The sequence below is a fragment of the Leptodactylus fuscus genome, chromosome 7 (assembly GCF_031893055.1).
Source record: "Leptodactylus fuscus isolate aLepFus1 chromosome 7, aLepFus1.hap2, whole genome shotgun sequence".
Lineage (NCBI taxonomy): Eukaryota > Metazoa > Chordata > Amphibia > Anura > Leptodactylidae > Leptodactylus > Leptodactylus fuscus.
Window position 1 is genome coordinate 32,440,516 of NC_134271.1, and position 144,179 is coordinate 32,584,694.

General features: G+C 43.7%; 2 protein-coding genes and 9 non-coding genes across 13 annotated transcripts in view; 9 read left to right on the forward strand and 2 right to left on the reverse strand.

The window, feature by feature from the left end:
* The first annotated feature begins 18,132 nt into the window (after positions 1-18,132).
* Positions 18,133-88,582, forward strand: LOC142213282 (serine/threonine-protein kinase D1-like). 2 transcript variants are annotated; one of them, XM_075281594.1, is made up of 19 exons: positions 18,133-18,231; positions 32,216-32,832; positions 47,618-47,756; positions 50,694-50,822; positions 61,738-61,922; positions 63,348-63,528; positions 64,694-64,777; positions 66,827-66,974; positions 69,422-69,533; positions 70,527-70,604; positions 74,016-74,280; positions 74,978-75,006; positions 77,979-78,051; positions 78,307-78,413; positions 81,041-81,202; positions 81,965-82,063; positions 84,868-85,135; positions 87,036-87,121; positions 88,246-88,582. In XM_075281594.1, exons 2-19 carry the CDS (start codon positions 32,683-32,685, stop codon positions 88,423-88,425), a joined length of 2,475 nt encoding a protein of 824 aa, XP_075137695.1. In that variant the 5' UTR covers positions 18,133-18,231; positions 32,216-32,682; the 3' UTR covers positions 88,426-88,582. The 2 variants fall into 2 exon arrangements, with proteins under 2 accessions (XP_075137695.1, XP_075137696.1); XM_075281595.1 differs by having other exon boundaries at positions 63,381-63,528.
* TRNAE-CUC (transfer RNA glutamic acid (anticodon CUC)) lies at positions 75,558-75,629 on the reverse strand. Its single transcript has one exon. It is a non-coding gene; the product is annotated as a tRNA-Glu (tRNA).
* A 4,454-nt stretch (positions 88,583-93,036) lies between the features above and the next one.
* On the forward strand, positions 93,037-93,108 carry TRNAG-UCC (transfer RNA glycine (anticodon UCC)). The gene has a single exon. It is a non-coding gene; the product is annotated as a tRNA-Gly (tRNA).
* Positions 93,109-94,817: 1,709 nt separating this feature from the next.
* TRNAV-UAC (transfer RNA valine (anticodon UAC)) lies at positions 94,818-94,890 on the forward strand. The gene has a single exon. It is a non-coding gene; the product is annotated as a tRNA-Val (tRNA).
* Positions 94,891-96,019: 1,129 nt separating this feature from the next.
* Positions 96,020-96,092, forward strand: TRNAV-UAC (transfer RNA valine (anticodon UAC)). Its single transcript has one exon. It is a non-coding gene; the product is annotated as a tRNA-Val (tRNA).
* Positions 96,093-96,910: 818 nt separating this feature from the next.
* Positions 96,911-96,983, forward strand: TRNAV-UAC (transfer RNA valine (anticodon UAC)). Its single transcript has one exon. It is a non-coding gene; the product is annotated as a tRNA-Val (tRNA).
* A 1,112-nt stretch (positions 96,984-98,095) lies between these two features.
* TRNAV-UAC (transfer RNA valine (anticodon UAC)) lies at positions 98,096-98,168 on the forward strand. Its single transcript has one exon. It is a non-coding gene; the product is annotated as a tRNA-Val (tRNA).
* Positions 98,169-106,062: 7,894 nt separating this feature from the next.
* TRNAV-UAC (transfer RNA valine (anticodon UAC)) lies at positions 106,063-106,135 on the forward strand. The gene has a single exon. It is a non-coding gene; the product is annotated as a tRNA-Val (tRNA).
* Positions 106,136-113,024: 6,889 nt separating this feature from the next.
* TRNAV-UAC (transfer RNA valine (anticodon UAC)) lies at positions 113,025-113,097 on the forward strand. The gene has a single exon. It is a non-coding gene; the product is annotated as a tRNA-Val (tRNA).
* An 818-nt stretch (positions 113,098-113,915) lies between these two features.
* Positions 113,916-113,988, forward strand: TRNAV-UAC (transfer RNA valine (anticodon UAC)). Its single transcript has one exon. It is a non-coding gene; the product is annotated as a tRNA-Val (tRNA).
* A 16,758-nt stretch (positions 113,989-130,746) lies between these two features.
* RCE1 (Ras converting CAAX endopeptidase 1) overlaps positions 130,747-144,179 on the reverse strand; it is a 114,178-nt gene continuing 100,745 nt past the window's right edge. The window contains exons 3-8 of one of the 2 annotated variants that reach the window (XM_075281599.1): positions 140,116-140,199; positions 139,953-140,031; positions 139,659-139,826; positions 135,810-135,881; positions 135,587-135,649; positions 130,747-131,735 (exon numbers count right to left, since the gene is read on the reverse strand). In XM_075281599.1, the coding sequence (XP_075137700.1) occupies positions 131,500-131,735; positions 135,587-135,649; positions 135,810-135,881; positions 139,659-139,826; positions 139,953-140,031; positions 140,116-140,199 (702 nt within the window). In that variant the 3' untranslated portion in view covers positions 130,747-131,499. The remainder of the gene's footprint in view (positions 131,736-135,586; positions 135,650-135,809; positions 135,882-139,658; positions 139,827-139,952; positions 140,032-140,115; positions 140,200-144,179) is intronic. The other variant, XM_075281600.1, reaches the window with a different exon arrangement.

The window sequence follows — 144,179 nt, forward strand, 5'->3', positions numbered from 1 at the left end:
CCCGGACAATCAGATTAAATCCCAATTTCTACAGTTTCAAACGCAAACTAAAGACACATCTTTTCAGACAGGCCTATCACAATTTCTAACGTAAACCCTTAACCCTCCTCTGTCCCTGCTCCCACATTTCCCCACATGATATAATGCCATCTCATGCTAACTCCATAGGTCCAAGCTCCATCCACATGTTAAAGGACACGACTGTTGATGGCTCATAAAGTTTTATGTTTGTGTAATGACAGTCACCTCTATTACAGAATTGTCTGACCTCTGCATAAGCAATGCCACCCCTGCTACCTCTTGTGTCACCCCTTCTACCTCATAGATTGTAAGCTCTTGCGAGCAGGGCCTTCAGTCCCATTGTGTGAAACGACTTTCTTTGTAATGTATCTTTCTGTCTGTATTTGAACCCTACAAATTGTACAGCGCTGCGGAATATGTTGGCGCTATATAAATAAAATTTATTATAATTATTATAGGGATATTTGCTAAATTATACAAATTGAGTTCATATCCAAAAAGGGAACTAATTCAACCCAAACATAATATTAACCAGGCTAAAGATACATAGTATATCGGAGACACAGTCTATCATATTGAAGAAAAAGACACAATGAGGTGCGGACCCTTAGCATCCCAACCATCAGATGAAAAGTTGAATAATAAGTTGAAAGAAAAACAATCTAGTGGATTATATGACTTTTTGATAAACCTATCACTCACTCTGGGGAATGTCATCATATATACAAAATGCCAGAACTCAGCTTCACCTACAGCAAGTCACCCTTAGGATAGGAGAGAAATATAGCTGACAGTGCCAACCGCGCCCCGCATGGATCAGTTGTTCAGAGGTATGTCTAGTCCCTGTACGATACAGTACATAGAGCAGGAAGCAAATAGCCTTTATACTGAACAGTCATTGTAGTGCGGGTTCACACCTGCGCCCCGGTCTCCGCTTTGCGGGTTTCCGTCTTCTGCCTAAGACGGAAAGTGTCTGCCCGTGAGCGTCTCGTGCCTCTCTGCGGTGAAACCGTTTTTTTTTTTTTTATAAATGAACACAAAGTCCTGCATGTCCGAATTTGTGTCCGGTTAAAAAAAAATGGTTACGGCGTGGAGAGGCACAAGATGCTCACAGGCGGACACTTTGCAAACCCATTCAAGTGAATGGGTTTGAAAACTGTCTGCTGGATTCCGTCTCCTGTCCAGTTTCTCAGGCAGAAGACGGAAACCTGCAAAACGGAGATCGGGCGCAGGTGTGAACCTGCCCTCACTGAAGCTCAGCTACCATATATACAGTATACTGTCCCCTTTACTGGCCCCCACACAGTATAACACCCACAATACTGCCCCCAGCACAGTATACTGTCCCTTTACTGACCCTCATACAGTATATTATTTATTTATTTTACTTACTTATATAGCGCCATCATATTCCGCAGGGCTTTATAGAGACATTGTCAACACTGACCCAAGTAGAACGCACATCTAAATTCCCGATCAGTATGTCTTTGGCATGTGGGAGGAAACCCACACAAACATGGGGTGAACATGCAAACTCTTTGCAGATGTCATCCTTGGCTGGATTTGAATTCAAGACTCACACTCTTTAAAGGGATTCTATCATTACAAAAACGGTTTTAAATTAACGGCACATAGGAATAGCCTTTAGAAAGGCTATTCATCTCTTACCTTTATCTTGAAGGTCCGCGCCACTGTTTTTGAATTTTTCTTTTTTATGCTAACTGTGCTCAGACAGCTCAGGGGGCATTCCAGCGCCGCCTTTCTTCCGCTCCCCCAGGCATTCTCTTCCTCTTTACTCCTCTTCATATAGGAGACTAACACAAAATGGCCGAGAGAACATCTGGCAGAGAACATCTGACTGCACATGTCCATTGGCCAGGTTACGGTAGCCTCCTGTAAGAAGAGGAGTGAAGAGGAGGAGAATGCCTGGAGGAGCAGAAGAAAGGTGGCACTGGAATGCTGTCGTCATAGCACAGAGGGCACACATGCGCTAATGCCACGGTCAGTCCCCGCACCGATTGCGGGCATTAACCCCTCTGGCACCTCAGTCGAAGCTGACGGCGGTGCCATTTTACCATTTTATAGAAGGGTTTTTTGCAATGCAATTGCATGCATTGCAATGCATTGCATTAGTGATCCGACCCCCTGGGGTTCAAAACTCCTAGGGGGCTAATAAATCCAAAGCAAAAAATAAAAAAAAAGTAAAAAAAATATAAAAAAAATAAAAAGTATTAAACATTTACATCACCCCCCCTTTCCCTAGAACACATATTAAAGTACTTAAATACTGTGAAATACATACATGTTAGGTATCCCTGTGTCTGAAAATGCCCGCTCTACAAATCCATATATTATTATTCCAAATATTTTTCCGGTATGGTAAAAAAGTCAAAAGTGGCAAACTGATGTTTTTTCACAGTTTTGCCTATGATATAGATTTGAATGAAAAGTGATCAAAGCAATGCCAATTTCCCAAAATGGTAGAACTAAAAAGTACACCTGACCCTGCAAAAATGACGCCCTATACTTCCGTACACGGAAGTATAAAAAAGTTAAAATGTAAATGAAACCATATAAATTTGATATCCCTGGAATCGTACCGAAACATAGAATACAGGTGACATGTCATTTTGGCTGCACAGTGAATGCTGAAAAACAAAGCCCGTAGGAAAGTCGCAGAAATGCGCTTTTTCTTCAAATCCACCCCATTCTGAATTTTTTTTCCAGCTTCCCAGTATATTTTACAGAGTAGTTAATGGTGCTACCATGAAGAACAATTTGTCCCGCAAACATTAAGACCTCATCTGGCTCTAAGAGAAGAAAAAAAAAAGTTATGGGCTTTGGAAGGAGAGAGTCAAAGACAGAAAATGAAAATCAAAAATTGCCTACGGCGGGAAGGGGTTAACCACTGAACGCCTTGTTGACCCCTTTATTTATACTTACACAGTTTAACACCCCATTTTCTGGCCCCCCAAAGTATGTTGCCCTCTTTTTTGGCGTCCACAGTTTATTGCCTGCTCTATTGGCCCCATATAGTATACTACCCACTTTACTCGTCCCCATAAAGTATACAACCTCAGATGTTGTTCAGTGTCGGGACATAATATGCAGTCCAGTCACATTAATGTGACCACCGCCTACTTTTGACATCAACGTTAAATAACCAATCGCAGAAGGCACGTGTCATCAGATTATGGCATCTACCAGCAGGACAATGCGACATGTCATAAAGCTTGCAGTGTACGTGTGTGGTTCGAGGAGCACCAGGATGAGTTTACCATACCCCCTGGCCAGCAAATTCCCCCGGACTTGAACCCAATCGAGAATCCATGGGACCACCTCACCTCGATCAGGTTGTTCGCGCCATGGATGCTCAACCGCGTAACCCAGCGCAGCTGGCCACAGCACTGGAGTCGGCATTGCTCAATATCCCAGTGAAGATCATCACATCTCTTCAGTCTTCAGATGATGGAGTCCTTTTAAGGTCCATAAGTATGCCAAAGCACAAGGGTAATGAACACAGCCTCAAAATACAACAGGACAATAGTGTCATAGTACAGGGATAAGAAATAGAGGAATTAATACAAAGGTTTTACAGTAGAGAGATAATGCCGCAACCTTACAGCACAGGGCAATAAGTATACTGATAAAACAAGATGATGATGTACATAGCGATGTCACTGTATATGGGTAATAGACAGTGATTTCTTAGTATTCAGAATAAACACTGATACTTACTGATGTGTAGGGTGCCCTAGAGCGCAGGTGCAGCTGTAACCTCTGCACTCCCTCATTCTGCTGACAGATTTGCAGGTAGCAATAGAGTAGAATTTTTCTCTCAGTATCTATTTCCGTCATTGGATTGATCTTGCTTTGCAGCAATTGTGATGAAATATATTTATCATATGATATATATAGAGAGAGAGTATATGATATCATTAGCCTGTTTATAATTGTAGCTTTTGATGACCAAATGTGATATAACGATGGAATGAGCAATTTATATGATTTCCTGTGAGGCATAAAATTGCTTTTGCCATGTAAACAGGGGCATAACTACCGTGGTAGCAGGTGCTACAGGGCCTGGGACATCAGGGGGCCAGGCAGAAACCACTACCACTGAAGATTTTTTTTTTTTTTTTTTTTTAATAGTTCGCTACCTGCTGGAGTAACTCCAATGGGCTATATTTACTTACTGATCCTGGCTTCTGCTCACAGCCGCCGGAACTTTTTTTTCTGCGGAGGCTGTGAGCAGGAGCCGGGTTCAGTAAGTAAGGCCGCAGGCCCGCGGACCCCACAACCATTATCATTATACTTGTGGGGGGTCTTTTCAGACCCCAGATTATAATGATTGGAGGTCCAGGAGAGGTGGGGGAACATAAAAAACACTGTTACTTACCTCTCCTGACTCTGTAGCAGTGATTCTCAACCTTTCTAATGCCGTGACCCCCCAATACAGTTCCTCATGTTGCGGTGACCCCCAAACCAAAAAATAATTTTATTCTTCCGTACCCCCCCACTGTATTATATACTCCTCAGTACGTCCCCCACCCCACTGTATTATATGCACCTTAGTACGCCCTCCACCCCACTGTATCATATTCTCCTCAGTACACCCCCACCCCACAGTATTATATGCTCCTCAGTACACCCCTCAGCCCACTGAATTATATGTTCATCAGTACACCCCCACTGTATTATATGCTCCTCAGTACCCCCCCCTGCATTATATTGCTCATCAGTACCCCCGCCCCCCACTGTATTATATGCTCCTCAGTACCCCCCTCCCCGCATTATATTGCTCATCAGTACCCCCCACTGTATTATATGCTCCTCAGTACCCCCCCTGCATTATATTGCTCATCAGTACCCCCGCCCCCCACTGTATTATATGCTCCTCAGTACCCCCCCCTGCATTATATTGCTCATCAGTACCCCCGCCCCCCACTGTATTATATGCTCCTCAGTACAATCACACACACTCTATCATACTTACTCATGAAGAGCCGCGACGGCGCATCCTCCTCCTCCAGACTACAGGAGCGGTGATGTCATCGCGCCTGCGTTGGGGGCAGAGGTCGCTCTGTAGTCAGTGTAGGCCGCGGTCGGGCGCAAATGCACATACAACTGAAAGCAGCAATCTGCTTACTAATGGGGAATCAGATTCCACGTTAGTGAGCGATCCAGGCGACAGTGCACGGGTCATATGCGGCGGGCCGGATAAATGTCCTCGGCAGGACACATGTGGCCCGCGGGCTGTAGTTTGAGGACCCCTGGGCTAAAGCCATCGGAAATATGTATTTTCCAATGGCTTTAGGCGACCCTTGTGTTTTGGTCGTTCGACCCCCGCCGGGGTCGCGACCCACAAGTTGAGAACTGCTGCTCTGTAGGCTTTTGGGCCTACTGGGTGATGCCTCAGACATTACATGGGTCGGAGCCTGCGTTCTTATGCGTCGCTACGCAAGCCCCGGCTCAAGTGACGTCTCTTCCCTCATTGAACATGGCCGGCATCACCAGGAAGTGCACTGGAGCCAAGGAGAGGTAAGTAACATTGTTTTCTCATGTTTGTATCCTCCCCTGGTTCTCCGATTATTATACTTGGGGGCTGAAAAGACCCCGGAGTATAATAGTTGTTCATGGGTGGTCCACAATATTGTATGCAAGGGCCACTATGTGGAATAATACTGTGTGCAGGAATGTGTGTGTGTGTGTGGGGGGGGGGGGGGTCGGTCAGTCAGTCGGGGTCTTTGGGGAGGGAAGACCGTGTCAGAAGTTCATCATGGGGCCCTGCCATTCCTAGTTATGCCACTGCATGTAAATATCAGCACTACATAATAGCTACATAAATCATAATATGATCAGACACATTTTTTGTCTTGCTCATCCAGTCCTTGCATGTATATATTATGTAATCTAGTTGTAATTAACACAGTGCACTGTATGACGTTAGATAAGGAACATTTCTGCAGGGGCAATAACGAGATTTTCCTGTAACCTCTCTCCCCCTTCCTTCCTATGTATTTCCTTTTGAATTCTTCCAGACAAACAAGAAAGACTTGAAGGCACGGAATCTGCTGCTATGTGTCCTAATGGATAAGCACATAGAAAACTGTTATAGACTGTAATGAGAGGAACTGAAAGCACCACTGTCCACACTATTGACCGAACTTCAACAAAGATACAACGCTACATTTATGAGTTTGCAAGTGTTATCTAAAGCAAAAACACTACTGCTACCTTTTTATTTAGGCAACTGTTGGTTAACTCCTTTAAAGGGATTCTATCTACCTTTAGATTTCTTCTCTGCGCCGCCGTTCGGTAGAAATCCCGGTTTACTTCGGTATGCAAATGAGTTCTCTCGCAGCACTGGGGGCGGTCCCCAGCGCTCAAACAGCACTGGGGGTGTTCGCAATGCTACAAGAGAAATCTCCAGCACCTCCTCTATCTTCGTCTGGAACAGAACTTCTTCTGGCGCTGGGGGTCAAACTTCTACGTATGTGCAGTTGGCTCTGCCATTGGGCCTCGGGCAGAGCCAACTGCACATGCGCACGTAGAAGACATCTAAAGGTAGGAGAAGAATAGACTTTCTTAAGGCTATTCCTACGTGTTAGGGACAAAAAATGTAATTTTAATGATAGAATCCCTTTAAGGCTGAGGCCCCATAAAAAGGTGCAGAAAAAAGCGCGGCAGAAACACATCATGTTTTTTCCGCAGCCATTTCATTGGATTTTTGCAGAGGTTTGAAAACACAGCTGCGGATGTTTTTTTCTGCAATGTGTGAATGGGATTAGCCAGAATCTATAGTACTATAAGATGCAGAGTCTGAATAGTCGGAGGGGTTTTCCTATACTTTGATAATGAGCTCTTATTCTTAAGATAAATCATCAATATCAGATTGGTGGAGGTTAGGGTTGAGCCGATCTTGAGATTTCAGGATCGTTTTTAAAATCCAATTTCCAATCATTTTACATCCGAACCTGATCTCGATGCTAATCCTAATGCAAGTCAATGGATGTCAATGCACGTCTCCCCTCCCAGTACCCACCCACATTCTCCTAAACTAAAACAAGCCCCGCCTTCTCCCAGCATTGGTAACACTAGCCTAGGGAGGTGGGGGCGCGTACGGCGCTCTGCTGGTGTGTGAATGAAAGAGAAGACAGAGAAAAACGGCTGTGAGCTTCAGGGAGTGGCTGCGGTTCTGTGCAGGTAAGGTTGAGCGATCGGGATCAGAATTCTGTTCCCGATCTTTTTTAAGTGGATTAGAACCCAATCCCTATCGTGAAATGTACTCAATCGCCGATCGGGATCTTATCTTTTCCGATCCCAATCGCTCAAACCTAATGGAGGTCCAACTCCCAGCTCTTCTGCAGATCAGCAGATTAAAGGGGCTGGTGCATATTGGAAGGGCCACAGCTCTGCACATTGCGTAGTGGCTGTGGTTAGTACTGCAGCCTAGCCGCAATCAAGCACATGGGAAAGAGCTGCAGCACCCATACATAGCTGATATACATGTATGGACCTTTTTCTGTGTTTGGTCTGTTTCAAAGTGTTGTCGCCCCCTGAATCAGCTGATTGGTGGGGCTGCTGACCCTCACTTATCTGATATATGGATAGCTCATGAATATTAAAGTCCTGGAAAACTCCCTCCAGGAAACATATTTATATGTATGCCCCTTTGTTACAGAAGAGAAAAATACTTGAAAAATCATATGTTTATGTATGTGTATATATATATATATATATATATATATATATATATATATATATACCGTATATACTCGAGTATAAGCCGGTCCGAATATAAGCCGAGGTCCCTAATTTTACCACAAAAAACTGGGAAATCTTATTGACTCGAGTATAAGCCTAGGGGGGGGGGGGGGGGGGAAATGCAGCAGCTACTGGAAAATTTCAAAAATTAAAATGGTCGGAGTTTTTGGGTGCAGTAATTGCTGGGTGTTGGGGAAGGGGAGGGGGTGTTTGGTTGTCTGTCTGCCCTTTCCCTGAGCTTGAGGACTGTTCTTTTTTTCCCCCCACTTGGAATGTAGCCTGCTATTAACCCCTTACTGACGGAACAGGAGCACTAAAGATCCCTGTATTCAGTAGACCGGGCACTTTCAGACACAGGGATACCTAATGTGTATGTGTTTCACAGTCATTTTCTACTCTTGTATGTATTCTAGAGAGTGGTTTAGAACTTTTAATTTTTTTTAAAGCTTCCCACTATTTTATGGGAGATTCTATACATTAATATTGCGGCTGGTCATAGACCTCCCCCCCCCAAAAAAAAAAAATAAAATAAAATAAATTTGCTGACTCGAGTATAAGCCGAAGGGGGCTTTTTCAGCACAAAAACTGGGCTGAAAAATTTGGCTTATACTCGAGTATATACGGTATATATATATATATATATATATATATATATATATATTTATTAATAAAGGTTGTTGTTGTTAATGTATTTCTGTATTTTATGTAATATGTTTACAACATTATGTGGAGAAAACTGACAAATTGTAATGCTAATTTATGTCATAGGTTACATTGTCTGTGGAAATGAATGCCTTGCCAGACGGTTATGTTCTCTCCTACCGAGTAAGCACTGGCTGACATATTAGTTCCTCGCCTCCAGTACTTCATATGCACTTTTATTAATGATTAATACCTTTTGTCATTTGATGTTAATAATTCTTTTTTAACCACATTAAATCCTGTTTAACCAGAATGTACAAATTGTTTTTCTCCTTCTTATCTATAATACACCTGAACCATCTGTCCGTCTTTTATTTAAGGCTTTGAAACCCCAATTATACTTCTTCAAATGCAACACTACTATAATATCAAAACAGTGACATCACAAGTTTTACATATTTAGAACCGGTCGCTAGTTTTGTATGTTCCGGAGATGGTTCATTGAGAAATAACAAATGATCAGAAAAACAAATAATACATTTTACATTTTGCATATCTGCGGAGAAACTTGAGTGGAAGCAAATGTGTTGAATCCTCTATATACACGCTATATGTGTAAGAACAAACAATAGTAAGGAGTGCAAGAAGTTTTTCAGGCACCATGTTTAATTTTAAGAACTCCTAAAGTACCAGGACAATGGAAACCTCAAAAAGTGAAAGTATACTGCCAGCGCCGCACCTCCCATGAGGCGCTATGCCAGGGCCTCGGGGAGGGCGGCATTTTTGCTTACCTAAGCCAGTCCAGGACAAGCTGTCCTGGACTGGCTTAGGGTCACCGTCACTGAGCGGAAATGAATAAGCAATGGATAACGCAAAATGAAAATTATTACAGACTTGCCATTTCAGTGCCAAACGTGTTCTGCCCGGCTTGTGCCACTGTGAATAATTATTGTGCTGTGTTTCCTAATTTACAAAGGACACTAATGGGTTCCTGATTTTTTGGCTGGTAAGATGACAATGACGGCAGGGAATTGAAGAACATCGTGCTCTATTGTAGCCTAATTTGGAAATTTAGTGTCAAACAGAGAACGCTTATTGAAAACAGACGTTACTTGCAATACATAGAATTTATTGTGCAAACCGGATCATAGCACAATAAACATCACAGGTATACAGTACCAAGTAGAACCAAGATGGGGGAGAGAACAGAAGGGGGAAAAGAGGAAAATCACAAATATTTGTGCCCTTTAGGACAGATGACAAGTACGGTCTATATACACTGACTTACTACTATAGTTGTGCTGTATTCCTTCTGCTACTCAATAAACTATTCACTTCTTACATACTTGGACAGAATGTGAGGGGTTACATGAGGTGTAAGTGTCACTGCCAAGCAGCCAATGGATAACCAGACTCACAGAGACACGCCAAAGCCATAGACATAGAGAGAAAGAGATATATGCAAGTACAGCAGGGTATAATGAAGTGGCATATTACCAAGGTCAGGTATGTACACTAGTGGGAAGTTTCACGGTTAAAACCCACCCCCTAGCTAACCCTGCTCATGATCATCAGGAGAGCGGTCCAGGCCTCACGAATCACCAATGAGCCCTTACATCAGAACTATTGGAAATATTTACTGGGAGAGGGAAAATTTACCGACATGCTGGTGTTCAGTGTTGAGGCTATGCTTCACCTTAGTGGGAAGGTCAGTTGTCACTATGTTAGAATTTTGACTCAGAAAACCACGTTCCTTTATTGACTACATGAGGATCTCACCCAGTAAATGTGTTTTGTGCATTATACATACACAGAGTCTACTGTTCCTTCTTTTTCTTTTTTAAATGTAGATTGTGAGCCTCATATAGGGATCACAATGTATTTTTTTTTCCTATCGGTATGTCTTTGTAGAATGGGAGGAAATCCACGCAAGCACGGGGAGAACATACAAACTCCTTGCAGATGTTGTTCCTAACGGGATTCGAACCCAGGACTCTAGCGCTGCAAGGCTACAGTGCTAGCCATTGGGCCACCGTGTTGCCCCGTTCCTTCTTTTTGCGAGGATACTATCACTTTCCACTCCTATCTGCACAAGTTCAAGGAATGTCTTATGTCACAGATAGACTACTTCAAAAGGGATCCTATCAGTCAGACACAATTTTTTGTAGGTACCACGTCGGAATAGCCTTAAGAAAGGCTATTCGTTTCCTACCTTTCGTCGTCTTTTCCGCACCGCCGTTCACCTACAATCCCGGTTCTTGTCGGTATGTAAATGAGCTCTCTTGCAACACTGGGGGTGGGCCCCAGCGCTCAGACAGCCCGGGGGGCGTCCCCAATGCTGCGAGAGAACTCTCTCCAGCGCCGCCTCCTCTTCTTCAGCAGCGTCATCTTTAGCTTCTTCTTTCGGTGGGGGCTTGTAAATTCTAAGGCCTCGGACCTTGGGCAGAGCAGACTGCGCATGCCCATAGGCCACGATAAAATGGCCGCTTACAATACTGTGCAAGCGGCCATTTTCTCATGGCCTGTGGGCTTGTGCAGTCTGCTTGGCCCAAGGCCTAGAAGTTACAAGCCATCACCAGAAGAAGAGGCTGAAGATGATGCTGCTGAAGAAGAGGAGGTGGCGCTGGAGAGAGTTCTCTTGCAGCATTGGGGCCGCCTCCAGTGCTGTCTGAGCGCTGGGGCCCACCCCCAGTACTGCGAAAGAACTCATTTACATACCGACAAGAACCGGGATTGTAGGCGAACGGTGGCGCAGAGAAAACGACGAACAGTAGGAGACGAATAGCCTTTCTAAAGGCTGTTCCAACGTGGTACCTACAAAAAATTGTGTCTGACTGATAGGATCCCTTTAAGTCAGGGCTCCCTGTGGTGTAAATGCTGTGGCAAATCCGCTGTGTTTTACAGTTCCTGCAAAGTAAAACGAGAAAACACGGAAAACATTCCCTGCAAAGTAAAATGGAAAATTACCTGCAATCGACACGCTTCAACTTTCAAAATCGTTGGTGTAAATCGCAGCATGTCAATTATACCTACAGAAATGCCGGTGGTTTACTATATGTATATTGGTTGCTGCCACAATTTTTTGCAGCGGCCCGCTACATGGGACCTTAGCCTTTGGCAGTTCTTCCCCTATCTGCACAATGTTGCACCTTCACATTTCCATTTGGTTGTTCTCCTATACCTGAAAGAAGATCAAAATTATGGATCGGCTGTGTCGGAAACAACAATTCACCAGTGGTGCGCTGGCTTCCATGGACTGTACTACCGCTTAGTCATCTGGTGTGTCGCTAATGGAAATCACATTGAACATTCATAGTCATAAAACTTGGATAGTGTTTTTTTCAAGTAAATGAATTTGTGTTATATCCTCTGTTATGAAGATCATTGTTATGGTTGTGCCCCATTCTTTGCATTCTCTACATTCTCTGTATATTGCTGATATATTTACTTAGGGCCCTGTGCAAACAAGTCGTGAACACTTAAAGCGAATCTGTCAGGTCTTTTTTTTCCACCCTAAATGGGCTCCAGCTTGTTATGGTAAGTTTGCCGACATTGATCTAAAATGTGAAAGGCTTATAACTTGACTTTTCAGCAACAGAAGGCTTAGTGAGGGCCAACAAAACAAGATCATTACTTCATGCACATGCTGGGGTCAGTTTAGGGTATTGAAATAATACAGATCAAAACTTATGTATCAATAACAATGACAGATTTGTCTAACGCACATGTCAAGCTGCAGTAGATTGTGTGTATGTATAAGGGTAAGTTCACATGGAGTTTTTTGGTCAGGGTTTTGAGGCCGTATTCAGGTCTTTTTTTCAGGAGTCGTTTCTTCCGGCTCCCGGAAAAAAAGAAGCGAGATGCTCATTCTTCAGGCCAAGTCGCCTCGTGATTCGGCCTGAAGACACACCCTCCTCCGTACTAGGCTCAATTATTGGGCCTAATTCGCAGCAGAGTGTCGCGGCTACCCGGTTTTTGGATCGGAACCTGAGGCGGCCTCCGCCTCAGGTTCTGATCCAAAAAAGCCTGTGTGAACTTACCCTAGGAGACTATACTCACAGCTGTTTTTGGGCTGAGAAATATGGTCCATGTATCAGCTGTATTTCCCGGCCCAACCATGCATACCTCCCAACTTTTGAAGAACTGAAAGAGGGACAAAATGTGTGGCGCGCATAGCGCGCCGTGGCAAATTTAGCCCCGCCCACTTTTGTGTTGACTCCGCCCATTCTCATTAATTTTTCATGTGCACACAGTATAATCCTCCCGCAGTCACCTGTAAATTATATGTCCCCCCTCCATCTCTGCCCCCAGTTTCATATACACCCTTCATCTGCCCCCAGTTTCATGTCCTCCCTCCATCTCTGCCCCCAGTTTCATGTCCCCTCCATCTCTGCCCCCAGCTTCATGTCCCCCCATCTCTGCCCAGATTCATGTCCCTCCACCTCTGTCCCCAGATTCATGTCCCCCATCTCTGTTCACAGATTCATATCCCCCCTCTATCTCTGCCCCCAGATTCATGTCCCTCCATCTCTGCCCACAGATTCATGTCCCCCCTCCATCTCTGCCCCCAGATTCATGTCCCTCTATCTCTGCCCCCAGATTCATGTCCCCATATCTCTGCCCCCAGATTCATGTCCCTCTATCTCTGCCCCCAGATTCATGTCCCCATATCTCTGCCCCCAGATTCATGTCCCCTCCATCTCTGCCCCCAGATTCATGTCCCCTCCATTTCTGCCTCCAGATTCATATCCCCTCCATCTCTGCACCCAGATTCATGTCCCCTCCATCTTGCCCCCAGATTCATGTCTTCACATCTCTGCCCCCAGATTCATGTCCCCTCCATCTCTGCCCCCAGATTCATGTCCCTCCATCTCTGGCCCCAGATTCATGTCCCCTCCATCTCTGCCCCCAGATTCATGTCCCTCCATCTCTGGCCCCAGATTCATGTCCCTCCATCTCTGCTCCCAGATTCATGTCCCTCCATCTCTGCCCCCAGATTCATGTCCCCCCATCTCTGCCCCCAGATTCATGTCTCCTCCATCTCTGCCCCCAGATTCATGTCCCTCCATCTCTGCCTCCAGATTCATGTCCCTCCATCTCTGCCCCCAGATTCATGTCTCCACATCTTTGCCCCCAGATTCATGTCCCCACATCTCTGCCCCCAGATTCATGTCCCTCCATCTCTGCCCCCAGATTCATGTCTCCACATCTTTGCCCCCAGATTCATGTCCCCACATCTCTGCCCCCAGTGTCATGCTGTCTTCTCCTTCATCTGCCCCCAGTCCTCTGGACGCAGATATGAGTTGAAATCGGGACATACCTCCCTCCAACCGGGACCGCGGGACACGTCACTGGAATCATGAATGTCCCGCGGAAATCGGGACGGTTGGGAGGCATGAACCATGGCTTCTCTGAAGTAACGTCACAGCATCATAGTAATTCATGATACGGTGAGCTTCAGGTCTACCATCCGATTGTCCCATAATGCAATGAGTAGAGAATTGTAGTCATGGAGTTCTCACTATGAAGCTGTGAGAGCTGTGCAGTGGGGCCAGGAAATATGGCCGACACATGGACTGTGTGAAAGGACCCTTAGTTCATATTGAAGCCTGTTTGTTTTAACCCTTTCCCAACAACAGCCGTGCTAATAAGGCAGATGTTTGGTCTTTAAACAGGAGCTGAGCCCTTCCATAGCTACTTGATCTACACTGAATTATACAGCACGGACAGCAATGAACTGATTTAGGGCATTAACCCTACTGATGCCTCAGTGATTTTAAACAACAGCCTATAAGCACTGCCATTTTGCCTGAAATTGGAAATCTAATATATGACAGCCAGGAGCCTATTGAAGACTCTACACATTTATACATAAGGCTGCCTTCACGCGGAGTAACGCCGGGCTTGTAAAAATCCTCATTCACAGCCGTACACGCGAGCGCTGCGGAAGGCTCCTGAACACTTCCCATTCACTTCAATGGGAGCCCTTGTAACACCGGCTTTACGAGCGCTCCCATTGAAGTGAATGGGAAGTGTTTGGGAGCCTTCTGCAGCGCTCACGTGTACGGCTGTGAATGAGGAATTTTACAAGCCCGGCATTACTCTGTGTGAAGGCAGCCTAATATTTTTCCCATAATTTTCCAAAAGAGCCAAATTGCAATTTATTTGCCAATTCGCCTTCCAAAAATATTTGAATAAAAAAATTATCAAAACATCAGACATTACCCAAAATGGTATAACTGAAAATCTGTCTTTATGCAGCTCCATGTATGGAAATACATAAAACATGTTTTTTCTCTAATTCCACCCCATTCTGAATGATCTTCCAGCTTTTGGAATATCAAATGGCACATTAAGCCAGGTTCACACCGGGGGTTTTTGGACTGGATTTTGAAGTGGAGGCCGCCTAAGAATCCGGTGCATACAATGCACCGGCATCCAGTCGTGGAATTCCGCTCCAGATTAGGCCCAAATGAATGGGCATAGTTGGGATGAAGTGTCGCGTCGCGGATTCCACCTCAAGAATGGGCATGTCATTTCTTTTTTCCCGCTCGCCGGCTGGCGAGGTGCAGAATTGGATTTGAGGAGCACCAACATGCGCATCAATGTCATCTCCCTACACCAATGTAGAGAGAATGATGAATTTGTACCATTGTTTTATTTCATTCTAACAGTAAGTTGCAGCACTTTTTTTCTGAAAAGGAAAATCATACATAAATACATATAAATTGTTTCTGCAACGTATGTATGGTTGGAAGATGAATGAAATAGTCACAGAATTTCTGCAACAATTTTTCCATGTGTAATTATAGTTTTATTTTCTGGCATGGTCTTTCCTTCTACCTCTTCAGTCAGCAGCCCCCGAGCAGAAACTGGTTATAGGGCAGGGGACAGGATGACTTGGCGTCTTCCTGCAGTCAATATGACAATAAGTGAAGGGTACTTTCACATATGGCAGATTATATTGCAGAAAATCTGCGGCTGAAAATGAGTTCCATTTATCTGACTAGAGCTTGCAGAAGTCCAGGTGGTAACAGTTAACACAACCCCTCTCAGATGAAGGCAACTGATTTTCAGTCACAGATTTTGTACAACAAATTATGTTACATGTGAAGGCGATGAAAAGAGCAGGAATAGGGTAATGCAGAAAAATATTTCTAAAAGTACCAAATAGCACAAAATGGTGAAGGAATGGAAAACTGATTTAGGCCGAGGCGCCACGTGGTGTAAACGCTGCGATTTTCCCACTGTGTTTTACAGTCAGAACAAAGTGGATAGGATTCTAGCGAATCCCATTCCCACTTTGTGGTAAAAACCGCGCAGCGGACACGCATGTCAATTATACCTACGGAAACACCGGCAGTATAATTGAAATAGAAAGTCTGCAGATGAAGCCTCTGCAAACTTTCTGTCTAAAGTGATGTGGGAAGAACCGCGATGCGTTGCCGCTGTGAATTTTCCTGGAGCACTTTTTTGCTGCGGGACGCCACATGGGACCTTAGCTTTAATCAGTTCGTTAAAACATATATTGCATATTTTATGTCATATCTAGAGATCTGTTCTAAGCGAATATTCCAAATTGCTTGGTTTTTAACGAATCCAAATAAATAGTGATTAATCTCTGACACACTAAGGCTAGTTTGCACGGGGCAAGAGGGGGCGGATTTTGGCGCAGAATCCACCTCAAAATCCGCCGCCTCACAATAGAGGTCTATGTAGACTGCTAGCGATCTTTTTTCCGCTAGCGGTTTGTTCCCACTCGCAGAAAAAAGAAGCGAGCTGCCCTTTCTTGAGGCGTCTGCGTCAAGACAATCCCTTCGGACTAGGCCCATTCATTTGGGCCTACTCCGGAGTGGGAAGCCGCGACAGTTGCAGCAGGCGCACTTTGGTGCTGATTCTGACACGCTTTCCTTGTCAAAATCAGGACCAAAATATGTGGTCAGTGTGAACTAGGCCTAAATTGACCCCTGCTATATGCATTATGCAGTGAAAATGCAGAAGACACATATGTCTGTGAGTCACTGTGAAGTCACCTGAAAGACTCTCAGTCAATAGTTATGGTAGGAGGACACGTGATATTACACACAATGTTATTCAAGATGTTGTGTGCAGGAACATGAGGCATTTCACTGATGGTGGAAGTAGGAGATGGACGAGTTATTCATCACTGCTATTCAAATCTTGCAACAGAGCTGGAGAATCGTACGAGAGTCTCAAGCTGCAGAATCTTGGACTAAATCAGCAAGATTGAGCAAGAGTAGCTTTAAAAGAAATAGGAAATATAGAGGAAGAATTTATGCCTGGTTCATATCTGTGTTTGGTAATCCATTTGGGGAGTCCGCATGGGGACTCCCCCACACACTAAGCTCCCCACGCATGGATTACCAAACACATTGGCAAGCGGAGAGCTTATGAGAGCACACGGACCCTATAGACTATAATGGGGTCCGTGTGTTTTCTGTGCAGTGTCAACATGGAACATGCGGACAGAAAAGTACTTTGTGATCTACTTTCATGTCCGCATGATTCCTGCGTGCAGCCCGCGGAAAGTACATGGACCCCATTATAGTCTATGGGATCCGTGTGCTTCCACTGCACACTGCTTGCCTCTTGAATGCATTACGAAACGCAGATGTGAACAGGCATTAAACTACTCCCTTCTAGAGATGAGCGAGTACTGTTCGAATCAGCCGATCCAAACAGCACGCTCGCATAGAAATGAATGGACGTAGCCGGCACGCGGGAGGTTAAGCGGCCGGCCACCGTCAAAGTGGAAGTACCAGGTGCATCCATTCATTTCTATGGAGCGTGCTGTTCGGATCGGCTAAACCGAACAGTACTCGCTCATCTCTACTCCCTTCTACTAAATCCAAACCTGGCTTTAACTCAAAATAACACAACAAAATGTGCAACAAATTAACACACATAGAGCGGGTTCACACCTGCGCCCAGTCTCCGCTTTGTGGGTTTCCATCTTCTGCTGGAGAAACTGGACAGGAGACGGAAACCTGGCAGTTAGTGTCTGCCCGTCAGCGTCTTGTGGTCTCTGCGGCAAAACCATTTTTTTTTTAGCTGGACACAAAGTCTAAGTCCTGAATGTCCAACTTTGTGTCCGGTTAAAAAAAAAAAACGGTTTCGCCGCGGAGACCAGAAAACGCTCACGGTTGCACACTTTGCAAACCCATTCAAACTAAAGGGTTTGAAAAGTGACTGCCGGTTTCCGTCTCCTGTTCAGTTTCTTGGGCAGAAGCGGAGACCGGGCACAGGTGTGAACCCACCCATAGTCCACAATGCGTTCCAGTTTCCTAAATCTGCCTAATTTAGAATACTAAAGACCTGTCTGACATGTTGTGCAGACTCAAGTCTTCTTTACCTTTTTGGTCTCACAGTTTTGCTACGGTTCAGATATTTTCAATAAACATTCTCAGACATCCAGAAGTTTAGAAAACCATAAGAAATGTAAGCCAACTGTATGATATATCTTGAGACATTTTCATGCAAATTTGCTCAGTTTGTCCTTTCCCAAACTGGCTATTGAGACAACACCTCTTATTTGTGTGCACAGTGAACCAGGCATAAATATCCTTCATCCTTCAAGTCAGAGCCTCCTCTCCTGTGTAAAGTTAAGTAACTTCCAAGCAGGGAGGGGAGGGGCAAACAGGACAGAGCAGCTCTTGAATTTCCTGTCTCTGAAGTTGTATACAGAAAATAAGAACACTTGAGATGTTTAGAGAGGAAGCTGTAAGAAGTGCGGAGAGTACAGAGAGTTGTCCCTGGCAGAACAAGCAGTTCTGAGCCATGGTGAGAATGCTTTCTTATTATTACTCTCTTCTTTATACTCTTTTATTCGTTTCTTTCACTTTTTGCAATCTTTGAGACTTTCCCCCTTTGCCTTTTACGCTTCAAGCCCTTTCATGTTGAGGTTTCATATTGTCATTCTCTCGGGATGATTTTGCCTTTGTTTGCCCACAATTACTTTCCATCTCCCTTTCCCTTTCTTTCTATTTTTACCTAACCACATATTTATCTTTGCTTTGATATTTTTGTTGTAATCTTACACATCTCTTCTTAAATTTCCTGTATTTAGTGGTGTAAGTGTGGTATAGCCTATCAAGGTTTTTTTTTGCAGAGTTTGATAAGTGGGTTAACCCTTGCATGACTAGTATGATTTTTATCTTAATCACATGGATTAGTAATTTTTGGTATGGACTTGATATATATATATTTTTTGCTGCCATCTGAGGTCTATGGGCTAGATTGACAGAATATGGCAGATTTTTGTATCTGGGACAGAAGTTTGCACTACTAACATATTCAAAAGTGCAAGAATTAGCATTTTATGATGTTCATCTGTTAAATTTCCGATTGTCTTGGATACCGGAGGCCAGCCGGGTACCCCACATGGCGTAAATGCTGTGTTGCCTTAGAGAGGCTGCATATGGACACTGGCGGTTTGCTTTTAAAACCCATTCAAATGAATGGGTTTTCAAAGTGACCGCCGGGAAGCCGTTCCCTATGCAGTGTCTAAGGAGAATAGGACGGAGACCCAGCGGGTGAACACGGGCGCAAGTGTGAACTTAGTCGTGTGACCAACTGAACACGGTTCATTTCAGATGAGCAATGTTAGTCTAACTTCTAATGTGTGTGGCTGGCTCAATCAAAGATATTTTACAAGCCCAGCTTTTTACATCATTTATTACTTGCTTGTCCACCAATTCTGACACAGTTGTCATTTTTTCACTAGTCCCCACTGTTCCTGATCAATCAGTGCAGTTAGTTTTGGTGTCTGATCTGCTGCTTAGGCTCTGTACTGTCAGGAGGGAAGTGTCAGGCAGGAGTAGACAAGGGGTGTGATTCTAAAACAATCATACCCCCTGCCTGGCCCTTCATTACAAAGCTTAAATAGCACATCAGGCATCAAAACTACCTGCACTTGTTTTGCTTGGGAAGGGTGGGGAATTAGCAAGAAAATTCCAACTGCATTGGAAGCTGCACCCATTAGCTGATGCTAAGAACTTGAATTGATGGAGGTGGTGGACATGTTGAAAATACAATCTCTCTGTTTTGTTAGCACACACATACACAACCAGCTGGAAAAATGGGCACTTGGAGTGGCTATGTATGTATTCTTCATCTATTAAGGGGCATATAAAGGGGATATCTTCATGAACATATTGCAAAGAGTGTAAAAGGGGTCCAGTTAGGTCAGTTCTATCACCTAGTTACAGACAGTTTATTTTCATATGCGTTTCAGTGTTTTTATTTCATTCAGCATCCGAGTTGCTAGGTTGTGTGCTTAGCTTCGTGTCAATGAAAACTGCAACATGGATAATGAATTGAGCAATCAATCCTGTAATACAATGCCAGGAATTTATCAAGCCCTCTTGTCATATTGTTAGTGTCAAAAGTCATAATGTTTATTCACACAATAAGGTTTCACAGCCTTGGGCTAGCTGTTTTTTTTTTTTAATGGCCAGCACGTGACTCCATAGAAAATGAAATGACACAACCATTAATAATATAACTTGCTATTTTTTGGCTGATTTCACGAATCCTTCAGCAGACTGAAGTCCATGAGGAAGCCATGAAAAAAATGACCCTTGGATGTACATGTGGCCACGTAAAACTTCCTTTTTCATGTCCAAGCACACAGCCCTGTTGAGTGAAGGAGCTCATATTGTGAACAAAAATTTATCACTTTTTTAGGGGGATATCGTCACTCCTTGGGGAGAGACCACCATTTAGGTGTGTGGAGACTTATTAAGCCTGTAGCACTCCACTGTGCAAAGGACCATGGGAAGAATATGCAAATCTGTCTTCCATGATGTAATTAGGAAGTCAGGTGCCTCAGTGTTGCAAACCAACAGAGGGCGTTCACTGGAATGTGCAAGCCTGTCTTCCCTGATGTAAATAGGAAGACAGAATCTCAGTGATATGGCCCAATAGAGGCTGCTCTCTTTAACATCATGCTCGACCTCCCAAGAGGCCTTTGTTTTGCAGTGATGCTGGGATTGTTACCAGGTATAGTCTCTCAACCGAGGACGGCCGAGGAGCAGCCTCTATTGGGCCATATCACTGAGATTCTGTCTTCCTATTTACATCAGGGAAGACAGGCTTGCACATTCCAGTGAGCGCCCTCTTTTGGTTTGCAACACTGAGGCACCTGACTTCCTAATTACATAATGGAAGACAGATTTGCATATTCTTCCCATGGTCACTTTTTTTAGTGTAGGATGATGGGGAAAACTTACAAATGCCATGCAGATATTTTCTTGGTTTGAAAGGCAACAGTGGGTCATGTCAAATACCTGTAACCAGGTTGGATTATAATAAGGGTAAAATGTGTGGATGACCGGGGTCAGAGGTTGCAAGGGACACAGCATCATTTGACCCCATTATAATCCAACCCCGTAATCAGCTGTATCAGTACTGTTGGGAGTCTACTGGAGGTGTTAGGTGAACCTTACAAGACTTGTTTCACAAATATTTGCCAGGTTCACCCCACAGTTTCTTTGGGGCCTAACACATCTGTGCCAGAGTATAAAAAGTCGAGGCACCAAATGCATGTGTCCCTGTCCTCTTCTGGCCTACTAAATGTTGTCAGGGACCACTGCCGTCTTAGCAGTCAGGTAGGTCAAGCCGACGTAATGACACACAGGCAAGCGTTACTTTGCAGGCTTGAGGTACATGCCCACTTAGGGACCTCTGAATTACAGGCCTCAGCAGTTTCTCACCTAATTCAGGAAGACAGAAGAGGCCTGAAGAAGAAGGGTATTCGTGAACCTGAACCTGGCCTCAACTTATTATACGCTAGGGGCCGAACCTGAACTTTTTGGAAAATTCGTAATGAGAAACCGTTTGTTCAACCCTATGTGACACTATGGCACGTTATTCTATGTGGAGGGGCTGCTGTGTGACATTATGAGATATTATGTTGTATGGGGACCACTATGAGACATTATGCTGCGTGTTGGGCCACAATTGGACATTATACAGTGTGGAGGGTCACTATGGTACATTATTCTGTCACAGGGATCTTTGGTGTGAATGGGTAGGGAGCCGTGCTTTCTGAACAGCCTGGGGTCCATGGTACCCTTAGTCCGCTGAAACAAAGACACAGAAAACCAGAGACCTCACTAGTTCAAAACACAGTTGGGAATTTGAGCTTTTCATTTGAAATTTGAGCTTCATTTGCAGCACTTTATGGTATGTGTTAAAATAACATTTCCAACTGTGACTATAACTAGTGATATATCTGGTAGGTCATGAAAGCAGAGAATCTCTGAGAACAACTAGTGGTTCTAGGTGGTATAAATCCTGAGATACAGTCATTTAACCACTTCCAGACCGCCCATAGACTCTATACGTCCGGAAGGTGGTTACCTTGTTCTGACAGGACATACCGGTACGTCCAAGAAGAACACAGCAGCTGCACGAGATCGTACAGCTGCTGATACTGGGAGCTGGCTGTAACTTCAGCCGGAGCTCCCAGAGAGAAGGCAGGGAAGGTTTATTACCTTCCCTGCCTTCTCAATCGCTGTGTATACAGTGCTCAATGAGTGCTGTATACACTGCTATGGGCACCGCCATGATGCGGCCGCCTTCTGACCCTACAGGACCCAGATCAGCTCTATAAGCTGTACAGTAGCGTGCAGGAGGCTGTATTCCTCCTGCAACTGGGGATAAATGTACCAGCCCTAGTTACTGGGGAAGTCAGTTTCCAATTCAACAAAAATAGTGATCAGATGTCCCCAAAGGTCTCTAATTACCTTATGGGCACATAATCTGAAAAAAAAAAAAAAATATTAATAGAAAAGTAATTTTTTTTTTTTTTAAAAAGTAAATAATGGTTAAAAAAATAAATAAAATAATACACTAATAAAATGTTGCTTATTAAAGGTTATAGAACCACCCCCGACAGCACCATACAAAATAAAAATTACCGTAACAGAGAGGAAAAACTATTTAATAAAGTTTTTCAGTAGCACTTTGTGTTATTTAAAAGAAAAGAAAAGTGAAAAACAGATACAATTTCTCTCCTATTTTGTTTATATTTTCCCGGATATAAATAAAATAAAAATACATTCAAAGATAAAAACAACATAAAAATAAGGGGCAACATGGAGGGTCAGTGGTTAGCACTGCAGCACTGGGGTCCTGAGTTCGAATCCCGCCAGGAACAATATCTGCAAGGAGTTTGTATGGTTTCCCCGTGTTTGCATGGATTTCCTCCCTCCTTTCTACAAAGACATACTGGTAGGAAAAAAAAAATTATACATTGTGATCCGTATATGGGGCTCACAATCTACATTAAAAAAAAGAATAAAAATAAAGCCCTCCGTGTCCCCGAAAAGATGCAAAAATTAGTTGAATGACACATGAGAGAAATGTTACATCCCACAAAACTGCACATGCAAAAAACGTAAAATGTGTTTGGTCCTGGACCAGAAATTGGCCCGGTACTGAAGTGGTTAAATCCTCTTTTCCTTGCCACTGGTGCATCTGTACATACTGTCAATACACAATGGGGCAAATTTATTAAAACTGTCTAAAAGCTATTTGTCTTAGTTGATCAAGGCAACCAATTGCAGAGCTTCATCTTGTATTCTGCTGTGGCTGCTATGGGCAGCCAAGGCACTTTTTCTTTTAGAAATGTTAATAAATCTGCCCCTTAGAGTTTGGGTATTCAGCACAGACTCGTCCTGGCAATGGTTAGTTACAGCATTAGGGAGGCAAAATAGGTTAATAAAGTATTAGAAAAATGTTCACCAAATAAAATAGCAGAACATAAGTTTAGTCTTCGCTGCCAGCTTATCAGTTCTGTCTCTTGAAAGTAACTAAAACCAGTTCTGTGCATGTCACACACAGATGTTATCATTGTGACATGTCCTATTCTTCTATAAAAGTAGAGAAGAAACCAGATTAGATTTCCTAGGTTACAATAAAGGATGCTATGTTTTTTTTTTTCTTATTGACTTGGCCATTCTCAGGCCATGAGCGGTAATATCGTCACTAGACAAGATTTTATTAAATAGGACTACACAGATGAATGTCATATGAGCCTTCATGGAGTGTAACTGGTGCAGATGGCTTGCTAATTTGCATTTTGAATGCCAAAACTCTCAAATTCTCAGCTCGCGAACTAGGGCCATGTATTGAGGGGATATCGTCACTCCATAGGGGGAGAACCATCATTTAGGTGTGTGGAGTCTTATTAAGCCATGAGCGCTCCACTGTGCAAGGGAACATGGGAAGAGTATGCAAATCTGACTTCCATGATGTAATTACATCATGGAAGTCAGATTAGCATATTCTTCCCATAGGGCCATGTAACAAGTGTAGACCCTCTGTTTCACCCAGTAAGACTTGGTTCATATCAGCGCTGGATTTCCATTCTTCTGGTCTTTCGTAGGACAGAAAGGAGAGGATATGAATGGAGACCGAGAGACCCTATTGACTATAATGGGGTTCATCGGATTTGTCTATTGTTTTTATTTGAAATCGTTGGATGAAAAAGTGAGGCTTGTAGGACTTTTTCCTCTGATGAACTGTCTCCTAGATAGTAGTTTTGGAGGAACGTAGTGATATCTGTATCTGTGGAGGCTGTGCAGAGAGGGCATGAGATTCAGAACTCCAATCTTTAGAGAAATCTATTGTTGATTTAAAGAACCAGAAATTGAGAATAACATTTTTTAATGTATTACAAGGGATTATGCTTGTAGATAATATTCATTGAGCTGTAATGGTTCTGCTGCAAGATGTAGTTGTGGGACAGATCAGCGAGAGCGGGGTTGGAGACCACCAAGCCAGCCAAGACAGGCAGAAGAACCTAACTATGTAAAAATAGCAGTCCATAATTTACACAGTAAGCATAATATCTAATGTTATAACCTTTAATCAAGATTTAATTTTACCTATTGATTGTTTAGAATGTATTTACATGGGCATGTTCTAAGCTTAGAGTTTCTCCATAGGTTTCCATATAAGAGGTGTAAACTGAAAGTGGCGGGCACAGGTCAGGATAATTTTTTTTTTTTTGTTACATCTTCCCAGGCATCCTCTGAGATTTATCCAGTTCCTGGACAACCCTGTAAAGCAAAGGTCCCACGTAATGAGTTGCAGCCTGTAAAACACTGTGGTGAAAACGCACATTTTTTTTCTGCAATGTGTGAATGGGATTATCCAGAATCGCATCCACTTTGTATGTTCTGTAAAACGCTGTGAAGGCCGGGCCTTAAAAGGGCATACTGGAGCATTTTCTAATGAGCAAACATTAACTGTTATACAGTTTTGGGGGGCTGCAAGCAAATCCTTATGTCAAATAGGCCATCCCATGGCTGTTAGATGACTTGACATATTTTATGGGTTTTTTTTTTTGCAGATTGTGAGCCCCATATAGCCATGTCTTTGGAGTATGGGAGGAAATCCATGCAAACACAAGGAGAACATACAAACTCCTTGCAGAAGTTGTCCTTGGCAGGATTTAAACCCAGGACTCCAGCACTGCAAAGCTGCAGTGCTAGCCACTGAGCTGCCCCAACTTTGTATGTTTTTTGAGAATGAGGAGATCACTAAAATAAAGCTATAAGCTCACAAGAGTTACAAGTATTTTTCAAAATAGGGGGATGTAGGAGAAGTGTGAGGATGGCTGCTTTTTTTTCTCTGGGCTACGTGAACCTGCATGGGTTTACACCATATACATTGACTGTATAGTTAATAAATAAGGGTTTACAAAGAGTCAGCAGATCATGCTACAATTCTCTCTCTCAATGGATGGGAACGAAGTAGGAAAAAGGCAGCAAACCTTGGCCATTTTGTCCTAGGATGATAAGTGATGAGGACATGAATCAGAAGGATCTAGTGTTTGTTTGTTTTTTGTAGTAATAAGAATTTTTTTTTTTTTTTTGTCATTTAAGTTATAGCTAACTAAAACACATTAAAAAGAATTCCAAAAAACTCAGTTTTTGATCAACAAAATTGCCTTAGGGTGGGTTCATCACTGTTATTTAATGTCTTTCTCTTATTTGTCACAGGATGTGAGTAGCGGACATTAAATGTCAGATGCAGACAGGGCCCCTCTGTTGGATGTCTACATTTACTCCAATGTAAAAAATCATGACGGAAGCTTTGTCTGCATCTGTCATTTAATGTCTGTTTCTCTACTACTATTAATGTCCATTGCTGTCATCCTATGATGGATGACAGCAACAGATTGTAAAAACGGTAGTGTGAACTTGGCCTAACAAAGCAAATGTCCGTGTTGTCCATTGTAATGGTGAAATACAGGTCTTGTAGGAGAATTATCTATTATCAATATTATTGGTATGTATTTGGGAAAGACAGTTCAGTTGTCAGAGGACAGGTTTTGGGTTCATCACGAGCAGCAACTATAAGGTACCTTAAGGGAGCTTAAACATAACCATGTGTAAATTTATAGACAAAAGTTAAAAACATTTCCGCAAATATAAGTAATTTTTTTTTTTTTTTATAGTTTTAAAGATTTTTTTCTAACCATCTTAGTGACACAGTTTTTTGTCTTGATAGGTTGCCATTGGATACAAACATGAATGCAGGAATTTTTTATGGTCTAGGACTTGCCACGATTTCCTTATTGTGGCCAGCTTATCTTCACAGTATCCCTGCCTGATAACCTCTCATGGCTGGGTTTCTCACAAGTCCCAGAGTATAGAAAGTTGCTGCATTCATGATCGTATCCCCTGACAAAACATAAGACTGTCACCACTAAGATGTTTAGAGAAAATCTAATTACTTATATTTTTAATGGTATATGGTCATGTTCAAGGGAAACCCTCTTTAATATGGGAGTGCCAGAGGTGTAAACTCAGAGTGAACCATAGTACACAGTTCAGAGTTGATACTTTGGCACTGAAATTCCAGTTGCAGCAGAGGAATGGTTAATTTACAAGCATGCTTGGGAATGATCACAATACAAAGTACAAGCAAGTACACCGAGATTGAAAATAACTTTTGAAACACACCATGGGGTGATTCCTGTAATGTGAGGTTACTCACTAGCAGGGGCATACCTACCGAGTAGCAGAGGTAGCGGCTGCCGCAGGGCCCGGGACATTAGGGGCCTGGCGACAGCCGCTACCGCTGCGTTTTTTTTACTTAATTGGCTGTTACTGACTGGAGTTACTCAAGATGGTAACGGACCCTATTTACTTACCGATCCTGGCAGGAGCTGGGATCAATAAGTGACGCCATGGGCCCTGCAAAGACTATTATTATATTCGGGGGTCTTTTCAGACTCCAAAGTATAATGATCAGAGTCCCATGAGAGGTAACAGAACATAAAAAACAGTGTTACTTACCTCTTCAGGCTACAGGCAGGCTTCAGGCCTACTTCTGTGACGTCCCGGACATCATTGAAGATGGCCAACACCACCGAGGAGTGCAGCGGAGCCAGGGATGGGTAGGGATAGGTTTTTTATGTTTGTATCCCTCTGGGTCTCCAATTATTATACTCTGGGGTCTGAAAAGACCCCAGAGTATAATAATTGTTCATGGGTGTTCACAATGGGGCATAATACTTTGTGCAGGGGCCACAATGGGGCATAATACTTTGTGCAGGGGCCACAATGGGGCATAATACTGTGTTCAGGGACCACAATGGGGCATAATACTGTGTACTGGGGCCACTATGGTGCATAATACTGTGTACTGGGGCCACTATGGGGCATAATACTGTGTGCAGGGGTCCATATGGGGCATAATACTGTGTGCAGGGGCCACCATGGGGTATAATACTGTGTGCAGAGGCCACTATGGAGCATAATACTGTGTGCAGGGGCCACTATAGGACATAATACTGTGTGGAGGGGCCACTATGGGGCATAATACTGTGTGCAGGGGCCACTATGGTGCATAATACTGTGTGCAGGGGCCACCATGGGACATAATAGTCATTGCAGAGTTATGCATTTTATATTTTTTTTTATATTAAAACCAAATTACTTTATTAAAATGATCAAGTCATATGTTCTGTGTATGTATATCTAGATGTACACTGCATATGTTCCCTCACACACCACAAAGAATGTCACAATAAAAGCAACCGCACTCCGTACAAATACTGTACAACTAATGAGTATAATGTAGGAGACATCATTATCTGCAGTTGTGGAGTCTTGAACATTGTGTAATTGGAATTCAATGGATAAATTGCAAGAATTAAAATGAGCCCATAAAAAATGCAGCTATAAACATTTGTTTAGTCACTCATATGAAATAATTCATCTGAATGTGAGGTTATGGACCTACAGATGTAGCAGTCTTTAGCTTTAATCTGATGCAGTGTAATATTACACAACAAAAGCCATTGAAAAACTCAAGTTAAAATTTGCTACATTTCTATGTATTTTGCTACCAGTAAATTTGATTTTAAAGGGAGTCTATCAGCTCAAAAATCTGTATCACTCTGACAGCACCTTGTAGGGTGGCTTCTCCTCTTTCCAAAGATGCCTTTCTTATACTGCATTGCAGCTCAATTTTCATGAAAATCAGTGTTTTATTCTTGTGCTATTTTACTGAATTTTTAAACTGGGCTTTAGAGGCATTTCTTCTCCTGACAAGGCTTCACTTTCCACTCTAGATAACCACTTCTAACTGCACACAATGTGGAAGATGTCACTCAAGCAATAGATCATGAAGTTGGGCAGCAGTTAGGGGCGATTATCTTGAGGAGAGTGAGGCCCTGGCAGGAGAAGAAACACCCTTAGGGCCCCTTCACACAGAGTATACGCTCGCTGATTCTGATTGGAAAAAAGCAGCCCATTCATTTCTATGGGGAGCACGTGTATGCCGGCTCCCATAGAAAGCAATGGGATCTGTTTTAACGCCGCTGATTTGGAATGTTTACACGTTCAGAATCAGCGAGCGTATATTCCGTGTGAAGGGGCCCTTAGGGTAAGTTCACACAGAGATTTTTGGTCAGGATTTTTGGGAGCCGCTCAGGAGTTTTTTCCGGGAGCTGAGTCACCTCGCAATTCAGCCTGAAGACACTCCCTCCTCCGGACTAGGCCCATTCATTGGAGTGCACGGCTGGATGCTGGTGCAGTGCACCGGCTTTCAGTCGCGGCTACCCGGTTTTTGGATCGGAAACTGAGGCGGCCTCCGCCTCAGGTTCTCATCCAAAAAACCCGTGTGAACTTACCCTAAAAGACTATACTCACAGCTGTTTTTTGGCTGAGAAATATGATCCATGTATCACTGGCTTTCAGTCGTGGCTACCTGCCTCAGGTTCCTATCCAAAAAACCCCATCTGAACTTACCCTTAGGCTAAGGCCCCTTGTTGCGGAAAAGCTGCTTTTTTGTTCAAATATTGCTCTGGTTCTAGGAGTGGCTGCAAAAGGAATAGAAAATATATAGGAAGTTCTTAAACTTCTCTTTTCAGCTCAACCCACTACTGTCTTTGGCTTAAGAAACCTCAGCAAAATCTGCAAAAACTGCATTTCCGCAATGTGGGGCCTCAGCCTTAAAGACCTTTTCACCTAATTTGCTTCACAATAAAATGCAGATTTTCATGAAAATAGAGCTAGAATGCAGAATAAAAAAGGCATTCCAGGAAAGTGTAGAAGCAGCTCTACAAGGTACTGTCATTAGTTTGATACTGCTGACAGTCTCCCTTTAACATATTAAAAGATTTATTATGACAGGCACTATCTAAGAGGTCTTAGCACAACCATGTGATACAGGGTCACACATTTATTTGAATCCTATTACATTTCCCCTCTAGAATAAGAGGATAATAATAATGTATCAGTTACCTAAGTGTTACACTATGGCTCCTGACGATTGTATGAATTTGAAGTTGTGCAATAGTTGTGTTGCAGAAACTTTGAGTATTTAAACTAATGTCTCTTAACTGTTGCACAAGTTTGTACTTTTCTTTATACTTTACTATAAGAACAGGAAAATTCTACATACCGTGCGATGCATTATCAGATTCCAGTTGCATGACTTGCCTGGTGGTGGAATAAAAAAAAGGCCAGCTTTAAGGGGGTTGACCATTTTTGAACATCTCTCCATTCGAATAGAGGATGTGGCACCCCTGTTCCCTTAATGGGTGGGGGCCCATAGGGTAAGAGCCCCAGTGATCAGACACATATCTTGTGTATAGGTGATAACTGTTCAGCCTCTCCAGGTTACATCCTCTATTTGAAAGTACAATCTTATATGATTCTACCCAGACATTATTTGGCCTTGCATGGGTTGAAATTGGAAAAAAGTGCTTGACATGCCAATTGATAAGAATGCTGAATATTTATTGAAATACTTTTATGCGCAAGCCTTTGTTTCTAGAGCTGCAAAGATCAGACATTAGTCAGACACATGTGTATGTAACAGAAATCGGCTTGAAACGAGTCACACCTGCTTTCGGGTTTCCGTACATGAGGTCTGCTTGGGGACCCCAATCTAATCTGCTTAAAGAGGACTTTTCATGTCTTCAGGTGCATGTGTATATATTTACATCTAGAAAGCTGAATTGAGCGCACTGTCGACCTTCCCATTATGCACCCCAGGGGAAGAGACATTGGTGTATTTACCGATAGCTCTTCACTGTCAGAGGGGCGTTCCTGACAGTCTAGCTGGGTATGCCCCTCCTGACAGTACTGTGTATAGTGCTATACTGTCAGAGGGAGCATTCCTTACCGCCCAGCCATGACAGTGAGGAACGCCCCCCCCCCCCCTCTTTCTGACAGTACTCGCCCATATACTAGTACTGAGGGGTGTTCCTCACAGCTCAGTGTCATGGCTGGGCAGTAAAAAATGCCGCCTCTGACAGTATAGTGCTACAGACAGTACTGTCAGGAGGGGCGTTCCCAGCTAGACTGTCAGGAACACCCTTCTGAGAGTGAAGAGTCATTGGTAAATTCACTGATATCTCTTCCCCCGGGGCACATAACGGAAAGGCTGGCTTTCTAGTTGTACATAAAACTGCATTTGCCCGAGGACGTGAAAGGTCCTCTTTAAAGACACAGATACCCATGGTCCCTATAGACTATAATGGGGTCCGCCAGGTTTTTGGCCAATTTCTGCCCGAAAAATGCGGATCCTTTTTTTTTTTTTTTTTTTTTAAGTGGAATGGGGAACGGAACCCCCAAGTCAGAGATGGAGAATCAGGGCCAGTTTTGGATGGGGTCAGAGATGGAAAAAGCTACTGGCTCCAAAATAAAATGATTATTTATTTTTAATTGTATTGTACTATTAGTTGTAATTGTGGTTTGGCCTCCTCATCTCACAGGCCTGATATATAATCATAGTCAGGCAAACTATACTTTCCAATTTCCTCTCTAATAAATATCGGAATATTTTCGACCTATTTCCACCCCCAAGATTTACTATACCGTTTGACTGACCGTGACTATTACAGAGATTTCCAAATTATAGATGTATTTGCTCTGCCAATGGTTCTGTCCGTACTGGCCCCTGCTGCAAACAGAGTGAGACTGGTCTCACAAAATGGTTTTCCACGTTTTATTGTTTTTTTTTCTTCTGTGATGAGTTATTGTGCTGCGGCATTTTAACCAATTGCACAGATTTGGGTTAACTCTGCTAACACTAGGTTCCCACTAGTATTCGGGTTTCCATCCTTCAGGTCTGCTTTTGGAGCTGAAAAACGGAAGCCCTATCTGCTTAAAAAACGTTAACCCATGGAAACCCGTGGACCCCATAGAAACCTCGCCCAGTGTCTGCCAATTTTATACTGAAATCAGCAGAGCAAGAAATCCAGCTTGTAGTACTTTTCTCTCTCTGCCTATTTAAGTGGAATGGGGGACGGAGTCCTCAAATGCTAGTGCAGACCTGCGCAATGTCTGGCCCGGGGGCCACATCCGGCCCTCTGACTGCTTCTGTCCGGCCCACATAGCTAGAGGAAGGTTTTTCAAGGACCTGTGACAGCTCTGAGAATAGCTGAGTAAGTGTGCATGCTGGGAAGCGTAGTTTCACAACAGCTGGTCACTTGATATCCACTGCAGAAAATTGGTGTGGTGACAATGAATAAAATGAAAAACTTCCTATCTCTTACGTATGAGGGAAGTACTGGTACTGTATATGTAGAAGGCATGTCGATGAGTTATCATAGGTAGGAAATACACATTCCTGCAACACTCATGTATCCCAGACATTATTAGAGGCATGCTCCAGTCAGTACTGTGTGCTCCAGAATCAGACTGTGTGTGTCTATGACCTGGTCACAGTTCCCTGTGTCAATGTTCCCTTTGTCAATAGCATCACCGTTGTTGTTCTGGAAACATTTAAATATGAGTGATACAAGAGTGTTGCAGAAACACACGGACCAGCGAAGGATTTGCGGCCATCTCAGCTACTGTCATGGATTAACTGTATGTGGACTGTTACGGCCTCAATGCAATATAAGGAAGGTGGTGTCCATTTTTGTGTTCGCCAGGTTTTAATCTGTAGTTCTCGTCGTATACTAAAACCTGTTAATATTTAGCTTGTAAAGATCAGCACTTAGAGATAAGTGTGAGACAGTATACCTAGAGGTCAGCTATGAAACAAATCTGATAATAATTGAATAAGTTACATTTTCTATTTGTCATATTTCTACTTTTGCTTCTTCCTGCTCTTTTCTCACGACCCCTTACTTTTGGCCGCTCTTCTCCGACTAATAATCCGCTACCATTATGGTACACTACATTCACTATGGCAAAGTTTATGTTAATATTTTGCACACGATGGCAGGTTGCTGTTACTTTTATGATCTCGCTGATAATATACAACTTATTTTCTTTTTGTACAGAAAGAAGACTGAAACAAAAGCCCTGTGTCAACTACTTAAGTGCGCACCTTAATGCCGTAAATCTTACTTGGCTCACACTAGATGTGTTAATCTCTTGAAAGCCTTATAGAAAATGAGTAATGCCTATCTGGATTTCTTGGAACTTCCTGGAAAGGACTAAACATCAAAGAAGATCATGGTGAAACTAGTATTTGCTGGATTGCTTTGAGTCTTTTAACTATTGGATTACCAGGCAGTTTATTTCTACATTCCGCATCTTTATTTCTTCATATTTAGTGGAAAAAAAACGCAGGATTTTTCGTGCAAGAATGGGGATTTTTGTTATTGGTAAAAGTGAGATTTGGGGCATTATGTGATAGCAGTTCGATAAATGTTTCCTTCCGCTTCATTGGTAAAAGTAAAGGAATACCCAGTAAACATCTTATAATAGTCAGCGCAATCTGGGGCCAGTCCAGCGTTCTCAGTAAATGTTCACAATGACTTTGGATAAAGTCTCTCCAGGAAAAACAACAGTCAGGCTCCAGATAGGCCTATGTCGTGAGGCCTACCATCTTCATCCAAGTGAAGTCAATTTTGTTACACTGAAGAAGCTTGCTGTGGACCTTGTAGAAAAGAAGGTAGGTGTCTTGGTTTTTTTTTTTTTTTTTTTTTTTTATAAAGCTTTGAATATAACATTGTGGGGGTGAATTTATAATGGAATGTTTAATGAAAATTGGTGCCAAACTTAATTTTTGAAATTTTCCAGTAGCTGCTGCATTTCTCCCCTAGGCTTATACTCAAGTCAATAAGTTTTCCCAGTTTTTTATGGTAAAATTAGGGGCCTCGGCTTATATTCGGGTCGGCTTATACTCGAGTATATACGGTACATTATCCTTGTATATATTTTACTCTTCATCCTTCCATTGTATCACATGATCTTATTCACAGCAAAAAGCCACCATAGGTTACTTACAATGTGTTACTAAATAGACTTATAATGCACAACCTCTCTCTAAATGAAGACCAGCCGGACAATCAGTTGATCACCATGATGGTTAGTTGTTGCCAAAGGACCAGCATCTCTGTAGAATGTTATTAATATTACATGGCACTTACAGAAATTAATTACTGTCCGTGTATACTCATTACTCATTGACAAAAAAAGTAACAAATAATGTAATGTTGCTACATGCAAATAATTGCAATATTAGAGGTGTCTCTATCCTACAAGATGAAATATGGTTGGGCATGGAGCATGATACTACTACTAGGGATGACCAACTATTGCATGCGGTAGCTGCCCAGATCAACACACCGTTGGGCAGGATTGAAGTGAGGGCTATATGGAGTCCCCACATGAATCTGACCATATCTGATTCCAAACAGAACTGCCTAGATGGTGGACAACCCGTCAACCTGTTGAAATGACTATCCTGCATCTCTCATTACAATGATGCGCTTCCTCTTTCAACTGGGCAAAATGTCTCCAAGGTTGTCATAGATGCATGTCTAGTAGTCAACAATTTCATACCAAGAAGTACACTAAGTATAAGTAACCTTTATTCGGCAGCGGGGGAAGCACTGAAAGAACATTTTAACAAGTGATTATGTTTCCTAAAATGATGTCAAGGTGTTCCTGCCAAACAAAAGCTCAAGCCTAATTCACTTGTTAGAAGAGTAAAAAGGTTATGGTTTTGGGAAACAGTTCTACTTTTTTTTTTCAATAAGAGAAAGGGTTTTGTGCAAACCTAAAAAAAATATAACAATTTGGTAAAATCTGTTAATACATTAACACGGTCAGTAACTTTATAATGTTATTTAAGCCACATGGTGAAAGAAGTAACATTTTGTTTAAAAAGAAAATAAGATAAGATAAGATAATCCTTTAATAGTCCCACCATGGGGAAATTTCAGTGTGTTACAGCAGCAGGATAAAGATGAATAAAGGATAATAACAAGTAATATATTAAAAAGGGAGACACACATAAGCTGAGAAAAATACTAGGAATCATAGCAGCTGAAGAAAAGACTTCAGGATTATTTAGCTCTCTCTCTTCGCTTGGTCAGATGTAGATTATGTAGCCTGATCGCGGTTGGGAGGAAGGACCTCGGATAGCGCTCCTTCTCACACTTGGGGTGAAGCAGACGGTCACTTACAGTGCTGCCAAGTGTCATCAAGGTCTCATACATGGAGTGGGATTTATTCGCCATTATGGAGCTCACCACGGACAGTATCCTACTGTCACCCACCACCTGTACTGGGTCCAGGGGGCTCCCCAGGAGAGAGATGGCCCTTCTAATGAGCCTGTTGAGTCTATTTCTGTCCCTGGTTGATATGCTGCTACCCCAGCAGGCCACACTGAAAAGAATGGCAGAAGCAACCACAGAGTTGAAAAAGGCCCTGAGAAGTGGCCCCTGGACTCCGAAGGCCCTCAGCCTCCTGAGCAGGTAGAGCCTGCTGTGGCTCCTTCTGTGCTGCACATCCAGGTGATCAGCCCAGTCTAGCTTATTATTGAAGAGCACTCCCAGGTACTTATAGGTCCTGACTATCTCAATGCCTGTCCCCTGGATGTTCACTGGTTTTGGAGCATATCTCCATTCACTAAAGTCCACTATCATCTCCTTGGTCTTCCCAGCATTAATCCTGAGGTGGTTCCACAGACACCATTCCAAAAAATCCCAGTTTAAGTCTCTTTACACCCTGTCGTCTCTGTCTGTGATGAGACCTACTATTGCAGAGTCATCGGAGTACTCTTGCAAGTAACAGCTGGATGAGTTGCACCTAAAGTCAGCAGTGTACAGTGTGAAGAGTAAAGGGGCAACATCTGTACTTTGTGGTGCCCCTGTAGTATAGATCAGTGTCAGACACACAGCGCCGGGCTCTCACATACTGAGGTTGGTTTGTGAGGTAGTCTAATATCCAGATGGATAGTGGAATTGCTGTTTTTTTCCTAACTAAAACTTTATGGAATACGTACCCCAAAATTGTGTCATGTGAAGATGGAAGAACACCAAAAAATGAATTGGTCTTTATGTGGGAAAACAGGCTGGTGTTAATTGTTTGTTACTGTACAGGACCCTAAAGAAGCTTTTGTCCTCAATGTTAAAAGTGATTTACAGATGTCAGGAACTGTTTTTGACATTTTTTTTGTAAGGATTTGCTTTTGCTACTTTCATGGTCATATAATTATTGCCACCTACATTAGAGAGAAATAAACTATGGTTTATCAGATGTTTGTTCGTTCCACCCCCAACCTACACTAGGCTACACTAACCTAACTAGGCTGGTATTCACACTGAACTAGACTGGAATCCACACTGGGAATTGTGACTTCTTTGGAAGAACATTGCCAGTCACACAGTGTTTTCTTATGACTTGTATTTGAATGCACTCACATTTTTCTGTGCATTGGACACAAGCTTCTTTTATGTTTAAAACCACAGAGAACGTTGCTCAGGTTTCCTGCCATTTGGGTTACAGCTTGAGAATTTAAAAATATCTTCTTCTAAATGACTAAAAATGTGCTGCGAAGAAAAAGCAAGATATTTATGTAGAAAACAGGAATTCACATGTAAAAGAAAATGTTCAACTTTAGCATATAAGGGCCAACTAACAGGGCCATATTAAAGCACTGTTTTGTAATAGGGAGCTTAATAGAGAACTGTTATTATTGTAGAATTGTATTTTTTATTTTATATCTCAATTCTAAAAAAGTTGAGATGCCTTGTAAAATGTACAGAAAACAAGAATGTAATGATTTGGAAATCTCATGTAACAATATCATATTCACAATAGAGAAAGTAACATCTTGCAGAATTTTAAAGTTAGACTCCAATCTGTTAAAGAGGACCTTTCATCAGATTGGGCACAGTTCTTTGTACTGCTGGAAAGCTGACAGTGCGCTGAATTCAGCGCACTGTCAGCTTTCCTGATCTGTGCCCTGGGTAAAGCGCTATCGGTCCCGGTATCGTAGCGCTTTACAGTCAGAAGGGCATTCCTGACACTCTGTCAGGTACATCCTTCTTCACAGCAGCGCCTATCGCGCTGTACAGTGTGAGCGGGGAGGAACACTGGGAGGTACCGGGACCGATAGCGCTATACCCAGGGCACAGATCGGGAAAGCTGATAGTGCGCTGAATTCAGTGCACTGTCGGCTTTCCAGCAGTATATGGAACTGCCTGTGCCCAATCTGATGAAAGGTCCTCTTTAAATGTGGTTCAGACCTTGAATAACCTAATATCTATAGTACATAGTATCATCAAAAGATTCAGACAATCTGGAGAAATGTGTGTTGTTATTATTATTGTTTATTTATATAGCACAATTAATTCCATGGTGCTTTACATTTAGGGGTTACATACAATACACAAAATATACAGGTAGATATAATACTAACAGTGATGTTCATGAATCAGTATAACACATCACTTCATGGACTAATTCCATAAATCATTGTCTCGGATCACAGTTTGCTATACAGTCCACAAATGCAAGTCAAAGCTGTATCATGAAAGGAAGAAGATATATATCAACACAATCCAGAAATGCCATCATGTCTGGCCCACAGGGCGTTAAAATATATTGAGACAAAATGGAAAACTGTTCCATGGAATCACAAATCCAAATTTCCATATCCTGCTAAGTAGTGCCATTTTTGCTGACCTACGCCAGTCCAGGACAAGCTGTCCTGGACTGGCTTAGCGTCACCGTCTCGGCAGCCCGGCACGGGAAGCGAGCGGTGGATTGGGGAGGCCCTGTGGACGCAGCGCTGCTCCAGCGGCCCCCCCTCATGCTTAGCAGAGAGCAGGTTCTCTCCCTGCCTGCTCTCTGCCTGCTAACTCCGCCCCGCCCCCTCCGCTCCGCCCCTTCCTCCCGGGGGGGGGGGCGGCTTTCTTTCGTATGCCTCAGGCAGTGAAAAAGCTAGGTTCACCCGTGACGTACGGTGTGATGTTCTTGGGACAGATGGATTTCTTAGGGGTGGTACCTACATCTATAAGGATTTATGGCATATCCTATTGCTATAGCTATAAAGGATAATATGGAATTCCCTTTAATAAGGAATTTCTCTCCATCCTCTATAGATAAAGGATTATTCCTTGTTTGTGTAGACAATCCTAACAAAACTACTGATGTCTGTTGAGTGGATCGAAATGTTGTTATAGTCCTTGCTAGTTGTCAGTTTTATTCATAGCTTCAGTTTATTGGACTGTGAAACTTTAACTTCTAAGGTCCAATGTCTAAATGTCGAAAGCAAAGATAATGGAGATTAACTCTAGTACATAAGATACCAGTATTCTAGTTCCATGATCAGTTAACAACTATTTTAACTTCACCATAACTGGCAGAACTTCAAGTCAACAGAACTGGAGGGAATTTACAGTTTCAAGGTCTCCGAGGTGTCATAGCAGTGCCAACATATAAATGGTAGATTAGAGATGAGCGAGTAGTATTCGAAACTGCATGGGGACATTCATTAAATAGATAAGACTATGGTGCCTGTGGGAGCTAAAGCAAAGCTCGATGCATTGGGAGACCCACCATTCTGTATTAGAGCTGTAGGCACTCTGTAAGGTGCCTCCAAGCACCGCTGCTTTCTTCCTTAGAGCAATTAAGTGAAGAATGCTGACATGATATGGCATATGAAGGGATTTGCCATAGATTCCCACAGATTACATGAAATATATGTGAGATTGGATACTAGCAGGCTTGGATTAAGTGACAAGTAAGAAAGGTTGTGACAAACTGGGCACTTGCTCAGTACCTGCAGTTTTCTAGGTACCCTCAAGGACAGGAAATCCAAATGCAAACTGATAGTGGGAAAAAACTCCCTTCTGTCCAGTAGATGAGCGGAGCATTGGTTTACTATGACTATTGCTATGACCAACCGTACAAGGTGAAGTTTGGGGCAAATTTAGTAATTCTGAATAAACCGAAGACAAAGTACTAAATTAAATTTGATAGCCTTAAACTACGCCAGATTTAACAAATGTCTAATACAAAATGATAAATCTGGTGTATTTCTAGACTGTCTAGTCTAAATTTATACCACCTACTAAAAATGGTGCACTGTCACATCTTAAGCCCCATTTCCTTTCATGACTAACCCACTCTTTAGCCATTAAGTCTTGCCTCCTTGTTGGGCAAGTCCCAGAAAATGTCTAAAAGCTGGGTCCCCACGTGGGATAAATGTAATCTAAAGTACAATTGAAACTATTTTTTTTCAAAGTTTTTGGGTTGATGCGTAAAAAAGAACTGTATAAATTTGATATTCCCAGAATTGTACCAACCCATAGAATACATGCGATTTTTGTAATATCAGTGAATGCCATAAAGATGTAGTCTGCTTTCACTGCACACCGCTTTCCAATGTGTTCGGTAGTCCGTTCAGACTGAAAAAGCAGCATCCTGTCCTTGGGTGGGTCAGAGTAGGGGAGAATTTAGGCTAGAGTAACCCCTAGTTGGTTCAGTCACATTGGGCTGGCACCTGCATATTAAACTACCATTTTTGCTGGGACACAAAGGTTGAAATCGCAGTAGTAACAATATAGATGATATTTGAACAAATCTCGTGCACATTTTGTAACTAAAAACAGCCAAATGTAAAATATTGTAAGTTTTAGTTGTGGCTTTCTATATTTCCAATATAAAGGTTGAAATCTAGTGGAGATCCTCAGAGTATTCTGGTGTACTGCAGCAAAAACAACCCAGTTTCAGTGGAACATGCTGCTGGTTTTCCCTGAAGGAAACTCAGTGTTGAGTATGTTTGGGTCAATATTGAGTTGCTTCATGGGGCCCGGACCTTTTGAAGTGTCTGTGGGTGGCTTCTTCCCTTATTTACCAGTTGGTTAAATGACAGGACAGAATTAACCAACTTTCTCCACATTGATAAAGAGGGTGAACGTGGAGCCAACCATCTGAAGGCAAGAAGATTCTGATGTGGTGTAGCCATACCTCTTCATCTAAAATGCTAGACTTATTTTGAGAGTGAATTGAATAGGTGTATCCAGAATCTCTGACAGGAGGCCCACAAACTCTTTCCAAAAATCACTTAAAATAGGATATGCCCATATCATGTGCCAAAAATCAAAATAGGTAGCGGAACATTCCAGGATGCTTTAGGCGCCCCATTTTAAGCAAACAAGCAGTAGTCAAATGACTTAGATACAGTATATTAACCTGAATCAGTCTATTATTAATGGACGGAGAAACAAGAAACATATTGTGCTGATTTAAGAGTCTCCAGACATGTTTCGTCAGTCAGGCCAGGGATAAGGGTCCGTCACCTCTCCAGAGCAGGTGCATCTAAATAAGTAGCTTTTTAACCTGAATCAAATGGACATATAGACCAGATATCAAACCTTGTGGACCTTGGGATCTGAGTTTACTAATAAGAGTAGTTAGAAATGCAAAAGTTTGGTTGCGGGAATTGACTGGACAGTGCGTTTTTACTATGAAGGAACCTGAAAAATTGAGTTCTAGGAATATCATATATTGTACTCAGGAATTCAAAAGACTTAAATGCACCCTGTTCGTACGAGTCTCCCAAGGATGCAATCCCATACTGCGGGACAAATTAGTTTACCTGGTTGTAAAACTGCCCTTATTCGATTTCCACTGTGGCATGTCAATTTAATAAATTAATTGTAATGCCATGTTTATTTCCGATACCTTACACGGATTGTTATGTAGTGTAAAGTATCCATCCCAAACCATGTCTTCATCTTCAGACTGTTAAACAATAGCTTTAATACCCAAGCCTTGTTTTGGTTGAGGTACACCACACCTGTGTAACCTTTTAGAAACGCGTTGTTCTATGTTGAATGCTATTCAATCAACACACAATACACTTGGACAATATTGCGCATTTTCCATGGTCTACATAACCTGTATCAACATCTACAGCTGTTTCTCTCTGTATTTGTAGGTCTAACAAAAGTAGCCATAACAGTATGCAGGGTAAGGCGACAAGGTGCTCTCTGAAATGGGATGCCATTTTGTCTGGCCAGTATTTAGGACCTGTAAGAATTTGCTCATCACGGTCTACCTTTGAGATAAGTGCTTAAAGGTGAAAAGATATCCTGATGAGATATTGCGTTGGATAAATGCTATGACCTCCTTAAGGGAGTGAGATGTTACCGATTAGAATTGTAACAAGCTCCAGGCGGAATATTTGGCACATTCCTGCCAGTCCACTCCTACATGTATTGGTGCACCAGAGGACAACTGTGTGGACCTGAAGAACAAGTTCTACCACCTCCTTGAGCACATCAGTGAGAATAAAGACATATAGATTATGTCTTACAATTATTTTTATATATGCATATTGTAAAATCCTAAGTTTTAGAACTATGTATTATATAGACAAAAATCAAAACTGAAAAGGGTAAATTACATAAGCTCTAATGAATTACCTACGGTAAATAGCTTTTGTGTACGTACATATGTCCTATCAGCCAATTTTACTACAGATGAACGAACACTAAAATGTTCGAGGTTTGAAATCCGATTCGAACAGCCGCTCACTGTTCGAGTGTTCGAATGGGTTTCGAACCCCATAATAGTCTATGGGGAACATATACTCGTTAAGGGGGAAACCCAAATTCGTCTCAGGAGGGTCACCAAGTCCACTATGACACCCCAGGAAATGATACCAACACCCTGAAATGACACTGGGACAGCAGGGGAAGCATGTCTGGGGGCATAAAAGTCACTTTATTTCATGGAAATCCCTGTCGCAAGCTAACTTTTTCCCATAGGAATGCATTGGACAGCGCTGATTGGCCAGAGTACGGAATTCGACCAATCAGCGCTGGCTCTGCTGGAGGAGGCAGAGTCTAAGATCGCTCCACACCAGTCTCCATTCAGGTCCGACCTTAGACTCCGCCTCCTCCGGCAGAGCCAGCGCTGATTGGCCGAAGGCTGGCCAATGCATTCCTATGGGAATGCAGAGACTCAGCAGTGTTGAGACAGTTCTGCTCAACTACACCGTGTGCCGGTCAGCCCATCAGATGTAGCAGAGCCAAGGGTGCACTAGAACCCTTGTGCACACTCGGCTCTGCTACATCAAAGCCGAGGGTGCACTAGAACCCTTGTGCACACTCGGCTCTGCTACATCAAAGCCGAGGGTGCACTAGAACCCTTGTGCACACTCGGCTCTGCTACATCTGCTACATAAAAGCCGAGGGTGCACTAGAACCCTTGTGCACACTCGGCTCTGCTACATCAAAGCCGAGGGTGCACTAGAACCCTTGTGCACACTCGGCTCTGCTACATCAGATGTAGCAGAGCCGAGGGTGCACTGGAACCCTTGTGCACACTCAGCTCACGCTAATAGAATGCATTGGCCAGCGCTGATTGGCCAATGCATTCTATTAGCCTGATGAAGCAGAGCTGAATGTGTGTGCTTAGCTCAACTACTCCACCGGCGTAGTTGAGCTAAGCACACACATTCAGCTCTACTTCATCAGGCTAATAGAATGCATTGGCCAGCGCTGATTGGCCAGAGTATGGAATTCGACCAATCAACGCTGGCTCTGCTGGAGGAGGCGGAGTCTAAGGTCGGACCAGAATGGAGACTGGTGTGGAGCGATCTTAGACTCCGCCTCCTCCAGCAGAGCCAGCGCTGATTGGTCGAATTCCATACTCTGGCCAATCAGCGCTGTCCAATGCATTCCTATGGGAAAAAGTTTATCTCACAAAAATCACAATTACACACCCGATAGAGCCCCAAAAAGTTATTTTTAATAACATTCCTACCTAAATAAAGGTTATCCCTAGCTATCCCTGCCTGTACAGCTATTCCTGTCTCTTAGTCACAAAGTTCACATTCTCATATGACCCGGATTTGAAATCCACTATTCGTCTAAAATGGAGGTCACCTGATTTCGGCAGCCAATGACTTTTTCCGATTTTTTTCAATGCCCCCGTTGTCGTAGTTCCTGTCCCACCTTCCCTGCGCTGTTATTGGTGCAAAAAAAGCGCCAGGGAAGGTGGGAGGGGAATCAAATTTTTTTGGAGTTTGCCACGTGATGTTCGATTCGAATCGAACAGCCTGATATCCGATCGAACATGTGATCGATAGAACACTGTTCGCTCATCTCTAAATTTTACCAATACTTGTTCCAAATCAGTATGAGCTATTCAGTTTTCTTCACCCTTTGGTGCCTCTGGCTCCTCTTGAGAAAGCTAGGGATATTCTCTCCCGGATAAATATCTGTAAGGTGGTGGAACCGTCCTTAGAGGTTGAGTTCCCCTTTGAGCAGTGGCCAGAGGCTACTTTATAATTATAGTGTTATATATTGTCCGACGTATTATCCCTCTGTGTATTGACCTGAACTTGCCTTGTGCATTTTATTGTAGTTGTGTATTGTGCACCAATAATACAAGTGTATACAAGTGGTTATATGCCATACTGTCATTATCCTACGTAACAAGATCCCGTCTCTCCTTAAGCAACTTTGGAGAACTGAAACATTTTGTACAAGTTGGCCATGATACTGCAGGTGGAGTTCAGTCATATACTCTGCAGTAGGGGCTTGCATTGGTTACAGCCTTATTTTCGGCTTATGTAGTGGTGTGGCCACTTTATATAGTGACTTTGCGCCACTTTTTCAGTTTGTATTCATCGGTGTTATGAATCAACACCTATATACTGTCCTTCAAAATGCAGGCTTGATGCATAACCAATGAATTGATGCTTGTATAAGGATGCCTTCCATGGGTCTCTCTCCTCCTTGCCTGCCGAACCTCGTTGTTCCATTAAGAGATGATTGAAGTCTCAGCCGAAGCTTCCAAGTGATGCCACAGTAAGGGTGCATTTACACTGAGTAAACGCTAGCTTATTTTGTAGAGTAAAATTACACTTGCAAATTTTGCTATCCCATTGACTTCCATGATATTTTTTTACAAGTGTAAAAATACGCCTGTAAAATATACGCCTGTAAAAAATACGCCTGTAAAAAATACGCCTGTAAAATGTCATTGAAGTCAATGGGATAGCAAAATTTACAAGTGTAATTTTACTCTACAAAATAAGCTAGCGTTTACTCAGTGTGAATGCACCCTTAGGTAGTATTGTAGTGTATTTGCATCAAATTTGTTACATCCATTTGGCAGATCCGTTTAAAGGGATTCTACCATTAAAAAACTTTTTTCTGTGGCTAACACGTCGGAATAGCCTTTAGAAAGGCTATTCGTCTCCTACCTTTAGATGGGATCTCCGCCACACCGTTCCTTAGTAATACCGGTTTTTACCGGTATGTAAATTAGTTCTCTGGCAGCGATGGGGGCGGGCCTTCAGCAGCGTCACCTCTGTCGGCTCTTACACTAGTAGAGCCGACTGCGCATGCTCGCAATTGCGGCCTCGGAACTATGGCCGCGCATGCGCAGTCGGCTCTACTAGTGTAAGAGCTGACAGAGGTGATGCTGCTGAAGAAAGAAGGGGGGGAGGATCCAGCAGAAGACAGAGGCGGCGCAGGATCCTGTTCTCAGGCAGCCGTGGGGACGCCCTTGCATTTTTAGCGCTAGGGCCCGCCCCCATCGCTGCCAGAGAACTAATTTACATACCGGTAAAAACCGGTATTACTAAGGAACGGCGCGGCAGAGATCCCATCTAAAGGTAGGAGATGAATAGCCTTTCTAAAGGCTATTCTGACATGTTAGCCACAGAAAAAAGTTATTTAATGGTAGAATCTAGAGATGAGCGAACAGTGTTCTATCGAACACATGTTCGATCGGATATCAGGGTGTTCGCCATGTTCGAATCGAATCGAACACCACGTGGTAAAGTGCGCCAAAATTCGATTCCCCTCCCACCTTCCCTGGCGCCTTTTTTGCACCAATAACAGCGCAGGGGAGGTGGGACAGGAACTACGACACCGGGGGCATTGAAAAAAATTGGAAAAAGTCATTGGCTGCCGAAATCAGGTGACCTCCATTTTAGACGAATAGTGGATTTCAAATCCGGGTCATATGAGAATGTGAACTTTGTGACTATGAGACAGGGATAGCTGTACAGGCAGGGATAGCTAGGGATAACCTTTATTTAGGGGGGAATGTTATTAAAAATAACTTTTTGGGGCTCTATCGGGTGTGTAATTGTGATTTTTGTGAGATAGACTTTTTCCCATAGGGATGCATTGGCCAGCGCTGATTGGCCGAATTCCGTACTCTGGCCAATCAGTGCTGGCCAATGCATTCTATTAGCTTGATGAAGCAGAGTGTGCACAAGGGTTCAAGCGCACCCTCGGCTCTGATGTAGCAGAGCCGAGGCTGCACAAGGGTTCAAGCGCACCCTCGGCTCTGATGTAGGAGAGCCGAGGGTGCACTTGAACCCTTGTGCACCCTCAGCTCTGCTACATCAGAGCCAAGGGTGCGCTTGAACCCTTGTGCACACTCTGCTTCATCAAGCTAATAGAATGCATTGGCCAGCGCTGATTGGCCAATGTATTCTATTAGCCTGATGAAGTAGAGCTGAATGTGTGTGCTAAGCACACACATTCAGCTCTACTTCATCGGGCTAATAGAATGCATTGGCCAGCGCTGATTGGCCAGAGTACGGAACTCGACCAATCAGCGCTGGCTCTGCTGGAGGAGGCGGAGTCTAAGATCGCTCCACACCAGTCTCCATTCAGGTCCGACCTTAGACTCCGCCTCCTCCGGCAGAGCCAGCGCTGATTGGCCGAAGGCTGGCCAATGCATTCCTATGCGAATGCAGAGACTTAGCAGTGCTGAGTCAGTTTTGCTCAACTACACATCTGATGCACACTCGGCACTGCTACATCAGATGTAGCAATCTGATGTAGCAGAGCCGAGGGTGCACTAGAACCCCTGTGCAAACTCAGTTCACGCTAATAGAATGCATTGGCCAGCGCTGATTGGCCAATGCATTCTATTAGCCCGATGAAGTAGAGCTGAATGTGTGTGCTAAGCACACACATTCAGCACTGCTTCATCACGCCAATACAATGCATTAGCCAGTGCTGATTGGCCAGAGTACGGAATTCGGCCAATCAGCGCTGGCTCTGCTGGAGGAGGCGGAGTCTAAGGTCGGACCTGAATGGAGACTGGTGTGGAGCGATCTTAGACTCCGCCTCCTCCAGCAGAGCCAGCGCTGATTGGTCGAGTTCCGTACTCTGGCCAATCAGCGCTGGCCAATGCATTCTATTAGCCCGATGAAGTAGAGCTGAATGTGTGTGCTTAGCACACACATTCAGCTCTACTTCATCAGGCTAATAGAATACATTGGCCAATCAGCGCTGGCCAATGCATTCTATTAGCTTGATGAAGCAGAGTGTGCACAAGGGTTCAAGCGCACCCTCGGCTCTGATGTAGCAGAGCTGAGGGTGCACAAGGGTTCAAGTGCACCCTCGGCTCTCCTACATCAGAGCCGAGGGTGCGCTTGAACCCTTGTGCAGCCTCAGCTCTGCTACATCAGAGCCGAGGGTGCGCTTGAACCCTTGTGCACACTCTGCTTCATCAAGCTAATAGAATGCATTGGCCAGCGCTGATTGGCCAGAGTACGGAATTCGGCCAATCAGCGCTGGCTCTGCTGGAGGAGGCGGAGTCTAAGATCGCTCCACACCAGTCTCCATTCAGGTCCAACCTTAGACTCCGCCTCCTCCAGCAGAGCCAGCGCTGATTGGCCGAATTCCGTACTCTGGCCAATCAGCACTGGCTAATGCATTGTATTGGCGTGATGAAGCAGTGCTGAATGTGTGTGCTTAGCACACACATTCAGCTCTACTTCATCGGGCTAATAGAATGCATTGGCCAGCGCTGATTGGCCGAATTCCGTACTCTGGCCAATCAGCACTGGCTAATGCATTGTATTGGCGTGATGAAGCAGTGCTGAATGAGTGTGCTTAGCACACACATTCAGCTCTACTTCATCGGGCTAATAGAATGCATTGGCCAATCAGCGCTGGCCAATGCATTCTATTAGCGTGAACTGAGTTTGCACAGGGGTTCTAGTGCACCCTTGGCTCTGCTACATCAGATTGCTACATCTGATGTAGCAGTGCCGAGTGTGCATCAGATGTGTAGTTGAGCAAAACTGACTCAGCACTGCTAAGTCTGCATTCGCATAGGAATGCATTGGCCAGCCTTCGGCCAATCAGCGCTGGCTCTGCCGGAGGAGGCGGAGTCTAAGGTCGGACCTGAATGGAGACTGGTGTGGAGCTATCTTAGACTCCGCCTCCTCCAGCAGAGCCAGCGCTGATTGGTCGAGTTCCGTACTCTGGCCAATCAGCACTGGCCAATGCATTTCTATGGGGAAAAGTTAGCTTGCGAAAATCGCAAACTGACAGGGATTTCCATGAAATAAAGTGACTTTTATGCCCCCAGACATGCTTCCCCTGCTGTCCCAGTGTCATTCCAGGGTGTTGGTATCATTTCCTGGGGTGTCATAGTGGACTTGGTGACCCTCCAGACACGAATTTGGGTTTCCCCCTTAACGAGTTTATGTTCCCCATAGACTATAATGGGGTTCGAAACCCATTCGAACACTCGAACAGTGAGCGGCTGTTCGAATCGAATTTCGAACCTCGAACATTTTAGTGTTCGCTCATCTCTAGTAGAATCCCTTTAATGGATGCAGTTTGGGGTTCCCCTTAAAAAATGGACAGAATGGCCATGTAAATGGATGTCCATTCATCTGCATACATTTTAAGCATCCATTAAACGTATGTAATAAAAAAAATAAATAAAAAAAAAATCGATGTGAATGCACTGTTACTTCGGTTTTATATTCTACCTGTTGCAGGACAGATGGACACTTGTGTACTATGCGCTTGTGTAACTTTACTTACTGTTCGCTAAGTATATTATAAGGACTTTGAAACCTTTTGCACCTGTGAGAAATGTTATTTAGGCTCTTAATATGTACCTGAATATATACAAGTACGTACACGCTATATGTATATTGCATTATGAAAAGGTAATTTAGCGCATTGACATAATGGTCAGTAATACGAACATAAGACTCAATATACACCGATAAACTTGTTGCTGACTTGTCTTTGGAAGGGGCACTGTACACGGTCATCTACCAAGGTTGGCCTTCACCCCTCTACACTGTTCTCCATTAGAGATGAGTGAGTACAGTTCAGATCAGCCGATCCGAACAGCACGCACGCATTGAAATGAATGGACGTAGCCAGCACGCGGGGGGTTAAGCGGCTGGCCAGCGTCAAAGCGGAAGTACCAGGTGCTTCCATTCATTTCAATGCGTGCGTGCTGTTCGGATTGGCTGATCCGAACAGAACTCCCTCATCTTTATTCTCCATCCTTCTGCTTATTGTATCTTTATACAATAGATTTGTATGCCATCTAATAGACCTATATTTTATATCCCTTCTCCACTGTTATGTTGTGCCTTTAGAATTTCTTGTACATTAATACTTTTTTTTTTTTAATGTTTTTAGTATCCTGAATATGGATTTTTGGGTGTCTCCGAAAAGATTCAACTCTTTCGCCATAACTTAAATTCAGAGAATGTCCTTGAGCGTCTTATACCCAGCAATTTCATAGGAGATGGAGACTTAATTGAAGTGATCCTTCCTGGTGAGTGTCTGAATACTATGGCCTGCTCTTTCCACCTTCGTCATTGCTTGCACTTCTCTGCACACTGCGGCTTAGGCTATTCTCACATTACCATCAGAACAGAATGACAAAAACAGAAACCCGACTGGATGATCCTTCAAGACAAGATGTGACTTCAAGTCTTTCATTTCTTACCATAGCTTGGGAGTTCCAGTCTCTGACCCTGGTGTGAGGACAATTCTGAATAAGAGATTCCTTGAGTTTGGTGGCTTTTACCTTCCTTCTCTCAAACGTAATTGTTTTCCGTATATTGTCCGTAATTGTGTATGGATAGTATACGGGCCCAATCATTTCTATGGCCCCATACATGCGTTCCTAGTTTTTAGTGATCTGTATCCAGGCTGGAGAAAATATCCAGAAATTAAGGAGCAGGTCCTATTCTTTTCCGTATATTTGGCACAGATTCAAAGTTACAAATGTAGGGGATTATATACTTTTTTTTATGGATATGTGATTGCTGCTGACATACTGATGCAATGTAGACATGCTTTATGGGGACAGTAGAATTGTCATGTGCATGCAGCCTTAGTATGTGAGGCAAGCCAAATTCCAGGAATATTTTCTGTACTTTTATTGTCTTTACAGATCATGAGTGTCACCCTGTAGTTTATCATCCTTCTGTTTGTACTCCAAGAGACTGTCTCTTTGCATTATTGTAGCTGTGTGGATCTGCTCATCTTAACCCTTGGATGGTATCCCTGTTGTTGGAATGTATTCCTCAGTGATAACAGGTGTTGTTTCCTGTCTTCACTGTCTAAATTGTCTAGCTGCAGATGGTGCAAGTCTAGCTGCAGATGGTGCAAGTCTAGCTGCAGATGGTGGACGTCCAGCTGCAGATGGTGGACATCTATCTGCAGATGGTGGACTTCTTGACATGTTTTGAATAAAATCTGTTATATCTATTACTGTTTGTCTGGGAGGGCTATGGTAGATTGATGTTTGTATAGCATAACTTTTGGTGCAAAAAGCCCCAGGCCCCAAACCTTATGCAAACCATAACGTTCTCCCCAGAGTGTTGCATGTTTTGTCTTTGTATTGCAGCCATAACAGCATGTTTATATCCTTCTATTTTGGTGGTTCTGACTGACTATTTGTGCTTTTCTTTGTTTTTATTGTATATGGTTCTTTCCAGTTAATGCATTTGACATTTAAAGTAATTGAGATTCTAATGGCTGCAGGGAAATTGTTGAAGTTTTCACAAAAAGATAGCAGTTAATTTTCTAGTCCTGTTCAGATTATCAACAGGGCATCAATGTTCCGGAAATATGCTAGAATTTTAGTTACACAGGTTGCTAAAAATGCCCCCTCTAATTTACCCATGAGCAGGTTAGCATATGGTGGTGACATTTTGCTACCCATAGCAGTCCCCTAATAATTATTGAGTACAAACCTGATGCGTTGTAGAGCTGGGTCTGTTAATCTCATAAAGTATTGGCATTCGGCCATGCCACCCTTGTGGGGGATTTTAACCCATTTATGCCGGAGGTTATATATTTTACAGTTCCAATGATGGAACACTAGGCATAAATGAGTTAAAGTACCGAGACTCTATGTCCAGAGTTGTCCTCAGGTAGCGGACCTAGGTCTGAAAGTTTGTAAGGGATGTTTTTGGTGGCCTGGCCATAACTTTGTGGGCTTCTCACCAGGGAATTTTAGAATATTCACCGTTAAAGTCCCGACACCAGAAATAATTGTTCTCCACCAGTTGCCTTCTTTAAGTTTTATAGGTAAGACATAGAATGTAGTCATTTTGTGATTTTCCATTAGGCTGTCAGCAAAAATTTAAAATGTAAAAAAAAAAAGCAGGAATCAGAAAGATTCTTAGAAACTGTTAAGAAAATTTGGGTACCATTAAAAAATACTACTTATCTCCTAAAAATCAAGCCCTTATATAGCTATGTTAATAGACAAGTAAAAAAGTTCTAGCGTGTAAAATGAGATTAAAAAATGCTTCTGTGTCTACAAGAAGTTACTTCTAGACACTTCAGTGAAGAGGACTGTGATTCATCTTCATGCTAAGTTCAAAAAAATGCACCATTCTTCCCATCACAAAGGAACCCGGGAAACCCCAGTATACGTCACTGGGGCTATCAGGCACAACTGGTGTCTGAAACATGATGGATCTGGCCTTTGGCATTTTTGGCTCCTATGACAAAAACTGGAAATGACTATTTACAATTAGAACACAGCCTTGGATAGTTCACGAACCAATAAAACTGTTTCCGCTACTAGGTGAAGGATACATATGTGAGATTGACATTGGGGGGGGGGGGACTTCCTGAATGGAATACCGAACGCAGATGCGAACCAGTCCTAGGTGGTGGTGCATAACTTAACTCACCTCTGTAGGCCCTCCAGTAGGCAGGACACATTGTATCAGCTTTGCTAATACTTTTGCAGTGATGGAATTGTTACAGTAATCACAATAATAAGCCTTGTTCTAAAATTAGGCTAATCTCACATCTGTGTCTGTTGTTCTGGTCTGTCAGAGAACCAGATCAAAGTATACATAGACCACTAGAACAGCAGAAACAAGTGGTGACTAATGGACCCCATTGACTATAATGGGGTATGTCGAGTGTCCTCTATTTTAAACTGAAATCAAAATCACTGGACATAAAGTCAGACTTGCAACACTTTTTAGTCACTGCAATGGAGCCCTCAAACAGAGTTGGTGTAGCCAAGACCATAGAGGAATGTCATCCAATATGCTTAAGGGTCACAAGACGTGCTCATTGTGGATGGAGATATATATTACACAGTGCTTTTCATAGGCCGTTACCATGTGCTGAATTGTAAAAGTATACCCGTGTGCAATATTTTTTTGTTTTATCTTCACTTGCTGGCTTATTATTGTGAAAATTGAGAACCTGATGTAATTTTTTTTTACTTATACAGCTTCTGTATCCCTCGACTTCTCAATCCGGCCTCACATCCTACTAGTTCACTCCTACAAATCTCCAGCCTTTTGTGACTATTGTGCGGAAATGTTATTTGGCTTGGTGAGGCAAGGTCTAAAGTGCCAGGGTAAGCTTAAAAATCATGTATTTATTGTCTATTTGTACTATTGAAACCTTTTATACAGTTTATATATAGAATTAACCTACCTAATTGGATTACATATTACGTACTAACCCTATGTATCTTATTGTATTATAGTTAAGAATTCATCATTTTAGATCTATGTGATTAAAATCTGGCTGTTTAAGCTGATTTCTAAATTAGTTTTTCTGTTCTTTGGATGGCATAGTACCAAAGTGAATCGAGAATTACAATAAATTAACTGCTGTCTATATTAATTCACCTTATTAATGATAACAAGAAAGTTTTTGATGCAATTAAATGTAGACATGAACTTGTTCTATACAGAATGGAGAATCTTTTCCTTTGGTGGTCCCACACAGAGTAGGTTTCTAATTTTCTGGCGAGGTGTGTTGGACCCATAGTTAGATGTCAGTGACACTAATATAATACAATGGGCTAAACTATGTTAAAGGGATTCTACCATTAAAAAACTTTTTTTTTTAGGTAACACGTTGGAATAGCCTTTAGAAAGGCTATTCGTCTCCTACCTTTGGAAGTGATCTCCGCCGCTCCGTTCATTCGAAATACCGGATTGTACCGGTATGCTAATTAGTTCTCTCGCAGCGATGGGGGCGGGCCCCAGCGCAGGAAATGCGATGGGGGCGTCCCCATTGCTGCTTGAAAACCGACTCCAGCGCCGCCTCTGTCTTCTTCTGCATTCTCCCCTTCGCCTGCGCAGTACGCTCTGTTCGGCGAACTTCGTCGAACGTACTGCGCATGCGCAAAATTGCGGTGTCAGCACTATGGCTGCGGGCATGCGCAGTACGTTCGGCAAAGTTCGCCAAACAGAGCGTACTGCGCAGGCGTCCGACGTCAAGCCAAAGATGGAAGGGGAGGATGCAGAAGAAGGTAGAGGCGGCGCTGGAGTCAGTTTTCGAGCAGCAATGGGGACGCCCCCATCGCATTTTCTGCGCTGGGGGACGCCCCCATTGCTGTGAGAGAACTAATTAGCATACTGGTACAAACCGGTATTTCGAACGAACGGCGTGGTGGAGATCACTTCCAAAGATAGGAGACGAATAGCCTTTCTAAAGGCTATTCCGACGTGTTACCTATAAAAAAAAGTTTTTTAATGGTAGAATCCCTTTAAGTTGGCCGTACACTTTAGATTAGAATTGGGAGAGTCTACCAAATTTAGACTAGGGATAGATATGTATAGTCTCTTTAAGGATTTAATATCTCAGTAAATTGAAGTTTGAAAGTAAAAGGGTAAACAATAAGAGGAAAAGATATTTTTCTGACTTTTATTACAATCCAAATGTATAGGATAATAGTAATATATTCTATTCAAAATCATAAATAAGCCACCAAAAGGAATAGAAATGTAATAAAGCTAAAATCTAACTTTTAATAAATATGCATTAATAACCATATTTAAAATTGGCGGGGAAGGGAACTCTGTGAACCAATGTCTGCTGTGTAATCAAATACCATATTAGACAGGCATGGCAGCCTCCATGAAAAATAAACCAATGACACTCACCAGTCAGATGAAGTTGTATGAAGTTGCATAAAGGAGGTCGCTAGTAGTAACACACTGGTACACAAACAGGTTAGACCACGTGTAATGGAGGCCAAGGGTAAATAGGCAAAAAAGGGTACAGACAAGATACTAAAAGGGTAATAGACAGGTCTAAGTTGCTCATTAAGTCCCAAAGGTTGGACTTTCCGTAGGGGGGGGATTGGGTTCGATTAGTTACCAAACTGAAACTAAATGGATTTTTCGTTTGAAAACAGTCCATCCTTTGGGAATTAATGAGCAACTTAGTTTTACCTCTTTCACTTGATAGGGTATTTATTGTGTTTAGTTCTGCGGCTGTCATTTGTTGATCCTTGTGCTATTTTCAATCTCAGTCCTGGTCAAATACCGGCATAAAATATCCTTTATTCCACATGATATCTTTACCTGTGTGGTTATTATATATACAATGATATGGCATTGTCCTCTTGGTATATATATTTGTGCTCTTGTTTCCTTTCCTCTTGTTTCCTTTCATGAGCTTTATTCAGCTAGTCTCCATGGCGTTGGCTTCTTGAATACTTACATATCCCTGCTCCAGAGTTCGCATCTGGCTTGGTGTGCGCATGCGCGAGTTACGGATTTTCGCACATGCGCATTGAAGCTTTATTAGGTGTCAGGTATAGGGTTGAGCGATCGTGTTCGGAAAAAATCGGATTCTGATCGCCGATCGAGGAAAAACTCACGATCGCAATCGGAATCCCAAAACTGATCTTTTTAGGTGGGATCGAGATCAGTGATCATTTGCCACAATGCTTTGCTAGCTAGTCTCCCATTCATTCTAATGGGAGACTAGCTAACATCCCTGAAGAGATGGCTGGTCCGGTGCCCGGTCTTATCGTTCTTCTTCGCCTCGCTGTCCCCTGCCTCCCAGGTTAGGACAGTGTGGGCGGGTTAGGAGAGTGTGGGCGGGTACTGGGAGGGGAGACGTCACGGCTCCCCGCCCTGTTCCCGTCCACACTCTCCTAAGCTACAAGCCCCGCCTTCCTAGCTCTTTAAACACTAACCTGGGAGGCGGGGGCAGCGAGGCAAAAGAAGACCGAGAACACTGAGCACTGGACAAGCCATCTCTTCAGGTAAGTGGACACCAGGGGGGACTAAGTAGCGAGAGGATTAAAAAAAAATCCTCTCGCTACTTAGTGATTAAAAAAATTCACTACACAGCGTGGATTCTAACAATTAAAGCGTTCAATTGTTAGATTCCATGCTTGACTGATAAAATGGTCTAGTCTGAGCTGTGCCTACTTCCAATCCCCCGTTCTTGTGTCTCCCCAATAACACACTGACAAATTGGCTGGAAGTTAAGGCCACAGCGGCCAATTTTATTAAACACCATCTTAACAAAATGTCCTTAAACAAAACCAAGAATAACAATGACATTATACATCATCCTCCCCCCACAATCAATTCTACCCTGACATAAGGAGGGGTCTCTGAAGGGCCTATTTACCCCACCTTAGAATAGCAAGACTCCGGCTATTACCCCTGGCCGTGCACACCTAGCCCAAGGGCACCCACACCGGAGTGTAACCGTCCTGGGTACCCTGCCTCAGGACTTCAACCATTAAGTTTCACCAAACAACCTCCAGACTGACAAGTGGGTGGAGTTAACCCCCTCTTGTCCTCTACCCCCGTTTAGCCTACAAAGACCCCTCCTGACCACGCCGCCGTGACAAGTAAAATTTAGGGAGGGCGGGCGGGACAACTTTCCACCTTGATTCTCCTTGCTGGAATGAGCCCCTCACTAGCAGCCCCTATTTACCAAATAACTCTTAGCTAACCCGCCCCTGTGTCCCTGACTTCACCTTTTCACCTAAACTTGACCTACTAGCTCTCATCCCATTTCTAGTCATGTGCTCCACTCCACTACCCTTTCAGGTCCGCTACGTTCTGCTGTCTTGACTGATAAAATGGTCTAGTCTGAGCTGTGCCTACTTCCAATCCCCCGTTCTTGTGTCTCCCCAATAACACACTGACAAATTGGCTGGAAGTTAAGGCCACAGCGGCCAATTTTATTAAACACCATCTTAACAAAATGTCCTTAAACAAAACCAAGAATAACAATGACATTATACATCATCCTCCCCCCACAATCAATTCTACCCTGACATAAGGAGGGGTCTCTGAAGGGCCTATTTACCCCACCTTAGAATAGCAAGACTCCGGCTATTACCCCTGGCCGTGCACACCTAGCCCAAGGGCACCCACACCGGAGTGTAACCGTCCTGGGTACCCTGCCTCAGGACTTCAACCATTAAGTTTCACCAAACAACCTCCAGACTGACAAGTGGGTGGAGTTAACCCCCTCTTGTCCTCTACCCCCGTTTAGCCTACAAAGACCCCTCCTGACCACGCCATGACGGGCGGGGGTGACTCCTTACTCCCGCGCGTCTCCCCACAAACGCAGAGCTCTCTCAATGCCGTCCTGGATGCCAAGCAACCATATGTCCAAGCCGATGGCATTGAGATGCACCCCATCAGGCCTAAAAAGATCCGGAGACGCCACCTCCAACTCTCGATGTCGAACCACTAAACCGCCATTTCGAGCCACGAACCTGCCTACCATCTTGTTAAGCTTAATCCGAGCCCTGTTGATGCCCGCTGCCGAGCGAGCGTGCCGCCAGGACAGCCGAGCCACAATGTCTGACCACACCACTATCAGCCCAGGAAAAGTCGCCCACAAACGTAACAAGTCCAACTTAATATCCCGAGTGACTTCCCGGGCCGCACGCAATCCCAGATCATTCCCCCCTGCATGGATGACTAACACATCGGGGGCTCTATCCATGTCCACGAAATACTGGAGCTCACCTAACAGCCGGAACCACAGCAAGCCCCTAACCCCGATCCACTTGACCTGCACCGCCGACCTGTCGAAGCCCAAATGTCGCCCGGACGGCCGAGCATCAGCGCGAACTCCACCCCAATGGACATATGAGTGGCCAGCGATCCAGACCAAGCACACGGACGACCCTGAAACACAATAACAAAAAATAAGCAGAACATACCCCTCAAACCCCCCGACCAGAAAAAGCACCCCTCAACCACTCACAGCAAATGCGGCCTCACATACGAACGGAAACGATCAGACTCCCACCGCCCGATACGCCTGATCACCTCCGCCGGCAAACCCCACCGGGACGCCTCAGTGGCGGCCCCTATCCGAAAGGAATGTGAACTAAAATCACCCGGTACCAACCCCAAAACCGACAAACCTTTCCGCAACACCTGAACAAACTGGAACCTCGACAAGCAGGACAAGTCCCTGTGCACCAATAATGGCAGACCTCCAGTCGGGCGCAGACACAAGAAAGCCTCAAAACACCCCACAGGGCAGACCACCGACCCCGGCAGGCGCTGCAAGCGCACGACTAAACCCCTGCCTTCCTGATCCGTCTTGGAGCGCCGGATACGGCACACCAAAACCCCCCCAGAAACCCGACAATCGCCCAACAACAAACCACCCGGGCAGGCCCGGCTACGGGAGACCAACTCTGAAATACGGAAGGCCCCAAAAAATGCCAACGAAAAGGCCAAGCTAAACAAGCACACCTCATACTCCGACACACAAACCCGCCCCAAAATCCCCACTAAGTCGCGAACGATCTCAAAAGACAACGGACGCCGACGATCTCTAACAACTGAACCCCGGCGGAAACCCTTAACCGCCTGGCGCACTAAGAAACATTTCGTAAAATCCCGAAGACCCTTAAATTTAAACCAAAATGCTAAAGCTGACAAACTCCGGGACAACCCCGACGGAGAGACCCCGGAACTGAAAGCCGAACCCACGAAAACCAAAACGGAGGCCTCCAAGTCTTCCGGCATCTGCGCCCCATGCAGCTCCCCCAACAACACCTCCCAATCCGACCAAACCCGAGCATACCCAGACCAGGTAGAGTCCCCTACAGACCGCCCCACCAGAGACAACGCCATACTTAGACCAGCGACCATAACTCCTCTGGGCAAGGTATCGCTTCTGCGTCCGCCTCCGGCGCCACCTCCCGAAATCTGTCCCACTGAAAACGAGAGATGGAGTCAGCGATCACATTAATAGAACCCGGCAAATGCACAGCAACAAAATGCGAATTAAGCTCAAGCCCCCGCAACACCAAACGACGCAGCAACCGAACAACTGGCGGCGAGTTAGCGGACTGTGAGTTAATGGCTTGGACCACGCCCAGATTGTCACAGAGGAAGCGGACCCTGCGGTCCCGCAACCGGTCTCCCCAAATAACCGTCGCCACCACGATTGGAAAAAGTTCCAACAATGCCAAATTCCGCACCCAACCATTCACTCTCCAAGCCTGAGGCCACTCCCCCACACACCACTGTCCCTGAAAGTAAGCCCCAAACCCATGCGCCCCGGAAGCGTCTGTAAACAGTTCCAGGTCAACATTGGAAACCAGAGCCCCCTGCAACAGCGAGTGACCGTTATATTTGGACAAAAAACCCTCCCAAACCAACAGATCCTCCCGCAATTCAGACCCCAACCGAACAAAATGAAAAGGACGCCGAACGCCCGCCGTGGCCCTGGCCAGGCGCCGGCAAAACACCCTGCCCATAGGCATAATGCGACAAGCAAAATTAAGACGCCCCAACAGGGACTGCAATTCTCGCAACCTAACTTTCCTCAATCGCACTGCCCGACCCACCAGCTCCCGCAACTCGAGCAATTTGTCCTCCGGCAAACGGCACTCCAGCCTCACAGTGTCGATAACAATGCCCAAGAACTTAATCACAGTAGCCGGCCCTTCAGTCTTCTCCGGTGCCAGAGGAACGCCGAATTCCCCACAAACGTCCACCATCATCTGCAACAGCAGAGAACACACCCACGTACCCGGAGGGCCAATGAACAGGAAGTCATCAAGGTAGTGCAAGACCGAGTCCACTTGAACTCGATGACGCACTACCCACTCTAAAAAGGTGCTGAACTCCTCGAAATAAGCGCAGGAGATCGAGCACCCCATAGGCAAACATTTATCCACAAAATAGCCGTCCTGCCATTTGCACCCGAGAAGGTGGAAGCTATCAGGATGCACCGGTAAAAGACGGAAGGCCGCCTCTATGTCAGTCTTAGCAAGCAGCGTCCCCCGGCCATATCGCCGCACCCAAGCCAAGGCCGCATCGAAGGACGCATAAGACACCGCACACAAAGCCGGATCGATCCCATCGTTTACCGACCCCCCTTCAGGATGGGACAAATGATGAATGAGGCGGAATTTATTAGCCTCCTTCTTGGGAACCACTCCCAAGGGTGAGACCCGAAGGAAATCCAGTGGAGGACTAACAAACGGCCCTGCCATACGACCCAATTCCACCTCTTTCGCCAATTTTGCCGACACCACCTCAGGGTGAGCCAGAGCCGACGCCAAATTCCTAGGCTCCCCCCCTCCCCCCAAATTAGAACAAGGAATGCGAAACCCCTCCGAAAAACCTTTAAACAACCGCGCGGCCGCCGCCCTACTTGGATATCGCCCGAGAGACTCCGCCATCCTTTCCACCCTCACCGGCGTCGCCCCTCTTGTTGTCAGTATCCCCTCCCTTACCTTTACCCTTCTTGAAGCATCGAGTGAGGGGGTGAGCACCCCCACAGCCCGAGCACTCGTGTTTGAAGCGACAGTCGTTTCCAAATTTACACTGCCCCTCATTGTACTGCCAACAGCACCCCCTACCGCCGCCTGCCGACCGACCCGACGATGACCCAGATCCGCCGGCCCCTTCCCGAAAGGACTGACCCCCACCCCCTTTAGTGGCCGCCATCAGCTTCATCCAGGAGCTGATGTCCTTGTGGTCCCATCGCAAGGAAGGCCGCACCGCCTTCCGCTGACGGAAGTGCTCGTCATACCTGAGCCACGCATTACCCCCGTAGACCCGGTACGCATCGCCGATGGAATCGAGGTAACAAAACAAAGCCGAACAATCCTCCGGCGCCCGCTCCCCAACCACACTGGCCAAGATGCAGAAGGCCTGGAGCCAGTTAGAGAAAGTACGAGGAATGAGCCTATAACGGCGCCGTTCCTCCTCCTCTTTCTTGCACTCATCGGGTTTAACCCTATCCAGATTAAACTTTTCAAGGGGGAGGAGGGAGAAGATCTCCACATACTCCCCCTTCCATATCCTTTCCCTCACTTCTGGCTTCAGATGAACCCCCAACGGCCCCTCGAAGCACACATAGACTTCCCCTTTCGCTGAGTCCGCCATGCGAACCTCATCTCTAACCTTAGCCACCTCCGCGCCAGGCACCACCTCACCAGTATGAGCCCCCCCCACTACCGCGCCCGGGGACGCACCCAGGTACCCCGCAGCAAGCCCACTACCAGTATCGTCGACCACAGGGACCGGAGGAGAGGAACCCACCCCCCCCAAAGGACCCCCGCCCCGACTCGCCACCGCCGAAGCACCCTGGGCCGCAACCTGACCCGCCGCCCCCCAAACACTAATGGGAGACCCCCCGCCAAACCCCCCCCCGGCACCCAGAAGCTGTTGAAAACCCTGAAGGACACCCTGAAAACCAGACAGCAAGCCAAAAGGATCCCCTGCCCCCACCCCCCCCCCAGGTGCAGAAGGGGTGACGTTCCACTCACCAGCCCCAACGGGGAGAAGAGCCCCGGCAGCCGTCCCTCCTGTAGATAGTCCTCCTCCTGTAAGCGATGATGCTGCAGCAGTGCCAGGATGGCAGGCCAGTGAAGCGCCGCCCGCAGGGCCCAAAACAGAAGAATTCCCCGCCGGGCTGCTCCTGCAGCCAGCCCGCTCTCCGGGCGTTCCTTGTTGCCTAGGCTGCGTCGGAGGGGGTGTGTCCAGAGGCTCCGCCCCCTCCCCGGAAGCCGGAAACTCGTCGTCGGAAGGGGCGGGGCTATCCAGACCAGCGCCCGCCCTGCTGCCAGCCTCCACCTGGAAATCCAAAGATGGCCGACGCCCCAGCACTTCCGGTGAGGCCGCAGCTCCGTGCACCAGGCCTGAAGCCCGGCCCCCCTCCTGGGAAGCCGGGATGGACGTCGGGGAAGGAGATAGAGGCTCCGGAGCACCGCCGGACCTCCGCACAGTTCTAGCCCTCCCCCTGCTCGGAGCATCAGCAGAGGGGGAGGCCGCAGCAGCACTCACTGAATCCCGTCGCCGGGGGGAAGGGGACACGCGCCGGGATCCCCCCGGAGCCGCACGCCCAGGCCGCATGGCAGGATTCCTCCTAGCACTGCCCCCTGCCGAACGAGACTGCCGACCGGGAGACAGCGCCGGAGGGTCCCTAGCGGGGCTCCTTCTGCGTCGCCTGGGCTGCGGGGACAGCTCAGGGCTGAGCCGTTCTGGAGGACGTGCACGCCGTCTGGGCGGCCGAAGATCCCCTCCAGGGGCAGGAGAAGCGACCACTGGAGAGGCCCCTAAGAAGCGCTCCTGGAGCCAGCCAGTGCCCCGGTGTAGAGCAGTCTGGCGAATCTCACGGAGCAGCGCGTCTAGATCCATGGTAAGGCACAACTTTCCACCTTGATTCTCCTTGCTGGAATGAGCCCCTCACTAGCAGCCCCTATTTACCAAATAACTCTTAGCTAACCCGCCCCTGTGTCCCTGACTTCACCTTTTCACCTAAACTTGACCTACTAGCTCTCATCCCATTTCTAGTCATGTGCTCCACTCCACTACCCTTTCAGGTCCGCTACGTTCTGCTGTCTGTATAGTGAAAAGGATTGCTTTTAAAATCTGATCTGCGAATAGTAAAAAAATCCCATTGACTTGCATTGGGATCGAAATCGGGTTCGAATGAAAAATTATCGGAAATCGGATTTCAAAATCGATCCTGAAAAGTCAAGATCGGCTCAACCCTAGTCAAGCATCTATTGTGCATGCGCAGCTTTACAATATGAAGCGCACGCTTCCTGACCATATATATATATATATATATATATATATATATATATAGGAGCATAGGTGGGGCAGCACTCCATCTGAGGCCTGAGATACGGTGGTCTCTGCCTGGCACTCCAGGAGATCGTCATCCTGCAAATCTTTGGTAGGTTTCTACTCTCCTCACCCTTATTCCCATGACCATGTGGGATTTATGGTTAGAATATGAATGAGTGAGTATGAGTGGTATATTGCTCAGTTTTATTTCCTGACCTCTTGCCTATACAAGGCTTGTCTGTTTTGCACCATTAACCCCTGAGGATTCAGGGTTGGTTGTTTTAGCTTTACGCTGACGAAACATGCATGTCAGGTGGCATGCTCAATTTCTTTATTTCATTTTAAAGCTTTCCTGAGTGTTTCACAGGTTTTCCCATAGGGTGGCCACAATATAGGGATAGGTTCCTGTCAGATCATTCATCTTTAGGGTAATATCCCTGAGATAGGGATTGTAAGCCGATGGCTGGTCTGGTAATGGAGGGGGTGTACATCTCACCCAGACAACTCAGGTGGGTGAGATGAGAAAACTCCAGGAATGTTTGTTCTCAGCAGACAACTCTTGTCTGCTGAGCATTTTGGTACGTGCTAAGTATTGGGCTGGATTTTTAGGAATGACAGGTAGGATTGGTAGTGGGACCTGTCATTCCACCCCCCTCCAGTCCACACTTTGGGGATGTTCCGGCAGCGACTCAGCTGCAGAGTCTCCTCGTCAAGGAGGCTTAAGAAGCCAGCTCCAGCAGCAACACTTTGGCAGAGCTTGGCTGGAGAGCTGACAGAGAGGTCATATTTTTTTGGAGCTGTGTCCTGAATGATTCTACTGGCTTTTGATTTCTGTTATTCTAGGTGAGGTAACCTATTCTATGTTTAGTTAGAGCCTAGCCGGGCAGGGATTTATTTTTGTATTGTTTCCTTTTGTTGCTGCACTACCTTTTTGAGTGAAAATAAACTCTACCTTTGTTTTTGGACTAAAGAATCTGGACTTTTGTGTCTATGCCACCCCACCTAGCAACCCCAGACCCTGACAGTATATAGGATTTAATAGGAATACATCCTGTCGATTACCTTTTTATTAACCTGTCTGTACCCTTTTTTGCCTATTTACCCTTGGCCTCCATTACGTGTGGTCTAACCTGTTTGTGTACCAGTGTGTTACTACTAGCCAACCTCCTTATGCAACTTCATACAACTTCATCTGACTGGTGAGTGTAATTGGTTTATGTTTCACGGAGGCTGCCGTGCCTGTGTAATATGGTATTTGATTATACAGCATACATTGGTTACCTTCCCCACCAATTTTAAAGATGGTTATTAATGCATATTTATTAAAAGTTATATTTTAGCTTTATTACATTGGTATTCCTTTTGGTGGCTGACTTTTATTACAAAAAATATAATTGACATAATGGATGGTTAATTGGGGCAATTTTTTGCATTCTACATTTTTAGGTTGTGGTCTTAACTATCACAAGAGATGTGCTTTTAAAATACCTAACAATTGTAGAGGTGTGAAGAGAAGTCATCTGTCCAGTAGATCATTTACAGGAGCAAGTTCTTTCACGAAACAAAGAGCTCTGACGCTACCAACTGGAGGCAGTCTGGAGGACCTAGGGGGCCATAACTCAGAAGCCCAGGTAAAATCTGCAACTCGATGGCCATCGCAACTGTAATGTCTAACATGTTGGTCATTAGCGAGTTGCTCCTAAAGAGAATGAATCCCTGATTTGTACTAAGCGTGAAGTTTAGTTTTAGTATGCTAGTAACTGTAATATAATTCTATTCTTAAGCCATATACTTAGTACTAAGAGCATATTGTATCTAATCCCAGAAGACCATCAAAGACTTTGCTTGGAAATAAAACTCCCTGAAAATGAGCCAATATTGGCCTTGTCACTAATTATATTGCTGCTGCCGACAGTCATAATGTGCATAAGCCATAAGGCTGATGCTGAACTGAATAAGGACATATTCACACAACAGTGACATCCAGCTGTGTGATATCCGTTTTTTGAATGGCCATCACAGGCCACTTTAAAAGCCAAGAAAGTTTACGGGGGTGCTCTCATGTCCGTTTTTATGAAAACAACTTGTCAAAACAATGATCAAGAGATGAGTGGGTCCATGTGTAATGGCCGTCACTTGTAGGACAATCAGTTTTATCAGCCGTTAAAAATAGACTAATAATATAAAATGTTTGGCATGTGACTTGCTTTGTGACTTGCTCCTCCTTTGGAATAAAAGAAGGCACCACACTTAATCTGATTTCTTCCAAATACGCAATACTTTATTCCATCAAAAACACCATAATACACGACGCTGAGTAGCATTTAGGGGTTTAACACCCCTTTATCAAGTGATACCAGGCTACAAGGGGATATCCTGATCTCTGTCTGCCTGGGTGTGAAGAAATCCAGCGATGATAATCTCAGCACAGCAAGGTGTGTTATGGTGTTTTTGATGGAATAAAGTATTGTGTGTTTGTAAGGGCCAGGAATCAAATCTGAAATCTCACCATGGCCCTGTTACTCAAATCCTCAAGGGGGGAAGAAGACATATTAGAATAGTATGTGGCGTAGCAGTTTGGTGCAACAGAGCCGCCCTCAGTGCTCCAGACTGCTGATGTGAAATAAAAGAATATCTCTACAACAGAGGCACGTTTTTTTGGGAAAAAGGTACTACATTCATACATACTGGTTTAATATGCTTCAGGCTGGTTACACACTACTTTTAAAGCTTCAGTTCTTTATATAGAAAATATGAGAAGACATTTAAATTAGAAATTTACTATGACAAAGCGAAGGGCTATTTCTATAATGGATGTGGATAACTGCTAGATCGGTGGAGATCAGATGCTAGGTCCCCCACCAATCACAAACATGGCATCCCATAATCCCCCCCCATTTGAGTGTAGGGGTGGTCTAGCTTTTAACCAGTTCATATCAAGGGACTTCGGAACCTCTGTTCTCATGATCCAGTGGATAGTGAATTATTACTGGAATACCCATTTTAGAGCTTTGTTTTACTCTACATAACCAATCTCACTAAAGTTATTCATGCAGGTTAACAGGAAATCTCGTGTCCCCTCCTTCAAGGGACGACCGATATGGAAAGATTGGCAAGATATGAACAGAGTCAAGGTTCCCCATACCTTTCAAGTACATACGTACACACGCCCCACAATTTGTCAGCAATGCCGACGCCTCCTAAAGGGGCTTTTCAGACAAGGCATGCAATGTAAAGGTAAGCACGTGTTACTTAGACTTTGAGTGTTTGCTTTAAACTGTGGATAAATTACTTAGACAATTCCTAGTCAGACACCTATGGTTTTGTGTATGGTTATATGTATTCCTGGGAAAGAGAGGTGATACCAATTTTTAATTTCTTTCAATTTTTTTTTTAAATACTGTAATTATTAAACCCCCTTGGGTGCATGCCTTGCAAATTACCACCACTTCTATAACAGGCTGTGATCGCGGGTTATAGCACCGGGTCTTTGCTGTATGGTGGATATTGGGAAGGGGTTAATTAAAGTGCATTACATGGTGGTTCAGTATCACATGCTTTATGAAATGAGACTAAGTTGTCTGAAAAATTTGCGACAATTGAATTAATTTGCGCTCAAGTTAAAGGGATTGTCCAGGCAGTATATTTTACCTTGCTCTCTCAGGGGATTAATTCCACCTGGACCATGTAGCACTGATGTGCTAAGTCCAATGATGTTCCAGTTTAAAGGGGTTGTCCAGGTAGCTTAACTTACTTCCTCTGAGAATTTATTCAACCTGGACCTCGGAGTTCTGGACTGGTTGTAACTCCAAGTCACATGAGCAGAATCAGCTCCTGGGTCTTCTCCATCCTCTACCATTTTTAGAGAATATAGTAAAACTAACCCCCATAATACTAATACTAATAGCCCCCATAATACAGGTGCCTGTGTAAGAGCCACAAAGCTGAGTAATAATTTACTATATGAACTGCCATGTGCAGAAATTAGGAATTATTCACTAAGTATTTGGATGCTTGTAATGGATGTCACCTGTGGAAATGAAAGTGAAGGGAGGGGATAGAGTGAACACGGGGGCCATGTGCTGGTTCCCATCATGTTAGCTGGGGAATGGAATTCCCAGGTCCATTTGGAATAAATCTTCAGAGGAAGTTAAAGGGGTTGTCCAGAAATTAGTTTTTTTCCATGAGGCCAGGGAAGGTGGGAAAAAAAAAATCTCACCATACTGACCTTCCGGTGGAAGTACTTGCTGCAAGTCACCTAAGGAAAGGACCCATGACATCCCGATTCCTTTCCTAGGCTGATCACATGCGGTGAGGACTTCTGTCAGGAACAAGCTTCTGGGCGCTGCTGGACCAAGCAGTCACTATATATGTATTCATTTGCCTAATCTGTTCTCTACAGACTGCCGCTTTAACTGCCACAGGCGATGTATGCCAGATGTACCGGATGAATGTCTTGGAGAGGTGTCCAATAGTGATGTAGAAGGTAAGTTTCACTCCTGTTTATGCATTCACTGTTAAATAGTCACTGTCATTTCAACAAACTTTGCATTAATCAATAGTACATGCCAATATAAGAAATGTTGTAATGTGGGGCAACACGGTGGCTCAGTAGTTAGCACTGCAGCCTTGTAGCGCTGGAGTCCTGGGTTCAAATCCCGCTAGGAACAACACCTATGAGGAATTTGTATGTTCTCCACGTGTTTGTGTGGATTTCCTCCCATTCTACAAAGACATATTGATAGGGGAAAAAAAAAAGTACATTGTAATCCCTATATGGGGCTCAAAATCTACATTAAAAAAAAAAAAGTTGTAATGTATCTTAAGTAGGTAAAATTCTTCTTTTTTCCTCCTATGAGACAGTTTCTACCCTCACTCTTCCTTGCTAAACAATCACTATACTAGACTGATAGACTTCCACTTGGAAATCTCAGCCATACCTATCTAAATTATCTGCAGGTCACATGTATCAAGTTACATATGTCTATAGAAATATATGGAAAGGGGAAGGGGCCAGTGAACAGGAGATGAGGGAGAAAGGGTCAGAGAAAGAGACTTATAGGAAGATTCTATTACAGCCCAATTACTTTATTACTAGTACATATTACAGACAGACTAATTGAGGTAAAAAAAGAAAAAAAAATGATTTCAGTTACAGTAATTTATTCAAACTAGAAAGACAGAAGGAGACACAACAAAGGCACAGATACGACAAACAAGGTATTTGCTAAAACCCTTTGTTGTCCATCTGCCACCTGATTCAGGACCATCCCCAGCCGTTTCAGGCCCCAATCTTTCTGTAACACAAGTGACTTCATGACGTCTGCATAAATAGGTATCGGCTAATGAATAGAGATGAGCAAACAGTAAAATGTTCGAGATTCGATATTCGTTTCGAGTAGCCCCTCAATATTCGACTACTCGAATCGAATATCGAACCCCATTATAGTCTATGGGGGGAAAAATGCTTGTTTCAGGGGTAGGCAACGTTCAATCAAACTATACTTACCAAGTCCACGAGTGAGGGTCGGGCTGGAGGATTCACTCTGCCAGGCATCGGGCCTGGGCAGAGTCGACTGCGCATGTCCGCACTACAAGCAGGCATGCGCAGTCGGCTCTGCCCAGGTCCGATGCCTGGCAGAGTGAATTCAGAGCCGGAAGACGCCGCAGGGAAGCTGCACGGAGAAGACTTCTAAAGGTAGGCGAAGAACCAGCATTGATTGGCCGACTGTATAGCATTCGGCCAATCAATGCTGGTTCTGCATCAAACTTTTCCATTCGAATAGCGAGTGGTACTCGATCGAGTACTACTCACTCATCTCTACTAATGAACAATCCTTTCAGCTCCCTGATAGTGTAATCCTCCTCCACCTTTTCTTATTGGTCTTTTCAACAGTCTTCCCAACCAATATATCATGCAGCATAACTGTGACTTTGGCAAAGTCCTTGATAAAGTGCCTATAGTAATTCACCAGCCCCAAGAATGAGCAGAGCTCAATGGTGTTGATGGGCAACTGTTGAATGGCCTGGATCCCCTCGTGTTCATGGGTCACACGACCTCTTTGGACACCAAATGTTCCAAATACTTTTCACAGAGGAGGTGGCACTTCTTGGGTTTCTTACTCAGGTATAAGTAAGAAAGATAAGGCTAGGAAGCAGATTCTCCTCTACTTACTGTGACCAGTGTAAGGCATATATAAAAAAAAACAAAAAAACTTGATAGTCTTTAGTAGTTGATACCTTTTTAGTGGCTAACTAATAATGCAAGGCAGTTAGGGTATATGGGAAGGGGTCAAGTTCATGAGATATAAGGAATGTAAGCGTGTCATTTAAAACTGAAAATTTAGGGGGAGATTTATGACGCTCTATATGCCAGAAACTCAAATCAGGGTTGCTAGGGGCTGACATAGAGTTAGAGCTATATTCCGTGACAGTCTCTGATGTATACTATAGTACATTTTTCAGTTACAAATTATTGTGCAAATACAAGTTTGATAGTGTTCTTCCAATTCAAATGTTACGCTTATCCATGTAGATGGAGAAACTTTTAACCAAGAAGTTGAAGATGAAAGTGAGAGTGAGAGATCGGTCAGCCTCAGTGGTAGCACACAGGAGGAAGAAGAGACTTCTTTTAAAAGTACAGAAAGCACAATTTGTGGATGTGATAACCCGGTCTTTGAAAGGTAAATCCATAACTCTGTGTTATGCTCTGCAAACTTTATTATTAGGGTTATAAAATTCAGTCATTATCAGGGTTAGAAAACTGCTTGTTCGCTGCTTAACCACTATAACAGAATTGGGCCCAAATCAAGGCTCACCTCTAATATGGAAAGAAAATTGCCAGTCTAGGATCTTATGTGCAATTACACAGGCCAACGACCAAAAAACTTTTTCTAGAATAATAGGTTATTTTCATGTATTTTTGTGCGCTGAAACTGTAAATGACCTCCAAATTTGTCTATCACATCTCAGATTTAGACAAAACCCTCGCCCCCTTTCCATTATTGGAAGCGTATTTAAGCCAATCAGAGCTAAGTTCTATTTTATGTAGTATTATCTCCCAATGTAATTACACATCTAATTCATTTACCAATCTAAGTCGATTGGTTAAACGCTATTTTATCCTGGCTATATAAAGCCACGTATTACTGCATACGGTCTGTTCCTGCTTTATATTATATTTTCATTCAGTAGTTTTTAAAATGGTATCCCATGCCATTCGTGGTTGTTACATCTCCAAATTCCTTTTGCTATGTATGTGGTGAATTTACTGTTAAAAAAAATAACAGCGGCTATGTATGCGTTTAAGAGAGCGTATTTTGCCTACTTTGGCATTAGACTTGGAAATCAAGACAAGACTGATGTTAGTGGTTACAATTCCAAGAACAAAAATAATGTTTTGTACCCAAACCTTCCATCTGCCATTCGTCCAGTGCCTCACAGAGAAGAAATTCCTGTGCCTCAACCCTCTGTATTGTTAGAGATGCCTTTGGATACAGATTCTCCCGAAAGTGATGGACAGAAAGGTGAAACGGATCCAGAGTTTGAATGTGGTTCGAGCGCTCAGCCCCAGTTGTTCTCCCAAGATGAGTTGAATGACCTAATGAGGGATCTTGGACTTGGCAAAGAAAATTCAGAACTACTGGGTTCACGTTTACAAGAAAAAAATCTATTGGTCGAAGGAACGTCAGTGTATTTTTATAGAAAGAGATCTCAAGTTTACTCCATTTTGAACAGGAAGAAAACCTGGTGTTTTGTCATGATGTCCCTGGATTGAGGTCTCCAGACTAGCTATGTGTATCTGAGGAGTGAACGGCTGTTATATATCGGCACAGCCACTCTAATAGATGGTCAGGTACCCTTATCATCAGCTGGAAGCATGCTAAACAGAAAAGTGCTGCTCATAGTTATCACGCTGAATGCAGCACCCGATCTGTATGAATGCTAAGCTGCTTTGAATCATTAGCAGCTCATTTACACCCCTTGTTGCTTTAGCTGTCAGTTGGATGCTGTAGTTCCTCATTGTTACATCAATTTGTACCTGGTCTTGAACAAATTAGAGACATGGATACAATGTGGAGATAGATCTTTTATTTAGGAGCACAATCCATTATTCATTGACAGCCCAGTCATATAGGGGATTTTACATAGGTGCTCACTTCCATGGGGAGTACACTAGTTATTTAGGATTTTATATTTTAATTTATAATAATAAAAGTTAAATTTTATCACAATATTTTTGTGGGGGGACATTTTTGGTTTTGAGTTTATTGTAATATGTTTATGCAAAACACTGACCAAAACTTACTTACATTTCTCTTAAAGTTACTGTCATTTTATGTGAAGAGCATTAGAAGCCAGATAAAGGACTCTGCAAGGAATCTTGTGCTATGTTTCCAATGAATCTAATGACAGTTGTTAAAGGAGTTCTCCCATCTCAGTCTTTCAGCCAGGCTGCATGCAGGGTCTACTTCTCACTTCCTGTATTTCTCCTCCCTCCCCCTCCTGGTGAACGGGACACACAATCCTTCTGCAGATTAGATAATATGCAGATTTTTGTACAGAAAGGACTCAGTGTTATCTGTGTGTTTACATAGAACTTAACAGACTTTATCAGAAAACTGCAATTAGCTGAACGGATTGTCCTGCCAGCGCTCAGTAACTGACGTCACTTGTCCTTACTCCCAGGTCCGTGGTTATAGCAACCCTGTGTAAACAATAGAAGGAATAAGGTCACATTGCAGGCAAAGAAAGCAGAATTTCTAAAACAATATATTTAGGCAAAGTCTTCAATTTACATAATCTACCGGTATAGATCGGATTCTTGAGATGGGACAACCCCTTTAATAATACTAAAGTGTTTATTTCCTTTTTTTTTTTTTTTCCTTTTTTGCTTTTGTTGTATTTACACACCTACCATATTTGTTATCCAGTATATCTGATTTCTGTGAATATTTTTGGATTATACAATATTTATAGTGACCGTATTTCTCCATTGACACCTAGGCCACAGAGTTTTATATTATTAATAATTTGTATGATTAGTAATACATATAGGATCTGTTGTGAATAGCATGGAGTAGCAAATATATTATCGATAGCTAATAAAGTGTTGTCTTTCTTTGGACAGTAATTTCATCCCGCTCATGAGGGTTGTGCAATCCGTGCGGTATAACAAGAAGAAGAACAGTTGTGTGTTGATGGAAGGCTGGCTTGTCCACTTTACCAGCAAGGACAGTATGGTAGGTTAAAATGACCTTAGGTGTATTTTTTTTATTTATTTATTTATTTTTTTATACGGAGGCAGATTTACCAATTCTCTGCAACATTTAGACAATGACTGATTCTGAATGATAAATCTGGACATCTTTAGACTGTCTAGTCTATGCCTGTACTATTTATCTTTTGGCATACTTCATCACATCTTAAGCAATGCTCCTTCCTGCTAATCCATGCCCTTTTGTGAGGCCAAAAAAATAATGTGTGAATGTGTTGCAAGGCTTGTATGGCAGTTTTTTGATGCAAAAAAATTTGTAGAATTTTGGCTCATTTGATTATAAATCTCCCTCTGTCCAGATTAGATCCTATTTCCAGTGTTCTACAGCAGAACACTGCACTTTGCAAAATGCAACATCTCTACAACAAGTTCTCAAAGTTCTCACATCTTACATGGGTGTGGAGTCGGTGGGCCAAACCACCCACTCTTCTATTTCTCCACCGGCTGACTCTGACTCCTGCTGCAAAACCTTCAGAAATGGCTGACAGCCATGACCACAGAGAAGCAGGAAAGCTCCTCTTGACAGAAAATGCTAGTGATTGTATTGCTATGAAGCAAACTATGCATTTAATTATTCATAAAATGCCAATCATTATTAATTCTAATTACAAATTATTAATCATTTTATTGTGAATCCGGATTTGGTAACCAACCCCCATTCTGCTTAAAACTAATCCGGACTCCACATCCCTGGTTATTTTGTTGGGGATATTTGAAAGAAGTCAATTATATACTTTTCAATTCTAATTCTTTAATTGACACTTTTTTTTTTAGAGATTACAGCTTATACCCACTTTAGAATACGTTTGCATGTAGTTGAATAACTTTTCTCTGTTTATTGATAGAAGTAACCCCCCCCCCCTTAATATTATTCTAGAAAATATATGAAACTGTAAAAGCCCTTTAATTAATGATATTTGAGGTCAATATGTAATATAATGTTTAATTTATACTACAGCGGAAAAAACATTACTGGCAGCTGGATAGTAAATGCATAACCTTATTCCATAATGATACCGGTGGCAAGTTTTACAAGGTAAGTTAATGTGTATTGTGCAGATAAGTTGAGTGGTGAACTCTACATGCTACAATGCTCAATCACAATAATCATTATGCTGTATTTTATGGAGTAACTCCTTGTTATTGAGGAATACATCAATATGTCAAAGAGTAATAATATTGAGTTTGCCATATGTAGTAACTGTATCAGGACACACTCGTGTGTCAACGTAGACTGAGGTCTGAACTGACATAGTTCATGCTTAGTCAGTAATCCAGGCAACAGCTCAGGACATGCAGCGCAGGTTCAAAGTCAAGAGACAGTCTGAAGTCAAGCATAGGTAGTCAGGGGTTACGGTAACAGGAATACCTTGACAAGGACTAGCAGTCTTTAAACCAACATTACTCAGGCACCTTTGTTATGGGGGAAGTTAAATTTAAATAAAAATGTATCACTGAAGACTGGTGTGAAACGCCAGCTCTTTACCAGCTGGGCAGAGCGTACATACCCTATGATAACTTAGAAACCAGGTTGCATAGGTATAACACAATCCCTCAATAATATGAACGATTAAATACACAAAGTACCATGAAATAGTAATTATCAGATTGTCAAAAATCTAATTTTATTTTAACATGTACTAAAAAAAAATGTAAAAATATTTACAAAATGCTCATCTATGATGTATCCGATGATCTCATCACAACTCACTACTTGCGTGTAAATGTTTAGAATGCTGATATTTAGTCTGATTTACAAGTACATGCAGGTCCATCACCACCACTGACTCTCCCCGCTTTTCCCCCCCTAGGACAAATGTTACATGCCTACATGCACCTATCAGTGGTCACATCTTTTAAAGAGGACCTTTCATCAGATTGGGCACAGGCAGTTCCATATACTGCTGGAAAGCCGACAGTGTGCTGAATTCAGTGCACTATCGGCTTTCCCGATCTGTGCCCTGGGTAAAGCGCTATCGGTCCCGGTACCGTAGCTCTTTACAGTCAGAAGGGCGTTTCTGACAGTCAGTCAGGTACATCCTTCTCCACAGCAGCGCCTATCATGCTGTACTGTGTGAGCGGGAAGGAACGCCTCCCTCCCCTCCTAATAATACTCGTCTATGGACGAGCACTGTGAGCAGAGGGAGGGCGTTTACAGCCTATAAAAAGGTTATTTATGTTTAACAAGTAAACACTTTTTTTTTTTTTTTTTTACAAAAATACTGTTAAGAGCAAATACAGTTCAAAACTCAGACAAAGTTAGTTTCAGGAACCAGATTCTACTAGAAACTATGGTCAGCATTACCAAGCGCCGTGCACCTCACAGCAGAGCCAAGTCCAACCTCCATTTGTATTCACCAGAGCCCATAGTGCTGGGGATGGACTTGACAGATTTTTTCAGCCAGAGTTAGCAGCTATTGAGAGGATACAGCAGACTTTGTACACCACAGGTAAAAGCAGACCCAGAAGATAAGAATAACTCACCAGGATTGAGTTGGACCTGTCAGATGGTCTGAGAGCGTTGGTAAGATACAGGGGCGCGTAACTTGAGGGGATGCAGAAGGTCTAGTTGCATCGGGGTCAAGGAGCCTTAGGGGGCCCGTAAGTACTGGCATCAGTATTGAGATTGCAGCTTCCATCTGGCCCATAACTGAGGAGACCCACAAATTACCCTAACCACAGTAAGGATGGTTAAACACCTTAGCACCCGTAAACATCACTATCAAGAATTTGCTGTAGGGATGAGGTAGGGGACCCACAAGACTTTAGTTATTCCTCTGGTAGGAGAGCAGCTTCAGCTGCAAGGCAAAAGGCAGAGAAACAGTCATGGTCGTTGGTCCGGTCGGTAACAAGAAGTCAGTTTAGTACAAAAGGAACGGGCAGGAGAATAGTTGACAGTTCAGTTGGCAGAGAGATATCAGCGTGGTACAAAATCAGTTTCTGTGGAGAGAAGTTTATGAGGCAAGAAGGGGTCATAACAGAGAGGAACATAAAGGCAGATTCAGAAGGCAGGGGCATAGTCAGATAACGAAGCCAGAGGTCAGAAACGAATAGCAAACAGGTTCAAGTTGAAACTGCTTAAACACCAGGAGTTCTGAGTAGCCAGCAGTGAGCAAAAGATGGAAGTGGCCTAATAAGATAATCCTTTAATCCTTTAATAGTCCCACAATGGGGAAATTTCAGTGATACAGTTTCTTAAATGGTACAGTAGTATATAACAAGAGAGAAACACATACAAGCTCATGGCAGATAGAGAAATCCTAGGAATCAGAGCAACTAAAAAGGAAAGAAACACAGACACACTGCAGGATCATTTAGTTCTCTGTGTGAAGTGATGTTAATAATACAGCCGAATGAGGTTGGAGGACACGAGGAGGGGGGGGTCACAGCATGTAGATATAACAAGCAGAAAACATTTTTGCAGAGGTGGGGGACATATGCAGCTATCATGATAACATGTGGCAGTTCCTTTGGTAGGTAGTGAGATCTCCTGCTCACAGCTGATAGTTTGGTATCTTGTATCAGCACTATTGTCCATTAACCACAAAAAATGCCCCAAATGTCCTTCATCACAAGCCCTCCTCCGTTCTTCTTACCACTGTTTTCTACTGCCCAGAGAGGTCTGAAGGTATACATGGTGATGCTTTCTTGCCAAGCTTCCATAACTCCTGGGGTAGGTGGGTGATGGAAGGTTCCCAGGCTGTAACAGAGTCCCACGTGTCCACAGTAATAGAAAGAAATACCAGTCAGTTGTAGCATCTTCACACACCAGCAAAAGACTCCAAAAATCATCTCCTTGAAGGAAGAAGTCCGCATTTCCATGTAGGTTTCTCCTCCTTGCCGCATGGTGAGCCATGCTGTCCTAGCTGGGGGGATGGTAACAGGCACATGTGGAAACCAGCTGAACCAGGTCTTGTCATTGTCCATGCTTTACAATAGAAACAAAATACTCCACAGGGTCTTCCATTCGATTTATAGTTGCTAATTCATAGTGCTAGATTGCTTAGTTACACGATTCTTGAAGATACAGAGGAAAAGAGTGAGAAAGGAAAGATAGAGATTGCTCCCAGCTTGGAGCCCTGTATCGAGGCAGCCACTAAGGGCGCCAGGAAGTAGGAAGTAAAGACTCGGGAATGACAGACGAGACGTTCTAAAAGGGAAAAACACTTAAAAACCAAAAGGTATTAAGAAAGACTGGCGACCTCACATTAGCAACTGTAGAGGTTCCAGGTCTATTTCTAACAGATACTTTTTGTCTAATATTACATTGTGTGTATAGATCAGAAGTAACATTAATTTGATTTGAATTACATTATCTATATTCTGGTACACCAAGAAAGGCTGATACTTATTTTACTAAGTGCTGAATTATCTGAGGACCCAATAATAGACTAGTCATAAATTTATAATAAATAAATAAATAATAACATTTAGTATTACATTTTAGGAACTTCCTCTTTCTGATATCCTTCACATTGAGACTTTTGACAAAAATGTCATTGGCCTGACAAAAGATGGGGAGACACCTCACTGCTTTGAGCTGCTGACGGACACCTTGGTGTATTATGTTGGGGAGCGTCGTCCTAATCCAAAGGTTGGTTACAACCATGCAGATACTGGAGATACCTGGTATAAAATGATTCGACAAGCCCTGATGCCCGGCATGAATGAGAGCACGACAATAAAGAAATCAGCTCAATCAAGTATTCCAGGTGAGATGCTGTCAGCAGACATTTTATACGGGATCATCTGTCCATTAGAATTAATGTCCTAACTATGGATTGTGATATACGGTACTATTTCTCATGACATATATGCAGGTGACAACTGAATATTTCAAGGGACACCACTTTCTTAGATTGATGCTGCCTTGGCAATGAGTTTGAGTTGATCACGTTGGGCCATCAACTTCAACCCCTTGGAATTAGCTGTAGATCCTGGAGGAAGGTCTACGTGCCCACTTACAAAGTATAACTAGAGAGCGGCAAAATGAGTCGTACTGGGTTTTGTTGGACCTGAATATACCAAATTGTTTGGGTTTTAACAAAACAGTACAATCTGAAATTTCTCTCGGACTAACTAAAATGTCTGGCAGTTGTAAATTATAGTACTCTGGGGTGTCTTCAGACCCCAGATTTTAATAGTTGGAGGCCCAGGGGCGGTGACAAAAATTCCATAAAGGAGCGTGAAAATAAATTCCTCTTATGAATAAAGGAGATATTGGTGATTAAAGCCAAAAATCCAATTTTGGGGTAAAGCATCTATATCATTATTCAATCTTTGGGTGAACATGCCGACAAACAGACTCATTCAAAATGGTGCAATGTGGCATGATTTTATTGGCATGTATTTTAACATGACATACTTTGTACCTAGTTGGTATTGATTCCTATGTTCTTCCTTTTTTAGGAGCTTCTCTTCTACCACAGCAAAATTTGGTAAGTATACTGAAAAATGTCTCCATTTATTAAGTATGAAATTTTATACACCAGTCTGAATATGCAGGAAAGCTGTGGTAAGATGGACCAAATCTTTATATGTACAGTCATAAAGCAAAGGCTGTCAGTCAATAGATAGGAAATCCTAAGAAGAGCAGAGATTTATATAAATTATTATTATTTTTTATTATTATTATTATTGTTTATTTATATGGCACTATTAATTCCATGGTGTCTCCCAAATAACAAGCATTTGGGAGTTACATACAATACACAGAATATACAAGTAGATATAATACTAACAATGACCGACTGGCACAGTGGGGTAGAGGGCCCTGCCCGCGAGGGCTTACAATCTATGCGGGAAGGGGGAAGAGACAGAAGGATAGGGGGAAGAGACAGAAGGAGAGGGGGAAGAGACAGAAGGAGAGGGGGAAGAGACAGAAGGAGAGGGGGAAGAGACAGAAGGAGAGGGGGAAGAGACAGAAGGAGAGGGGGAAGAGACAGAAGGAGAGGGGGATAGACAGAAGGAGAGGGGGAAAAAATCATATTTCCCTGACCGGGAATCGAACCCGGGCCGCGGCGGTGAGAGCGCCGAATCCTAACCACTAGACCACCAGGGAGTGACATGTTATATTTAATGTTTTCCTACAAAACTACATATAAATATGCTTAGCTACTCCTGTTTAATTATTGTTATTATTTACATATTATTCTTATGTACATATGAGGGTTTACATACAACACACAAAACAAGAACAACACTAACACTAACTGTCCTACTGGTACGCTGGGATAGCGGGCCTTGTCCAAAAGTTCTTAGAATCTATGAGGGAAGGGAGATATACAGTAAGTGAAGGTAGGAGCTGTTTGGATGGTGGTATGGTGGTAGTAGGATTACTGAAAGTTGTAGGCCTTCCTGAAGAGGTGAGTCTTGTGCTTGTGGTGTTATGTTATGGTAGTGAGTATTGGAGGTACATGGGAGAAGTCTTTGACATGGTTATGTGAAGAGAGGATAAGCGCAGAACGGAGTAGGAGGTCTTGTTCTGATGTTGCAAAAAAACACCCTGGGTCCACGTACAGCATGGCAGGCATGGCAGGCTGTATACTCCTTTGCTTGCACAGTCACAAACATATTATTAGCATTAAGCAGAGGGATGAGTACTAGATGGCAGTGCCCTTAACCTCTTGATGTGAATCCAAAATGGGGCAGTTCTTCCCTGCTTCAAAAAGGGAACAAAAATTGCAATTTTATCAGAATATGCTGAATTTAGGTCAGTCACAGGCATACCCAGGTGCCTGCTAACAGTCCATTCTCAAGGCTGAGACGGTTCAGTGTTGGGAAAAATTACTTTTGCCAAAATGAATCAGACATGGATCCATCATAATTTTCGCCCACACCTCCAGATGGTGCCTCTGAATAGCGGAGCCACTATCTCCCAGTTCCAGTTATTGTACTGCTAAACAGCTGCGGCCTAGTCAGCCATATTATGCCCTGCTGCACCGCCTCACATGTTGCCACAGCTCCCACCACTCAGCCACACATGTCCTGTGGTCTGGTCCATTACATTTTGATTACATATTTACTCCCATAAAGGGATTATTTTTGAGGGCTTTTATTTCGAAAAGCCAATTTTTCATCACCTTTCAAGTATTTCACAGCCATAAATGTGTCTCCCAAATAACAAGCTTGTAGCCATCAAAATGGACTAATTTTTCTTCAAAATATTGCTTATACAGTATATAACCGCTATGTGTGTCTAAAAAAAAAATCTTGGGCAAGCACCTTAACCCCCCAAAAAGGGTAATGTTTGAATGTTAAAAAGCATAAATGTGAGTGGCAGCACAGTGTATTGTTAAAGTTGGCGTTTTATCCAGTGCTTACCACCTGTTTATCTGCAGACATATATGTTACATTCTTTTTGACATATCTTCGGCTGTGTTTGCCTTAGGGAGCGTTCACACTACCATCAGTGTCCGACAGCTAGTGTCCGCTGCTAATGTCCGTTCAAAATCTTGCGCGGACATTAGCAGTGGACACTAGCTGTGTCCGTTCATTTTGCATTCATTTAAATGGACATCGGGTGTGTTCTTTCACAGTCTGTGTCTGTCCTTAACTGCCCGTTCCCAAAGATGTCCGACTTTTCAAGCGGACAGCAAAACACGACATGTAGACCTCACTATAAAGTATATCACATCGGTCTCATCAGTTTTATTTTCTGATTACAGATGGGTTTTTTTTACTCTATTTTCTGTACATGACTGCCAACTTACCTAAGACTCTCCTCTGCTAACAACAGTTTAGTGATATGCTTTATAGCATTCTCATGGCTATAGGAATCCATAGACTGGAGCTGACTTACTAAGGACAGTGGGAGAATTTTTAGACCTACTTATCGTGGGGATGAGGAGTAGATAAACTGTGACATCATCTATTGTCAGTAATGGATGCAATAATGGATAATGGGTCGGTGGTGTTATCTATAGAGGTGTTATTTTACTTTGTAATCCTGTCTGGTTTGTCTCTGATGTAAAGCATCAAGAATCATAAAACTTTGTTTAAAAAAAAAATAATTCAGTTGCCGGCGATACACTGCCTTTAAGATGGCTTGGAAAGGAAAAAAGGAATAGGCATGTTGAGTTGAACATACTCACCCCCTCCTTCCTTTCCAGTATCTGCTATTGTATGCAGGGTTAGGTTAGCCACATACATATTAGCTCATATATTGTTTGTATCATCTAAACATGGGTAAGAAAAAAAAAAATGAAACAATAAAACCCCTCTGTTTTAGAATCTCATTATAAGTCCAAAGTCCCCCTACCTGTTATCATCTGAATCGGCTCCCTAGATGTGTCTTCTATTGCTTTTACGACTCACTTGCCCTATCACACATATCATGAATTATAAATCTCTCAACAAACATTTGGAGCCATATTTAAAGTATGTAAAACAAATCTCTCTTCTATTTTAGGATATAAGTCATATGTACCAGATCTTCCCGGATGAAGTTCTAGGCTCAGGACAATTTGGCATTGTCCATGGAGGTAACAAAATGTGTTTGGTTTTAATTTTACGGGATAACCTTATTAAGTTTGGGCATTGTTACAAAGAAAAAAGTCAGCACATAGTCATTGTGTAGGTGTTACCAAATTTGCAGAAAGGTTGGGATTATTTTTCTACTGATATATTAAGGTACAAGTTTTACAGTCAGAACTTAATAGCTAGTTTTTATATCATGTATTGTATTGTACTTGTTTGATATTTGTTTAGCTATGGAGAACTTTTTTTCCCTTTCATAGGAAAGCATCGGAAAACTGGGAGAGATGTTGCTATAAAAATCATTGATAAACTCAGATTTCCCAGCAGGCAAGAAAGTCAGCTCAGAAACGAGGTGGCCATACTGCAGGTATAAATAAAGATAGCCTAAATAACATATTAGGGTGGTTTCACACTACCGATGGTAATGTCCGTTGCTGTCATCAGTCATGAATAGAGTTGCGCGATCGCGATCGTGAAATTTTCTCGATCGCTGATTGGAATCCGATTTTTTCCGAACACGATCTTTTTAGGTGGGATCGAGATTGGTAGTATTTCCCACAATGCCTTCACACTGAGTATATAGTGTATACTCAGTGTGAAGGCTCCGCTGCGGTTCCATAGGAATGGAAGCAGCTGGCACACAGCCTTAACCCCCTGCGCGCCGGCTGCCTCCATTCATTCTAATGGGAGACTAAAGTAACATCTCTAGTAACTACTTACCTCCAGAGATGGCTGCTCCGCTGCTCTTCGCCTCGCTGCCGCTCCAGCTGCAGTCTTCTTCGACTCGCTGCCCCCTCCCTGCCAGGTTAGGAGAGTGTGGGCGGGTTAGGAGAGTGTGGGCGGGTACAGGGCGGAGAGACGTGACGTCTCCCCTCCCAGTACCCGCCCACACTCTCCTAACCCGCCCACACTCTCCTAACCTGGCAGGGAGGGGGCAGCGAAGGGAGAAGAAGACTACAGCTGGAGCGGCAGCGAGGCGAAGAACATCAGAGCAGCCATCTCTGGAGGTAAGTGGACACCAGGGGGGACTAAGTAGCCAGAGGATTAAAAAAAAATCCTCTGGCTACTTAGTGATTCACTACACAGTGTGGATTCTAACAATTGTTAGATTCCATGCTGTATAGTGACTAGGATTGCTTTTAAAATCCGATCTCCGATTAAAAAAAAAAAAATCCAATTGGCTTGCATTGGGATCGAGATCGGGTTCGAATGAAAAATGATCGGAAATCGGATTTTAAAATCGATCCTGAAAAGTCAAGATCGGCTCAACCCTAGTCATGAACTGTAGCAGAGTGACGGACACAGACAGAGGCACCTTTGTCCATGTCTGATCCCATTGACAGTGATGTAAACATAAAGGACGTTGTCTTACATCATGTTTGTTTACTTTGTAACAGAAGAAAAAATCCTGTATGCACAACTTTTAAAAACATGAGGGAGGAAAGCTTCTATCATGTTTTTTACATAGGGGTAAATGCAGACGGACACGTGATGGAGGGGGCTACATCTAAACCTGTCATTTATTGTCTGTTGCTCTCATTCTGTGACGGATGACAGCTATGGAAATTAACAACTATGGTGTGAACCCATCTTTACTGTCATACATTGCTGTATCCTATGTTATCTTCCATATCTAATCTGCTGTAGATGTATTCATATATTCAAATAATAAAAAAGATGCCACCAACATGTGACCAGCACAAAGTACAAGGGTTGTTAGTACCTAAAGACAATTACATTGCCTCTAAATCTCCCAATAGATTCCTTGTTAGGCCAAAACATGCCAGGCCAAGCTTTGTCATATCTTTTAATAACACTGGTAATTTACACTACATAATAGACTGTTGCTAGTGCTATTCTGTACAGAAGCAACACCATAAAACCATGAAATATATATATTGAATAATAATTATTATTACTGTATATACTCGAGTATAAGCTGAATTTTTCAGCACAGTTTTTGTTTTTTTTTTGTTTTTTTTTTTTGGGGGGGGGGGTCTATGACCAGCCGCAATAGTAATGTACAGAATCTCCCATAAAATAGTGAAAAAAAAAGCTTTACAAAAATAAAGTAAATAAAAGTTCTAAATCCCTCCTTTCCCTAGAATACATATAAAAGTAGAAAATGACTGTGAAACACATACACATTAGGAGTCCCTGTGTCTGACAGTGCCCGGTCTACTGAATATAGGGGATCTGTCGTGCTCCTGTTCTGTCGGGAAGGGGTTAATAGGAGCACTGCAGATACCCTATATTTAGGCAGGCTGAATTCCAAGTGGGGGAAGAAAAAACAGTTCTCAAGCTCAGGCAAGGGGCAGACAGACAACCAAAACACCCCCTCCCCTTTCCCAGCAACTACTGCACCCCAAAACTCCAACCATTTAAATTTTTGAAATTTTCCAGTAGCTGCTGCATTTCCCCCCTAGGCTTATACTCGAGTCAATAAGTTTTCCCAGTTTTTTTGTGATAAATTAGGGGCCTCGGCTTATATTCGGGTCAGCTTATACTCGAGTATATACGGTATATTAAAAATGACAACCATTCTATCACTGTGAATAATTGACAGGACAGTGAACAATAGCTAGAACAGGAATATAAACGGGTTAATATCACATTATTGATAAGGAGCATATCTAACATTAAAAAGATTCTCCCTGAATATTGGTGCCAAAATCCATAAAACAATGGGAGGCAGAAATCAAAGCACTCCTCTGACTAGGCTCAGTCTTCTTCGGCTAAGTGCCACTGGAAGCAAAAGGGGTGGAAAGGGAAGAGGAATTTGAGCCAGTAGGCTGCTTTAGATTCCTCTTCCATTTTAGTTGTGTGAATATACCGATAAAGGGGTTTTCCAGCAGTCTAATATATGATGCAAGGGGCATGGGGCTGCACATGACATAACAAAATAATAATCCAATCACTGGTTGCAGCGATGACAACCTCAACCAGTGAATGAATATTTTCCACCTTTTAAAGGATAACTTCTTGGTTCTTTAGAATTTACGTTGCCCTGGTGTTGTTGACCTCGAAGCCATGTGTGAGACACCCGAACGTATTTACGTAGTCATGGAGAAGCTGCATGGTGATATGTTGGAAATGATCCTGTCCAGTGACAAAGGTAGACTTCCTGAAAGGATCACGAGATTTATTGTGACACAGGTAAAGTATTTATTACTGTGGTTAATGTAAATCCTTATTCTAGGATCAAGTTAATGCGTAATAGCCATAGATGGGATGGAGCTGGAAAAGCGCTTAAGGTCACTTCAAAATCATGGTGACAATGCAAATTTCATACCTATTTTCCCTAAGTGGGAAAAAGTTGGGAAATCCATCAATTGGTTAGTCAATTGTGTTTTTTGCACCATAGGGAAGTGCAATTTGAATGCAACTTATGCACATAGGAGAGTCTTGGGTAGGAAGCCTCTATGGAGATGTGCAGATATTCTACAGCTCTATACCACAAAGCTGTAGGCACTAATATGTATGATCCAGTTAAGTAGCATTGCAGGATGCGGCAGAGCGACATGGGAAACAGTGGGTGTGGATGATTTTCAAAGGGATAGTAGGTTAGGCCTGATACATTATGAAGAATGGAAGAAAATGGTAGAAATGTTGGTGCAAATTTGCAAGTGCATCATTTCCTAAAAGTTGTGCAAATAAAAATAATCCAGATTTTACACATTTTATGAGGGGCGCATCCTATAATTAATTTGACATTAATTGACAGCAAAAAATAAATAAATACCAGCTTTATTAAATGCAGGCCTTTGTGTTATAAAATGGAATAAATGTAAAATATGCAAACCATATGCAAAATTTTCTTTATAAGAATGTGTACAAATAAGCACACATTTAGTACAAATTTAATACATTGTCTTAAAGAATAGTTATTCAAAAATATGTTTGTTTTTTTTCTTTTAGATTTTGGTAGCTCTACGCCACCTTCACTTAAAGAATATTGTTCACTGTGATCTCAAACCAGAGAATGTTCTCTTGGTAACAGAAGATCCATTTCCACAAGTAAGAATATGACCATATAAAGGCTTGCTGAGTATAAATTGTCTGTGCTATAAATGTATTTGACCCTGTAGTTGCACTCGAAAATATGAAAAAAAGATGGGGACCATAACATTCTTTATTTCTCAACTTTATTTTTTAAGAAAAGATTTGTACTTTGCCTTTTATGATGGGCCACTGAACCCCGAACCCCTGGACCAGATTTTGATGAAAATTTCCTGTAAAAATCCCTAACTAGTATATCTGCATGAACAGAATGAGCTGGTACTCAAGTGCGTACATCTTGTTCATACCCCTTCCAATGTACTAAACATTGGAGTTCACCTCTAACACTACGAGTGTCAATGATCCTATGAGCCTCAGATTCTAGGTCTCCTTCCGCTTGAACAGGAGAGGGTGTTTAATGGACGGCATAACCAGTGGCAAATGTAGGAGAGATTTCTGAAATCATATAATTCCTTCAAGTCTAAATTGGGGGGGTAGAAATAATTTACCTGGGGTATTTTAAAGGGCTAGTAGCTAATTCTGTTTGATCTCAGAAACAGCAGAAATAAAGTCTTGTGAGAGAATTAGCTCAGGATTAGGGGTTTGAGAGGAACAAAAGCTTTGAGACAAAGGATCAACCTAAACATTTTTAGATCTATAACTGTAGGCTACTACAGAATCAAACTTGGTAAAAAAAAAAATAAAAAAAAAAAATGCCCAGCTATCCAGTCTGGGATTGAGGAGTCTCTTGGCTGAAAAGATGCAATTCTTATGGTATGTGAGAACTGTAATTTTATGTTTAGCCCCCTTCAAAAACTGATGCCATTCTTCAAAGGCCCATTTAATAGCTAATAGTTCACAATTGCTGCTATCATAATTCTTCTTAGAAGGTGAGAATTTGCAAGAGAATAAAGCACAAAAACACAAGTTAGTCACAAAAGCGAAGCCTTGGGATAACACCGCCCCAAAACATACTTTCAAGGCATCAAGTGCAACAAAAAAGGGATGGGAAAAATCAGGTTGAACCAGTACTGGAGCGTCCATAAAACTATGCTTAAGAGACTCCAAGGACCAGGTAGTATATAAACACCAATGAACTAAGTCAGCTCCGTTTTAGTGAGTTGAGGTTTTTTTTCTGTATACCACTGGTTTGGGAGTGGAATACAGTCGGGAAAGCTGGATTCAGCGTATATATATTCTATACACTGATTTGCTGTATACAAATTTATTTTCTCTGGGAGATACACCGAGGTTGCAGTTCCTCTTGCTGCAGTATAGCTCTGAAAAGAGTTGTTGTTTTTCTTCAGATTTCCTGCCTAACAGAACCTACAATTCTGTCTGACCTTCAGCAGATGTCTAACCCTATCTCTCCAAGCCACAACTGAGATGAACATGGCTGACATTATTCTTATAAATCAGAGGTCACCTGATTTCAGCAGCCAATGGCTTTTTCCTATTTTTTTTCAATGCCTACGTCATCGTAGTTCCTGTCCCACCACCCCTGCACAGTTATTGGTGCAAAAAAAAGCACCAGGGAAGGTGGGAGGGGATACAAATTTTTACTGTGTTTGCCGCGTGGTATTTGATTGGAATCGAATGTCTCGAACAGTCTGATATTCGATCGAATAGCTATTCATTCGAATGCTGTTTGCTTATCTCTAGTGACAGTGTCAAATCCCAAAACCGTGAAATCCTGCCTTCTCTGGCCCAAGACCACCCACTTGACAATAATAAAGAAGAGAAAAAAACTGAAAAAAACCTGCATATAATTAGTATCACCAATATAGAAATGGGAAAAAAAACAAGAGCAGAACAAATAGGTCCCCTAAATAATGGTAAGGCACTTGACACTGCGCCTCATAGATGTTTAATGGGTAAAATCAGGTCCATTGGCTTGGAAAATATAGATTGAAAACTGTCTAAACAATCCAGAGACTTGTTATCAATGACTGCAGCTCAGACTGATCCTCTCTGTTATAAATTTTGTACCCTGTGGTATTGCAACCTTTTAGATGCAATGCGTTTAAAATCTGCTTTTTAAGAGGTAGCTTACACCTTGGTGCAAATCCTTTTTTGTTGCGACATTTTTAGCCACAGTTCATGTATTTCGTGCCTTTTTATAAGTTTTACAGCAGGATAGTAGTGGGGTGATTTTGCGCCTCGAAATGTGACAGCTGAAATAATCGCAATGCCATGCACACAACTTTTTGTGAGAAGTTGAAAACATTAGTAGGCAGGCACAAATAATATAACCTTTTGATGAATATTTTTTTTGAATTTGCTAAATTTCCCCTATGTGTTCTTCAGATTCCCTATTTCAAGTCCTCTTCGAATTCTGTTGTCTGAAGTCCTTATATAATGTAATACAATGACATATGATGAAGTACTGTAATAGTTGTAACTTGTATGTCTCTGAATATATGTCTACGACTTAGAGATGAGCGAACACTGTTCGGATCAGCCGTTCCGAACAGCACGCTCCCATAGAAATGAATGGAAGCAGCTGGCACGGACACTTTGCCGGCGGCCGGTCGCTGTGTCGACTACGTCCATTCATTTCTATGGGAGCGTGCTGTTCGGAATGGCTGATTCGAACAGTGTTCGCTCATCTCTACGTAATAGTTACGTGTGAAAGCTAGTATTGTTGTAATATACTGTAAAGTCTTCCTTATCATTGCTTCTCATTCTGGGCTTTTTATTGTGAGCAGTATAGGAAATCTGTTGCTACCTGGAATTTTAAGAATCAGACTATCTTTTCTTAATTGATCCTTATTCTTATTAATGTTATTGATGTTTATTATTCCTTTATGTTTACAATTAAGGTAAAACTTTGTGACTTTGGCTTTGCTCGCATCATTGGTGAAAAATCTTTCAGAAGATCAGTTGTTGGGACGCCTGCCTATCTTGCCCCTGAAGTTTTGAGGAATAGTGGTTACAATCGGTCACTGGATATGTGGTCTGTTGGAGTGATCATCTATGTCAGCCTTAGTGGTACCTTTCCCTTTAATGAGGATGAAGATATTAATGATCAGATACGGAATGCGGCATTTATGTTTCCTAAGAACCCATGGAATGAGATATCAAATGATGGTGAGATTCAGATTTACAAATGTGACAGTGATAGAGTTAAAGCAAACAATCGCAGATGCCAGTGGGGACTAGGAAGGGCGCAGGAGCAGAGAATAATATGGAAATAATGAAAGGTGTTTTTTTTTTTTTTTTTTTTTTTTTTTACACGTTTCTTTCTTTGTTTTTGTAGAAGTTCTGTCTCATAAGTGTCAAACTGATTGTAAATTCCAAATGATGAAGTAAAGTTCCATAGCTTAGAACCTTTTTTTTAGTTCTTGTATAGAAAATGATTATTAGTAGTGGTCATAAAATAATTCAGTATTGGCATTTTTGTTTTTGGAAAAGCTACAGAATGGGTTAAAAAAATTCAATTTAAGTAGTACAGGTAGTCCTTGACTTATGACGTTGATCCGTTCCTACGCGGCATCGTAAACCGGTTTTCAACGTAAGTCGGAAGCATACGTAACTGTACCATATACATTACAGTAGAGTACAGTACAGTCTTCCTCGGTTCCGAGCTGCTGCACACTAAATCACGTACTGTACAGGGAGAGCTGGCAGCTTGCGTTTATGTGGGAGCTGACTTTTTCTCATAAGAATGCATTGACCAGCGTTGAGTGGCCAGTGTACCAGCATTCGGCCAATCAACGCTGGGGGTCTGTGAGGAGGCGGAGTCTAAGATCGGACCACAATGGAGACTGCTGTGATCTGATCTTAGACTCCGCCACAGATGAGCCTTCGGCAGAACCAGCGTTGATTGGCTGAATGCTGTACACTGGCCAATCAACACTGGTCAATGCATTCCTATGACAAAAAAGTCAGCTCCCGCATAAACGCAAGCTGCCAGCTCTCCCGACTAGCAAGGACGAGCCTGCTGCAGAACCAGTGTTGATTTGTCGAATGCTATACACTGTATAGCATTTGGCAAATCAACGCTGGTTCTGAACCGAATCTTTACTGCGAATAGCGATAGTATTCAGACGAGTATTCGATCGAATACTACTCGCTCATCTATAGTCGTAACCACGAAACGTCGTAACCCGAGGACTACCTGTATTACTCATCTCACTGATCCCTTTCAGCTGCCATTGCTGGTTTCCCTGCTGCTCTCTACCTCCTGGTCCCTCTTTGAATACAATTGATGCCATCTCAGCCAATCACTGGTTGGCGCATTGACCCATCTCGGCCAGTGATTGACTAAGAAATATGGTTTGCCTTGGTATTGAGAGAGACCACAGAATGTCATCAGAGGAAACTAGGGAAGGCGTAGGAGGAAAGGCTTCTTGTTTTTGCCAAACACATGGAATTATTATACAGACCTTTCACAACCAAGTATAAATACAACCATAATGCCTCTGAGGTAAAAAAGAACAAAAGCCACATGGATAATATAGCTTTTTGTACTTAAAGGGGCTCTATCATTGGGAAAAGTCATTTTTAGCTGAGCGCATACTTGCGAAGCCTTTAGAAAGGCTATTTTACACATACCTTTTGTATGCTAATCGCCTCAGTAGTTTTTGAATGAGCCCGTTTTTATTCACATGCTAATTAGCCTCCCCCGTGCACTCCGGAAGTGTCTGTGTGCACCCTTTGGTATTCTCTATGTGTGTGAGAGCAGGGAGATGAGGCAGCAGCAGCAGCAGCCTCTCTGTTCTCACACACACACATAGCACAGAATAGCAGACAGTGCTCACTGAGACTTCCTAGTGCATGCTGGAGGCTAATTAGCATGTGAATAAAAACAGGCTCATTCAAAAACTACTGATGCAATTTACATACAAAAGTTACATGTGGAATAGCCTTTCTAATGGCAACGCAAGTATGTGCTTAGTTAAAAATGACTTTTCCCAATGATAGAGCCCCATTAATACATGTAATACATTAATACTTTGTCTCAGTCTTGTTTTTTTTCTTTCTCTAGCAATTGCTCTCATTAGCAGTTTGTTACAAGTACAAATTCGAAGACGATTCAGTGTTGACAAGGCTTTGAGTCACCCATGGATGCAAGTAGGTGTTGTTTTGTCTTATTATCTTTGTGAATATAGACAGAGGGATACAACTGAATAGAGGTCTGAACCTGATTGAAAGGTTCTCCATTAGCAAAAATTAAAGGGGGAAACTGGATCTGGGAGTTCTCAGCTAGTTTTGAACCTGGGTCCCAGCCCCTGTTCCTCAGGTTGTTCTGCTATCTCTTTCCTCTCCCTTGTTCAATCCAGCTTCCATAGCATAGCTAATTACCTATAAGAACTGGAGAGGAGAGAGGAGGCCGAGCAACCTAGGGGATGGGGGATTGGTTTCAATCATGTGACTCAGGGTCAGGAAGAGTCCAAAATCCCCAAATCCAGCTTGACTAAATTCCTGGAGGGAGTATGTTAATTTATAGTCCCTGGGCAACCCCTGGAGTCTGAAGCACAACCAACAGACTACAGTGGTGCTGTTGCAGGACATATTTTTTCTAATTTTATTGGGAAAGGGAGTTTAAAGATAACGTGAAGGAGTATTAGTGGTTTAGATGTTCTTTGGAGAAATGATAAACTGTTTTATAAAAGTGATTTATAAAATTAAAGGGGTTATCCAGCTTCCAAATAGTATCTACAAATACATCCACAGCAGTACTAAATCCTCACTATTCCCTTGTGCAGCCTTTGCTTGGCTTTATTTTACTTGACACTCCTCATATATCTGTTTTTTACATGCAATGAATCTGTAGACAAACTACATTCTCCATGATTCATCTGCCTGCTCTCACTCTCTGCGCACCCCTTCTTCTTCATTCCCCCCTGTGTGCAAATTCCCAAATTCCAGGGTCTGTTTTATGTCAGTGTGTCTTGTTTCTCTTCTTCAGTCCATACAGAATCACTCTCCTCCACATATCTACCAGACAATAAATCACATCCAAGAGATACTTTAATAGACGAGAAGGCACGTGGTACTGTGTGCTCTTTAGTTTGCTGGCTGAACTGCTCAGGGGGAGTGAATTTATAAACGAACTGTTACAGCTGTAAAAAATAAATCAGTTAAAAGTTGTCAAATGTAATCAAAATAGATACGAAAGTGTTTTGTATTGATGCATCCTGTTATTTGCCTCACTCTATTTGCACCTATGATAAATCATGTTTATTTCATTTCAGGATTTTCAAACTTGGTTGGACCTTCGGGAATTAGAGACAAAAGTTGGGCAAAGATACATTACTCATGAGAGTGATGATGCACGCTGGCAGAGATTTGCAGAGGAATGTGGTATCGAATATCCTCAACATTTTGTCATGGGACCTCAGTATGATGAAACTGAAGAGGAAGATGAAGAGTAAATGGTTGCTGGATTTATGATACTGCTTCTTGGACAAGCCAAAGACTTCGTACTTTGGACAATATTTGTAACTTAACATGTCACAGTGCCATAAGGTTTATTATGCTAGCTGTAATGGATAACAATAATATATTTCTGATTATATATAAAAATATATATTTGTAACCATAAAAGGCTGATACACATTAAAACCAAAAAGTTTCCATCTACACTAACTTTCAAAATTCTATGTATATAAATTTTATTTTGTAAGGCTCAATATTTTTCCTTTGCGGCAGATAAACGAATGAAAATGCACCAGAATTCTGGTGAAATTTGTGCCAAAAACCTGGCATACATACTTTACATCTCTTATAAAAAAAAGAAAAAGAAAACTTGCAGGAAATGTTACAATAATGGAAGTATACCAGATGGCAAAATCAATGTACAAAAAGACTCAAAACAATCCCTTGATGCCAAATTTATCCCTCTCTACCCATCCTCCCGGAGAGCTCCATAGGATAGGGCAACTAAAGGTTGGTACTGGTCCCCTGAGTAATTTTGCACAAAAAGCACTACGTCCTAGGCAGCTCTGGATGTCGCAGATTTCCAGCCAGACTTTGCAATTAGAGATGAGCGAACACTGTTCGGATCAGCTGATCCGAACAGCACGCACCCATAGAAATGAATGGAAGCACCTGTGACGCCGACCAGCCGCCGGCAAAGTCAGCGTCACAGGTGTTTCCATTCATTTCTATGGGTGTGTACTGTTCGGATCGGCTGATCCAAACAGTGTTCGCTCATCTCTACTTGTAATAAGTAACCTGAGGTACAGCAGAAAGGAAATAGTGTTTCTCTAATTTCCTCATCATCACTCAATATCTGTTTCATAAATGGGGCTCATTTTTTAAAGAAGACCTTTGCCCCCTTATCCTTGGTCCACTCAATCTCCAATCTATCCATAAGCATAAAATATTTCATCTAAGTGAAATATTTGCCAGAGATGGAGTCAAGGTTTGTAACCAGTGGATTAACAGTATCCTAAAGGCCAAAAAAAGTTAGGACTTGGAAGATTTGAGGAACTACTAATGTGTCTGGTTGAGCATTAAAGAAAAATACTGTAGTTTGGGAGTACATGGGACAGAGATACCCCATTTTGTTTAATCAATTCACTCAAGCACTTCCAATAACTATGGGTAAAGGTGCAGTCACATTTGGGACAGGCAGTCAAGCGTCCCAGTTTGGCGCTGAAAGTTTAAATTAATAGATTGCTCCATGAAGAAACTTAAAATGGATCTCTTGCCGCTTATCAGCTATCACCAGATGGCCGAATTTTGCCCAAAGCTCCTGAATCCAAGAAGGCAACTCTGGATCACAGAAAGTGGCTTCCCATTTAGAAAACAACATGCTCAAGTGGAAATATACATATGACAATGATGACTAGTCTCTGGCTGACCTGTCAAAAGTTTGTTGTCTGTGTTCCTTATAGTTCAGATATTTTTGAGATGGGGCAATTTAAGGTATATAGAGAAGAGGATCCTGACTATGGAAATTCTCAAATACATGGAGTCTCTGGCCACCCTCACCTCCAAGCCAGAGGATTCCCCAAATGTCTGGAGTATCTTAAACACTACAGGCACCTCCTCCACCATATCGTAATGTACAATTTTTACTTGACTTGAATACCTATGATGTTGGAGGAGGATTGCAGTAAGAGAGATAAGAGCTCAATGGCCAACACCAGAGACCAAAAGGGGCCTAAATAACAAATCCTATACATGGCTGTCCCCCGCCACTCCCAACTCACATTGTCAAACATTCTTTCAACATCAATGGTAAGGAGGACTGGGGACAGGTGGTCCCAGGATTCATCCAAACCGGATGAAGGATGGATAGAACCTTCCTGATGTTAGAAACAGTGAGTCTTCCCAGCATGTATCTCACTTGGACCCAGGAATATTAATTTTGTGAATATGGCAGCAAGTCTATCAGCCATTATCTTGGTAATCAATTTAGTAATGATTTTTTGATGATAGGAGGCCAACTGCATGGGATCTTTGCCCAGTTCTGCCAAAACTTTGATATAAGCCATGTTAGCCTCTGGTTAATATTACTGCCCTACAAGTAGGATTTGCAAAGTTTGACTAAGCACGGGGATATCTGTCGTTTGGGAATTTTGTAGAATTCACTCAAGAATCTATCTGGTCCTGGAGCTCTATGAGCCCACACTCCCAAGATTGTCACCAATCAAAGAGGTCACCTTCACTTGATGTAGTTAATCAGATGGCAACATCTGTGGTGGGGGGTGCCTGTGGTATAGTATATGAGTCAGTGTCTCTTAGGATGGAATTCATTTTTGGGGGATAAGTGAAGGGTCCTGTAGGGCTTGGATATGTTTGGTGGCATGTCAACCTCTCTCAAAATGAGTCAAGAGCTTCCCCGTCTTGTTACCAAATCAAACAGTTGGGTGTCTTGTTTAGAGCATGTGTTTCTTTCTATCTATCCTCCTATAGTTTGTACGTCTGTTTGCAAGTCTGCCAGTTTGCTTTGTTGGGCTATGACTGGTCGTTTAAAAAGGACGTATAGACAGGTCGCAGATCTTTGCTTATAACACACAGCTGAGTAAATTGCTCCTTAGGACAATGGGGGTAAGATTGAACGTAAATGACGTTTAAGGCACTATGCTTCAACCATCAGTTTTCTAGGAGCACATGAAAAACCTCATTGCTAGCCAGGTAGGGTGGAACATGCTACGGATAATCCGTACCTCATAGGAACATGTCTCTAAAGTCCAGAACGATTGAGTGACCGGAGATAGCCAGATCCCCTATGGCGTGAGATTTCATTATGGACATGAGAGAGTTTGAGGAAAGAAAATAATTGATTCAAACCCATGTGTTGTGGGTTTGAGAGTAATGAGTATATTCCCTACCCTCCAGGATGATTTCCTGCCATGAGTCCAGTAGTATAGAATCACTTTGGAGATAAAACATCACAATTTCCCTAGCCCTATCCCTAGCAGGAGATCGGAGTCCGTTTACATTCCAGGAAACTACACGCAATGTGAGGATAGTTGAGGATGTAAACTATAAGAAACTATAGTAGTGCAGTATCACAGAGAAATGCTGCTCTATGTTTGTGTCTGTTACCCCCGGGTCGTCTTGTTTGTCTTGTCTGTATAAGTGTTTATAGTAAAGTACATTATGTCTGCCATTTTACTGTACATACGCACTTTCATTTACTGCTGTACTCCTCTTGACCAATCACAAGCCACAGGGTGTAGTTTAAGGAGAGAGTTTATATTCTCTAGCAGCTGTAGTAAAGTTAGTCCAGTGGTTGGAAAGTCCAGTAGTGCGTAGTCCAGTAGTTCAGAAGTAAGAAGTGAACCGAAGGACGAGCAGATCAGGTTCTGTTGCAGAAAGCATCACTCTAGAATCAGCCATCTTATTCCAATGAACAACCGGAGGCTGCCCTGGAGAGAACTTTGGGGGTTCCCGAGAGACATTGGTGTCCATGCCATTAGGAGCTACAGAGGTACCGTACAGGAGTGTTCCCTATCAGGACTCATGGCCCCGCTACAGTCCCCTATCTGCTGAGTTAGGGAGTGGTATGAGAGGAGGAGAGGAGAACAGTAAGTTAAGTACTGCAGTGTCTTTATGGCCATGACTAAACTCTTAAGTCTTGGACATTATGTATAGAACTGTATGCTTAGTGTCATCTTGCAAAGTTGCTGGAGCATCTATGGGCGTTGTTCAATAAAATTTATTTGGTTTACTCCTGAGTATAATAATAGTGGTAGTGGGATCGCGACCTGGGCCAGGGCCTGCACAATGCCGCCCTCCCCAGCAGATAGTAGAAGGGGAAGCGCAGTGGCAATGAGCAGGCCTGGAGAGGTAGGTAAATAGGCCGCTACTTGCTGGGGATATGCCAACAGATAGCAGCTTATTATAAAAAAAAAAAAGAAAAGTATGTTACTTACCGACCTCACCACTGCTCCTGCTGCCGCCTTCTCTTCATCTGGCAATGAGCATCTCTTGTGCTAATTTACGGGAAAAAAAATTGCTGCAGCTGCCATCCGCTCCAGAATGCCAACTAATACCGCAGCCTAACCTCGCTTCATCAGAGCTGCTGCGCTGGAAGTGGGACAGGGAGTACTGGTACGGTTTCAGACCGAAAAAGGTTCAGAAAGGATCCGTTGGCTCTCACCCTGGCCGAAGTGTCACCATAACAGGAGAGATTGTTATCCAGGAAACTTGGGCCCACACTCACCTGCTAATGGGCGGACCATAGGAATCCCCAATGTACCCGACTAAACGCTTTCTCCACGTCTACCGAAAGGAGGCAAAGAGGGGAGACACTAGCGCAAGCCACCGCTATAACCAGAGTTCTTGCAAGATTTATTATCATTGCAAAGGTAAAGGATTTCTTTCATGGCCGAAGATATTAGCATTTCTCTGTTACACGAAGAAGAAGCTAGAAAACCCCCAATGTTGCACCTCCATAGCATGCAGATAAATGAATTCAATCATCATCATTTAAACAGATATTAAATCCCAAAAAGTGGTCCATGACCTACATCCTGTTATGTCACCGAGAGATGGTAGTCCTTTTTTTTTTTTTTTTAACATCTTCCGTTTCATAGTGTAGCGGTTATCACGTCTGCTTTCCATGCAGAAGGTCCTGGGTTCAATCCCCAGTGAAAACACGAGGCTCTAACAATGTTAAAAAAGTTATTTGGGGTAGAATTGCCAACAAATAGGATACACTCACCAGAATCAAGCTGACATTGAGAACCTGAACATCTATTGCTAATGTCTTGCCGTTTATGTTAATACGCAAATAAGCTTTTTGGAACAACAAAGGAGTTGCAATTGCTCCACAGAGATAGACGGCAGTACCCTCATTGACGTAAAGGAGAAGAACGTCAGCGTAGAGCGCCGCTTTAACCCATCAACCACCGATCTGAAGGCTGTGAATGTCGGGGCACTGCTGGGTCGCTACCCCTAGGTGTCAGATGACGAGCGCATAGAGAAGTGGGACATGGAGTACACCTGTCTGGTACAGTTTCAGACCAAAAAGGGCTTAGAAAGGATCAGTTGGCTCTCACCCTGGCCAAAGTGTCACCATAAAGGGAGAGATTGTTACAGAGAAAACTTGGGCCCACACTCACCTGGTGATGGGCGGGCCATAGGATTCTTCAATGTATCCAATCACACGCTTTCTCCATGTCTACCGAAAGAAGGGACAGAGGGGAGACACTAGCACAAGCCACCGCTATCATCAGCGTTCTTTCAAGAATTGTCATCAATGTAAAGGTAAAGATTTCTTTCATGGCCAAAAATATTAGCATTTCTCTGTTACACAAAGAATAAGCTAGAAAACCCCCAATGTTGCACCTCCATAAAATGCAGACAAATGGATTCATTCATCATCATTTAAACACATAATAAATCCCAAAAAGTGGTCCATGACCTACATCCTACTATGTCACTAAGAGATGGTAGTCCACTATTCCCCATCTTTGGTTTCGTAGTGTAGCGGTTATCACGTCTGCTTTACACACAGAAGGTCCAGGGTTCAATCCCCAGTGAAACCAGGAGGCTTTAACAATTTTTAAAAAATTAACGGGATCGGAATTGCCAACAGATAGGTTACATTAACCAGAATCAAGCTGACATTGGGAACCTGTACTTTTATTACTAATGTCTTGCAGTTTATATTAATACGTAAATAAGCTTTTTGGAGCAGCAAATGGGTTGCCATTGCTCCACAGAGATAGACGGCAGTACCCTCATGGACGTAAAGGAAAAGGACATCAGCGTAGAGCGCCGCCTTAACCTGTCAACCACCTATTTCAAGGCTGTGAATGTTGAGGCACGGCCGGGTCGCTACCCATAGGTGTCACATGATGAGTGCACAGAGAAGTGGGACATGGAGTAACCCTGTCTGGTACGGATTTAGTCTGAAAAAGGCTCAGAAACTATCCCTTGGCTCTCACCTTGGCCCAACTGTCACCATAACGGGAGAGATTGTTACCCAGGAAACTTGGGCCCACCCTCACCTGGTGATGGGCGGGCCATAGGAATCTCCAATGTACCCGATCACACGCTTTCTCCACGTCTACCGAAAGGAGGGACAGAGGGGAGACACTAGCGCAGGCCACCGCTATCACCAGAGTTTTTTCAAGATTTATCGTCATTGTAAAGGTAAAGATTTCTTTCATGGCCAAAAATATTAGCATTTCTCTGTTACACGTAGAAGAAGCTAGAAAACCCCAATGTTGCACCTCCATAAAATGCAGACAAATGGATTCATTCATCATCATTTAAACAGATATTAAATCCCAAAAAAGTGGTCCATGACCTACATCCTTTTATGTCACCAAGAGATGGTAGTCCTCTTTCTCCCATGTTCGGTTTCATAGTGTAGTGGTTATCACGTCTGCTTTACACGCTGAAGGTCCTGGGTTCAATCCCCAATGAAACCAGGAGGCTTTAACAATTTTTAAAAAATTAACGGGGTCGGAATTGCCAACAGATAGGTTACATTCACCAAAATCAAGCTGACATTGGGAACCTGTACTTCTATTGCTAATGTCTTGCTGTTTATGTTAATACGCTAATACGCTTAGGTTCCTTCCGGGCTTCAGACCCAAAATTCCTTCCACCACAAATATAAACCAGCTGATCACCTTACCAGCTTTTTCCCATCTCCTTCCTCTGCTGACGAAGAAAACTTCCATACACTGGACCTCATGAGATGCCTGAGGATCTACCTCCAGCGTACGCGTTCCTTCAGAAAGTCAGGAAAATCTCCTCAACTTCTTGGGGAGACACAAAGGGCTTAAGGTTTCCAAAGCCTCAATTTCACACTGGGTCAGGGAGACAATTAAGTTCTCTTATTCAAGGGCACATTCCACGAGGTTGGTTACCACCTCCTGGGCAGAGACAAAAGCCTTGTCTCTAAGTCAAATTTGCTGCTGCATTTTGGTCCTCGGAGGCAACCCTCGTGTCCCACTACCGCCTGGACACTCGGGCTTCAGAAGCTACTGCTTTTGGTCACGGTTTAAGTGCAGTTGGTGGTGAGGACCCACCCTAGGGGATTACTTGCTAACTCCCCATATTGTGCCACTGTAGGATGACAGGGAATGAAGGATTATGAAGATAATCTTGTTTCCCTTAGTCCTAACCGCGGCACAAGACTTCCCGCCCGGACGAATTTTGTCATTGTTATAAATATATTATGTTACCTATGCATAATTAGGTTACTCTTGTATATACATGCAGGGGGGAGGTTCTTGTGCCCTCTTATAGGGCAAGCCATGATTAATTAATTGGCTAATTAAAAATCCGCCTGTCCTACCAGCACACAAGAGCAGAAATACCCCATATTGTGCCGCTGTTAGGACTAAGGGAAACAAGATTATCTTCATAATCCTTCGTTCTCTGTTACACGTAGAAGAAGCTAGAAACCCCCCAATGTTGCACCTACATAAAATGCAGACAAATGGATTCATTCATCATCATTTAAACAGATATTAAATCCCCAAAAAAGTGGTCCATGACCTACATCCTACTATGTCACCTAGAGATGGTAGTCCACTTTTCCCCATCTTTGGTTTCATAGTGTAGCGGTTATCACGTCTGCTTTACACGCAGAAGGTCCTGGGTTCAATCCCCGGTGAAACCAGGAGGATTTAACAATTTTAAAAAAATTAACGTGGTCAGAATTGCCGACAGATAGGTTACATTCACCAGAATCAAGCTGACATTGGGAACCTGTACTTCTATTGCTAATGTCTTGCCGTTTATGTTAATACGCAAATAAGCTTTTTGGAGCAGCAAATGAGTTGCTATTGCACCACAGAGATAGACGGCAGTACCGCCATAGACGTAATGGAAAAGGACGTCAGCGTAGAGCGCCGCCATAACCCCTCAACCACCTATTTCAAGGCTGTGAATGTTGGGGCACGGCCGGGTCGCTACCCCTAGGTGTCACTTGACGAGCGCACAGAGAAGTGGGACATGGAGTACACCTGTCTGGTACGGTTTCAGACCGAAAAAGACCCAGAAACTATCCCTTGGCTCTCACCTTGGCCCAACTGTCACCATAACGGGAGAGATTGTTACCCAGGAAACTTGGGCCCACCCTCACCTGGTGATGGGCGGGCCATAGGAATCTCCAATGTACCCGATCACACGCTTTCTCCAAGTCTAGCGAAAGGAGGGACAGAGGGGAGACACTAGCGCAGGCCACCGCTATCACCAGAGTTTTTTCAAGATTTATCGTCATTGTAAAGGTAAAGATTTCTTTCATGGCCAAAAATATTAGCATTTCTCTGTTACACGTAGAAGAAGCTAGAAAACCCCAATGTTGCACCTCCATAAAATGCAGACAAATGGATTCATTCATCATCATTTAAACAGATATTAAATCCCAAAAAAGTGGTCCATGACCTACATCCTTTTATGTCACCAAGAGATGGTAGTCCTCTTTCTCCCATGTTCGGTTTCATAGTGTAGTGGTTATCACGTCTGCTTTACACGCTGAAGGTCCTGGGTTCAATCCCCAGTGAAACCAGGAGGCTTTAACAATTTTTTAAAAATTAACGGGGTCGGAATTGCCAACAGATAGGTTACATTCACCAAAATCAAGCTGACATTGGGAACCTGTACTTCTATTGCTAATGTCTTGTTGTTTATGTTAATACGCTAATACGCTTAGGTTCCTTCCGGGCTTCAGACCCAAAATTCCTTCCACCACAAATATAAACCAGCTGATCACCTTACCAGCTTTTTCCCGTCTCCTTCCTCTGCTGACGAAGAAAACTTCCATACACTGGACCTCATGAGATGCCTGAGGATCTACCTCCAGCGTACGCGTTCCTTCAGAAAGTCAGGAAAATCTCCTCAACTTCTTGGGGAGACACAAAGGGCTTAAGGTTTCCAAAGCCTCAATTTCACACTTAAGTTCTCTTATTCAAGGGCACATTCCACGAGGTTGGTTACCACCTCCTGGGCAGAGACAAAAGCCTTGTCTCTAAGTCAAATTTGCTGCTGCATTTTGGTCCTCGGAGGCAACCCTCGTGTCCCACTACCGCCTGGACACTCGGGCTTCAGAAGCTACTGCTTTTGGTCACGGTTTAAGTGCAGTTGGTGGTGAGGACCCACCCTAGGGGATTACTTGCTAACTCCCCATATTGTGCCACTGTAGGATGACAGGGAATGAAGGATTATGAAGATAATCTTGTTTCCCTTAGTCCTAACCGCGGCACAAGACTTCCCGCCCAGACGAATTTTGTCATTGTTATAAATATATTATGTTACCTATGTATAATTAGGTTACTCTTGTATATACATGCAGGGGGAGGTTCTTGTGCCCTCTTATAGGGCCAGCCATGATTAATTAATTGGCTAATTAAAAATCCTCCTGTCCTACCAGCACACAAGGGCAGAAATACCCCATATTGTGCCGCTGTTAGGACTAAGGGAAACAAGATTATCTTCATAATCCTTCGTTCTCTGTTACACGTAGAAGAAGCTAGAAACCCCCCAATGTTGCACCTACATAAAATGCAGACAAATGGATTCATTCATCATCATTTAAACAGATATTAAATCCCCAAAAAAGTGGTCCATGACCTACATCCTACTATGTCACCTAGAGATGGTAGTCCATGTTTCCCCATCTTTGGTTTCATAGTGTAGCGGTTATCACGTCTGCTTTACACGCAGAAGGTCCTGGGTTCAATCCCCGGTGAAACCAGGAGGATTTAACAATTTTAAAAAAAATTAACGTGGTCAGAATTGCCGACAGATAGGTTACATTAACCAGAATCAAGCTGACATTGGGAACCTGTACTTCTATTGCTAATGTCTTGCCGTTTATGTTAATACGCAAATAAGCTTTTTGGAGCAGCAAATGAGTTGCTATTGCGCCACGGAGATAGACGGCAGTACCGCCATAGACGTAAAGGAAAAGGACGTCAGCGTAGAGCGCCGCCATAACCCGTCAACCACCTATTTCAAGGCTGTGAATGTCGGGGCACGGCCGGGTCGCTACCCCTAGGTGTCACTTGACGAGCGCACAGAGAAGTGGGACATGGAGTAACCCTGTCTGGTACGGTTTCAGACCGAAAAAGACCCAGAAACTATCCCTTGGCTCTCACCTTGGCCCAACTGTCACCATAACGGGAGAGATTGTTACCCAGGAAACTTGGGCCCACCCTCACCTGGTGATGGGCGGGCCATAGGAATCTCCAATGTACCCGATCACACGCTTTCTCCACGTCTACCGAAAGGAGGGACAGAGGGGAGACACTAGCGCAGGCCACCGCTATCACCAGAGTTTTTTCAAGATTTATCGTCATTGTAAAGGTAAAGATTTCTTTCATGGCCAAAAATATTAGCATTTCTCTGTTACACGTAGAAGAAGCTAGAAAACCCCAATGTTGCACCTCCATAAAATGCAGACAAATGGATTCATTCATCATCATTTAAACAGATATTAAATCCCAAAAAAGTGGTCCATGACCTACATCCTTTTATGAAGCGAAAGAGGGACCGTCCTCCTTGTGGAAGATGAAAGGAAAACCGCGCTCGCCCAGGTACAATGAAAAGACTTTATTTCGCACAACGCATTTCGAGCATACTGCTCTTTCTCAAGTGCATATGATCAACCTTAAAATTAACAACAACATCCAGAACAACAATAAATACTTCAAAATTTAGATAAATAGTTAAAATATCCAGTTATACAAAGGCTAAGGATATCATGATAAGGTCCAGTAAGTTGCTACACTTATGGACTAAGCTAAGAGAATTCTAACAGTCTCATTAGATGTGTGAATAATCACATAGAATAGAACTGCTAAATGAAATAAACCTTACTAACACAACACAAATAGGAGAGATGATAATCATTGCAATCTAAAACATTATTCAACTTGTAGGTGAACATAAATAGCTCACTATAGATAAAACATACAGATCAGGCCATGTTGTAAAAAATCCCTCAAGCACTAAATAAAGTGCCAGGGGAGTCACTCAAATCCTACTTCACCATAAATCCTAATGGTTCTGATGGGAGGATATAAACACATAACAAGAATACATGACAAGTAAGTGGGAAAACCAGCCTCTGTGCTTACCTTCCCTAGTTGAGGGTTAGTGCTTGAGGAAAGCAACAGTAGGTTGATTATTTATACAATAAGCGGCAGGAAGTGACATCACACGGCAGGAAGCCCGTGACCACGTTGCCAGTGTAACACATCCCGGCGTCAAGTATCGGGCAACTGCGCATGCGCGGGCTTATGAGTCCGATACATAGTGCGGTCAGTTAGGAACACAGTTATCGGGCCGCATAGAATACCAGCGACCCGAGTTCAATTCCCATCATACTCCCTAGGACGGATGACATCTATATTTAACAACTTAAAACCTGCATCTTAAAAACATAAAAAAAAATTTCCCCATAGGCAAAAACACTGAGCAAAAACAATAATACATAAAACACTCCTATGCAAGCCTCAACAGGAAATATCCTATAAGAGATGATGGCAGTAGTCAGAACCTGTTGGGAGCAGCTAGGAGACCCATATCTAATTGGTGCTATTAACATGATAATAAAACTATATAAAATTAAGTAAACCAAGCTAAAAATTAGCTGAAAAGTGACTAATGAACCAAAAATAATAATTAGAAGAGTATAAATTTAAAATTAAAATTAAAATTAACCTCAACCCGAGAGATGGTAGGGGCTGGATTATGGCAATGCTGAACTTTATCTAGTAACATCCTCCAGCATTTCATTTAACCCCTTAGGCACCAGGCAATCAAACTTATAAATCCAAAAGATTTCCCTCTTTTTAAGAACCCCAAATCTGTCATTAACATGAGTAGGAATAAAGTCTATAGGGGTAACTTTGAAGCCAATAAAGCTACTATTATGATGTCTGGCCGCATGTCTCGATACGCTATGTTTCATATAGCCATTCGCCACATTTGAACGGTGTTTGTTCAACCTATTTCTTAGGGGCATAGTGGTGCGGCCAATATACTGGAGCCCACAAGGGCATTCTAAAAGATATACTATATAAGAGGATGCACAGTTCAGATGGTTAGGGATAGTAAAGGTTTCTTTTGTAACTTTACTTGTAACTTGTTTTACCCCATTAGAGATAGATAAACAGCATTTACACCGTCTCTTGTTACAACGGTAGCTGCCCGTCTGTGTGGGCGAATTGGCCAAGGTAGAGCGTGATTGTTTTCTAAAGGGCCTCAACCTACTCGGAGCTAATATACTTTTAAGCGTTCTGGCTCTCCTGAAGGTAAACTTCGGTGCTGAAGGTATAGAGCTTTGTAGGTGGGGATCATTCAAAAGGATCGGCCAATATTTCTTTATTATGGTTCTGATATTTGTATGAGCACCACTGTAGGTCGTGAGGAAGTTACATTTGAACTCTTCCTGGTGCCCCCCTAGCCGAGGGTTTAGACAATCACGTTGGGATAGACTAGCTGCTTTTTTCTGGGCTGCTGCGACAACCGCTTTAGGGTAGCCTTTTTCGTGGAATCTTTTGGACAATATAAGGCTTTGTTCTTGATAAGTAGATGTTTGTGTACAGTTCCGCCTTATGCGTTTGAATTGCCCGTAAGGCACATTCTGCTTCCATTTCCTCAGATGGCAGCTTTTGTAGTCCAAGAATCCGTTGCAGTCAACTTCTTTAAAGAAAGTTCTAGTACTGATTTTCCGGTTGTTGCTCATCAGGACTAAATCCAGATATTCTATTTCAAATGGGCTGGTCTTCCCCGTAAATTTAAGGCCCCAATCGTTCTTATTCAATTCATTCGTAAAAAGATTGAACTCCTCAGCCGTACCGTTCCATATGAAGAGGAGGTCATCAATATATCGTTTATAATAAACCACTCTCAAGGCCCCGTGATCGGATCCATATATAAAATCTTTCTCGAATTCGCCCATGTATGTGTTAGCATAACTGGGTGCAAATTTCGCACCCATGGCTGTGCCGCGTTTTTGTAGAAAGGTTTTTCCTCCAAACTCGAAGGTATTATGTTCCAATATAAAGAAACTCAGTTCCAATGAGAACCAGACAGACACAAAGTCTAAGGCCTGTCAAAATGGCCTTTAATACTAAGGTAAATATATCCAATCTGTGTCCTATCCCACCGATTCCTGCTCCACGTACTCGTAGAATAGCCAGGGCTCCAGGAATCAGTAACTCTGATCTCACCAGTAGTATACATGTGCCGGTTGAACATGTTAGGGTAGGGACAACTGGCTCAACGCAACACACACCATTGGTACCTGAGAATACGTCCTTAGGGTTTCCACCCACCAAATTTGGTCAGCCATTAAATGAGTCACCCGATCCCAGTCAATCCAGAATTGAAGTACTACCTACCAAGAGCAAACAATCTACAAATGAACCATTAGATGTTCCTTCCACACCGGCTAATACACCTTCGGTTCTTTTGAGTAACCTAGTCAGTCCATCATCCCCTATAGACATGGATGATTCCTTATACCATTCACCCATGACTATGTCTCAGATTGATGAGGCTATTGCCAGTCCAAGCAAAAAGACCACAACAGAACAGTCTGAGTCTTTTTTACCCCTTCCTGCCGCGTTGACTCCTGTCAGCGCGGTGCATGTCAAAGAACTGCCTCTCGTCACTCGCATTACAAGGATTTCGGACTACTACAGCCCGATGAGTCTAAAGAGAAAAAATTCAGAACTCGAAGGGGATGTCGAGGAGGAAAAAGAAACAGAAAATGTAGACTCACTGAAAATGCAACTATTGAGCCCGAGTCCAAAAAGGAACAAACACTGACGAATGTTTTCAACCTGTCAAACTATCAACTTACGAAGGCTGAAGAGAGCCTGCTGAGTAAGGGTTTATCTTTTTGTCCTGAGTCCAGGGTTGATGACCTCCAACTCTTCGTTGATCTGAACAACTTTGTGAGAAGACTCACACTTACTCGTCACTTTAACATCAAAAAGACTGACACTGGGGCAGTACAAGTTAAACCGAAGTTGCCTGTGATTAAATCCATGGTCTCTAATGATCCACCGCCTGTAAATTACTCAGAAGTCTCACACTCTGTTCTAAGAGCTAGGTCAAGCTTTTATCCGGTCCATCACAAGGGCAGTCATCTAGAGACTTTCTATGCCTTAGTGGCAACAGAATTCAGGAATTTAGGATCGAGCCATTCGAACCACAGAACCAATTTGAGTAAGGAGGAACGACTTGCGCTTCGCTCCCTTTGCTCTAACAGTGAAATCGTTATCAGAAGCGCCGATAAAGGCGGGGGCATAGTGATCCAATCCCAATCTGATTATCTGAAGGAGGCCTGGCGCCTATTGGCAGATGAGGAATTTTATGAGGTCTTACAGACAGATCCTGCTCAAGAACAACAGACAGCGTATAATCTATTGGTCAAGAAGGGCTTTGAAAAAGGGATCCTGAGTAAGAAAGAGAGAGAGTTCCTTACAGTCACGAATCCCTGCACGTCATTGTTCTACCATCTACCTAAGATCCATAAGAGTCTGCTAGATCCACCAGGCAGACCGATCATTTCAGGTCTTAAATCCCTTACGAGGAATTTATCGCAGTATGTAGATGTACATTTGCAGCCGTTGGTGACTCAACTCCCCTCCCACTTGAGGGACACCACACATCTTCTCACCGATATTTTGGACAAGGGCTGGGAGGATACATACATCTGGGCCACCCTGGATGTATCTGCTTTGTACACCAACATCCCACATAACAAAGGGCTGATGGCAGTAAGCAATGCCCTGGCCGGTGATTCTAAACTACCACCCCACCAACAGGAATTTTTATTAGAAGCAATCCGATTTATATTGGAACATAATACCTTCGAGTTTGGAGGAAAAACCTTTCTACAAAAACGCGGCACAGCCATGGGTGCGAAATTTGCACCCAGTTATGCTAACATATACATGGGCGAATTCGAGAAAGATTTTATATATGGATCCGATCACGGGGCCTTGAGAGTGGTTTATTATAAACGATATATTGATGACCTCCTCTTCATATGGAACGGTACGGCTGAGGAGTTCAATCTTTTTACGAATGAATTGAATAAGAACGATTGGGGCCTTAAATTTACGGGGAAGACCAGCCCATTTGAAATAGAATATCTGGATTTAGTCCTGATGAGCAACAACCGGAAAATCAGTACTAGAACTTTCTTTAAAGAAGTTGACTGCAACGGATTCTTGGACTACAAAAGCTGCCATCTGAGGAAATGGAAGCAGAATGTGCCTTACGGGCAATTCAAACGCATAAGGCGGAACTGTACACAAACATCTACTTATCAAGAACAAAGCCTTATATTGTCCAAAAGATTCCACGAAAAAGGCTACCCTAAAGCGGTTGTCGCAGCAGCCCAGAAAAAAGCAGCTAGTCTATCCCAACGTGATTGTCTAAACCCTCGGCTAGGGGGGCACCAGGAAGAGTTCAAATGTAACTTCCTCACGACCTACAGTGGTGCTCATACAAATATCAGAACCATAATAAAGAAATATTGGCCGATCCTTTTGAATGATCCCCACCTACAAAGCTCTATACCTTCAGCACCGAAGTTTACCTTCAGGAGAGCCAGAACGCTTAAAAGTATATTAGCTCCGAGTAGGTTGAGGCCCTTTAGAAAACAATCACGCTCTACCTTGGCCAATTCGCCCACACAGATGGGCAGCTACCGTTGTAACAAGAGACGGTGTAAATGCTGTTTATCTATCTCTAATGGGGTAAAACAAGTTACAAGTAAAGTTACAAAAGAAACCTTTACTATCCCTAACCATCTGAACTGTGCATCCTCTTATATAGTATATCTTTTAGAATGCCCTTGTGGGCTCCAGTATATTGGCCGCACCACTATGCCCCTAAGAAATAGGTTGAACAAACACCGTTCAAATGTGGCGAATGGCTATATGAAACATAGCGTATCGAGACATGCGGCCAGACATCATAATAGTAGCTTTATTGGCTTCAAAGTTACCCCTATAGACTTTATTCCTACTCATGTTAATGACAGATTTGGGGTTCTTAAAAAGAGGGAAATCTTTTGGATTTATAAGTTTGATTGCCTGGTGCCTAAGGGGTTAAATGAAATGCTGGAGGATGTTACTAGATAAAGTTCAGCATTGCCATAATCCAGCCCCTACCATCTCTCGGGTTGAGGTTAATTTTAATTTTAAATTTATACTCTTCTAATTATTATTTTTGGTTCATTAGTCACTTTTCAGCTAATTTTTAGCTTGGTTTACTTAATTTTATATAGTTTTATTATCATGTTAATAGCACCAATTAGATATGGGTCTCCTAGCTGCTCCCAACAGGTTCTGACTACTGCCATCATCTCTTATAGGATATTTCCTGTTGAGGCTTGCATAGGAGTGTTTTATGTATTATTGTTTTTGCTCAGTGTTTTTGCCTATGGGGAAATTTTTTTTTTTTTAATGTTTTTAAGATGCAGGTTTTAAGTTGTTAAATATAGATGTCATCCGTCCTAGGGAGTATGATGGGAATTGAACTCGGGTCGCTGGTATTCTATGCGACCCGATAACTGTGTTCCTAACTGACCGCACTATGTATCGGACTCATAAGCCCGCGCATGCGCAGTTGCCCGATACTTGACGCCGGGATGTGTTACACTGGCAACGTGGTCACGGGCTTCCTGCCGTGTGATGTCACTTCCTGCCGCTTATTGTATAAATAATCAACCTACTGTTGCTTTCCTCAAGCACTAACCCTCAACTAGGGAAGGTAAGCACAGAGGCTGGTTTTCCCACTTACTTGTCATGTATTCTTGTTATGTGTTTATATCCTCCCATCAGAACCATTAGGATTTATGGTGAAGTAGGATTTGAGTGACTCCCCTGGCACTTTATTTAGTGCTTGAGGGATTTTTTACAACATGGCCTGATCTGTATGTTTTATCTATAGTGAGCTATTTATGTTCACCTACAAGTTGAATAATGTTTTAGATTGCAATGATTATCATCTCTCCTATTTGTGTTGTGTTAGTAAGGTTTATTTCATTTAGCAGTTCTATTCTATGTGATTATTCACACATCTAATGAGACTGTTAGAATTCTCTTAGCTTAGTCCATAAGTGTAGCAACTTACTGGACCTTATCATGATATCCTTAGCCTTTGTATAACTGGATATTTTAACTATTTATCTAAATTTTGAAGTATTTATTGTTGTTCTGGATGTTGTTGTTAATTTTAAGGTTGATCATATGCACTTGAGAAAGAGCAGTATGCTCGAAACGCGTTGTGCGAAATAAAGTCTTTTCATTGTACCTGGGCGAGCGCGGTTTTCCTTTCATCTTCCACAAGGAGGACGGTCCCTCTTTCGCTTCATTGCCTTGACGTCTTGCAGGCGTTCTTTCCAGCGGCTGCCCGTGTCCCTATTGCTTCCAATATTATACGTCATAGAGTTGTTGTGTCACACACAACTCTTCCAGGTGAGCGGACAAATTTTTTGCTTACCTACTTTTTACCCATCATTTCTACACATTGGTCGGCTCGGTGCCCCTCTCTCTCTGTATTTTGTCCTACATCCTTTTATGTCACCAAGAGATGGTAGTCCTCTTCCTCCCATGTTCGGTTTCATAGTGTAGTGGTTATCACGTCTGCTTTACACGCAGAAGGTCCTGGGTTCAATCCCCAGTGAAACCAGGAGGCTTTAACAATTTTTAAAAAATTAACGGGGTCGGAATTGCCAACAGATAGGTTACATTCACCAAAATCAAGCTGACATTGGGAACCTGTACTTCTATTGCTAATGTCTTGCTGTTTATGTTAATACGCTAATACGCTTAGGTTCCTTCCGGGCTTCAGACCCAAAATTCCTTCCACCACAAATATAAACCAGCTGATCACCTTACCAGCTTTTTCCCATCTCCTTCCTCTGCTGACGAAGAAAACTTCCATTTCCTGTTCGTCTGTCGGCAGTACACACACATGGGATATTATCCCCCTAGGTACAATTAGAAGAGACAGGTTAACAAGCAATAGTCATTAATTATCAATTAAGGCCCTCCTATAAGAGGAACTCCGCCCTACTCAGCCTCAGTATTTTTATTTCTCTTAAAACCTTGGAAGAGGCAGGACTCTCTTTCTTACCTTCTCTTTTTGTTTGTTTTTTCAATAGGTTTCATCTATCGTCACAAGCTCCCCCACTCTGAGGATAAAGTCCAGCCAGGGGGAGCTGGCAAGGATATGGCTGGCATATCCCCAGGAAGCCTGTGTAATACAGTTGCTTCTGGCGGAGGGCAGAGCTGCTTTACTATGTAGCACCTTCAGCTTGGCTGATTTTCCCACAGAATCCTGCTTAGGTAGTTGATTCTGCTGGATGAGACTGCCCAATGAGGAAGCTCAGTGGAACCTGGCAATACTTACCTCACATGATGCGGCGCCATCTTGGATTCTGGCGTAACGCTCTGCACATGTGCAAGAATGTGTTTGGCCTCTCTAATCACCACCGGCTGAAACCATCTGGACCCTCAGAGCTTCCAACTGTGAGTAGGAGCCTTGCTCCACTGGGAAAAAGCAAGTGTATACTTTGGCTTTTTCAAGTTATGCTTAGCAGCAACATGGACTCTGAGCAGGCATGCACAGTTATCATGTGCACAACTATATGAAACCACATGCCAATACAAGCCACATCATCAAGGGGTGCAGTGAGTAATGTCAAGGCTGATGCCTGACCAATCCTGCTGATCTGCTATGGTAAAGGCAATGAGACCCTTTTTATGCTTGTCCACTAGGCAACATGGACTCTGAGCAGAAGTATCCGGTGTTGGGCATGGTCTAAGCACCTCTTGCCGAAACAAGCCAGACCCTCAGAGCTGCCAACTGTAAGTAGGAGCTTTGCTCCACTGGGAAAGCAAGTGTTTGCTTTGTTTTAATGCTTATCCACTAGCAGCAGCGTGGATACTGAGCATGCACAGTTATCGTGTGCAGGGCTGCTATGCACTGGGTAAAGTGTGTTGGCTGTTTACAACCTAGTGTTACACAGTTCATGTGCATTTGCAACCCATAGATGGCGTGGGAACACCGCTATTGTGCAGTTGGGCATGCACTTTGATATCTTTCAAACCCATGGGGGTCACTGTGATTGTACAGATTGCGGGTGTGTTAGTGTCCTGACAAGCCCATGAATACACTGTCATTGTACAGTTTACAGGTGCAATTGCTGTTTGCAGGACATAAGTATTGTGGTTATACAACTTACAGATGTCTTAATGTCTTCAAGCCCATAGGTACACTGTTACTATACAGTTTATATGTACAGTTACTGTTTACAGGCCATAAGTATATTGTGGTTATACACTTTACAGATGCCTTAAATGTCTTCAAGCCCATCAAGTGCAATATTATTACAGTTTATAAGTGCAATTACTGTTACGGGTGCATCAGAGTGTATATGAACATATATGGCATACATATGGTATATAATGGATGTATTACACCAGTGCTAAAATGATATGGCATCATTTCTGTATGATATATGCTTAATATATATATATATATATATATATATATATATATACTGACTTCTGCCTGCGACTTCATCTGCGTGGTATTGGCGTCAGTGATCCTCCTGTATTCAGGAAAATGGCTGCCATTAAGGCTTTGCCTATGTTTGTTCCAGCATCTCAGCAGCTTGTTGTTTGCAATGAGTTAGTTTTTCCAGACATTAAAAAATTGGCAAAATGCCAATATGGATTAAAGGCGTTTGCCTGTGTCAGTTTGACAGCACTGCCTGGCGCTGATCAGTTAATATGCAAATGCGTACACACACCTGAGATAAACTGATGCGAAATCCTATATACTAAAAGCATGAGTATTTTCATCTCTGGTTGATATATGTAGCATGTATATCTACATTTTTTGAAAAGGATATACTGAAGTATGTATATCTGGAGTAAAGCTCATTTTGGAATGCTATATTATAAGCTTTTATATATCGAGTATAACTTTTTCGAAATGAGATTAACATATATGAATATTTAATATGTTTAAGTCCAAGGTGGGCTCTACTTGTATGAGTCAAAATATTACATGAGATCTGCAAATAAGAGAGCGGATGTAAAGGAGAAATATTCATTACAGGTTACACATATATCAGGTCAGATATCTGGTGAGAAAATATAATAATGTGAGTGGGAACCCATATTCTAGCAATAATGTAACGGCCACAGTGTTCTGCTGTTGGTAATGGTGTAATAGGTCTTTACACAGGCCTCCACTTCTTATAATGGTGTGGATACAATCTGTTACGTCTGACAACAGTGTATGTTATTATTCACTCTGCCAGTTCTGTATCTGGGACAGTGTCCAGTTCTAGAGAAAAGGTTCTTATTTTATCCTCCCTGAATTCTGAGGAAGGAGTAGGTCTTAAATCTATGGATTCACAATCTATCAGTCAGTGGTATTCAGTTCCTGTAATGAGCCTCCGGTTTGCTGTATTATCAGAGTATTCTGTATTTTCCTACAGTGATTTTTCTCTCCTTTCGTTGCAGGTCTCTATATGTATGTGTATATTCATATATATTTTTACATCTGGCATTGGCTTGTACAGTAGCCAACTCCGCTGGATCGAGGGCCGGGGCTCTCCACATTGGCTAATTCAATGTATTTCAGGCACCGCAAAAAAAAAAAAAAAAAAAGATGCTCAGAAGTGTCAATAGAGCGCTTTAGATCACATTATATATAAGCGGGGTACCCCTGGATACTGCTAGGCTCGCGCGACGGGCCGAGTCCCTCGCGCCAAGAGAAAAGCCCACCCGTCGCTAAACCCCCAGCTCCAGTGCGGCTCGACAGACCCCCCCCCCCCCCCGAAAAGCCTGGGGGAGAAAGGAGGGGGGAAAGCCTCCGCCCGACCACCCCCTCCCCTCCCCCGGCCGAGTAAAGGCAGAGTATTGTAGATGAATAATTTTTTGTCCTTTGCTTTTCTCAGGCATATATTTCTGTTGCTTCACAGTTTGTGGACATACCAAGTTTACTGACAGGGTGTAGGCAACGCCATAAAGCCCGTCAACTCCAGAAGTAGGCAAATCCTACAAAATCTGAGCTATGGTGCACAGATCTCCATCACCTCCAGCAGGAAGGGTCTGAGCTTTTATTTTATCCATATTGTTACAGGTTCCTCGGAGGAGATGTCTTCCACGCTAAATAATGGTCACTCTTTGGAGCTCCAAGCATTACAGAGGAATAGGAAATCCTCCAAAAAAAAAACAAAAAAACAAAACAAACAAACCTCCATCCTCCGTTGGTCAGACTGGGTTTGAGAAGCTGCATTACAGCCAGTCCCAGGCACTCAACCACAACAGGGAGTTTATAGCGGAATTGTCCTGGTTCAAAAGCTGACACACATGGGTCAGTCGTAGATCTGATATCTCCATAAGCGCCAGGGAAAGCACAATGATAGTCCATGGACTCCGGCGTGGTCATTATGCAAAGGGGAGCTGGGTGTCCTCAGGAAACCCTATAGATGTATGTCTGCATGTTCCAGTTTCTGGGAATTACCTTACCATATTTCCAGTTCAGACTTCTTTAAATTGGGAGCACCTCAGTCCTTCTACTCTTCAGAAAGTTGTCATAGGTCTTAAAATAACCCTGCATCTTCAAGGATACGCAGTTATATTATGCCTGGTAAATGGGCTCCTTATATCTCCCTGAAGGGAAGTGGATGTTACTCTTATTCGGGGTGAATCCAAAAGTTGGAAGGAGCCGGGGCTTCTGGTCAATTCATTCTGCATGAAAATGAAGCTCTTTCCTGAAAGAAATCCCAAAGAATATGTATATTGATAGCAATATAGGATAGGAAGACTCTCTACAATATAAAGGGATTTAAGCCATTAGGGTACTACTGCATCACTTTCAACCACTCCTGGTGAATCACAAGAGCCTGGCACAAGCAGGCAAGTGAATCTCCGGTTATTGCAAACCTATATAGCGTCTACAGGAGTCAAAGGTAATAAGTCTTAAATCCAGGAGAATGAGGGTCAGAATCCAAATCCTTTCAAGGAGTCTACTCAGAAGTTGGGTCATTCTCAGATACCGGTGCCAGGGCACAATGTAAACCAACAGGTCTTGGTTCCTGTGTCTGAGAGGAAACCTGGCAGTGTTGATCAGGTAATAACCTGGTCCAGTGATCTGTCTGTGGTATCTCCAGCCTAAAGGTTCGGAGGAAAGTTCTTGGCAAGGAAACGGAGGAAACTGTAATATTGCCACAATAGGTCCGACTAGTAGGGTCATCCTTTACATATCCTTTAAAGGGAAGGATCTGGTAACGTCCAGTCTGAAATACCCTTTTTTTCTCCAGAAAGGCTCTTCCGTGCAAGTTCACAAATCTACGTTTGAAGGTTGCCAGGGGAAATTAAAAAAAAAAATAAAAAATTGGCCATGTGGATACTGTAGTAGTAACTTGGAGGTTTGTAGGAAGACATTCTACCGTCTCCGTATGAGATAAAGTGTAAGTATCAATAAATCTGAGTGCTCCTCCATTTACACAAGTCCAGAAGTCATTTCATCTCTCTCAACTACTACGAGAAGACCTGGAAGATAATACTCAAGGTCCATATCACAACCATCAATACACATCTATAGTCTTCCTTAAAGGGTCTCATGAGACGACTGAAGACACAATCATAAATAGACTGCTGGAAATAGATATGCCAGTCCCAGAATGAGGCAGATCATTGGTCCTAAAAGTCATAAAGGTGTCCCATGGAAGCCATTCTTCAGGAAAGCTTGAAGGATATCTACTCAAAATCCTTATGGTGGCTATAACTAGGTTAGCAGAGGATTAGTGAATGTCAACTTTTTTCTCGGCTAGAGACCAGGAACTACTAGTCAGATAACTCTCTGGCCATGGGAACATCACCAGAATTTCCAGAAGTTGGGTTACAACCAGGAAATAACCTTACCGGGGCTCAGGTCTCCTCTGGAAAAAAGAAAAAAAAAAATTATATAAGAGTCACCCGGTCTTAGTGTACGAGGGGTTTCTTTCTGAACGGTTGTGAATCAGAATCCGTAGTCTCGTTTAATTCTCTCTTTTTTTGGCAGATTCGAAGGCTGAAGAACCAGCAGATGATGCTAGCAAGATATATCAAAGGCTCTGTTAGGATTTGTTATGACCTCTCAGAACAACCTCCACTGGAATCTGTGGGGGACGCTCTCTACTCCAGCCTTTTTTACATCAGGGCAGAGTTGGTCCGTGGGCTCTTGTACCAAAATGTGCAAAATAGCGACATAGTCATTCATTACTACACCTATCTAAACCAAACAGATGGGACATAAAGGTCTCTGAGGGGTTCCCCCTTCGGTCAGGTAGTATTTAAGGAAGCAACAAATTTTCCCGCCCAAGGAATATTGCTTTGTAAGTTCCCATGTGTGTGTACTGCCGACGGACGAACAGGAAATATGAAATTTACCTTATGAAATTTGCATTTCCTGGAGTCCGGAGGCAGTACAGCACGCCCACCCTATTTGTTGCTTATTGCTTGGGTACCATACTGAGGCTGAGTAGGGCGGAGTTCCTCTTATAGGAGGGCCTTAATTGATAATTAATGACTATTACTTGTTAACCTGTCTCTTCTAATTGTACCTAGGGGGATAATATCCCATGTGTGTGTACTGCCTCCGGACTCCAGGAAATGCAAATTTCATAAGGTAAATTTCATATACACTGGACCTCATGAGATGCCTGAGGATCTACCTCCAGCGTACGCGTTCCTTCAGAAAGTCAGGAAAATCTCCTCAACTTCTTGGGGAGACACAAAGGGCTTAAGGTTTCCAAAGCCTCAATTTCACACTGGGTCAGGGAGACAATTAAGTTCTCTTATTCAAGGGCACATTCCACGAGGTTGGTTACCACCTCCTGGGCAGAGACAAAAGCCTTGTCTCTAAGTCAAATTTGCTGTTGCATTTTGGTCCTCGGAGGCAACCCTCGTGTCCCACTACCGCCTGGACACTCGGGCTTCAGAAGCTACTGCTTTTGGTCACGGTTTAAGTGCAGTTGGTGGTGAGGACCCACCCTAGGGGATTACTTGCTAACTCCCCATATTGTGCCACTGTAGGACGACAGGGAATGAAGGATTATGAAGATAATCTTGTTTCCGTTAGTCCTAACCGCGGCACAAGACTTCCCGCCCGGACGATTTTTGTCATTGTTATAAATATATTATGTTACCTATGTATAATTAGGTTACTCTTGTATATACATGCAGGGGGAGGTTCTTGTGCCCTCTCATAGGGCAAGCCATGATTAATTAATTGGCTAATTAAAAATCCGCCTGTCCTACCAGCACACAAGGGCAGAAATACCCCATATTGTGCCGCTGTTAGGACTAAGGGAAACAAGATTATCTTCATAATCCTTCGTTCTCTGTTACACGTAGAAGAAGCTAGAAACCCCCCAATGTGGCACCTACATAAAATGCAGACAAATGGATTCATTCATCATCATTAAAACAGATATTAAATCCCCAAAAAAGTGGTCCATGACCTACATCCTACTATGTCACCTAGAGATGGTAGTCCATGTTTCCCCATCTTTGGTTTCATAGTGTAGCGGTTATCACGTCTGCTTTACACGCAGAAGGTCCTGGGTTCAATCCCCGGTGAAACCAAGAGGATTTAACAATTTTAAAAAAATTTACGGGGTCGGAATTGCCAACAGATAGGTTACATTCACCAGAATCAAGCTGACATTGGGAACCTGTACTTCTATTGCTAATGTCTTGCCGTTTATGTTAATATGCAAATAAGCTTTTTGGAGCAGCAAATGAGTCGCTATTGCGCCATGGAGATAGACGGCGGTACCGCCATAGACGTAAAGGAAAAGAACGTCAGCGTAGAGCGCCGCCATAACCCGTCAACCACCTATTTCAAGGCTGTGAATGTCGGGGCATGGCCGGGTCGCTACCCCTAGGTGTCACTTGACGAGCGCACAGAGAAGTGGGACATGGAGTAACCCTGTCTGGTACGGTTTCAGACCGAAAAAGACCCAGAAACTATCCCTTGGCTCTCACCTTGGCCCAACTGTCACCATAACGGGAGAGATTGTTACCCAGGAAACTTGGGCCCACCCTCACCTGGTGATGGGCGGGCCATAGGAATCTCCAATGTATCCGATCACACGCTTTCTCCAAGTCTAGCGAAAGGAGGGACAGAGGGGAGACACTAGCGCAGGCCACCGCTATCACCAGAGTTTTTTCAAGATTTATCGTCATTGTAAAGGTAAAGATTTCTTTCATGGCCAAAAATATTCGCATTTCTCTGTTACACGTAGAAGAAGCTAGAAAACCCCAATGTGGCACCTCCATAAAATGCAGACAAATGGATTCATTCATCATCATTTAAACAGATATTAAATCCCAAAAAAGTGGTCCATGACCTACATCCTTTTATGTCACCAAGAGATGGTAGTCTTCTTTCTCCCATGTTCGGTTTCATAGTGTAGTGGTTATCACGTCTGCTTTACACGCAGAAGGTCCTGGGTTCAATCCCCAGTGAAACCAGGAGGCTTTAACAATTTTTTAAAAATTAACAGGGTCAGAATTACCTACAGATAGGTTACATTCACCAGAATCAAGCGGACATTGGGAACTTGTACTTCTATTTCTAATGTCTTGCCGTTAATGTTAATATGCAAATAAGCTTTTTGGAGCAGCAAATGAGTTGCCATTGCTCCACAGAGATAGACGGCAGTACCCTCATGGACGTAAAGGAAAAGGACGTCAGCGTAGAGCGCCGCCTTAACCCATCAACCACCTGTTTCAAGGCTGTGAATGTTGGAGCACTGCCCGGTCGCTACCCATAGGTGTCACATGACGAGCGCACAGAGAAGTGGGACATAGAGTAACCCTGTCTGGTACGGTTTCAGTCCGAAAAGGGGTTAGAAAGGATCCGTTGGCTCTCACCCTGACCAAAGTGTCACCATAAAGTGAGAGATTGTTACAGAGGAAACTTGGGCCCACACTCACCTGATGATGGGCGGACCATAGGTATCCCCAATGTATCTGATCAAACGCTTTCTCTATGTCTACCAAAAGGAGGGACAGAGGGGAGACCCTAGCGAAAGCCACCGCTATCACCAGAGTTCTTTCAAGATTTATCGTCATTGTAAAGGTAAAGATTTCATGGCCGAAAATATTAGCAGTTCTCTGTTACACGAAGAAGAAGCTAGAAAACCCCCAATGTGTCACCTCCATAAAATGCAGACAAATGGATTCAATCATCATCATTTAAACAGATGTCATCTTTAACACCCGACTAAGGTTGAGCCGATCTTGAAATTTCAGGATGGTTTTTAAAATCCGATTTCCAATCATTTTCCATTCGAACCCGATCCCAATCCCAATCCCAATGCAAGTCAATGGGATTTTTTAAATAATCAGAGATTGGATTTTAAAAACAATCCTATTCACTACACAGCACGCTCTGAAGCCACATGAAGGACAGAGGACCGGACCAGCAGAGGGCAGCGGCAGCAGGTAAGTTGAGCGAAGTTCACGAGTAGATAGATATTACTGTACATTGACTTGTCTAGTAGATAGACAAGTCAATGTACAGTAGTATCTATCTACACGTGAACTTGCCTCATCATCCTCATAACAGCGCAGCACAGTGATATACTGCTGCATTTGGACTATAAGACGCAAACCCATTTTCCTCCTGTATTTGGAGGAAAAAAAGTGCGCCTTATAGTCCGAAAAATACGTTATGTCACCGAGAAATGGTAGTCCTCTTTTTCCTATCTTCGGTTACATAATGTAGCAATTATCACGTCTGCTTTACACGCAGAAGGTCCTGGGTTCAATTTCCAGTGAAACCAAGAGGCTTTAACAATTTTTAAAAAAGGTAACGAGGACGGAATTGCCAACAGATATGTTACATTCACCAGAATCAAACTGACATTGGGAACCTGTACTTCTGTTGCTGATTTCTTGCTGTTATTGTGATAGACCAACATAAAGTCGCACATAATTTGAAGTGGAGTAGAGATGAGCAAATAGTGAAATATTTGTTATTCGTTTCGAATAGCCGCTCAATATTCGACTATTCAAACAAATATCGCCATAACCCCATTATAGTCTTTGGGGAAAAATGCTTCATTTCAGGGGAACCCACAATTCGACTCAGGAGGGTCACCAAATCCACTATGACACCTCAGGAAATGATGCCAACACCTCTGGAATGCAACTGGGACAGCAGGGGAAGCGTGTCTGGGGGCATCTAACAAGCCCAAGTCACTGTTTTACCCCACCATCACAGCCTATCAACTACACACTTTCCACACTCAAAAAAACCTCTATCAAAGTGGGAAAATACCTGGAAACCTTCTTTCCTCCCCAATTGGATGGACAGAAACCCAAATTTGATGCTAAAGAAACATTACCAAGCACCCCTTTAAATCACGTTGCCCATGACAACCACACATGGAATAGGCAATGGGAAATCCAACAGTACCCACCCTGAACTGTCATTGTCTATGTGTGTGTGTGTGTGTGTGTGTGTGTGATGTGGTATGACCTTCCAAAATTCACTTTTCTGGTCCTTAACGTGAGCCCTTCCAAATTAAGTTAGAGGCCCATAAGCTGAGCTACCAGCAGAGATTGAGGCCCTTTAGGTGACTTCAGCCTCTTACCAGCAGAGTTTTAGGCTCTTTAACTTAGTTGAGCCTTGCACCAGCAGTGTTTTTGGCCCTTAAGGTTAGTTGAGCCTTGCACCAGCAGTGCTTTTGGCCCTTGGAGTGAGTTTATCCTCTAACCAGCAGAGTTTGGGGGAATCCAGGTGGATTGAGACTCTAACCAGCAAATTTGGGGAATCAGGGTGAATTGAGACTCTGACCAGCAGAGTTTGGGGAATCAGGGTGGATTGAGATGCTAACAAGCAGAGTTTGGGGGAATCAGGGTGGATTGAGACTAACCAGCAGAGTTTGGGGGAATCAGGGTGGATTGAGACTCTAACCAGCAGAGTTTGGGGGAATCAGGGTGGATTGAGACTCTAACCAGCAAGTTAGGAGAGAAGAGGACAGGGCTGTGGTCGGCCAGGTACTCCCGCAACATGTGCCTATACTTGTCCCTCCTGGTGACACTAGGCTCCTCAGTGGTGGTAGTTTGGCGAGGGGGTGCCATTAACGTTTCCCAGACCTTGGAGAGTGTGCCCCTGCCTGGTGTGGACTGGATGGCAGTTGTTAGCCTGTTGGAAGAATTCTCCTCTCTGCCTCCAACGAGAGTTGATGGAAACATCTCCATCATATTCTGCACCAGTTGCTTGTGGCAATCACTGATGCGACTGGCCCTCCCCTCTACCGGAATAAAATTAGAGATATTATTTTTATACCGGGGGTCGAGGATTGCAAAAATCCAGTAGTGGTTGCTCTCCAGAATTTTGACAATGCATTTGTCAGTTGAAAAGCACCCCAACATTAATTTAGCCACGTGTGCCAGAGTGTTACTTGGCATGACTTCGCTGCCCCCACCGGAATGGTCACTCTCCATTTCCTCCTCTTCCTCCTCCATTTCGCCCCATCCACGCTGCAGCAATGGGATGCAATGAACTTCCCCACTAGCCTCCTGTGTGACAATGAGATCATCTGCCACTTCGTCATCCTCCTCTTTCTCCCTCAATATACACTGTGACATGGACAGGAGTGTGCACTGACTATCCTGCTGGGATGGTTCTGCTCCTATGCCCGACTCCTCAGCGTCCAAAGCGTTATCCCTGATGGCGATGAGGGATTCTCGCATCACACACAGGAGAGGGATTGTTACACTCACGAGTGCGTCGTCACAGCTGACCCTCTTGGTGGACTCCTCAAAGACACGCAAGATCTCGCATAAGTCTGCCATCCATGGCTACTCATGCTGCAGAAACTGCGGGAGCTGACTCTGAGGAACCCTTGGGTTTTGGAGATAGTACTCCATCAAGAGTCTCTTGCTGCTCACACACTCTGCTTAACATGTGGTATGTTGCATTCCAGCGTGTGAGGACGTCGCACATCAGCCGGTGTTCAGGCAGATGGAGGCGTTGCTGGAGGCTTCGGAGGTTAGCAGCAGCTACTGTAGACTTCCAAAAGTGGGTGCACAAGCGCTGCACTTTCACAAGTAACTCTGGTAAATTGGGGTACGTTTTTAAAAACAGTTGCACCACTAAATTGAAAACGTGGGCCAGGCATGGAACATGTTGGAGGTTGGCCAGCTTCAGAGCCGCTACCAGGATCCGGCCGTTATCACACACGACCATGCCTGGGCCCAGGTGCAGTGGCGAAAACCATGTTGACGTCTCATCGAGGAGGGCATCCCTCACCTCAGAGGCAGTGTGCTGTCTGTCCCCCAAGTTGATGAGCTTCAGCACGGCCTGCTGACATCTCCCCACGCCAGTGCTGCAGCGTTTCCACGTCAGTGCTGTAGCTGGGGTCGATGTGATGGCGGAGGCAGAGGAGGAGGGTGGTGGTTCAGAACCCCTGCCAGGAATGTTGGGCAGGGAAATGAGGTAGACCGCCCCAGTTTTTGACCGGGTTCCAGCCTCAACTACATTCACCCAGTATGCCGTCAGTGAAATGTAGAGTCCCTGTCCGCATGCACTTGTCCACGTGTCGGTGGTCAAGTGGACCTTTGTGCAAAGCGCGGAACTTAGGGCTCGCCTGATGTTGCGTAACACGTGCTGGTGCAAGGTGGGGACAGCACACCGGGAGAAGTAGTGATGGATAGGGACGGCATAGAGAGGTGCCGCACTTGCCATCAGGTCACGGAAGGCCTGAGTCTCTACAAGCTGGAATGGCAACATCTCCTGGGCCAGGAGTTTGGAGATGTGCGCGTTTAAGACTTGTGCATGGGGGTGGGTAGCGCTGTATTTTTGCCTGCGCTCAAACGTCTGGGAGATGGTGGGTTGCTGGGAAGAGGCGCATGATGGTGCAGGAGAAGGACCTGAGGCAGGAGAAGGAGCTGAGGCAGGAAAAAGGGAGGATGAGGGAGAAGTCTCCAAAGTGGCAGAGGCAGATGTGGAGATATCCTGGCTGCTGGTCTGGACTCCAGCACCAGCACTGGCAACAGTTGGAGAGGCAGTGGCGGCAACGCCAGACGACGATTGTCCTGCATTTGCTCTCTCCCACTCAGCCCAGTGCTTGCATTCCAAATGATGGCGCATGGCAGTGGTCGTAAGGTTGCTCTTTTCAGAGCCCCTACTCAGTTTCAAGTTGCAAAGTGTGCAAACCGCACTATATTTATCCTCCGCACATACATTAAAAAATTTCCACACCATTGAAGACCATGGCCTCGATGTGGGAGTCTTTCTAGGCTGGCTAGAATAGGGAACATTTTGGACCCTGCTGGCTGTGGCCTGGCTTCTGTGAAGCAGCTGTCCTCTGCCTCTGGACATGCCTCTGCCTCTAGCCACCATCTTTGGTGCTGCACTTCCCTCCACATCTACACTGCTTTCCCCACTTGACATCCCCCCTGTCCAGGTCAGGTCAGTGTCCTCGTCGTCCACCACCTCCTCTTCCAATTCCTCTCTCGGCTCCTCCTCCTCCTGCACACCGACCATGGCAAAAGGCTCCCCTGATGGCAACTGTGTCTCATCATCGACTCCAAACTGGAGGGGGTCCAGAGCGGAGCTCACTAGGGGGCGTAGGTGTGTCAGGACCAGTCTCTCTAGGATCTTCATCAGGTAGGATGTCAGTGCTACAGGTCGCTAGTCATTGTAGCCCATCGGGTTGGGTTTCTTTGGAACTGGTACCACGCAAGATGTTTTCCACAGTTGAGGTACCACTCCCAGCTTTAGACTCATATTGTACATGTGTGTAATAATGCCACTTAGCTGGTCACTGCACATTTTAAGAACTCTTGTGCTTATACCATCAGGTCCTCCCGCTTTGTCTGCTTTAATCTTCTTCATTTCCTTACACACTAGAGACTCCTGCAGGGTCAGATAGTCATATTGCAGTTTACCACAGGTCGGTGGGGGTTGAGTCTTGGTGTGTGAGGAGAGGGGGGTTGGCTGACATGCTGGTGGAGGGAGCATTGGCTTGGAGTCGAATCTATTGAAGTATAGATTAAACTCGTTAAGCCACTTCCTGTCCCCTACTGTTCGATGCCCTGTTTTTTTCTTGAGTCCTGATATTGCCTTAAGGCTATCCCATACCTCCAAGATTCTACCCTCCCCCATCTGTAGTTCCATCTTCCGCCTGTAGTTGGCTTTCCCTTCTCTGATCAGTTGTCTCAGCTGTTTCTGCACCGCCCCCAGGCTATTTTTGTCCCCAGACCTAAAAATTCTCTTTTTTTCCTTGAGAAGAGTTTTAATTTCAGAGTTGATCCATGGTTTGTTATTGGAGAAACACCTCACCTTTCTAGTTGGTACCGTGCTGTCCACGCAGAAATTAATGTAGTCTGTTATGCAGTGTGTGAGTCCCTCAATGTCCTCTGGAAATGAGTCTTGAAACACTTCCCATAATGTTATATTAAAACAGTCCCTTAGAGACTCGACACTTCCCTCTGACCAAATTTTCACTGTACGGGTAACCGCCGGTTCTCTGCGCACCAGTGGAGTGTATGTGGGTCGCAGATGTACCAGGTTGTGATCTGATCTGCCTAGGGGCGGTAGGGCAGATGAGTTATATGCATCCCTTACATTGGCAAAGAGCAAGTTCAGTGTTTTGCTGTCTCTTGTATGGCAGAGTGTGAAGCCTGGTAGAGTGGATGCTGGAGAGACATGGTTGAAATCTCCCAACACTAGGAGCAGGGCATGAGATGATTGCAGCTAAGTCAGGCTACGACTAAGGGGACGTGCCTGTCCTTGAAACGCATCAGCTGGCTTTTCTATGGGAACATGGAGTTGATTTAAGAGCAATTATGCCTGTAACATATACTGGATTTTTTTAAACAAATGTAAAAATAAACGCTACGTTTTATCAAAAAAGGGCTTAAGGAGTGGAGCTGGAATTTTTTCTTACCTTTCTATGGACATTCCCCACAGCCGATGGGTCGTTTTCACGTGCAACCTCCGTCCCGGAACACCTGGTCACACAACTAACACTATTTGTTCATCTGGATCAGTTCAAGTAAGTGGGCTGTATTTATTCCTTCCCCAATACTTCCCATTTATGTTTGAGCGTATATAGCCAGACCTATTTGCTCTGTATCTCTGATTTAGGGGACACCGCCTGCAAAGCTGGGTTGAGCATATATAGCCGGACCTATTTGCTCTGTATCCCTGTTTTGGGGGGAAACTGCCTGGAAAGCTGGGTTGAGCATATATAGCCGGACCTATTTGCTCTGCATCCCTGTTAGGTGTTTGGGGGGACACCGCCTGGAAAGCTGGGTTGAGCATACATAGCTGGACTGAATGCTCTGTATCCCTGTTAGGTGTTTGGGGGGGGACACTGTCTGGAAAGCTGGGTTGAGCGTATATAGCCGGACTGAATGCATTGTATCCCTGTTAGGTATATGGGGGGACACTGCCTGGAAGGCTGGGTTGAGCGTATATAGCTGGACTGAATTGCTCTGTATCCCTGTTAGGTGTTTGGTGGGACACCGCCTGCAAAGCTGGGTTGAGCGTATATAGCTGGACTGAATGTTCTGTATCCCTGTTAGGTGTTTGGGGGGACACCGCCTGCAAAGCTGGGTTGAGCGTATATAGCTGGACTGAATGCTCTGTATCCCTGTTAGGTGTTTGGGGGGACACTGCCTGGAAAGCTGGGTTGAGCGTATATAGCCGGATCAATTTGCTCTGTATCCCTGTTTTGGGGGAACACCGCCTGCAAAGTTGGGTTGAGCGTATATAGCCGGACTGAATTGCTCTGTATCCCTGTTAGGTGTTTGGGGGGACACTGCCTGGAAAGCTGGGTTGAGCGTATATAGCCGGACCTATTTGCTCTGTATCCCTGTTTTGGGGGGACACCGCCTGGAAGGCTGGGTTGTGTGTATATAGCTGGACTGAATGCTCTGTATCCCTGTTAGGTGTTTGGGGGGGCACTGCCTGGAAAGCTGGGTTGAGCGTATATAGCCAGACCTATTGGCTCTGTATCTCTGTTTTGGGGGGACACCGCCTGCAAAGCTGGGTTGAGCATATATAGTGTGGCGAGATGTCTAGAGTATATACTATAGGCAATGTGTAATATATATTTGGTGTGGAATGTATTCTCTAACCTGTTGTATACATCAATGTGTAGTTGGCTGATTAGGGTCTAGTGTGTTAGCACATTGTATGCAAATACCTCTAACTAGTGAGGACAATGGGTGGAGATAATCTGATAGGTGTCCCCAAGAAGATGTTGGACGGTGCATTGTCCAAAGGAGACAGGAGGTCTGCTCTCTTTGGCATAGAGGTGAGGGGGGAAGGATCTGTGACTCAGCCCTTCCCACCCACAGATATAGGATGTAACAGTGTTAGTTTATAGTATGTAGCGTGCAGTTAGTATGGGTTAGGGCTCGTTCACATCAGCGTTCGGGTCTCAGTTCAGGTTTCCGTTTCCTGCCTAAAACAGAGGCAAGAGATGGAAACCTGCAGGAGTCTCTCTCACCCATTCATTTGAATGGGTGAGAGAGATGTGCGGCGGTGAGCGTTTTAGGCTCTCTGCCGCGAAACCGGGTTTTATAATCCGGACACAGAGTCGGACATGCAGTACTCTGTGTCCGGATAAAAAAATCCGGTTTCGCGGCGGAGAGCCTAAAACGCTCACCGCCGCTCACGGCCGGACCCGGTCTGAGCTTTCCGACTTCTGGCATGCAGAAGACGGAAAGCTCAGAACGGACAGGAGAACGCTAGTGTGAACCTAGCGTAAGCCGGCCTGTGCACAGCTCTGCAGAGAGCCAGGATTTAGTTACAGGACCAAGGAACCACAGCTATCATTGGATTGTGACTTCCGTGGACTTGTTATTACGGTTGATGTGACCGCTGCCGGCTACTAACTTTGTGGATTACAATAAATTGCTGCTGTCTCTCATCCTCTTATGTCCCTGTTGATTCAAGAGATCTTCCGGAGGAAAGATGTATTCCTTTGCTCCGTGACAACTGGTTGGCAGCGGTGGGATCAACAGCGGACAGCGAGATGGACTACAACAGCCCAGCGATTAATGGAGCCACAACCTCTGAATATAGGAACTGGACTATGGCAAGTCTACAAGTAAGGGCCCGGGAACTAAACCTGAGTTACCAGGGAAGAACGAAAGATCAACTGATCGAGGCACTGGAGGAGATGACCCTGCAAAGCGACCATGAGGAGGGCTGCCCCGAGGAGACTGGAGAGATACAGGAGTGGCAGGTACAGACCCAAAAGAGCAGATGGGTTGTTTTGTATGAGGAGGAATTGGCAGTGCTGGGGCTAGAAGCAACTGCAGAGCAAAGAAGTAGAGCATTACAGAGGGCTCAGGAAACGGAGAAGGAGGAACAGAGAATGGCGCATGAAATGCGAATGGCTGAGATAACTAGGAGGAATTATATTCAAACGCTGACCCCCAGCCCAACCTTGAGAGAACCTCAATATGTGTCCCATAAACACTTCAAGACCTTTGAGGAAGCGGCTGTGGATGTTGATGGATATTTTCAGGACTTCGAACACCAGTGCCGCCTGATGGAAGTCCCAGAGAAGGATTGGGTCCGGTATCTGGTGGGGCACCTACGAGATGGGGCTGCGGAAGCTCTCAGAGCCATGGACCCTAGTGGTCAGCGGGACTATGAGGCCATTAAAAGAGCGGTGCAGAAGTATTATGCAGTCACTCCAGAGACCTACCGAGTTCAGTTCCGCTCTTTGTCTTACAATGGGGGAAGCTCCTTCCACATGTTCGCCCACAAGTTGAAGCAAGCATGCAAGCGCTGGCTAGAAGGAGAGGGGGCTGTCACAGTCGATAAGGTCCTCCAAGTCATACTTAAGGAACAGTTCTTTTCCCAGTGCCCCGCTGAGATCCGTGAGTGGGTGCTGGAACGGAACCCAGCCACAGTTGAGCAAGCTGCTTCTCTTGCAGATGAGGGCCTGACCATCAAGCCGCAGCGGAAGAGGTTGTTTGCAGAGGAGCGGAAAACTACCACAGTCCCCCAGACACCCTTCAGCCAGTCCCCCACCTTTCGTGTCCGGCCTCAGGATTACACTTCACCCTCTACCCCTGCCCCAGCCCATCGGCCTCCAGCTATGAACCACCCTGTCCCTAGACAATGACCTACTGGAAGAACTCTAGAACGCAGATGTTTTGGGTGCGGGCGGCCTGGACATTTGCAAGCTAACTGCCCTGCTAACTTGGGGGCACGGGCCACCGTGGCATCCCGGCCTATTCACTACCTGGGAACCACCCCTAGGACAGAAAGTTTGGCCCCATTCCCAGATGACTCCATGAATGACCCATTTGTCCCACCTCCAGGGGTCTATGGGATTCAGCCCTCTGCCACGCATCCCGCAAACTCTCAGCGGAAGCACTTGCAGGAGGTCCTCCTGGATGGCCGAACAGTTGTTGGATTCCGGGACTCGGGAGCTTTCCTAACAGTAGCAGACCCCCGAGTTGTTCGACTCGAGGCCCTAGAGGAGGGCCCTGGCCTTTCTATCGAGTTGGCAGGGGGTACTCGGAGATGTATTCCTAAAGCTACCGTGGAACTCGACTATGGTTATGGACCAAAACGATGCACAATTGGTGTGATGAGCGGGCTGCCGGCCGATGTTCTGTTAGGCAACGATGTTGGAAATCTACAGTGCTACTTTGTGGGAGCAGTGACCCGAAGCCAAGCTCAGAGAGAAGCCAACATGGATCGACCGGATTTGCTGCCAGATGCCAGCCCAGCGGCCTCAACTTCCCAACAGGTCTGGTTTCAGAACAGACGTGCTAAGTGGAAGAAGCGTAAGAAGACCACCAATGTGTTCCGCGCCCCCGGCCCATTACTGCCCACCCCAGGATTGCCGCAGTTTCCATCAGCGGCCACCGCAGCGGCTGCAGCAATGGGCGACAGCCTGTGCTCCTCCCATTCCAACGATACCCGCTGGGCCACGGCCGGAATGGGGATTTCTCAGCTGCCATTGCCCCCATCTCTTGGAAGGCAGCAAGCAATGGCGCAATCTCTGTTTCAGTGCAGCCTGGCAGTAGGACCCTCACCCAGTTCTATGGGGTTGTCCAATATGGGCTCCAATGGCACAGGGCTGCAGTCACCCCTACACCAGTCCGCCTTTCCTGGCATGGTGCCCACTTCATTGCAGGGTCTCAGCAATGTGTCAGGTTCCCCCCAGCTGTGCAGCTCCCAGGCAGAAGGACATATGAGCTATAGAGACTGATGTGTACTCCACAATTCACCTGTGTAGGCCAATTGTGTCCTGCACATGTTTTGAGAGGGGGAGGGGTTGTCGCGGGATGTCTAGAGTATATACTATAGGCAATGTGTAATATATATTTCATGTGGAATGTATTCTCTAACCTGTTGTATACATCAATGTGTAGTTGGCTGATTAGGGTCTAGTGTGTTAACACATTGTATGCAAATACCTCTAACTAGTGAGGACAATGGGTGGAGATAATCTGATCGGTGTCCCCAAGAAGATGTTGGACAGTGCATTGTCCAAAAGAGACAGGGAGTCTGCTCTCTTTGGCATAGGTGAGGGGGGAAGGATCTGTGACTCAGCCCTTCCCACCCACAGATATAGGATGTAACAGTCTTAGTATATAGTATGTAGTTAGCAGTTAGTATGTGTTAGCCGGCCTGTGCACAGCTCTGCAGAGAGCCAGGATTTAGTTACAGGACCAAGGAACCAAAGCTATCATTGGATTGTGACTTCCGTGGACTTATTATTACGGTTGATGTGACCGCTGCCGGCTACTAACTTTGTGGATTACAATAAATTGCTGCTGTCTCCCATCCTCTTATGTCCCTGTTGATGCAAGAGATCTTCCGGAGGAAAGATGTATTCCTTTGCTCCGTGACATATAGCCGGACCTATTTGCTCTGTATCCCTGTTTCGGGGGGACACCGCCTGCAAAGCTGGGTTGAGCGTATATAGCTGGACTGAATGCTCTGTATCCCTGTTAGGTGTTTGGGGGGGGGGGGGGCACTGCCTGGAAAGCTGGGTTGAGCGTATATAGCCGGACCTATTTGCTCTGTATCCCTGTTTTGGGGGGACACCCCGTGGAAAGCTCCTCTCCCTGCAGTATATAGCTCTGAAAAGAGCTGTTGTTTTTCTTCCGTTTTTCCCTGCCTACTAGAAGCTAATGCCTCTCTAGCCCTCAGCAGATCTTTTTTCTCTCCCTATCTCTCACCGCAAATGTGACGAAGATGGCACTGACTATTCCTATAAATCGGAGGTCACATGTTTTCAGCTGGCTATGGGTTTTTTCAATTTTTTTCAATGCCTCCGTTGTCGTAGTTCCTGTCCCACCTCCCCTACACAGTTATTGGTGCAAAAACGCGCCAGGGAAGGTGAGAGGGGATACGAAATTTTACTGCGTTTCCCGCGTGGTATTCGATTGGAACACTCGAGCACTTCAAAACACATCCCATTCACTTCAATGGGAGCGCGCATAAAGCCGGCTTTACGTGCGCTCCCATTGAAATGAATGGGATGTGTTTTGAAGTGCTCGCTTGTACGGGTCTAAATGAGCGGCGCGCTTACGCCGTGTGAAGGGGCCCTAACACAAGTGAACAAACAGAATTTTGTTCACCAAGTAATTCACCAGTCAGGTTAGAGATAAATTTGTAGAAACATTTAAAGGGATTCTACCATTAAAATCCTTTTTTTTTTTTGTAGATAAGACGTCGGAATAGCCTTTAGAAAGGCTATTCGTCTCTTACCTTTAGTTGTGATCTCTGCCACGCCATTCCTTAGAAATTCCGTTTTTTACAGGTATGCAAATTAGTTCTCTCACAGCGATGGGGACGGGCCCCAGCGCTGGATATGCGATGGGAGTGTCCCCACTGCTGCTCGAAAACTCGATCCTGCAACGCCTCTATCTTCTGCTGGATCCTCCCCTTCTTTCTTCGTCTTTCTTAGGCGTCACCTCCGACACCTGTGCAGTTGGCTCTGGCAGTGAGACACTAGTAGAGCCGACTGCACATGCGCGCAATTGCGGCGTCGGAACTATGGCCGCGGGCATGCGCAGTCGGATCTACTAGTGTCTCACTGCCAGAGCCAACTGCACAGGTGTCGGAGGTGACGCCGAAGAAAGACGAAGAAAGAAGGGGAGGATCCAGCAGAAGATAGAGGCGTCGCTGGAGCCTGTTTTCGAGCAGCAGTGGGGACGCCTCCATCGCACTTCCACCGCTGAGGCCCGACCCCATCGCTGCAAGAGAACTAATTTGCATACCAGTAAAAAAATGGTATTTCTAAGGAACGGCGCGGCGGAGATCACATCTAAAGGTAAGAGACGAATAGCCTTTGTAAAGGCTATTCCGACGTCTTATCTACAAAAAAAAAGGGGTTTTAATTGGTAGAATCCCTTTAAAGCAGGGTTAGGGCTCATTCACACTACGTAATCGCCAGCTTATTCTGAACGTAAAACACGTTCAGAATAAGCGGCGTATAAAGCAGTTCCATTCATTTCTATGGGAGCTGGCATACGAGCGCTCCCCATAGAATTGAATGGGCTGCTTCTTTCACTACGAGCAGTCCCATTCACTTCAATGTTCATCTAACAGATCAAGCAAGGAGAGCATTGGTCAGAGACGCAACCAAAAGAACCATGGTAAATCTGGAGGAGCTTTAGAAATCCACAGTTCAGGTGGGAGAATATGTACACAGAAGACCTATAAGTCGTATACTCCGTAAATCTGGTCTTTTTGGAAGAGTGGCAAGAAGAAAATCTTTGTTGAAAGAAAGACATAAGCAGTACCATTTCCAGATTGCCATATAGGGGAAAGAGCAAACAGGTGTTCTATTCAGATGAGACCAAAGCTGAACGTTTTGGCCAAAATGCAAAGCGCTATGTGTGGCGGAGGAGTAACACTGCTCATCACCCTGAACACACCTTTTCCGCTGGGAACCATGGTGGTGGCATCATCATGGTGCAGGGAGGCGTTTCTTCAGCAGGGACAGGGAAGCTGTTCAGAGTTGATGAGAAGATGGATGGACCTAAATATCTGTTGGAGGCCGAAAAGATTTGAGACTGGGAAGGAGATTCACCTTCCTGCATGACAATGACCCCAAACATACAGCCATTAAAGGTCCTCTTTAACCTCCTTCTAACATCAGCGCTACACGTACAACAGATTTTTACCCCTTCCCGCTGTAGTATTTTTTTTCAAATTTTTGTTGTTTACACCCTGTTTTCCAAAATTAGCCTTAAGTAAGACATAACTTCTTTAATTTTCTGTTTACAGAGCCGTATATGGATTAGTTTTTGCGGGATAAATTGTACTTTGTAATGGTACCATTTAATATTCGATACGATTGGGGTAGAATTAGAGAAAAACTGCGTTTGCACAATTTTCTTACAGGCTTTGTTTTTACTGTGCAGCCAAAATGACGTCACTTGCATTTTGTGGGTCGGTATGATTATGGCACTACGAAATTTATATTATTTTTTTACGTTTTAAATACTTTTCTGAAATTTTAGTTCCATTTATGATTATTTTTTCTTAAAATTTTTTATTTTATTTTGTTCTGCAATTTTTAGTATGGAACCCAAGGGAGTCAGATCACTACTATCAAAATGCATTGTAAAATTGCTGTAGTTCTACTACAGGCTTTCTAGAATAACAAGCTGGTAAAATAGCACTTCATTCAGTTTTGACTAATGCATAAGAGGGGTTAATACCCACGATCAGTGTGGGTACTGATTGTGGGCATTGCCACAGAGTTTCCGCAGGTGGAGGCCTGATAGCTGTGGCAGTATTTAAAAATGGTTAAACATGTAACCCACGCAGGAGCTGTTTTAAACAGTAGAAACCTGGCAGGAAGGACTGCAATCTGATTGTGGGCGTTTATCTCTTCAGATACCTGAGACATGTGTGTCCTGATGATGACCTAGATGAAAATGATCCAGGGATGCGAACCTGTTACCATGATGTTACCATGATGTTAGGATATACTGCAACATGTAATAGACAATTACAATATACTGCAAAACAATAGTATCATATTGTATGGGTGATCAGATCCCCTAAAGGGGCTAAAAAAAATATTAAAAATCTAAAACTTCAAATTATCAATTCCTTCTGGAATAGAAATACTAATTTGGCAATTAAATCCACATCATGACAGTAGGCTTATTAACTGAGTCATGCATGATGTTAAGGATGCTGCCCTCTAGAGGGCAGCATACAGAGGCACTGTTCTCCTAATTGCATCCTGGAGAATAGATTTGCATATTTTTTACCCAGAATCCCTAGCAGAGCAGGAATGACTTGTAAGTCTCCGTACTGCCTATGTAGGCACACACTCTCCCTGATGTGTACGATTATCCCCTGACCCTAGTCTATAGTCTCTCACTCTGCCAAATCAGTATCCCTGCGCTATGCTGAGGAGGTCCAAAAGACCGAAACAGCGCTGTCCATAGCTGGAAATCTGTTCCTTCTGGAATAGAAATACTAATTTGGCAATTAAATCCGCATCATGATAGTAGGCTTATTAACTGAGTCATGCATGATGTTAGGGAGGCTGCCCTCTAGAGGGCGGCGTACAGAGGCACTGTTCTCCTAATTACATCCTGGAGAATAGATTTGCATATTTTTTACCCAATTTCCCTATAGCATATACAAAAATAAACAAAACAAAAAAAACACATTAGGTATCCTGCATCCACAAATGCCCAAACGATAAAAAAAAATATTTACCCCATACAATAAGCACTAATTTATAATAAATAAAAATAAAGGAATTTAAAATAAATAAATATTACATATGGCTAGTTTTCTCGTTTTGTTTCCCAAAAAATACTCAAATACTCAAACAAAATGTCAAACTATACCCAAAATGGTAGTAATAAACTACAACTTCTCCTATAAAAACATGCCTTATAAAGCTCTGTACACAGTCTTAATGAAAAAAAAGGTATCAGAATATGGTGATTCAATCTTTTACTTTCAATGTTCTGTTTTAATACCTTTTCAAAATTACATAAAAATTATATAAAATTTTTTAATCGCCATGATCGTAGCGACCTGCAAAATATAGGCAACATTACTTTTGCTGCACAGTGAACAAAGCAAAAACAAAACGAAAACCCATAGGAAATTGATGCAAATTGCAGTTTTTCTCCACCGAATTCCATCCCATTCTAAATTTTTTCCAGCTTCCCAGTACATCATACAGCATATTAAATAGGTACCCCTATGAAGTACAATTTGCCCTGCAAAAAAAAAAAAAAAAAAAGTCTTCATACTTTGAAAGGAAAAAAGTTATAGTGTTGGAAGGTGGGAAGTGAAAAACAAAAATGCAGATAGCTGCAGCATTGAGTAAGTGTATTAGCACGGTGGCTCAGTGGTTAGCACTGTTGTCTTGCAGCACTGGAGTCCTAGGTTTGAGTCCAGCCAAGGACAACATTTGTATGGCGTTTGTGTGGGCTTCCTCCAGCACTCCAAGGATATACTGAAAGAGAACTAAGTTTGTGAGCCCTACTTGGGGCAGCGTTGACAAAATCTCTGTAAAGTGCTGCAGAATATAATGGAGTGTTTTAGAATTAGTTTTTTATATGTTTATGGGGTTTGTCATATAATCTGTCAATGACATTGACAAATACTAACTATAGTAGCCATATGGACCATTGGCACAATAATCTGGAGATGTTCATTGTGCTCTATGAGAGAGTCTTCTATACATGCTCAATGACCTGTGCAGAAATCTTTATGCAAAGAAGGGGAGGTAGATACACTGTGGTAAATGGGACTCTTTGTAATGTTCTGTTCTGTAATGTACTATCCTCTGTCTATAGATGATATCAGCCATAGGGATCCTGCCTGAATGGTAAAGACATAAAAGTGGTGCAAAGAAATCTCTGATAAAACAGAAAGGACCAGTGTATTATTAGGATTAGGAGATGGAGTGCATATTTTTTTTAAAATTAATGTTGATAGATATGGAATGGTTACATTGAAAAAAACAAAACAAAACACATTTTCTGATTACATAATTCCCCTCTCTCTGATCCCAGTTGTTGTAGTGGCCATATAACCTTATATGTCAGTGCAGTTGGCACAGCAGATGAGTGAGTACCAGAAAAGAAAGTTAGAAGTGCTTGCGCTCCACTGTAGCAAGGGGTTGAACATAAGTTATTTTGCTTAGTAATTTTTTTTTCTCTGCTTAGTCCAAACACGAGTCTATGGCCTCCTCAAATAAAGCTAAAAATAAAAAAAATACACAGTGATACATCCAGAAAACCAAACATCGAATATTGCTTTTATGTGAATGCGGTTCCACTAGACAAAGGTTAAAAAGACATTGAGTAGCAGCAGGCGCACCATTCCTCATGTCTATAACCATACGTTGTGCTAATAAATACATCATCCCTTTAGTTGGCAAGATCGTATAGCAGCTTTTTAGACATTTGCATAAAAATATAATAAAACGGATTCTGCAAACTCCCAATATCAATGAAAGTTAAGATCAAGTATAGAAAGTCGGTCTCCTGTAGTAGATTAGATATCGTGGTGTAAACGTTGATATGTCCATTGTCCGGTTCTCCAGAGAAACTCAACAGCCGTCTTCTGCCCTTCCACCAAGAAAGATAAATTATGTCCGGATCCACATCTAATGTAAAAAAATAGAGCAATATGGAATAAATTTACATCCAAAAATATATGATATCTGGTGGTGACAAAAAACGTAGTCCTAAAAATGTTGATAGATATGCAAGTTCAGTTGGATACTTGAATGGGTACAGTACATCTTCCAAAAAAATAAGCATTTGTTTTTTAATTATATAAAGATGTCTCAGACAAATTTCTTGTTAACATTCATCAGTTCGCGCAATATCTATAACAAAGTTCTACCAACCACATCAGTTATGTTGCTCTCTTGGTGCAAAATATTTTTTACCAGTGGATGAAATATGTTACCAAAATAGACCCTATAATCACTTTTCAGCCAGGTCATTGTGGCCTCGGAGTTCATGGACATTTTTTCATGGTCATAAACATAGAGAACGATGGTCTGTGGATCCCTTGTCCAGTAAGGAGCAAATAGGAATGTCTCCGTACAAGGTGGGATCTGTCATAGGATATAGCAGCAAGAAAAACAAGACAACTCCCAGCACGTAGAAAAGAACTATAGTCGAACGTTGCGGGTGGTCCAAAGCGGTGAATATGGCTGGAAATCCAATGTAATTGCAGAAGGAATGGCAAAGAACAGGTCCTATGAAGTGTCCTAAAAAGACAAACCATACAGGTTTATTATACAAAAAGAAAGCAGAAAATAAAACCTATAGAATAACAGACCTTTAGAGGGCTAGGTAACACGTAGTTATTTGGTCCGGATTTTGAGGCGGAATCAGTGTAAAAAAAAAAAAAAAAAAAAACGCATCCCATTGAATTCAACGGGAGCCGGTCATTTCCTTTTTCCGTGAGTGGTAAAAGAAGCAACCGGCCCGCGTCAAGACAATCCCTTCAGACTAGGCCCATTCATTTGAGTCTAGTCCAGAGGGGAACTGTTGGAAGCTGCGAGTCGCATTTTGGTCCGGATTCTGATGCAGCTTCCAGCGTCAAAATCCGGACCAAATAACTACGTGTGAACTAGTCCTTATATTCCGTTCACAATGATATTGTAAGAGCTGGCTTAGTGAAAGTATGGACAGCAAGCTACGTTATGACTATCCCGCTTCAATGAATATTACCAAGTGACATTATTTAAAGAGGACCTTTCACCACTTTTGGGCACATGCAGTGTTATATACTGCTGGAAAGCTGACAGTGCGCTGAATTCAGCGCACTGTCGGCTTTCCCGATCTGTGCCCGGTGTAAAGAGCTTACGGTCCGGTACCGTAGTGCTCTATGGTCAGAAGGGCGTTTCTGACCATTAGCCAGAGACGTCCTTCTGCCTCGCGGTGCCTATCGCGCTGTGCTGTGGAGCCGGGAGGAACGCCCCCTCCCTCTGCTCACACAGCTCGTCCATAGACGAGTATTATCACGAGCGGGAGGGGGCGTTCCTCCCCGCTCCACAGCACAGCGTGATTGGCGCCGCGAGGCAGAAGGACGTCTCTGGCTAATGGTCAGAAACGCCCTTCTGACCATAGAGCACTACGGTACCGGCACCGTAAGCTCTTTACACCGGGCACGGATCGGGAAAGCCGACAGTGCGCTGAATTCAGCGCACTGTCAGCTTTCCAGCAGTATATAACACTGCATGTGCCCAAAAATGGTGAAAGGTCCTCTTTAAGGTTAACCTTTATTTTATATGTTTCACTTCCCCCTGAAAACACAGTCTGTAATGGAGGGCCTACTTTAAATCTTAACATCATGACAAAAAAAAAAAGTACATCCTCTCAGAATTAAATGGTTTTACATATGAGAACATAACGACAACTTAAGATGAACACCACCCAGCAACTTACAGAGATTTATATAACAAAAATTTCCAGGTGTCTCCACAATAAGTTGATGCAACTATGCATCATCCCTTAGTGCTACATTACTCCAGTGAGGTTGCAATGGATGGGCTGCTCAGATGCAGATGTGATGCAGATCACATGGACTTCATACAACTGATGTGGTCATGTCTGCCTTTGTCCTGCTCTTTGGTTTGGTCAAAGTGTTAGATCTTCATCAGGGTGACTTAACAGGCCCCTACCATCTGCATTTTGGGCCAGGTCCTATAGGTGGACTGGTCGTTTCATAAGCGCAACTTTTTTTTTTTTTTTTTTTAGTACAGAAGGCTGTGACCATCTACATTGAGACAGGTTCCCCCCCCCCTTCTTTTACTTGCCTCTTATTTATCTTATGCCCTGCACTTCATTTTCCAACTTTACAGAACTAAGCAAGCACAGCGCTGTAAATTTGCCGCAGTGGCTGTGCTAGGTATCGCAGCTCATCCCAATCTAGAGATCGAGCTACGATCAGTTCATATGAGCAATAGACGTGTCATTAGAAGTCTTGTGAAGCAGAAGCAGCAATGCTGGATAATCCCTACAAAAAAAGCCAAGTTATCATCCTGATAACCAAATTCTAGCAAAGGGCTCGACTCCTAGTGTACTTTATAAAGAACCAATGTTTGCATGTGTACAATGCTACATCAGGAGACATTTGATAATAACTTGCTCTTATGCCAATTGTTTCTTCCTTGAGAAGCGATATTTTGTTTGATATTTTCATGCAAGTACAGGATGTAACATTGTGAGCAGTACCTATCATGAGTCTCTGCTTAAAATGTTAAGGGCAAAAAATCTAATCCATAGCGGGTTTGTGATGCTGTTATTGCCATTAGATGGACAAAGATTTCTGTATTAGACTTGCATAAATCTAGACTCCGGCCCGGTTCACGTCCTTGTTCAGGTTTCCGTTCATGAAGTCTATCCACAAAAAAAGCGGTTACTTTATGGAAACCCGCGGACCCCATAGTCTATAGTGGGATCTGTGTGGTTTCTGCACAAAAAATGCCGAGAGAAAAAGTGCTGTTTGCAGGAGTTTTTCTCTTTGCATATTTTATGCGGATAGGGGAACAGAATGGCCTGAACGCAGATGTCAATCGGGCACAAAGCCACTTTCACAGAGCTGTATTTTGGTCACTATTTTTCATAAAAACCTACCAATGGTAAAGTGAAGTAAAAAGTCTATATAGCTGCAGTGCAGCTTTCTCCATCACTCAAATATATCATATCATGTGAACCAAATGGCATAAAGAGGTTGTCCAGTTTTGTTTTTTTGTTTTTCTTTTGTTTTTTTTTTGGGGGGGGGGTTGCCAGGGAAGGTAAAAATAAAAATAAAAAAAAACAATCATACTCACTCACTGTTCCCAGTGCAGGCTGGTATTTGTGCTCCGGCGTCTTCTCAAGGGTCTTTTCCCGAGTTCCACTGAAGCCACTGATTAGATTCAGCGATCATGTGACAACTGAGACCAATCAGTGGCCTCAGCAGCCCTCAGGAAATGACCTGTGATGTCACAGGTAGTGACATCGCGTGCCCTTCACTGAAGCCACTGACTGGCTCAGCGGTTATGTGTGGCATGGATTTTCACCACATGCCAACACTGGACACAGTCAATTTAAAAAAAAAAAAAAAAACGGGTTGTCCATTTTCACCTGAACAACCTCTTTAATCAATCTCCCTCAATGTCAGATAAGGTTTTAATTTTGCCAAGCTATGTTAGGGGGCATTCACACAGAGTAACGCATCACTGATTCTGGCTCGATAACTTGCATAAGAATCAGCGTTACAAAACAGAATCTCATTGAGTTCAATGGGTTGCAATTAACATGCGTAGCACAGTGAAATCAATGGGTTAAAAAGCCTCCCATTGATTTTAATGTAATACGCGCTTTAAATGGAACCCATTGAACTCAATGGGATTCTGTTTTGCAGCGCTGATTCTTATGCGCGTTATCATGCCAGAATCAGCGCTGTGTTACTCCGTGTGAATGCCCCCTTACAATGCAAAATAATGATACACAATTAAAACAAGCCCTTAGAATGTAGCAGGGGGGACCCAAGGATGCTCTCAAGATTTAGTGAATACCTAAATATCTGAAGAATGCATATGATCGTGGCACATCCATAGCAGAAACATGAATTTCGGTCTCAGATCCTAGCATGGAAAACTCCACGGAAAATTTACATAAGGCAAATCTGATCCAGGTCATAAGTCAAAAAATGAGTATGAGTATAACTAAAAAGTTTCACATTTCTATGGCTTCTTTTTAATCCATCTCTAATTCTGGCTAAAACAGAAAATAAAATGCAAAAAAAAAGTCAAAGTACAAACATAAGGAGGGCCATGGAAAAGAGATATTTATCTGCAGACCATTGGCAGATTCAGCTTATCTTGGAGGCATTTGATGTGCGAGTCTTATGTCCGGTTCACACATTCTGATGTGTTCCGTCTGTAAGAGTCCGCATGAGGACCCCTACGGAGGGAACACAAGCGTAACTGCAAGCGCTGTGCAGTTCAAGCACACGGGCCCCATAGACTATAATGGGGTCCATGTGCTTGCCGCGCACTGCCTGCACGAATCGTTCGGCCTGGTTTACTCTTTATACCACTAGTGGATCAATGCAAATTATCCTCACCTGTTCTTATGAAGATAAATGCTGTGTAAGCTCCAAACACTGCAGTGTATGAAAACTGAAAAGCTACAAGAAAACAAATAAAATTGCCTTAATTGTACAAATAAAGCAATAAAATATAAAAAAAAACAAGACAGTCAAAACAAATGAAAGGTGAAGGGGGGGGGAAAAAAACATAAAAGGAACAAGGATTCTGTTCATAATACAAGAACGAAACAGGACATACCAGCAGACAGAAATATGCTCAGCACAGTTCCCTGCCGAAACCTCAGTTGTTCAATGACATGATGAAAATGTGCTGGAAGAAAAATGAAATAATATTATACATGCAAAATGAAAAGGAAGACAAATTACACTTCTCTGAATTAACTTAAGAAGAAGAGTATTTACAGAAGGTACATAAAAACATCTAAAAGTGAATGGGAGCTCAGCTACAACCACTAAATGAAGGAGAGAACTATCTGCTTCCAGTTCTGTTCTCTGTATAGCGGCTGGTGAGAACAGCTGATCGGCAGAGGTCCCCATGTCGGACCTCTGCCAATCTGATACTGATGTCCTATCCCAGGGAAAACGAAAGGATTAAGCTTTAAAGCGGTTGTCCCATCACAAGGATCCTATCTATACTGATAGTTTGTGTGGATTTAAGACTTTTCCTAAATGCATTGCTTTATCAAAACTGCTTTGTTTGGCCACTATCTTAATTTATTCACTTCATTGTTTACACTCCGCTTCTATGGCCCTTGGGATTATCTGCTCATTTGTCAAGTGATGTAGCTGCCTGCTCTCAGGGAGGAGAGAGGGGCTGGGAGCAGCTCTGAGCTGTTTGAGACGCTCTGCTACTGAAATGACACAGATAGGGGAGGTGAGAGCTCCGGGATTTCTGAGCTCTTATCAGTCGGTTTAATTGAATTTGGCTGATAAGGGCTGAGATAGGGAGTCCATTACCTCTGTATGTAATGCAAACTGACTCAAATCCAGCTCTGCTACATCAGCTTCACACTTTACAACCAATCCCGTGCAAGTGAAACCCCGCCCACCTATGTGCCGAGAGAAGCAGGAAGTGAAGAGAGCACAACATTCTGCAGGCTAGTGAACAAGCGTCATGAGAATACCCCTTTAAGACCCAACATGGCAAAAAATACTTCAGAAAAGACCACAACGGAAATGCACAATGTTTTTTTTCCGCACCTTTCATCGCGGAAAGTCCGCAGAGTTTTCCTCTGTGGACTTTCTGCGCCTATTTTACCTATATGGAAAACACAAGCATTCTTGTAAGTATAACTTTTAGATTATAGATTTTTTTCTGCAGTCCCTTCCACTTTTCAGGTAATGTAAAATGTACCTTTTATAAATCAGTTTTCTATTTTCTTGTTAAACTAAAAATATCAAGACTCTTCCGGTTAAGGAGCGCTGCACTTTAGGATAGACCAGCTCTTATCTTTAATAGATGACCTGACACCCTCAGATCAGTTGTGTGAGACGAATGGGGCTGAGCTGCAAAAACATGGCAGCCACTATACTAATTTAAACACATTGTGTCCCCCATGAGGTAGTAACAGACCTTTGGGAAAGAATTTTAACATTATTTACTTTTATTTTTACTGATTTCCCCTGTAACTTACAGGAGGAATACAACCCTCTAACATGAAGTGCAGATTTATCTATCGGATGAAACAGAACATCATGGTAGCTCCCATACCTGTATACATAACTCGCGCTGAGTGCATGCTGCAAAGGTAAGAAACTGTCCCTGTCTCTTCTTTGAGACCTGGCTAATAACCACCGCTGGTTCTCTGCTCCTACAACTGCACAATCTCATGTAGCTTCTTAAAGGGGTTGTCCCATTAAGACCACATCGCCCATAAAATAGAAGCAGGAGAATGGCGTGGGTCTAACCACCAAGTTCTCCATTGATCATGGGGGCCTCCTCCTTGTGAATGAAGAATAAGTCATATAAGTGCACTGGCACTTCAGTCACAAGTAAGAGGCATAATGGACCTCCATGACTCTGTTCTCCTGATCACTAGGGGACCTAGTAATCGGACCCCCAGCAATCTGACACTTATCCCTTATCCAGCAGAGACAGCACCTTTAACTATATACGCCCTAAAAGATTTTAGATGGCGGCTGTTCTATTGTTTTAAGTAGAACATATGAAGTCAATGGGTGGTGAGCATCTGGTTGTTGTATACAGCAAAATCTTTCCCGCCACATATGTTAAAGGTGTAAATATAATGTAATGTGAAAAGAGCCTTGGGTGCTGCTTCATTGAACCTGCTCAAAGACAGGACAATGTCTATGTCTGGCAGTGAGAAGAGGAAACACCAGGGGGCTCTTAAAGAACATATGGTGGTTACTGCTTGTAGTATACTATGATGCCACACAACCTGTCAACTCAAGGACTGAGGCCTGGTTCACATACACTCACCGGCCACTTTATTAGGTACACCTGTCCAACTGCTCGTTAACACTTAATTTCTAATCAGCCAATCACATGGCGGCAACTAAGTGCATTTAGGCATGTAGACATGGTCAAGACAATCTCCTGCAGTTCAAACCGAGCATCAGTATGGGGAAGAAAGGTGATTTGAGTGCCTTTGAACGTGGCATGGTTGTTGGTGCCAGAAGGGCTGGTCTGAGTATTTCAGAAACTGCTGATCTACTGGGATTTTCACGCACAACCATCTCTAGGGTTTACAGAGAATGGTCCGAAAAAGAAAAAACACCCAGTGAGCGGCAGTTCTGTGGGCGGAAATGCGTTGTTGATGCCAGAGGTCAGAGGAGAATGGCCAGACTGGTTCGAGCTGATAGAAAGGCAACAGTGACTCAAATAGCCACCCGTTACAACCAAGGTAGCCAGAAGAGCATCTCTGAACGCACAGTACGTCGAACTTTGAGGCAGATGGGCTACAGCAGCAGAAGACCACACCGGGTGCCACTCCTTTCAGCTAAGAACAGGAAACTGAGGCTACAATTTGCACAAGCTCATCGAAATTGGACAATTGAAGATTGGAAAAACATTGCCTGGTCTGATGAGTCTCGATTTCTGCTGCGACATTCGGATGGTAGGGTCAGAATTTGGCGTCAACAACATGAAAGCATGGATCCATCCTGCCTTGTATCAACGGTTCAGGCTGGTGGTGGTGGTGTCATGGTGTGGGGAATATTTTCTTGGCACTCTTTGGGCTCCTTGGTACCAATTGAGCATCGTTGCAACGCCAAAGCCTACCTGAGTATTGTTGCTGACCATGTCCATCCCTTTATGACCACAATGTACCCAACATCTGATGGCTACTTTCAGCAGGATAATGCAATGCCATGTCATAAAGCTGGAATCATCTCAGACTGGTTTCTTGAACATGACAATGAGTTCACTGTACTCCAATGGCCTCCACAGTCACCAGATCTCAATCCAATAGAGCATCTTTGGGATGTGGTGGAACGGGAGATTCGCATCATGGATGTGCAGCCGACAAATCTGCGGCAACTGTGTGATGCCATCATGTCAATATGGACCAAAATCTCTGAGGAATGCTTCCAGCACCTTGTTGAATCTATGCCACGAAGAATTGAGGCAGTTCTGAAGGCAAAAGGGGGTCCAACCCGTTACTAGCACGGTGTACCTAATAAAGTGGCCGGTGAGTGTATGTGTTCAGAATTTCATTTGGAGAGTCCGCTTGGGGACCCCCCGAATGGAATACTGAACGCATAAAAAAGTGGTGAGCAATGAAAGAACATGGACCCCATAGACTATAATGGGGTCCGTGTGTTTCCGCACGAGTTATGCAGAGAGAAAAGTACTTCAAGAACTACTTTGCTCTCCTGCATGATTCATGCAGACACCACGAGATGAAGATTATACAATTTGCTTCACTGTACACTGTGCAATGTTATTACAATTAAGGTTCAAGGAGCAGCCAAAATTGATCCAGGCAGGTTTAAGATTCTAAACCCAGTTGCACAGAGACATTGCTGGTGATTTAGAGACCCCAAACCTAGTGTAACAGCCTCACTTCAATGGCAGATAAACCACAAAGGAATAGCAACTGAAATGATTTAGATAGACTACACTTACCAATGCCAAAAAACAGTGGACATGTAAAAATAGCTGTCCCTGGACTAGTGCATGGCACCAACATAGGCAGCATGCAGGCTCTAAAGACCAACTCCTCTGTGAGAGGGGCAATCACCTGGTTACGAAGCCATCGCATGTCAGTGAAACAAAGTATCCAAAAACGAGGATCTGGAGAATACAAGAAAAACAAGTCCAAAGATGAAGGTGCCAAAATACTAAATAGTGCAATTCAACAGTAATACACAATGATGGGGGAAAGTGGTGCAAACTTAACTAACTGCAACTAACACTTACCTACAGCAACTTTCAAGCCATCAATAAGACCCCATGGGCAATCCAGAGACAGCTGGACAAGAGGGCCAAGGAATAAAACCTGAATTTGAGGACAAGAAAGTGTTTGGAGTAGAACTTGAAACTATGAGTATAACAACTGAGGGCCACAAATGTTACGTCTTACCATGGTGAGCAGCAGTGGTAATGTTGTTGCTGTGAGGATCCCATCTAGGCGGAAACCCATGAGAGAGAGTATGGCTGCATCTGTCTGGAGATACAAAAGCAGAGAATAAGAAGCTCAGTCAGTAATTCAAAGGAGTTTTCTTGGAGTCATCGATATCAGAACAGAGGGGGCCCGATCCCTGGGATCCCCATAGGTCAGTTGCTCAAATCAGCAGAAGCAGGACTGGGCGATTAAACGAACAAAAAAAATGAACGTCAACCTGATAACCAACAGAATTTTGTTCTTGTTGGTTACTTCGGTTCAGTTATTGGCCTGAATGAAACCACCGGGCAATCCTCAAGAGATGACTATCATGGAGTTCACCCAGCACTAACGCTGGGTTCACATTAGCGCCCGGAGTCCGTTCTGAGCATACAGAAGACGGAAAGCTGTCAGACCAGGTCCGGTGCTCTCCGCCGCGAAACCGTTTTTTTTAAAACCGGACACAGAGTACTGCATGTCCGATTTAAAAAAAAACAGTTTCACGGCGGAGAGCATAAAACACTCACCGGCACTCAAGGCCGGACATCTTTCAAATCCATTCAAATGAAAGGGTATGAAAGAGTCCTCAGTTTTGTGCAGGAAATGGAAACCTGCATGAACGGAGACCGGGTGCAGATGTGAACGAGCCCTTTGTCATACTGTAAAAGGGGCGTGACCTAATAAATCGCCATTAATCATACTCAAGGAAAAATGCCCAATTAATTGCGATTTTTATTTAGATCGGAATCGCCCAGCCCTAAGCCGCGGTGCTTGTGTGAATACAGCTTCCATACTCACTGCACAAGGTTGAGCTCGGTATTCAAAGAAGGAGCTGCAGCTCTCACCACCACACCGCGGTCTCTTAAAACAGCGGGTCAGGAGGATCCGACACCTGGGACCTCCTTAGAATAGGTCATCAATATTAAAATCTCATAAAACCCACTTAATCTTAATAACATTGATAAATATGTCCACCAGGACCCAGAAGACCACAGGCCTTGGTAGGGTTACTACCTGTATCGTGAATTTGCTAAGGTTTAGATAAAAAGTCAAACTCTGTCTCTAATGTAGAAACCAAAGGTGAAATCTAACTTGAGAAAGAAGTGGACACTACAGATTATGGGTAACATTCAATGCCAGGACATAGAGCGGGGAAATTCAGCATATTAATAGGATTAGTTCGCCATGTCAAAGAAGCACAATTTTGATTTTCATTAGAAACGTAAAATCCAAATTAGTCTGACACTCCATCCAGGCTTTCTACTCCGACCACAGACTACGATCGGCAGTTTCTCTACTTAGTCAATACTTGGGTAGTAAGACCAGAAAGCATGCGCCAAATCTATAGGACTCCTACTCACTGTGTAAAGTTTCTTAAGCAAAAACAGGAAAATCTCTTTCCCATATGCTTGAGGGGGAAACAAATTGAGATTTTACTTCCTCTGGGTCCGACACCTAATAAACCAGCAATAAACTGGCACGGCTGCAGTCCCAAGTAGGAAGCAGACCCCTGTGTAGTGGCCGTCCTGGGGTACAGCCGCTCATCTCCTATTCAAGTGAATGTGAGCTAAGCTGATACAACGCAGTATGTAGGGCGGGGCGATGATGACCTAAATCCAATTCATCAGGCATTTAACCTCCATTACTAGCAATTATTACGTCACGCTCGTTTACATTACGAGCATGGTATGTGTGTGGCCGAAACAAGACTGCAGGTGGAACTTCATGAATATTCTAATAACCGAACAGAAATGACTGAGATTAACATAATCATGTCTGATATCTGTGGTGATGTTTGGTTTCAGTTACTTTTCAAATCGCCAGCCCTAATAACATGGCGACTACACAGTGAGGAAGGTTTAATAAGACTGATGTTCTGTATGCCGGTCTTAATAAAAGTCACAAAATCAGGCGCATGTCTGTGCTAGAACGGAAACCATCGCCAGACATTGCTTTCATGTCCAACTCACACCAGAGATAATAAAATGACAGGTAATCCCCGGCCTTAGACTCATGGACTGTGACAAGAGGGGCAGAGAATGGGGGATGTGTCACATGTTTGGTACAATAGAGGGCCCTGAACAATGGCTGGATGTGCTGATGCATTCCCTCCATTGTACGGAGTGGCAAGCTGTAGCAGTGCCCATGAGATCAGACTGGCAGATATACCCAACACAGATCTAGAATGACCCTTTCTCATAGTAGATTTAGGAATCATCTCCATCTCCATTCTGACAGATAATTCATACAGACAGGGGAATATTTTGGGTTTTCAGGTATATACTAAATGTACACAGGAGGGAATGAATAACTTTTACATAAAACATTAGACCCAATTATAACCCATTCATTGAGCATCCAGAAGGCACTGAAAGTGAGAGTCCTGCTACCTACAGGACCATAGTGATGGCGCCCTCTGTACAGGACCATAGTGATGGCGCCCTCTGTACAGGACCATAGTGATGGCGCCCTCTGTACAGGACCATAGTGATGGCGCCCTCTGTACAGGACCATAGTGATGGCGCCCTCTGTACCTACAGGACCATAGTGATGGCGCCCTCTGTACCTACAGGACCATAGTGATGGCGCCCTCTGTACCTACAGGACCATAGTGATGGCGGCCTCTGTACCTACAGGACCATAGTGATGGCGCCCTCTACTACCTACAGGACCATAGTGATGGCGCCCTCTGTACAGGACCATAGTGATGGCGCCCTCTGTACAGGACCATAGTGATGGCGCCCTCTGTACCTACAGGACCATAGTGATGGCGCCCTCTGTACCTACAGGACCATAGTGATGGCGCCCTCTACTACCTACAGGACCATAGTGATGGCGCCCTCTGTACCTACAGGACCATAGTGATGGCGCCCTCTGTACCTACAGGACCATAGTGATGGCGCCCTCTGTACCTACAGGACCATAGTGATGGCGCCCTCTGTACCTACAGGACCATAGTGATGGCGGCCTCTGTACCTACAGGACCATAGTGATGGCGGCCTCTGTACAGGACCATAGTGATGGCGCCCTCTGTACCTACAGGATCATAGTGATGGCGGCCTCTGTACCTACAGGACTATAGTGATGGCGCCCTCTGTACCTACAGGACCATAGTGAAGGCGGCCTCTGTACAGGACCATAGTGATGGCGCCCTCTGTACCTACAGGATCATAGTGATGGCGGCCTCTGTACCTACAGGACCATAGTGATGGCGGCCTCTGTACCTACAGGATCATAGTGATGGCGCCCTCTACTACCTACAGGACCATAGTGATGGCGCCCTCTGTACCTACAGGACCATAGTGATGGCGCCCTCTGTACCTACAGGACCATAGTGATGGCGCCCTCTGTACCTACAGGACCATAGTGATGGCGCCCTCTGTACAGGACCATAGTGATGGCGCCCTCTGTACAGGACCATAGTGATGGCGCCCTCTGTACAGGACCATAGTGATGGCGCCCTCTGTACAGGACCATAGTGATGGCGCCCTCTGTACCTACAGGACCATAGTGATGGCGCCCTCTGTACCTACAGGACCATAGTGATGGCGGCCTCTGTACCTACAGGACCATAGTGATGGCGCCCTCTGTACCTACAGGACCATAGTGATGGCGGCCTCTGTACCTACAGGACCATAGTGATGGCGCCCTCTACTACCTACAGGACCATAGTGATGGCGCCCTCTGTACAGGACCATAGTGATGGCGCCCTCTGTACAGGACCATAGTGATGGCGCCCTCTGTACCTACAGGACCATAGTGATGGCGCCCTCTGTACCTACAGGACCATAGTGATGGCGCCCTCTACTACCTACAGGACCATAGTGATGGCGCCCTCTGTACCTACAGGACCATAGTGATGGCGCCCTCTGTACCTACAGGACCATAGTGATGGCGCCCTCTGTACCTACAGGACCATAGTGATGGCGCCCTCTGTACCTACAGGACCATAGTGATGGCGGCCTCTGTACCTACAGGACCATAGTGATGGCGGCCTCTGTACAGGACCATAGTGATGGCGCCCTCTGTACCTACAGGATCAT

Excerpts from the sequence above, each read along its gene's own strand:
- LOC142213282 (XM_075281594.1), top strand. The coding sequence starts at position 32,683 with ATGTTCACAATGACTTTGGATAAAGTCTCTCCAGGAAAAACAACAGTC. Across the intron at positions 69,534-70,526 it reads TTACCAGCAAGGACAGTATG|CGGAAAAAACATTACTGGCA; the intron begins GTAGGTTAAAAT and ends TTTATACTACAG. Across the intron at positions 75,007-77,978 it reads TTCTACCACAGCAAAATTTG|GATATAAGTCATATGTACCA; the intron begins GTAAGTATACTG and ends CTTCTATTTTAG.